The sequence below is a fragment of the Equus asinus genome, chromosome 9, assembly GCF_041296235.1.
Source record: "Equus asinus isolate D_3611 breed Donkey chromosome 9, EquAss-T2T_v2, whole genome shotgun sequence".
Lineage (NCBI taxonomy): Eukaryota > Metazoa > Chordata > Mammalia > Perissodactyla > Equidae > Equus > Equus asinus.
In genome coordinates this window covers 74199904-74344082 of record NC_091798.1, presented here as the reverse complement: position 1 = coordinate 74344082, position 144179 = coordinate 74199904, and the positions used below count along the sequence as shown (strand labels likewise).

Below are 144179 nucleotides of genomic sequence, written 5' to 3'. Positions count from 1 at the left end.
ATTTATAGCCCTCTCTCCACATGGGTTCCATGACATTTCACTCCTTTGATTTTCCTGCTACTTCTGTGCCCAAACCTTTCCTTTTCCTTAGGAGAATTGTCCTTAAGAGATTTCTACTTTGCTTCCAGAATGATGTTTTCAAAACAGAAATCAGATCGTATTGAACACATCAGACTGCTACCCATCTGCCCCACCCCCAAACACGTACATGTAATCAATATCCCCTTTGCTCTAAGAAAATCATACAACTTGTTAATGTAAACCCTGATGTCTGGCCTCTCTTTGCTTTCCAGTCTCATCTCTGCTTCATTCTCTGTGCCAACCACTGCAGTCTTTTTTTACAGGTCCTCATCCTCACCATGCTCCTTCCTGCTGTGGGGCTCTGGTGCATGCTTTCTTCTCGCCTGATGCAACTTTTCCTTCTACTTTTTATCCTTCAGCTCTTCAGTTATACGTCGCTTTCTCAGGGAAGTCTTCCCTGGCCTTCCTGGCTATGAAAAGTATCCCTTTCCTAAATTACTTCATGGCTCTTTTCCCCTTCATGGCACTTATCATAGTTACAATATTACATTTGTCTTGGGATTCATTCAGTAATGTCTTCCCCATAAAATTGCAGGCTGTATTAGGGCAATTCCTTGCCTAGTATTGCTCAACATTGTATGCCCAGTAACTAGCATGAAGGCTGGCATATGGCTGACAATCAGTGCATCTATGTTGAAGGAATTAATGAATTTAAACAGATGAACATGGTATCACATGAATAAAATGGTAATAAACACATAGAGTGCACAGAGAAATACTTGGCAGGACCAAATCTGGATGTCTCTGTTCAAGACCCAGTTGCATATTGCAGGATCCTGGGGTCTCAGCAGGAAACCTGTTGCACTCTCCAATTGGATAACTAGACAGTTTACTTACTTACATACGTTTGGGCAGGGTTTAAAGAAACCAACAAGGGATTTTCATGATGGCCATGAGGCCTGAAGGAGAGGGGATGGAGTGATTACCGGATCCGAGTGAAGCTAGCTGCGTGGAGAGGGCTATTTGACATAAGCTGTGGTGTGCAGTAGAGGAACTCACTCAGCAGAGGGCAAACATGCAGGGAGGAGCCTGAAGGAAGGAATACCCTGTGTTTGCTCTATGTATTCACTTCCTATTTTTGCTGTAACAAATCTCCACAAACTCGGTGGCTTACAACAACACAAATTTATTATCTTACAGACTTATAGGTCTGAAGTCCTACATGGGTCTCACAGGGCTAAAATCAAGGTGTTAGCAGAGCTGTGTACCTTCTGGAGACTCCAGGGGTTAATCTATTTCGTTGCCTTTCCCAGTTTCTAGAGAAAACCCGTATTCTTTGACTTATGACCCTTTCCTCTATATTCAAAGCCAGATCGAGTAGCATCTTCAAATTTCTCTCTGACTCTCAGACTTCTGCTTCTGTCCTCACATTGCCTTCTCAATCTCTCTCAATCTGTCTGTATTGCTCTCTTGCTTGCTCTTACAAAGAACCTTGTGAATACATTGGGCCCACTGGGATAATCCAGAATAATCTCTCTATCTCAAAAATCCTCAACTTAATCGCATTTGGACATTCTCCTTTTTTATATAAAGTAACGTATTCACAGGTTCTGGAGATTAGGATGTGAATATGTTTGAAGTGCATTATTCAGACTGTCACATTCTCTTTATTCTCTGTTCTCCTGCCAGTGCCTCCCATTGGCCCAACCCAGCTGGAAGCCAGAGGGTAAATGAACCCATTGATACAGTCTGTATGATTAGCTTCCCAGGGTACATTGCTTGGTGGATTTGGAAGGACAAATGGAATATATGTAGAGAAGCCCATACGTAGGAATTAACATTATTACTCAGTTGTCTTTGGTTCTACCCTACCCATCTTATGACCTGAGTAGGTTCTTAAGTCATAAGTTTGATTTTTTTATTAATATGTGCTACACCTCCACTATATATTTTTTAAAATTTAAATGACAATGAACATAAAGTAATTATATAGAATGTCAATATTTGATTTATATTTATTTGAGTTTTATTCCTCTCAAATAAAAATTTCCTAGATCCAGAAAAACAGGCAAAAGTCAGCTCATTACAGTTTTCTCTGACTTCAAATGCTTTAAAATACACAATCACTTAGACAGTTTGAATAAAATTTGGTAATATATTTGATAGAGATCTTGTCTCTCTCATCTAAGATAATTGTAATTATGTCATTGGATTCTAGAGAATTATTTTAAATTTATATAAATATGTTCATGTTTATGTGGGAAATTCTTAGACTGGATGCAGATTAATGTTTTCATATATTTAAGGCATATAAATCCAAGAAATATATAAAAATCATAATTTGAAACTAGAGGGAAGAACATTTTAAGGGGATAGTTCAGAAAAGAATACAAGAGAATGGAAAGATTTTCTTGAATTGAGATTGAAAAGTAAAAGACTTGTCTTGAGACTAAAGCAATGATTAATCAAACAGCCAAAGTGATACTTGTAAACAATTATGTATTGCCCAGAAGAGTGTTGGATAATTCAACTTCCTTTTGCAATCTGGCTTCTCTGTTATGAAGGACTCTTGGTTTACATGGTAATAGCTGTTATCTTATGAATTGTGGCTCAAGCTCCTGAGGATGTTTGTGAAATGTGTTATTGTGGTTATGAATCATCCTAGTTACTGCCAATATCTCTTCATTTTCAGGAGTTAGAGGAAAATAATTCAGTTAAGCCAACCTAATTGATGTAGCACATTGGTGAGGATTTATCATTATGGACAACTGCTCTTGAATATTGTCTTTCTCTGGTCCCGCTCCCGTTTGGGGGGAATATTTTCCTAGTACACGAAGGTCTTTCATGCAAATTACTTCTTCTCTTAGAAGCTAACAGACACTGACCATAGGTACTGAAACATTTAAACATATCTGATTCTATAAGCAGGCTTGCTGGTATAATCAGGAACAAATTTCCTCTATCAACATTTCCATAAGTCATGCTATACCCAACTCATAATAAACTATACCTAGGAATCACTAAGATATACTTTGCTTCCAGAGGTCTAGTCTTTTAATTCTTCTTTCTTACTCTCATCTTTCTTCTGATGTGTAGATGCTTGGTAGGTATCACTTAAAGCTTTCTTTCAGACTTAGCGTTTGGCAAAACTATTTACCTCTCACACAAGAAAAATGCAGTGTTCTTTTTTTCTATATCTTTCTCTAAATATTTTTGAAATTTTATACTGTTTATCTCATTCTATTTCTGAGTGATAAGGAACAAACAACGTAATTATTACTTATCTATTAATTGAAAGCTTCTATATATAAATCCATATATTCATGATGGACAAATGCATCTGGTATTATTTCACACTGAAAAATTATCCAAGATTATTATAACCAATCCTAGATGAAGGCAGAAATAATTTATTTTTCTCCATTTTCATCTGTTCATTCCATAAACCTTATTACACAGGTCCTATGTGCTTGCCCTGTAATATGATGTTCCTTCTTTTGAGGGAAGGATATGGTTAATACATATTTTTGTTTCTGAAGGTGCCCATATTACAATTTACATGTACATATTATGTAATGTTTTCTTTTTACCCTTAAAGCTGGGGTTAGGTCTCAGTGAATTTAGTAATTAGTGGTACTGTACAAGTAAGGAACTAAGCTATCTGGTACAGAGAAGATGGTACTTTTTTACCTCAAAAGAGATCAGTAGAGATAATTTATAATTCAGTTGATAGTTTCAGTGACAGAGAAAACCATAGGGTATATAAGGGAGGAGATATGAAGAGGAGTCAGGAAAAAGAGAGGTCAATGAAGAGAACTTCCGCTAGGATGTACCATTTGCCCTGCATTTTCAAGGATAATTAAGGCCAAGTGGGAAGAGGAAATAGGGATAAACTTGAGAGGGTAACCCATAGGTTAGCATGGGTGACATGCAGGATTTGAGGAGAAAGGGAGGCTAGCTCCCAAGGAGACCAAGGACCACTTCAGGGCAGGTCTTGTATGTTAAGCCAAATAGCCTTGTTTAAACCTCTGGGAAGACGTGTGACTGGTGACAAGGTATTTATCCCTCTGTGCTGCAATGTCCTTATATAAAGAATGTGGAGAACAATACTGGCTACCTCAAAGGGTACTTGTGAGAATAGAATGATTTTATACATATCTCTCATAAAACAGTGCCAGGCATAGTAGGTACTGGATAGGTATTGAAGAATTTAAAGCAGGAAAATGGTACCATATATAAAATCTCATCCAGTGTGCATGTCTTTCTTTACGATATGTTTGGTATTTCCTTCCTCACTATGGAATTTTCCTGGTTTTCTTAGACTAATAGGGTAAACTAAGTGAAGAATTACTTAATTGCCAGGAAATTCATGAAAAATGGTTTAATTGAAATTAAATTTTAAGACCACTTAATTAATATCATTTAACCTTTTCCTTCCAAGGATAATTTATCTTGTTTTCTGCAGTGTATAGTTGGACAGCTACCATAAACATGGCTTGATCAGCTCAATATTGTACAGAAATTTAACAGAAACCAGAGGCTCTCTGGCAGTATGTTTCCTGAAGAGACCAGTTCATGCCAAGTTTCTGTGGCAAAGGTCAGTGCTTAGTAGATACTGTGGTACACTTAATAAGCCTATGAAATTAAACCACAACTTGGAATCACAGTCCTATTTTTCACACGTGTTCTCTTGCACATAGATTTAGGTGCATAAGCAAATTTCCTAACATTTCTACTTCTTTTCTGTCAAACGTATGTAATATAAAAAATGAATGTTTTTTAGTTATTTCCACCAATGACACCCTTGTTTCTTTTATTTATAGACTTTTTCAAGGTAAAATGAGGTCAGTAATTGCAAAGAAATCGCTTTATTGAATAACAGAGCACAACTGTTAGTACTTTTCACAACTATGTGGAAATAAAGGCAGCCCTGCTTAAGGCATTGCAAAGTCTTCCCTTCCCTTCCCTTCTCTCCTCTTCCTCCTCTGTCTCTATATGTGAAATCATCCCTGTAGACAGAACTCTGGTATTTACGCCATTAAGATGCTGGATGTTTTCCAAATCATTTTCCATCCAAAATTATAGATGAGCGATTGAAAAACAATAAAATGTATCAATAGGTAAAGCATTTCACTTAAATAAGAAATATTTGGAACTTTCTATAGCATGTTTACTCATAAGTTGGGTGGTATGTATTCAGATGAATTGATGTTTATGTATATATGCTAATTTGTCCAATAGATGACTTTTCTGATTATAAAGATGCACTTTCCCACTCCATTTGATTGCTTTTTAGACTTAAGTGAAAAAAAGAAAGAGGACTCTCTGTCCATAGCTTTGGAATTTGAATCAAGGTCGTAGAGAATGTGGCTAGTGCAGTGTAATTGCTAGAGATACTCTGCTGATTTCAGATATGAATCTATTGATTGAATAGATTGCATTTGAATGGCATCTGCATGAAATCTGATTATAGCTTTGAATAAAGAAGGGAGACAATCCAGTCCAATTGTAGTTTTAATAATGTTCTTATGCCATAGAACTGAAAAGAACTGGGAGATCATCCAGCCCCACCCCCATAAGGACAGGTGAGGACACCAAGAACCAGGAAGGTGAGGTTGATCGCCTTGTTCCTGGAGTGCCGGGCCCCTAACTCAAATGGAAGCTGGTCTTTCTTCATTTTTTTCTTATCATCTTTACTTTCAACTTTAAAAATATTTATGAAGTAATACACGCATTTCCATAAAGACAATGGGTTATTTCTTTCTCACTCTGCCTGTTCCAATAGCCCGTCATGAGGTACTTTTCCAACTTTTAGGGAGGAAGCGACAAAATTCAAGCACCTTCCAGCTGCTCAGCTAATCATCCTCCCATCTCCTCATGTCATGTCCATCATTCTATAAGACACACTTAGAGAACGCTTCTCATTTGACAGGACTTGAAACTAGACTAATAATGTTGGGTACTGCCCTGGTTTTTTACTTAGAATAATTTCTTCTTTTCCATTTTTCTAGTTAGCTCCCTCTTATAGTCAAAGAAATAAAAACATATATTGTTGCTTTTCCAACATCAAGAACATACACTAACTAACCAATGTAATACTGAGAACCAGAAAAAATATTAACTATTCTGGAACTGGAGGATGGAACTTGATTTAAGAGGGCAATTTTTATGCCATGGGAATAGGAAGAGAAATAAAATGTTGAAAATAAAATATGTACGCATAATCTAACATGCTGAATGTCTATAGACCCATACTGATCTATTTCATATGCATAAAATAAAACTGGTATTATTGATTGTGAGACTAAATCTTGAAATTTTGCGTGCATAAGAATTTAGTTATCATGAAGTGCTCAACTTATTAAATCAAAATTTTACATAATATAAATGAATACAGTTAATGTGGTCTCCTGAATTCTGGTTTGTATTGACATTTCTGCAATATCCAGAAGAAGGAGAGAGAAAGGAGACAAAGAAGAAGAAACCAAGTTTGGTGAGTCTATCATTTATCTAATTCCAACCTTAAAATGTGTATCTGAGAACACGAACAGTAAGAGAGGAGCTGAGGCACAGAGGCTCAGAACAGGCTGGCCTTGGAGAAAACCATGAGCTCTTTGGTGGGTAGCATGCACCATGATGTGTGAAGAACAGCCATGAGAGTGAAGATTAGAGAATACATCCAGGACCCTACTGTAGAAGGCCTTGTAAGCCACGTTAAAGAACCTAGATATTTTTTCTCCGTGATATTCATCCCCACGTTTTTATGTTTATTTTCCACTTTATAGGAGTATATCTTCAAATATAATTTTTTTCAAATGATATGTGAGAAGCAAACTTTCTGAAGAAAGTTTTCATTTCTTCCCTTAATTATTTCCATTTTCTCTGGGAGACAGCATTTTATTTTGTTCATACTAGGCTTTCTCTTTTCTAATGCTGGTTTGCATCAATGTCTGGTAGTCATTGGTTGTTTGTTCCTATTTATATATGAAGAATTAAATAGATTGATAGGCATCCTCTGCTGTTATTGGCTTTTCGTCTGACAGCTCTATGTTAGCAGAGTATATTGACTGCGAGGTTCCAGGTAGGATCCTGTCTCCTCTTAGTATCCAAAGCCACAACAGTGTCTTTTATCCCATGTTCTTTTGTAGTGTGACCCTTTCGGACTGGGTTAGTCTGGGTCCACTAAGAAGTAGATACCAAGATGGAGTTGGAAGTATAAGAGATTAACCAGGAGAAAACTTCTACAAGGAGGGCAGAGGAGAGAGGAGAGGAAGATGCAGTGAGTGTTCTGAGCGTGAAGCAGGCCTGACCTCTATGAAGGAGAAAGGGAAAGAAAGAACATCAAGTAGGTCCTAGAAAGGTTGTGCCAGGTTCTTGAGGGGCTTTCAGGCTAAGGTAGGCTGTCAGAAGATTTCCACACCTTGTAGGATGGGCCTGCCTTGGTGTCCCTGCCTCTTTGTCATTGGCTGGGAGCACCCACAGGAAGTGTGGCCTTTGCATATATATAGTGGTGGATTCAGATTAAAACAGCTGAGGATCTCAATCAATGGCTCTCCTCGTAGCAGAAGATCCAAGTGTTGCATTTTCATGGTTGCTACACATGCTCCATCCAATATAGAACTTATTTCCCTTCTACAGCAATCTGTGCTGGGCCTATGAGCCATTTGGGCCAGTAGAATGTAATAGAAGTGACTGTGTGTAACTTCTGGAACTGAGCCTTAGGGCTGCAATGTCTTCTTCACTGCTTGTAATGCTCTCTTTCAGAAATGAGATGCCACATAAGAAGTCTGAACACTCTGAGATAACCACGAAGAAGCCTACTTTAGTATAAAGAAAGAAAGCCCCCCCCCCACACACACACAGTGACACAGCGGTGCCACACATGTGAACAAAGCCTTTTTTCATTTTCTTGTCCAAGCCAGATACCAGCGAATGCAGCTGAGAGACTGACCCCAGACAACACTGCATGGAGTAGAAGCACTTCTTGGCCAAGTCCTGCTCAAAATCCTGATCCAAAGAATCAAAAACAATGGTTGTGGTTTCAAACCACTAAATTTGGGGCACATTTGTTACTGTATGGGTGGGCCTGCCTTAGCATCCGTGCCACAGTCAGTCATCAGCTATGAGCAGCCTGCAGGAGGCACAGCCTTTGCACAAATATCATGGTAGATTCAGAGTGAAGCAGCTGTGGATGTCAGCATCAAACACAGGAAATCAACTGAAACAGAAGTTGGTGTCTTGTGCACTAACAAAAACTTTAAATATGTGTTATTGGCTTAGGTACCAAATACAGGTGAAGGCCTCCAAGAAGGAGAGGAGCCTGTTGTGGAGAATAGAAAGGCGGTGAGGAAATTGTAATTGGAGGCTGGAGAAAATCCAGCCTTTTTTATTTGTTGTTAGAATGTTTCACAACGCTGTACCTATGGTGTCCTGGAAGACAGGAATATACTTAACTAACTTGTGGATCTGGCTAAGGGAGTTTCCAGGCAGAACATTGAAAATGTTAACTGACCTTTTTAAAGTAAGGTAAGAGAAATCAAAAAAAGTAGCTGTTACATTTTAAGCAGAATTTAGAAGAACTATTTCTAACCTAGGACTTACCAGGTCTCTTATCCCCAGCTTCTCGAGCTGGCACCAACTCCCTAAAGTAGAAAATGGACCCAGAACCAAGATCAAATCTAAGTGCTGCCTATAAAATGTGGCCTCCTGGTCAATATTAAGTCAAGGGTCTTCCTGGAAGACCCTTTGGTTAAAGTCTCAGAACATTTGAAATGGTAGTGCTTTGACCTCTCAGCTTGATAAAAAAGCAGGAATCTTAAGTGATTTGTCCCATGGCATCCTGATTCACAACCCAAAGTAGAGGAGAGCATGTCTTGAAGATATTTGTGGATGTGGATTTTGTCTAATGGAGTGCGTTATAATTTGATATATAGGGAAGACATATTTCTTTTATAGCAAATGTACCAGTTTGGACTGAAAGGGGCAAGAGAGTTCAAAATGAAAAGAGACCTCTGGGCCCACAAACTTCTACAGGCAGGAAGCAAACAGAGAAAACTACTCAACTGCAGAAATAGGCAATATCTTATGGAATAAAGCAGAGGGCAGAACAAAGCTCCAAGGAGAACCACTCCCTGGGAGCAGAGATAGATTATAATCATTGTGCATTCTTTGTCCCCAGAGCAGTGGGAGTAGGTGACATATGATCAGTGGATTTCAAAATTGCTATGGATGAGTGACTTCTGTGTGCCTCTTGTTTTCCCTCCTCTTGAATGAGAGGGCCTATTGCAGTTATTCTCCCTGTTTCCCCAGAATGTGGGGTGTTGTGGGGGAAGACACCTTTTCTTTTTTCATTCATATATCTCATATATTTCATTCATATATATTTTTTATTCACATATCAAATATGAATGAATTCATATTTCATTCATATTTCATTCATATATCATTCTCAATCTCTGAAGCTAACATGCTGCACACTAAGAAATTCACCAGAAAAAACTTATTCTTGACTGGACTTGATTTAGATAAATCCTGACCTTCAAGTCTGGTCCCAATGTTATAACAAAGGAAAATTCTGGGGAGAAAGGCAAGTGTATTTTTGATGAGGGAAGGAATTTTTGTGGACAGAGAGAAGAAGGTGTGTTTCCAAAATTGGTTACAAAAATGCTTCTCATCCCGAAAGCTAGTTTGCAATGTGACTTTTCCTTGACCTCATTAATTATGGAGTCTGTTTCTTCTTTGCTGGAATCTTGGCTGTTTTGACTAACAGAATATAGCAGAAGTGACTTTATGAAACTTCCTAGTAGGCCTTGAAAGGTCTGCAGATTCTCTCTTCACCACATGTAAGCCAGTGGCTCTGAAAGAAGACCCACTGTCCTGAGACCACAGTGCTGTGAGGAAGCCAAAGCTAGCCATGAGGAGAGAGAGCAGCCACATGGAGGAACCCTGAGACACCGGCCATGTGAATGAACCTTCTAGCCCACCCAAGTCACCAGCTAACTGCCGCCGACTGAATGGCCCTTGTACAGCAGAAGAACTTCACTGCACCAAATCCTGACCCATCTATTCATGAGTAGATAAAATGGTTCTTGTTTAAAACCACTTTTGGAGAAGTTAGTTATGTAGAAATAGGTAACTGAAATAGGTCCAACTCTCCAGTCTTAGAACTCTCCAGCTTCCCCTGGATCAGTTGCTTAGTTTCCTTAGTATGTCCCTGGCTACAGGCCTGGGGCAAACATAGCCACTGCACTTATTGGGGATACTGATTTGCGTTGCCTATGCAATTGCAATTTTTGATAAATCATCTCAGTTTGTGCTTCTCCTCCTGTTCTAACTTGTTATATTTATCAATTCCAGGACATTTCTTCATGAAAAACAAAAAACAGAACAAAATACAACATGAAACAAAACCTTCTTCTTTTGCTGCATTTTTCTCCTATGGGTACTTTTCCTTCAATCTTCCTGAAATGTGTCTTAATCTTAGTTCAATATTTTCCCTCCTTCCATTCCCAGAGATTTAATGAATTTGTTTTTAATTTAATAAATTTACAATCATTCAATATTTTGGTGGGAGGTGGGAGGAGTAAACTTTAGGATCTAATCTATATTCTGGAACAAGAAGTCCATTCATCCACATTGTAATCAATGTTTATTCATTCATTTCCTTATTACCTCAACAAAAGGAGTTTCTTCCACAAAGCCTCATGGCAGGTCTGAAGCATATTCTCTAGGAGCTTACGATACAAGGAAGAAGACAAGCTTGTACACGGGTAACTCTAAAGCAAGTCAAGGTGCAAGGAGGGCTGGAAGGGAGTTGTACGCAATGTGGAGTTTGGTCACAGAAAATGTCACTCTTAAATCTGATGTGGGAGTGTGGAGACGACTTCACAGAGAGGGGAGCATGTGAGCAGCTGGCATATAGCACTCAGCACAGTGTGCTCAAGTAGGCGTATGAAATATATTTGTTAACCAAAATGTTTAATGAAGAGTCTTGAGTCTTGTATGAGTACGCCTTCAACGGGCAGACAAGATGAGATGGATTTTTATACCTAGGGAAAAAGCAGAAGTAATAGTTTTAAAGAGCCAACAGTGACAGCAGGAAATCTCCTAGCATGTCTAGAATGCTGGATTTGTGAAATGATGAATTGACCCATTTGGCTCTAAAAGTACATAGCAATGGATGGTAAAATATATATAATTTATAAGGATACATATATAAAAATTTTTCTTTTTAGTTGATACTTGGAAGATGAGGAACATTCTTTTTTTCTGTTTGGCACCTTTTTTCCCTCTTCTCCCCAAAGCCCCTCAGTGCATAGTTGTATATTCTAGTTGTAGGTCCTTCTGGTTGTGCCATGTGGGATGCCGCCTCAGCATGGCTTGGTGAGTGGTGCCATGTCCGTGCCCAGGATCCGAACTGGGCAAACCCTGTGCTGCCAAAGTGGAGCACACAAACTTAACCACTCGGCCACGGGGCTGGCCCAGAGGAACATTCTTAAATACAGTAGTTATAAAATATGAGAAGAAAATAATGATGGGATTATATTGACTCGGCAATTGTTATGATGTAAAAAATGAAGAAAAGGGGAAAATCAAAGAGAATTTCCAGATTTTTTAGCTTGGGGATTGATATTTAGCTATTTTAGCAAGGAAAGCAGGTGGAAACAAACTGTTAAGTATTACAGAAAATCTGAATCAGAGCTTTCCAGCTGAAGCTGTTTATATATATTGTAGTTCACTTGGAAATTGTGGCAAGGCATCTTTGTATGGGTCAGAAACTCCTCTCCTCCACAGCTGTGATAACATGGCTTAGATTGTGAACTGACTACCACTTAGTCTGATTCGTTAAACAATATTCTAAAAATAGACACTGAAGAAGTAACATGAAATCTTAGCAAATGGCTATTAGTGGAGATCTAAAAACCCATTATCTGGTAACTTACTCATATATTTTTTTTTTCTGATAAATATAGATTATTCAGACCATAGGTAGCTCTTAGTTGCATTTAAAGGAATTCTCTGAAAGAAATCATTTCTAGTGAAAATGCAAGGAAATTCTTTTAGCCTTAATCCCAAGAAAATAAGAAAAAAATGGTTGTGATATTCAAATTAAAACTAATTTATTAAATTTTGTGGACAATTTTGAAAGATGTATATCACACATGTACCTGAATTATCTGCAAAGGAATCCCACTGGATTACTAATAATTCTCATCTGTCTAGTGTTTCTCGATCTTTATGCCACGTATTATTTCATTGCTCAAAACCTTCCTGAATTGCTAACATTCTCCCACCTTTCTCACTCCAGGCTTCTCATCTGTAGGTCTTCCTCCCTTTAGTATGTAGGTTTCACCTGTTGTCTACTTATAAAAACCTCCTTTTGACAAGAGAGAGAAATCTTCTTCAATGTTTTGAATGAGTAAGAGATAAATGGATCTCTGGTTGTCCTGAGCCTTGAAATTCTAGATAAAAATCAACTCTTTCTGAACTGCAAAATAATCTTTCATTTCTCTCCTCTTCTTGTCACTCTGCCTTCCAATGAAACTAAGTTACTTTAAGATGTCAATGGCTGATATTTCTCCCTGGAGGGTGTTTGCATTTTAAAAGCTTTTTGGACAAATATCTGAAATGTTGAAATAAGAGTTTTTGGAAGATCTTGTAGCATAAAATTTAGGAAGTATGGAAGAGACGAGAAATTGTCAACTTGAAATTTCATGAAGTGAGGCGGCTCGGGAAAGGAATTTCATAAATGGGGAACAAGTTTAGGGAAAAAGTGTCTTCCCAGGATTTGGAAATCACATCATACAGGGAACTATCTACTTTTCCAATTTGTAAAGGCACCATTTGGCCAGCTTGCCACATTTCCTTGTATTTGTGTTATCTCAGCCAAGACCATCTGAAATTTAACTTTGAAACATAAACTGGTGAAGTTATGGAGAATTATGAAGTTATGGAATTATCAAGAATAATTAAACAGGGAAAATGCCTTTACTGAGAATCAGTGAGAGTATCAGCACTTCTCTCTTCTTGTGAATGCTGTGCTACTGGAGTATGGAGGCAGTTGATAGTGTAACATGGGAATGGGAGCATACTATTAGATGTGGGCATAAGAAAAATAAATGCACCATACAGATTTGAAATATTGACTTACAGTGAGGGAAATAAAACAGCAAGTGGCAATGTTTTATCATTGTACTATTAAAACAAATCTCCCAAATGTCCAACACAAACAATTCTAATATTAAGAAATCTCATTAGCAATTTATCATGAGAGTCTATAGACACAAATGAGATTAGAAATAATATTTCTGGAAAGTACTTTAGCTCTGTATCTGCATGGACATAGAAGCCTTGATCAAATTAACATGACCTATTGTAATTAAAACCCAGCCAAGATAGGGCACTAAAGACAATTTATGGGATTGGACTTCTGTAAGAGCGGCGTAACCTGATGAATCATTTCCCCAGTCTTTGCTGCAGTACCAGGGCTCCCATTATTATTCTAGTGATAAAAGCACCTAATGAAACAGTTCCAGGGAGGAAGCATGTTTATCAAACTTTACTAATTATATTATCCTTTGACCATCTGATAGCCCTACTGATGAGACCCTAAGAGACTGTCTACCATCAAAGGAAGGCTCCAATTCATCTCGACTTAAAAGGAGTAATTTTTCTCCTCTAAAAAAGTGGGCAGTGAGAAGATTATTCTTTTCTTTCAATCCAGGAGAAACTTTAACTTGAAACTATAAAATAATAAAAAACTGTCTTTACCACTTCTTCCCTAATTTATGCCCCTTTGGCCACACTCCACGGGTTGGGAATAGTCTTAATTTCAGAGTAAAGTAAAAGCTACATGTCTGGATTTATTTTTAACTATTCAACTTGGTGAATATATATATTCAAAATATAATTCAAATATAATATGCTATTTCAATAAGCCTTGCAAAAATTTATACCCACTGTTTTCTGCTTCTCCTCTCCTTGATTTTATTTGTAGATTCAGGGAAAAGCAAATGGAACTGAAAATAGGACTTTTAAAAATATATTTTTAAAGTCAGGCTTATTTATGTGTAATTTACATATGGTAAAATTCACCTTTTTTAGGTGTGCGGTTCTATGAGTTTTAACAGACATACAGAGCTGTGTAGCCACCACCACAATCAAGCTATAGAATACCAAAATGGGGTATTCACTTCAAAAAACTCTTAGGGAAGTGGTGAGTTGAGGAATGATTAAAGTGGCAAAATAGAGTAAGTCAATTAGAGTGAGCGAGGCCATGAGAAAATAAGGCTGAGAGCACAGAGGGAGGACAAAAGAGATGGTTAAGAGAGAAAAGGAAAAGAAAGGGGAAGACAGGGTCAATAAAGGAGATGGGCTGCAAGAATGCATGTGAATGATGTGGGTTGGAGATTTGGACCCTGTGTGGAACATACATATGTGGTTTCCCTATTACCTCTCTTGTTTTTTCCAATTTTCTCTGTTTATCTTTCCTCTTAACGAGTCCTAATGGTAGGAGACTGCTTTAAGCTACCAATGCTTTATGTTGATTGTTTAATCCAATTAATATATGGAGCAGTAATTTTCAAACTTTAGTATGATTCAAAATTATCTGTGGAGCATGTAAAAATATATATGAGTAGATCCAACTCCTCAAGATCATGATTCAATATTTCTTATGTGGGACCTCTTTTGAAAAGTTGAAGGAACACTGCAGTTAGATGTTGGAAAGCAAGGGAAGATATTTTAGTATTAAGAGTACTTAAAGACACAACATATGCCATGAAGTGATTACACAGTGAGACTTGTTCCTGCTAAGATGCTAAGATGTACACGGACACAGAGAAGACCCCTCCAGCCTGGATGTTACTCGTTGCCCCACATGGAGGAGGATAAGTGGGGGAAGTGCCTGCAGAATTGGGAAAGCTGCCAATTCATTATTGGAGGCTTCACTCTTTAAATATACCTCCATATACAGAAAAGGACTGGTAGTCATTTATATTCAGAAGGAAATTCGTTCATTCTAGTTTATTAAATCTCTTATTAGCATTTTCTAGCTATTTAATTTTAACTAAAAAAGCTAAAAGATATTTAAACTTTTATTAAAGCCGGGACTACAAAACAGCAGCTTGCCAAATGATTGTGTTTATTTAGTAAACGTTTTTACAAATAAATTGAATTAGGTGCCCACATTTACGAATGAAGATTTCGACAAAAAATACATAAATTTCCTCCTTGGTAATATACCTGTAATGTAGGGGTCTGGCCCTGTGGCCGAGTGGTTAAGTTCGCGCTCTCCGCTGCAGGCGGCCCAGTGTTTCGTTGGTTCGAATCCTGGGCGCGGACATGGCACTGCTCGTCAAGCCATGCTGAGGCAGCGCCCCACACGCCTCAACTAGAAGGACCCACAGCGAAGAATATACAACTATGTACCAGGGGGCTTTGGGGAGAAAAAAGGAAAAAAATAAAATCTTTAAAAAAAAAAAGAAAAAAGCTTATATATATATGTATATATAAAATACCTGTAATGTAAAATATTTCAGGGTAAGTAGTAGGATGCTACACATTTGCATGTTAGTTTAATTTTAATTGTAGGCATGACCAGCCAAAGCTATTAATTCACAGGAAGGGTGATGCACCTGAGACAGTTGTTTTAAGCCTCTCTTTTGCTTTCTTTCAAAAACGGATTTTTATTGGTGAAACTTTGGTGTTTTTACTTAGCTCAAATGAATGTCAGAATTGGATTTGAGTAGTGAAACTGAAGTTATTCAGCAGGATATGTGCATTGGCTGCTCGTCTGTGTTTTTAAATCCTCCACAGATGATTATGAATCCTACCTGAGCCTGTGTCCTGCATCCCCATGGGGGTGGTCTCCAGTCTGTCCTGGGTATGGCTGTTGGTTTAGGAGCTGTTAGGGTTGCATCATGCCAACAAGAGGGCACAGAACACTACCTCAGGAATCCTGCAGTTTCTGCTTAGAGTAAACCTTTCACAGGCTGTGACCAGAGTACCTGAAGGCCAGGGTGAGGCTGCTATAAAGAACATGTCGTATTAACTTTTTTTCTTGCTTGCAAATTAGTATTTGTCTAAAAAAAAGTCAATATGTGGCAGATTTTGGTCTGAAAGCTGCTTTCCTTACAACCTGGTGGTGAGTTTGTGGGTGAGCTAAATTTCATCACTCTAGACTTCTTGGCAGCCACTGATGTCGGAAAAAAACCTAAAAGTTGTGCGTGTCCAAACTGGATTAGGTCTGTTTTCAACACTCCTCTTGAAAAATAAGAAAAATAAGAAGATTTGGCAACACTGATCCCCCCATTATTTGGAAGGAAACAATCAGAAGGATCCGGGAAGCAGCTGCATTCTTTATTGGGACATGTAATCTCTGATTCCCACACTAAACACCACTTGCTCTTGCCTTAATCCCAGCCTGTTGCTTTTATTTACATTTCCTGCCTGGCCCCATGGGCATTAGGATCTATGAGCCCTGAACTGAAGAAATTTCAGATCCTGTTAAACAGGTGTGGGAGCAGCTTTAGGCTACGGCCACTTCCCTTGGTGTTCAAAATCATGTGAATGAATAACTCTAAAGATAAACTTACGTTTATTCTTTTTGGTTCTTAGAGGGAATCAGTTAGATAGGCATTCAGGACCACTGAACTGTACACACTGTCTTCCTTTCTCTTAATCTTTCCCATCCTCTAATATCACAAAGCTGAGGATCCAGAGGTCTTGCCCTCTCTCCTCCCATAGTGCTAGTGCTAGGAATGGAAGCCATTCTTAGCCCAGTGACCCATGGCTTTCAGCAGGCTGGCAACTAGGGCACCAGAGCTCAGAATGAGTAGATGCTTCCAAACCCCTCGAATGAGTGTATGGGGGAGGGTGCATCACACCCACAGCTGGTGAGAAATAAGGTCACAAGTCTGTGACCTAGTGTGTGTATATGAATTTATGATGAATTTGAAAGATTATGCAAACACATGGGGATGGGTTCAGGGAAAATTGGAAGTTTAAATATTGAATAATTAAAATGGGAAGAGAAAACGAGGCATTACTTTACCACACAAAGTAACTGTTCATCTCTGCCTTTTGAGTAAACTGCCTCCTACATATTCTTCAATTCCTTTGGGAGTGTGATCATGTATGCCATTAAATATAAGCATAAATATAATTGTTATATTGTTGATTTAAACAGAAATATCTCCCTTTATCGTCATTCTCAACATTTGTTGTTTGTTTCATATAGTCATGTACAAGCTTTCATGAGCAATTATTTACTTAAAAAATATATAAGATCCATGCCAGTAAGGATTTGGTTTGGTTGGCTTGTAGTATCCTCAGTGCCTCGACTAGTTCTTGGCACATAATATGATGCATTCATTTTTTTGAATGAATGAATGACTGTGTATCTGTTTGTGCGAGAGTGTGTGTGTGGGGTGGGGGTGTGTATGTGTGCCAAAGAGAAGCAAGTGTCTGAGCATTAGGGTAGAGAAATATAATTATGTCTTGCTGCATTATTAGGTAAAATTATAGAATAAAAAGTATTCCAGTTCCTATGTATACATTTCTTTATATAAAGATTCCAACTGTTTAATATTTGTACAATGATAATATTAAATATAAAATGTGTACTCTTTTATTTGCAAATATAAGTTTTAGGTCATGACATAAAAGTACCAAATGCTCACAGAGAGTGCTTCCTGCTCAGGCTCTGCTTGGTGGTGAACAGGTGTTCTGAGTCAGATCTCGGAAAGTAAGGCTCTTCTTCCCTTCCCCAAACAAAGCAGAACAATCAGTGGTCTATTCTTGAAATCATTTTCATCTTTTCATCGGGGGGAGGGGTTGATATGAGATGGTAATTATTTAGTGAGTGCTTGAGCTCTTTCAGTGAAAGATGTTAATAGGTACAAAATGCCGTCATTATCTAGTGCTTGTGAAAATGTGTTGTACTGAATTCAAACCCTCCTCATTTGATTGACATGTATGTCAGAAATCTAGCCCTGAGGAGTCCAAAATTATAATTTTTGGTATTCTTCATATTGATCATTCACATGTTGAGACCTGGAAATATTGGGAGGAAAGAATATAATGTTGATTTTAAGCACCCTGCCACTGTGCTGGTAGCTAAGGGTGTGGAGAAGTGTAAAACAGGGAGAGATAAGAGAAGGGAAAAATCCAGAAGATGAGATTTAAGGGCCCTAAAAGTAGAAAGGAGCAATTTTCTCTTTGTTTTCCTTTCTTCTGCCACCTACACTTCTGTATTCATGTAACAGTGCCCCTGTTCCATCTCTGCCCTGGCTCGGGGTTGGGGGTGCTGGGGGGGGAACTGGTTTACTCTGCCCCTCTAGGGCATGGGGAGGCTCCTCTCCCACAGCCCTGCTGCTCTCCTCAGTGCCTAGGGCCCCGCCCCCCATTTAAGAGGATTATGAGTGTCCTGGGCCATTGAAAAGGCAAATGGTCCCGAATAGTTCAAGGGAAGCTGAAAAACGTCTCAGGGGATCTACGGGAGGCTCTGATCACAAACTGGGAGGTCCTTACCATGCAGCACCCATACACAAGCCAGCATGGCTCTTTGCTCCTAGCAATAGAAAATGCACACTCAGAGGCACCCACCGCTGTGGGTGCTGCTTCAGCTTTCCTGAGACTCAGCAAAGACAACCAATGGTGCAGGACTGGGTGGAGGCGGGGCACTCTCTCCTGTCTGTGTGGTCCTTCCAGTTAGCTTATTTTTTATTCTTAGCAACCTCCGTTATTTATTGCCTCCCCTATTTTCCCCCCTTACCTCTAATCTGTGAAATATTATCTTTTCTAGGAAGTAGATATCCCGGGCTTCTTCTGTTTTTCCAACCTATGTTTATGGCATGAACCTTATGCCCTGAGATTTTGAGGCCTCGGGGTTTTGAAACTCACAGAGCCCAGTCTTGATGGTGATGTTCAGGGTCAGCATGAGTTCAGTGCTGTATGCATCGGGGTGTAGTGATCACTGTGGACTTACCGAAAGATTCTGCGTACTTGATTTTGAAAAATGTAGTGCTTGATAAAAGGTCATTTATTGTCAATAAATTAATATTTAATTACGATAATTATCATTGAAATCTAATTAAGAATTCAGCTTATTACAAGCAACATAAAATATAATAATTACTATACAAGTAATTTTGAAATAATGTTTGCACTTCAAATTATGCTTATTTACTTGGACAACAATCATATATCAACTTTAGGTTTGTTATTACTCTTATGAAAATCATTATTATTTCTTCCTAATACTAAATATTGTCATATGTATAAAAAAAGGAAAGGTATCTCTATAGAAAGGAACTACAAAACTATTCAATAAATACAAAAACCAAACATGTCTTTGAATTGAAGGAGTTAGTAGATAACAGAGACTAGCAGATGAATGGAGAGAAGGGAAGGAAAACAGAGAAATGGGTGGGTAGAAAAGCATGTAAAAAGCCAGAGATCAGGTGATTTCAAGATAAGTTAGAGATAGTAGAGATAGAGAAACATGGAGGGGAGCAGACGGAAGATAATGGATGATCCTCTGAGACACACAAAGAGTGGGTTTAACTCGGTGCTTGATGCATATTGGAAACTCAGCGCATGTTTATTAAATGAGAGAATGAAAGAAATACAGAGAAAAATAACTACATGAAATAAAAGGATGTACACTGTGACCTTCATATTACATCTGAAGACTTAAATCCTGCTGTGATTTTGCAAATACTGTTTAGGCAGAAATGAGTTTCTGTGTTTGAAATACAGTCTGGTTCCTATAAAAGAAAAGGCTGCGCTTGTTTAACCATCATCAAGTTATGACAATCTCTGCTGTTGGAAGGAGAAAAACTTGAGTAATTTAAAACAGAAGATAATTTAAAACCTTTTTAAAAGTACATCATAAGCAGTGTCTATAGTTATACATACATAAATTATCGTGTCAATGGATTTTTCTCTGTTAATCATGATTTCCATAAGAAAATATTAAAATTACTGTTGTTTTTCTCTGGGACATAAAGTTATTGGGTAAAGGCATTTTAGAAAACTAAAAAGTCAGCCTTGTCCCAAAAATTATCATAAAAGTAAATGTCCAAACATTGAGAAATGGTTATGTAAATAATGTTACATCAACTTAATTGAATTTTAAAGGATATATAATCAATTATAAACATTCTTACAAAGAATAATGTTACAACTATGTATAAGAATAAATGCAAATACATAGGGGTTGGGAGAAAAATTAGAGAAAATTAAAATAATTTATTAAAATGGTAAGATTTGAGTTTTCCTGTTTTTATTTCTGACTGACATATTTGTTCCATAAAAAAATGAAGAGTCATCAAAGACCACTAACAAAAATTATTTTCTGTGCATGAATTTCCCAAAGTTGACATTTACTATATGTTCCTTTGGAAAATTCTGAAGTGAAATTATTACATGAAATTAAATCTTCCAGCTATGGAACTCACAGTTTTTCATTAGATGAATAAATAACTGTCCTTTTGTTTAGTGCTGGTGAGATCTAGCACTTACCTGTAAATGCACTTTCCAGGGTCTGTTTTCTCTAGTGATTTTGTGATGGAGACACAAGGTCAAGTATTTTCAAAACTTATTCTTCCTTTGGTCATATTTTGGTTGTTTAAGGTCATCACTCAGCTGGTGGAGATGGATGATAGGTTCTTCAGAGGTGAAAAGGAAAATTAGTTTAAGACATTTCATCAATATTCCTTATGCAAATTATAAAGCTGGGTAATTTTCACTTCAATTATTGGTAACTAGTTAATCTAACCTTTGGCATCAGTTAAGGGCAGTGAGCCAGAGGCATTTGTTGAAAAAAATCAATGTTAGTTTTCTTTTTTCCCTGAAATATGATCCAACAAATTAATGCTTCCAATTATCCAGTTACAGAATTCTCATTACTTGGACATAAAACAAAACATCTCTAGCCCATCAGCAAAAAGCTTATATTGTGATAGTGATATTAACAGATAGAATTGATACTTTTGGTCCTAACGGAACTTAGCAAGTACATTTAAAAATCATTAACTTTTCCAAAATTATTTTTGCCTTGAGCAACTGTCATTAACTCCATCACCATCTATCAGTGCCACCACCCCTCCTTGGTTCTCTGTATCCTGTAATGGTTCTTGAGATCTGTGGATCACTAGATTCAATGAGGACTGGACAGCATCAAACAGAATCCCAAGATGAAGGAGAAGCAGAGAAGGTGCTCTTGATTTTATCCTGTTTTAATTTTATTTGTCTCAATGATTAAGTTTAATTACATTTGAAATGTGTATTTAGAGTTTTAAGAATAAAGATATCTGATCTTAAATGTTAAACAAGTTAAGGTGAGCTTGCTGAAAATGGGAAGTGGTAGAAGACCTGAAAAACTAAGAGGATGATGAAAGTTACCAGAAATTGGGATAGGGCACCATTATTAAAAAACAAAGGTGTTCAATAAGTTTTTTGATGTCTTGGACATAAGAAGCATGATGCAAATATTACTTGGATCTATGTAAGTAGTATCCATCTCTGAATACTCAATTTAATTCTGCTGATTATCAGTCTAGTCTACTTTGTAGAATGAGGAGCTAAGCTACTGTTCAGTGTGATGGCCACCTTGGGTGTCACATGAATAAATATGGGTGTAATAATGGGGAGGAAGATAAGACAGGTCATATTAAGTTCCTGAGGAATGTTGGTAATTCTACTGTAATGAACATACATTAGATACTGGGCTTTAGCTCTAGAACTAAAACTAAAAAATATCGTGAATGTTTGTAGAATTATCTTAGAGTTCATACTCAAGCTCTCTATATCTGATATGTAATTATTTGACTATGGACACCAGGTCCTCAGACTTTAGTTATTGGTCAGCAATTATTCTTTATTACATTCTGTTTTATCCCCATGTGTTTTTATAGTTAGTGACCATCTTCAACAAAAATGAATAATTTTTCTATTTTCGTACTTTCAGGAGATTATTTTTAAAGATCTGCAAGAGTTATTTTTAACTATACAGGATTTAAAATTTTACGTATCTCTTTTCTCTTCCTCCTTTAATTACTCAGATTTCTTTTTTTTTAGTTGCCTGTATTCTACTTGGCTAAAGAGATGTAAAAGGAGGAGGATGAGGGACTTTACTTGGGAGATGACACCTCATTGAAATATAAACAGAAGTAGGGACTTGGTGATATTTAATCTGGCAGATGTGAAACAAAAGATGATTTCTTTTTTTGGAAAGTACAGTCTGAACTACAATTGCGAGTCAGTTATTTAACGAGTTAGCCAGAAGTTTTCTGTGATCTTGTTTCAGAAATGCATGAAGTATTTACATTTTTATGTAAATTAGTAAAGTCTTTAAAATACATCTACTCTTTGAATGTTCTCTCTGAAAACTTAATGTTATGAGGTGCATTCATTAAAGTTTATCTTTTGGCCTTGGAAAATAATGCGCATTTTATAAGAGATACTGATATCTCATATATATTATATATAAACACATATTTAATAGCTATATTTATATATATATATATAAAAACATGCTGGTCGACCTTTTTAGAACTTTGTCATAGTACACAGGCATGGTTTGCAGCACTTAGCTACAGAGATTAAAAATATCTATGCTTAAACTAAAGCCCTAGAAATCTTATTTAACGGCTCTGGACTGGGGCCCAGAAATGTCTACAGTCACGCATTACTTAAAGACGGGGATATGTTCTGAGAAATGTGTCATTATGTGATTTCATCGTTGTGCGAACATCATAGAGTGTACTTACATGAGCCTGGATAGTATATCCTACTACACACCTAGGCTGTATGCTATCAATCTTATGGGACCACTGTCATATATGCAGTCTATCATTGACCAAAATGACATTATGTGTCACATGACTGTATTTTTAAGAAGCTTTATGAGTAACTACACAGATGGATTTAAGGAATACTGATGTGCATAATGTCAATAGTTGAAACGTTTCAGGATCATTTGGTTATTGCTTTGTTCTATTTATTAAGTAAACCATTGTATGCTTGTATAGGTTTATATAACAATATATATATGTGTGTGTGTATAGCTTTATATAACATTGTATACACACACACACACACACACACACCCCACTTAAAGTTATATAATACTCTATTGACTTTAAGTGTATATATCTCACCTATTGTTTTCTGAGCACAATGGGAGGTAATTATAATTGTGGCTCAGAGGACCATCGTTTGTTTCCTCTGGCTGCTGCAACAAATTACTATGTGCTTGGTGGCTAAAACAACAGAAACTGATTCTCTCACATTTTCGGGGGCCAGAAGTGGGAAATCACGGCAAGACCAGGCTCCCTCTGAAATCTATGGCAGGGAATCCTTCTTTGCTCCTACCAGCTTCTGGTAGCTCCTGGCATTCCTTGGCTTGAGGCTGTATAACTCCAATCTCTGCTTTCATCTTGACATGAGCTCCTCCTCTGTGTGTCTCAGTGCTTCAAATCCCCCTCGCCTTTCTCTTATAAGGAGGACACTAGTCATTGGAGTTAGGGTCCACCATGATTTTATTTTGAGATCCTTATCTTAATTATATCTGCAAAAACCCTACTTCCAAACAGGGTCACATTTACAGGTGCCAGGATTAGGATTTGGGCCTATCTTTTGGGAGGGACACAATTCAACACACCGTAACTTTGTATTGCGTATGGTTATTTTCATTCTAAGCCAACTCTCATCGATCATTTGAGCTACCTATGGCTTTTTCAGTTATTAAACAATAATAGTGATCCATTCCTTTAAAAAGTATCTGACTTACAAATCAGTTATTCATATTTCAACCAGTTCCTACCAAATAACCTGAAGTGGTAACAGCATGTTTTTATACGCGCTTCTGCACAGGACTATGAAGAACGTGGCATATGAAATTTGTTGGAAATGGGCAGCATGTATTTGCAGGATACTGGTACCTGGAAATCATGGATTTCCTCTTGCTGCTAAGCTATCACATGATCTTTTTCACAACTGTAGAAAATTGGAAAAACCAGACATTTATGAAAGAAGTAAACAATGGTCTTGTAAGAAACTCATTTGTGAAGTTATTTTACAAACTGTTAGTAGAGAGGCCTGTCGTTTCCTCTTTGCTTATACCACTCATTTTAGAAATGATATCATGTCCTAGATGTAGATAATTGCATCAGGGGAGAATAATTGAGAATTGCTGCTTCAATAAGATTGTGCCTCCAAAAAATTTGAAAGTAACCTTCAGGTACAAATCAGAAAGATCATGGTGAGGTCCGGCCAGATTCGATGACCTGGCAACACAAAACCACTCAAAAAGTTCACTGATGGGAAGCAAAACAGGAGCACTCTGCTGAGGAACCTGGATTCACAAAGTGCAGGAAACCCCCAAACACAAACCTGTGCGCATGAGCAGGCATGACATTCCACGTGCCGTGAGGGTAGCTGCCTGACAGCGCTTCAGTTCCTGTGAGGTTTACGTGGCCCCCTACAGCAGGGCCCTCTGGGATTTCTCTAGATCCTTACCCCAAATCTGGCTTGAATTGGCTTCTGTTCAGCAACTAAGCTATTCCCAAGATCAAGTTTAAAACCCAAAGTGCAAACCCCTGGGGCTGGCCCCGTGGCTGAGTGGTTAAAAGTTCGTGCGCTCTGCTTCGGCAGCCCAGGGTTACACCAGTTCAGATCCTGGGCGCGGACATGGCACCACTCATTAGGCCATGTTGAGGCGGCATCCCACATGCCACAACTAGAAGGACCCACAACTAAAATATACAACTATGTACTTGGGGGATTTGGGGAGAAAAAGCAGGAAAAAAAAAAGAAGATTGGTAACAGTTGTTAGCTCAGGTGCCAATCTTTAAAAAAAAAAAAGTGCAAACCCCTAGAAGTTCAAAATAGCTGAAAATAAATTCACTTAAAATTGGAAAAAAAATATTGTATAAATAAAAATGGGTTTAATACCTTGACATGACAGTGGTTACTTGAAGTCAATGGTGAATATTACTACCACTAGTTAAGTCCTGCTTGTCTGTATTTAGAGAGACAAGTCTTATACAAAGCATACAATTCAAAGCAAATGGATGCTCACGTTTAGTATGAAGTGTTTGAAAATGGCTTGCCCACCAGGAATCGGAACACTTCCTCAGCACACGTGTACACTATAGAGTTGCTGTTCAAAACATTTTTCACAAATAGAAAAAATGCAAATTTATATTCCATCTATGTCACATAATCACATCTCCTCCCTTTTATAATAATAGTAATAGTGATATATGAAAAACGTAGTAGTATCATGTATTATTGAGAGCTTACTAAGTGCCAGGTCCTGAAAATGCACTATGTTATTCATACTCAAAAGAATTCTCTGATAAGGTATTACTAGTGTCCACATTTGCCAGAGGAAGAAACTGAGATGAGGAGATTTAAAACACTAACCCAAGGGTGCAAAGCTAAAACATGATAGAGCTGGGGTATTGACCCAGGACTGTGTGATTGCAAATCCCATACCGTACTGCCTCACCAGTATCACTGAGCCTGCATAACAATTCACATTAACATCGTACTATGATTTTGTTGAAATTACATTCAGGAATAAAAATGAAGAAAGCATTCAACTAACATCAGAAGACAAATATTCAGAGTAAATCTAGAAAACATTGAGCTGGAAGAGATTTTAGAACATATCAGCTCCCACTGCTTTCCTCTTTTACGACTAATCAGATGAATGGATGGTATGAATTAAGCTAACTTTTTTTTTCTTGGTAAGGAAGATTAGCCCTGAGCTAACATCTGCCACCAATCCTCTTATTTTTGCTGAGGAAGATTGGTGCTGAGCTAACATCTGTACCCACCTTCCTTTATTTTATATGTGGGACGCCTGCCGCAGCATGGCTTGATAAGTGGTGCTTAGGTCCACACCAGGGATCCGACCCTGGAAACGCTCAGCTGCCAAAGTGGAGGGTATGAACTTAACCATTATGCCACCAGCCTGGCCCCTTAAGCTAACATTTTAGTTTTTAATAGCAATGTATAGCGTTTCTTTAGAAATGAAATAGTCACCATTAGTTTAAATTAGATGCTATCATATAGACCGGAAGCTTCTTTAATAAAGATGTGGGAACTGCTAGAAGGGAAGAGAAGCAGAGCTCAGTGAGTTCTTGTCCCAAATTGACCATATATGACCTTGAGCATACCTAATAACCTCTGTGGGTCTCAGTTCTTTGAGTGCAAAACAAGATAATTAATTTTACTAACCTTGCCTAGGTTTTGTGAAGATTAATGAGTTAATCATGTCCAGAACACATTCTGTAATTCTTTAATGACAAGTACATGAAAAATGTTCAGTACAATATTGAGACTAAGAAAGAAGGCTGTATTTATCATCTGCACTATCTAATGGGCTGCCATAGGGGTTAGGATTAAGTTCTTTCCTTTTTAATATTACTGATGGGAGTAAACTCCTCATAATGACAAGAGCCTGCAGAATGTTTGTGAGATGGCTGGAAGGGAATATGCCGCTCAAAGTAATGACCACCGCTACAGTCAAAGTGCCCAGGTTCTAATCCTGGCTCTGCCACTAAACTACAACCTAACCAGGCAATTCCCTCTCCCTTTCTGGGTCTTGGGTTCTATAGTCATAACGTGAGAACAATAACATCTACCTCAGGTGGCGTTTACACCAACTTCTTTATCACGCGTTCATTATCTACCACGTAATCAGATGCGGTTTTAGGCGCAAGGGACACAGAAAGGAAAAAATCCTCGCCTTCAAACAGCTTGCATCTAAAAGAAAGATAGACAACAACTAAAGGGAAAATAAACAAATATTATGTTTCAAAAATAACAAAGACTACAAAGGCAATAAAACAAGGTAAGGGGATGGGAGAATGAAGTGGGATAGGAAGGGTAATTTGCGTATGGTCAGGGTGGCCTGAATGATGCAAAGAAATGGGCCACATGAGGACCTGTGGCTGGGATGTTCTAGAGAGAGGGAGCAACAAGGGAAAGGCTCTGAGCAAGCAGGAGCTTGGCCTGTTTGTGGAAGAGCAAGAAAGCTTTAGTATGATTGGAGCAGAGTATGTGAGAGGGAGATTGTGGGGGATGAGGAGAGATTGGCAGCTATGACCCATGTTATATAGGGCCTTCTGCACTTGGTAAAGAGTTTTGTTTTATTCTAAGCGTTGTGAGACTCAACTGGAAGGTTTTAGCAAAGGAAGAAGTTTTATAAAGATTTCTCTGGCTATGGGGTTGAGCATAGATACGGGAGAACAAAAATGGAAACAGGGAAACTACTGTCATGATCCAGACGAGATGTGATGGTGAATTGGATTGCGAGAGCAGTTAGGGAGGTAAGGGGTAGCTGTAACACTTGGGGTGTATGTGAAGTTTGAGTAGATAGTTCGTTCTGATGGATTACCAAGAGGGTGAGAGAAAAAGAGGAATCAAAGATGGCGCATGGGTTTTTGTCCTGAGCTTGGGAGGTAATGATAGCTTAAAATAAATACATGCTAAAGTTTGCCAATATAATGAAAAATGGGAAGCCAGCCAAATCCTCAATAAAAATCAAGCAAGGAAAAAGAAGACCCATGTTGGTAAAATGCAAATATTGGGGTACTTTGGATAATACAAAGCAATTTTGAATTCTTCCAAACACACATACACCACGGCTAGCAATCACTTGTGAGAATGGATTCAGAAATGAAGATGCTAATTATGTAACACGGAAAACACTCCCGCCTTATAAAACTTTCTCACAATTTGTATCTTGAATTGTTAAAGTTGAAACTTCAAAACAAATAAAAGAACGTATTAGAACGTATCAGAGATAAATTGAATAAAAAAGAAAACAACTCTCAATGTGATATTCTAGTTTACAAAATATGGTTTGTTCTGTTTCTGGTGGATTCCATATAGACGTCTGCTAACCAGAAGAATACATTGTTATCTGTCATTTTGAGGTCTAGTCCAAAGGGCAATAGGTGATAGTTTATATAGCAGGAAAACAAAAGGCAACAAATGAACAATAGAGTTTGATCTGATCACAGCTGTATGAAAGAATTAGTATAGTTAGCAAACATGTATCTACAATGTAATTGGAAAACAAATTCCCACACTAAAAAAAGAAGAGAGAGCTAGAGAGAGGAAGGGAGAGAGAAATAAATTAAGACCAAAAAAAAAAAAAAGACAAAGGAAACACTGCGGCTGGCTTTGGTTTATAAACAACAACAAAAAAAGATGTTTAATAGATGTGAATGTTTGTCTCTCTCTTCACTTAAACACGTCTGAAATATGCCTCTCTGCTGTTGGGAGAACATGGAATTAGGGAAGATATAGCTCAGCTGGAAAATGTTTAAGCAAAACCAAAAATGGTGCACAAAGTGAAAAGGGGAAATAGTCACTGAAAAATCTGTTTCTGACTGAAAAATTTCCCAAATTTTGTACAGGTGAACCAGAACTCTGAATCCCATAGTTGCATACATTCCAGGACAACTGGAACAACGTGTAAATTAGACATAGAGGAATAGAGTAGGTGATAAATAGCAATCCTACAAAACATGTAAGCAGACGGAACAGGTGACAGAGACCGCTACAGAGTGGGAATAAATTTGCTTACAGTATGATGATCCAAGAGTCTTTCCTCAATGCAGTCAGTGTATTTTCCTTCACAAATGATTTACTAGTCTCTCAGAATTGATATTCCACTATGGACAAAGAGATATACAGATGGTTTACATCTTTCATGGAAATAATAGCCCTCTACGAGTTGTCAACGGGAACAATATTTGCAAATGATAATACAAATTAAATGTAAGCTGCTGAAAGCCATTATTCATTTTTCCTGAAAATTTAGAACTAAAAGTTTATAAAATGTAATTTTATGACAGAAAAATCAGAGTTCTCCATATTAAAAATTAACTTCTGAGGTTACATGGTGGATAATGATCATAATTTTGGGCTCCCAGCTTGGTTTTTTATTTCTTTTTTAAAATATAGAATTAGTGAACATTCTGGAGTGGGTGGCATGAGAGTGATACTTCGAATTATAAAATATATATATATAGATAAATTAACTAGATATACACTACTGGTAATATTGCTATTTATTTTTATTAAATAGTTTTTCACAGACTGTTTCTAAGAGGCAAGATACCTGTTTCATTTTTTTGTTTCAGTTAAGGACCCATATTCTATACTCAGAGTCCATTCTACCAATGTAAGTGATTCTGATAGATGGAAATGGAAGTTTAGTATATGCAAAAGATATAAAAATGGTTTTATTCTATCTGCTGTACATACATTTTAATCTTGATTTAACCAAGGGCATATTTCTGATTCTATTGAGGACATTTTATATCAATCAAAAAATATGAGCAAGTATAAAATTTAGTATATTCTGTTGGTGGTCCTGCTTCAGCCTAATCTGGGGGCTCGTGTCCATTTAAATAAATAACGTATATGAACAGTGTGGGAGAGGCCTACAAGGAGGATGTTTTCTGAATATATTGTTTGAAGCAAATAAAAGGTGGGGGTAAGGGACAGACCGGAAGTGGAAGGAAGACCATGTAGTCCCAACTTTGACTCAGGAACTTTTTCTGACTGTGCCAGAGAGAGAGGAATTTTCTCCATTTCTCTAAAAGGTAGCATGGCTCTGTTCAGTGGGGGCTGGAGGGAATGTAGCACAGTCTTGGCACTCTAACCCTGATGCTTTTGCACTGGGTAAACATGGGGAAAGTATGGCCTGAGAAGGGTAGTGCTTTTCTAGAATCTATGCTAATTGGTTAGACTGTGCCATGGTATAAGAGAAGATGGACCCTGTCCAGAAAGCAGTAGCAGCAGCGGGATAGAATACCAGCCAGGCATTAATATCATATAAAGTAGTTATTTGGCATCTACCACATGCCAGACAGTAAACTAGGGACAGGAGATAAAGTACTGAATATGACATATCAAATTTCTGCTCTCAAGAAGTCTTTTACTCCAGAAAAGAAGGGGAGAAGGAATAATCATGAATAAATGTGTGCATATAATATACATATTAGTGTGATAGAGTATAGCACGTTCTGTGAGAAAAAAGGGGCAAATACTCTAGTTTAGGAGGTCAAGGATGGATTGTTGAAGTTCTATTATCAGACGGCTAGAGGTGAGTAGGATTTTGCCTGGAAAAGGGGTAGTATTCCAGATAGAAAGAACATTTTATACAAAAAATTACTGGTAAAAGGGAGTATGGAGAGTTTAAGAAATTAAACGTTTGCCTAGAAAGCTATAGTGTAATGTGTTGCTGGTGGTGGAGAACAGAGAAGTGGTACATGAAGTTGTACAATCATAATAGATTGTCCTTATCCAAAGAAGAATTAGAAGCCATTGAATGGTTTTATTGCAGAGGATGATTTGGTTAGATTTGTATTTTACCGAGACAACTCTGAATGGAGTCTTGAGAATGTTTTGGGAAGAGGTTGGGGGCAAGAAACCAGGAGGCAGGCTACTTTAACAAAAGCACAGAAGCAAATGATGATAATGAAAACTCACATCACAGGAAGAGTCTCATTGAGACTGGACAACACAGCACCAGCCTTAAGATGCTAGGAGCCACTGCTGCCACCATCAGTGCTAGAATCAATTCCAAACCATCTCCTGCTTCTTTGGGCCACTCACTTCAGATTCCAAGACCATTGGTTTCTGCCCATTTCTAAGGCACGTTTCTTCTTCTTTGCTATCGACAATGCTATTGGGGATAGTAATGAAGAGAGATGAATGGATTTGAGATAAAGCAAGTAGAATGAATAGGATTTGGTGATTGGATGGTAGGGATGAAGAAGAGAAAGAATTGAAGGAAAAGACAGGTTTGGCATGTAAAACTTCAAGATTTTGGAACATGTCAGTGTGCTAGGTATATTGATTAAGGAAATATGTGTTTGGTTTAGGGCTTTATAGTTGAACTTCAACATTTTTATTTACCCACCATCTGAATACCAATTAGAAGAAAACCTTAAGATGGAAAGGAAATAGGGGAGCAAATATTTTTTTGTCTAAGCTGCTTGTCATCTAGATCCTAGGTGTATGAGCTGAACTTAGTCAACTGGATGCTGTCACCCAAACCGCTGAATCTGGATTTCAAGATTATTTGACAGTGTCAAATCCTGGAAGAAATAAGACACATAAGAATTGAAACATGGCCCTTGCTCAACCTCCATACATTCTGAGCTGTGTAATTCTTTGTTTTGAGAGTTGTTGCCCTGTGCATTGTAGGATGTTTAGCAGCATCGTTGGCCTCTACCCACTAGATGCCAGTAGCATCCCTCAGTCATAAGAACTAAAATGTCCTTAGATGTTGCCAATGTCCCATGGGGGTGGTCTAATCATCCCTGGGTATTTGTGAGCTTGGCAAGAGAAGTTCTAGTGGAGTGATTGAGGTGGAAGCTGGACAGCAGGGAACTGAGGAGGGAGGCAGAGGAGAGGGCAGCCACTGTTTTGCTAAAAAGTGGATCTGAGCTATACAATGGTGGCTGGAAGGGAGAAACATGAGCTTGCTTAAATGCTAATGAGAAGAAGCCAATAGAGGAGGAAAAGGCAGGAGAGAGGGTAATTGATATATCAAGGTCCCTGAAAAGATGGGAGATGTCACACACTCATAAATGTTACCCAACTCAGGTCTAAGAGCTGGTGCTGGCTCAACTGTTTTTCACTGATCTGTGATACAGAAGCTGAGGATAAACCTTTAGAAACTTTATGGTAATTTGACAGAGTCATTTTATATTTGTTGAACCTAATAAAAATTTTGGCTTGCCCTTTATACCTATGTTTTATTTTATTTTTCTAGTTATTCATTTTTTTGTTGAATATTTCTAAAAAATATAGGCCCATGATGGATTGGCAATAAGAAAAATCTAATTCTTTAAAGATAATTTGAGAAACACTTCTGTAGAGCACAGGCAGAGCGATTAGACAAATACTTCATTCTAAATCAAGAGGAGGAAAGAATAGGACAAGAAAAAGAAAGTATTATTGACTTCTGTTTTCTCTGCCAAGGAGGCCAAATGTCATCTGCGGAAAGTGAGGTGGGAGGTGACTGAGTCAATGGTCTTGGGGAGTGGAGTCTGGAAAAAACGCTATGCGGTACAGGAGAGTGCCCTGACCAGAGGGACATGGAAAACATGCCTGGCCACTGAGGGCTCTCTGGAGTTCAGATCTATGCATTTACAATGCTGCCAATTAGGATGCCCAGGAAGATTCCGAGAAATGGTTAGGAGAGATGCTGTAGGGGGTAATGCCATGTGTGAGCAAGTGCAGGATAATATACCAATAAAATTGGTTAATAGATGTTAATGTAACGTTGGTTCATAAGTGGCTGGTAAGGAAGGAGAACAAATTTTTAAAATTATTTTAGCATGCTTATTTTAATATATTACATACCAGGATCAGTGGTAGGTATTTGAATGTTTTATTTTATCAAACCTTGCATAGTAGGCATTTTATACAAATTTATAATGTAAAAAGCAAGGTTCGAGAGATTAAGCATCCTTGTAGTCATGTGGTAAACTAGAAGTAAAACTAGGACCAAATTCAAAATTTCTGATTCCCTACCTTGGGCTCATTTTTAACTGTATAAAACACATTAAAAATACAAAATTTCCATATGCTGTGACAAAATAAAGGCACAAGCTCTTTTCAATGAGAGAGAGATTCTTGGATGTCCGTGAGCTTTCTCAAAATTATTTTTTCAGATTGCTCATTTTGCTTAATATTTCAAATACAAAAGACACCTGGGAACAGCTCTATGGTGTTGACGTTCACTGTCTTGTAAGAATGCCGCTGTGCGATAGAGTCAGCCTCCATTCTTCCGGCGTGCAGTCAGGAGCGTATAATAATGATAATAACACCTTCCATTTGTATACTGCTTCACGGTTTCCCAAGCACTTTCACGTGCATTATCTTATATGAACCTCATCACAGTCCAGTGAATATATTTCTGATGCTTTGTTTTATTCATGACTGTCGTATTGATATTAGTCAGACACATTTCCCTTATTCAGCTGGTGCGTTAGCTATGAAAAGCTTTAATCAGACCAACAGAAAGATACAAAGCAAAGGGAAGTTAAAGTGTTATTTGTAATTCTGAATTGCTTGATTCCCTTCTTTTACGTGTTTAAACCATCAAAAGTGTGCATATTGCCTGTTTAGGAATTAGCATTATTTAAATACATATTTTTCATATCTAGCCAGAGCTCCCCAGATCATTGTAGTGTAGTGACTGAATGAATATTTAAAAACGGAAAGCCATTTTCAAAGCATGATATTTACATTTGGAACACATTATTTTAGGAAGATACGGAAAAATTTAAGAAAAATATATTTTGGGCTTTTGTTACTTATTATATAGGAAACCCATAGTTATCCAAAACTTTTAAAGAATATGGTATTACTATTAATTAAAAGATTGCTCTTTGGGGCCAGCCCGGTGGCGCGGTGGTTAAGTTCACACGTTCAGCTTCGGCGGCCCGGGGTTCGCTGGTTCGGATCCCGGGTGCGGACATAGCACCGCTTGGCAAGCCATGCTGTGGTAGGCGTCCCACATAGAAACTAGAGGAAGATGGGCAGGGATGTTAGCTCAGGGCCAGCCTTCCTCAGCAAAAAGAGGAGGATTGGTGGCAGATATTAGCTCAGGGCTAATCTTCCTCAAAAAAAAAAAAAAAAAGATTGCTCTGCAAGATTAGCCACAGTATGCCAAGATCTTTCATTTGCATGAAAAAGAAATACAATAATACATTATAACTCTAAAGTTATTGTAAGTATAACTTATTCTTTCTTTAAAATTCAGAAAAAACTATGATATCTTGAACAACAATGAAACAGCAATTTAGAGTAAACATGGCTGAATTTTCAGGCTGTTTAAACATTCATTTTTACATAGTGATTAGCTTTTCATTTTTCTCCCCTTTTTTGGTGCAGGTCCATACTAACAGTAAATAGAAAAATTCGGGATTTATTTATTTGTTTTTGTCTCGTATTTCAGGGTAAAACGTGTTTGAGCACAGTGGGCTTAAAAACAATCTCAGTGTTCTCTTTATTTGTTACAGGATGGTCTCATAGTCTGCATGAAATTTGCAATGTGAAAAAATGGCCAGTCAATGGAATGAGATGTTGATTTCTCATCAAAATATCTCTTTCAAATTTGTGACCCTGAATATTGTTGAATGCACTCTTAAGCTACAGTAGGAAGTTATTATCCTCCCTGTAGAATAGTATTAATGAACACTATTTGAAAGAAAGAATTACCTACCCATTCTAAATTAAGTAATCTTTAATTATTAAATTATTTATATTTCTATCAAAGTCTTATTTCCAGAATATTGTATCACAACATTAACCTTAGTGAACTGGAGACAGGTCACAAAAATATTAAACAGAATTCAATACCCTTGGGAAATGATTGTTATTTAAAATAACATTACGTTTCATTGGGTTAACAGGTAGAATATATACATCATTTTGCAATTTTGAATTTATCACCAGTGTGGAAAGAGTTAGCTATATTTTAGTCATTAGTAAAACTGAAAAGCTTTTGATACCCTCTTTAAATCCTGCTAATTGGTCTGAACTGTACTAAAAGATATTTTAATTGAAAACTGTAGCTATGCAGTTTAATATCTGACCCTCAAAATTTGATAGAATAGTGATCATAGGTGTCATAAGGCATGAATAATGCCCCTAATGTAAATAACCAAATAACAAATTATGTCATAAATTGTCTCATACACTCTAAATTAGTTCTTTCTATACAGATTTATATTTATCATAGAAAAATGGTAATACATTTGGATAGAATCTCATATTTGATTTCAGTTGTACTCAACGTTTGTACCAAGATTATCTTTCTGCATACATTTAAATTCATATAAATTAATAGGAATTTTAAAGAGTCTGTGAAAAGAGATGACTATGGAAACATATAATCACCCTAAATTTTTATCTTTCCATTGAAAATAAATCTCTCTTGAATTCATTTAGAATTTTTAAACAACTTATCCTCTATCTGACAAAATGGACCAAATGTAGTATCTACAAATAGACACTGGCGTGTGCACGTCAACTGTATAAAGAGTGGTAAGGTGGAGTCTGTGAAAGACAAAACATGTTTAAGATGATAAGATAAAACTATTATTGCTTTGTGGATAATGTGTATAAAATATAGCACTGTGAATATTTAGAAAGTATACAGAAGAGAAAAATTGGCTACCGCCCTGTGCTCTTATTCTTTTAATTTATTTAAACTTTTTTTTTATAAAGGAATAGTCCTAAACATTTTCTTTTTAAATTATGAGTCCTCCTCTAAGCATCTGGTTAATGTCAAAATTTAAACAATGCAATGATTATTTTGGGGGCAAAATTGATTCCATTGCTGCTTGTTACTTATTGCTGTCGCTGTAAAAGAGCAGATGTTTGACTAGTCTATGAATTATTTCTAGTTTTCATTAGGTCTTTATCTGTAGTTTGTCAGTGTGGTTCTACAGATAGAGCCAACCATCTGTTCTTTGGACTTGCGTTTCATGTGACTTACAGGAGTGTATTAATTTTATTGGGTCAGTCATTAATACAATCAGAAGTTTGTTTTCCCTGGGTGTGTTCCAAACCAGACTTCATCAATAAAAAAAAATCCAGACTTTTCCTAAATAATCTTTCTACTTTTTAATATAATTTCTCCTATTTAGCCGACAGATTTTGAAAAAGCATATTACAGAACCGATTTGGTTTCTAGACGTTAAAATTCATTTTCCTCAGGGCTTCCATGAGCAATACTCAGAAATATCCATAGTTAGTATTTTTAAGAACCTGCTTTTTCTGGGAAAAGGAGTAATTATAATTTTCTATCTTCGTTATCACTTTCATATCCATTTCTAAAATGACACCTTGTGAGACCTTATGGAATACTACAGATTTCTGAAGGGACAAATTAAAGGTATGAGTTGTGATGTTTATCATAAAGGCAGTTCTCTCAAGATCTTAGTTCTACAACCCAGCAAATGAGGCATCCCTGAAAACAGCATCGGCCCCCTCAGTAACTGGGCTGTTGCCCAAAACTAGGTAAAATGAATCCCATCTCTCAGAAATTCACTTCCAACACTGTTTGAGAGAATACTCTTAGGTCAGTGCTTTTTCTTGTGTAGCCCGAATATCTCAGTGTTCTCCAGCTTTCTGAGATCACTCTTCACTTTAGTGTTCTAAGGCAATGCCTTGAATCCCTGGCCACATACTCTGGGAAGTCTCATCTAAATTTTGGTGAGTTTCCAGGGGGCTCATCTCATCCTGATCTGTCTGGTCTGAACTGCTTCCTACCTGTTATTCTCTCTGCCCCTTAAGATGATTGTTCTGAGTATTTCTTCAAACAAAGCAACCTGAAAACTTTTCGGAGTACTTCATTTCTCCCAAATTTTGCCAACACAAAGCCATTTTTAATGGACTTCTACTGAGGTTGGTTTGGGAATAACAAAAGGGAATAAGCAACAACATAAAATGGAATATTAAGCATCATTGCCGTAAAATGCCACCAGGCATTCCTGGCTGTGGGAAATTTCTGCTCTGAGGCCCTAACGCTTAACTTCCATTTTCTTGAGCTTCTTTATACCTTTCTCTCCAGAAATCTCTCCTCCAAGTTCTTGAATCCCATTTCTTTCTCATGCAGAGTTGTCTACTCCACCTCACACATAAGCTCAGGACCTGTTTTTACATTGTCCAAAATTGATGAAGGTTCTCTGCTGAACAAATGACTATTTATTTTGGGTCCTCACCCTTCAGCATCAATAAAGAAATAGCAGAAGCTTTGATATTCATTTCTTTCATTTTATCAAATTCTTAAGCCATGATCCCTCATTCTAATCTGTAAATAATAAGGATTTCTTTTCCCTCCATCCAGAGCACATCCTTGGGGTTTTACTATATAATACATTCTTAGGGTTGCACAGGTTTTAGCATCAGGCAGATAGGCTGTGTAGCTTCCAGAAAGGTATTTAACTTCTCTGAGCTTCTGTTTCCTTTTCAGCAAAACAAGCAAAGACTATCACTTTCAAGATTGTTGAGAAACTGAAAATACTGACTGTAATGTAAAAACTCAACAATATGACCTTTCTCTCCCCTTACTTTTCAGTGCAGGTATCATTTTACTAATTAGAAATACTTTTTTTCTTCCTAGACATTATGTTCCTAATTTTCCAAATGCACAGGGTGTCCTTGATCGCAGGACAGCAAATTACTGAGCCAGCCCAATCCATAGCCTAAGTCACCTGTGTGAGCTTTAGTTCTTGCTTCCTTGATTACTTGGAGTCAGTTTGTGGTCTTTGCACGAAAAAACTCACTCCAACTCTGAGATTTTAAATTTTTCTGAAAAAATGAGACCTTTTAAATTTCTTCTTTCTACAAATAACCTCCATTTCCTTCCTCTTTCTCCTACCTCTCTTTATTGCAATTGAATTCCTATTTATATCTCTTTGGCTTGGTGATTTTTAATTACTGTCAGATGTAAACTCTGGATTAATTAATCCCACCAGATGGCCCCTTAAGATTCATGAGTATTATATTTAAAGCATTAGCCCTGCTCATAAGACGATCCTGGTAATAATATTTAGTGCTCCATCCCTGGTGCAGGGTCTCAGTTGCCCCCAATTTTAAGCCTGATTCAGGTCTAAGGATTGAATGGCTGATAATTATTTCCATTTGCCTCTGAGCAAGACCTGGTTAGCCCACTTTGTCTTACTTTACACTCACATGTTACAGTTTTGCCAATAATTCTACACTAATTGATCTCAATTTCCCATATTTTAAAATTAGGTGTAATTTAAGGGCTCATATAGACTTATTTTTAAAAATAGAAGCATATGATTAATATATCCTAGAAAGTTTCCTTGGATTATTATTTTATCCAGTGCTTGGGTAAGCATAACCAGTTTTTAAGAGGTAACCATTAAAACTTAGTCACAAATCCAGACGTTTCTGAGTAACTTGGAAATTATGGGGCAAATGGGCAGCTGCATCTGGGGCCTTCCCAAAGTGGAGAGCTGCCCTCTGGGTGCAGAAGCATTGACCTATCTCTGTGCTATTTCTTCACCAGGATGAAGATATTAAGACTCCAGTGATGCAAATCATGAGAGCCAGTTGTGCATATTGCTTCCCAACTCTGAGTTCGGTGATGTCACATTCTTAGCTAGAAAGTGGCCACAGTGGTGGCTTGAAATTGGCAAAAGCTATAGATCAGAATTTGTTTTTAATACCCCAGGTAGCCAGTTGTTTATCATTTATCAGAATACCACTGACCCTGAGAGATAGGCATGTGACATTTCTAAGATTCGTTCCTTAGGAGTACTTCTTCTCTTTTTTTAGGTTGTGTCTGCAATAGCTTTTCTGGTCCTTGCTGATGCTGAGTGAGCAACTCCAGAGAGATATTTTGATGAGAAATTCTCTGACTTTTCTGATCCACACACAGCATTCTCAGAGAGGTGGTAAACCAAATAGCACGCCTCTGTATATCTTAAAATTCCTTTATTAAAATCCTCATGATTATAATTTGGTTAGAAGGAAGTTATGACATACACATGATAGATAAAATTAGTAAAGGTTGGTGAAATGTGTTGACATTAGCACAGATCAGAGAGAGGAAAAGCTCTATGTAAAAGTTTCTTCATTTTCCTTGCTTTGACTCTTTGCTAGCAGTGAGAAAAATCTATATGATTCTCTGCGAGTGTGAACTTGATTCCCAGCAGCGCTTGAGCTCCTGTCTCTGGCTTCCAAATCGTAGCAAGAGTTCACAGTGCTGAACCTACTAGCAGTGAGAATGGCTAACTTATCAAGGTTCATAATGAATTGTGCTTGACTAAACCCATCAGAGACGTGTGGACAACACAGACATACTGACAACTTGGAGCCTTTCAAATGAAAATTCCTGAAATATTTGCCCTACATCTTTTTAGATGAAGAAAGAGTGCAGAGAAAGAACCACCGAGGACAATTCCAACTTTCATGATCCACACGTTAAAACCAAAGTCCTACTTTTTACCAGTTTAATGTTAGGTGGAAAGCCAGTTAGTGACTGTTTTTACCTGGGTGTGCTCCAAGGAGCCTCACACTCTTGGCTCAATGCATTTTAGCAGAGTAATCCTTCCCATCTGCTCAAGACAATCTTGTTTTCTTTTTTTTTTTTGAGGAAGATTAGCCCTGAGCTAACATCTGCCGCCAATCCTCCTCTTTTTGCTGAGGAAGGCTGGCCCTGAGCTAACATTCATGCCCATCTTCCTCTACTTTATATGTGGGATGCCTACCACAGCATGGCTTGCCAAGTGGTGCCACGTCTGAACCCGGGATCCAAACCCGTGAACCCCGGGCCGCCAAAGCGCAAAGTGTGCACTTAACTGCTATGCACTTAACCTGGCTGGCCCCAACAATCTTCCTAAAACGAATTATAATCCCACTTCGCCATCACCCTTTCAGAGATATTTTATCATTCTCTATAAAAGTAACAGGTTGTGGAATGAGATTTTCTAGATTTTCATCTCAGCTCCATTATTTGCTAGCCTGATGATTTGGAAAATTATCTAGACTTTATGGTACCTCAGTATTCCTTTGCACAAAGTGGGGATCATCAAAACTTACAACATAGGCTTTTGGCAGATCTAACTATATGGTTATTAAATGATGTGCCTTGCATATGGTAGGCACATAATTCAAAATATAATAGCTACAGATTGATGTCTGTGTCAACTGCGCAGCTGATCTGTTTCATCTGGTGCTGATTGTCACTATGTTCTGGTGCCTCAGCTCTGTCTTCACACTGCTCCAAAGCCTTTGTGGTATCTCTAGGGAAACCAAACTATGCATATGCCAAAATAATTTTCCTGAAAAAAATCATTGTTTTCTATCACTTCTCTTCTCAGTGGTTTCCTATTCACTCAGGAATAGTTTTCAAGAATCTTTAATATTCCCAGGCAATCTCATTCCTTGTGAATCTTCCGTTCTAGCCAGACTTGTCTACTCACTGTCTTTGTAACTTTTCTCGTGACCTTGATCACTCACTATGGCTCCCTCCTAGCCATTTATCTAATCCTCACTATCCCTAAAAGTGTAACCCAAGTCTTATTGCCCTAAGACTTGTTCTTGAAGATAATTTTTGTTTACTTATTTATTTTGCTGCAAGGCTGATAAACCTCTGTCTGCATTGACTATTTAGCACCTGCCATTAATTTTCTTGTCTTACTACGATCTTCTGTGAATTACTTTTCCATTAGATTGTACATTCTTTGATGGGAAGATCTTATTTTTATTTTTGAGCTCTCTCATTACTTAGTGCAATGTCCTGTACATATCTTTTTGGTTATCAGAAATGGTACATAATGTAAAACACAGACCTGTTTATTTTTCACCCAACATTTTATCATGAAATTCCTGAACATATAGAAAAGTTTAAAGGTTTATGCAGTGAACACCTATGTATCCACCACTCAGATTCTACAATTGTTGGACATACTTATTTTCTATAACAGTGAAATAGACTTTTTCTCCAAGCTTCAGAATATATGAAATAAATGTGTCTAATTTATTACTATAAATCTCACTTCCTATGGTAATTTCATTGCCTAAATTTGTGGGTGTACAAGCTATCTATTGTTTTTAAGCACAGACAAATTGAAATTTTTATTTCTACAGCAAGGTGTTTATAAATGAAATATTGCCTTCTTTGGAAGTTTATATAATGTTTTAAAACTTTTTTAAAGTGATTATGATGTCCTATTGTGAAGAACTATTTTTGTCCCATCGAAATTATGAATAATCCTAGTAGAGTTGATGAGTGCAAACTTTAAATTATTAATCCATATACTAAGACTTGTAAGAGTAAATGTTTGTTATCCTTGAAGTTTTTTCAAATTTGGGAACAGATTAATCTAAAGTAAATATTGTACCTAAGGACTGCTATTCTTAGAGATTCTAACAGAGAATTGCCTTGATCAACTTAAGAATGAAGATTGATCAAGAGGTTTAAGCTCCAGAATACTGTTTTACCTATTTATCTTTATAAAATTTCAGTGTTACTCAGAGTTTGTTTTACGTTTATCTCATGTATAATCAGATTGTAATCTCCTTGAGGACAGATAATCTGTCTCATTCACAACCATTAGTACATTTCATAGTACCTAGCTGTAACTAAAAACACAGCTGATGAGTGAATACTGGGAAAAAATAGAGCACACTAGCCTCGAATTTGCCCTTATTTTAATGAAACAAACATTTATTGAATCTTCAGTTTGCAGAGTACTAGGGTCATTGAAATAGGGCATAGGTGTGCAATACACATGAGAAAATAGTCTTTTTCTTTCTTCTTGCAATAAATTGTACTGTCTTTTTTGAAGAACAGCTTTCAACTGTCTATGCCTCTAGGAAAGAGAACTTTCTACTTATATATATTTTTCAATAGCAGTCTAAAGACAAACAAGTAAATTTAAGTCTATTTTGTAACATTTTCCTAAAAAACAGTGGACTTTTAGAGGCTGTATTTATTTCCTAGATATCCATGGGAAATTGGTGCTTGCAAATATTGTTAAAACTCCCTAATAAAAACTGAGGGAAATAAGATGGGATATTCAAAGCAAGTATATTTAGGCCTTTTTGCTAAGGTAAGGAACTTCTACTGTTATTTCCGGAAGGGAGGGGAAAAATTATCACTAAAATAAATTCAGTTATAAACATTTAATTTCTGAGTAGTTTTCATTTTATTTTGTATGTATACAGGTGAGGTGCATGAGTGAATATCATTAGAGTAATTGTCAAATGCGTTACACACACTCACTTAAACGCTTACTTTCCTCCTACTAGTACTTGAAGAATGTAAAATACTTTGTTCACATATTCTTATCCTCTTCTGAGAACTGATGAGGAGGGAAGCAGGAGACTCCTTTCAAGGCTTTGTTTCCTGAAATGCTTTCTCTTATTTTCATGCAGTCCTCCACCAATTTCCCTATTAGGTCAAGTTCTCCTCTTCATACGAACAACAGTCTCTAGAATCTACCTTTAAAGAGTCGGTGTTGTTGAGCTTTTGTAGATGAGCCGTGAAGTTCTGTTCTCTCCTGTGTCTGTCAAGAGCAATTTGTTCTAGAAGACATGTTAAGATATTAACAAATATTAGTTTATCTATATCGGAGGTAAAGTAAAATGTAACTTTAGTCCTATATCAATCATAAAATTGGGGTTGACTTCATTTTCTAACTGATAATAACACTGTGTGACTAGAGGTGTTCTATCATTTCTGTGCTTCCCAGAAACCAATACACAGAACAAAATATTCTTAAGAGGATCTCGTTTTTCAGATATGACAGATTAATCATTGGGACTGGACTTGGTACCAATGAAATTATAAATGTGACCAATGTATATACACATATGAAAGTAATGATACAACTAAATATAAATTAATTATTTTATTAATTAATGTAACTAAATATAAATAAATATTAAGAGAACTCAATATTAATGTAAGAGAAAAAATTGTCTGAAAATTGAGCATCAGTTCATATACATATTAATTTTAAGAGGTTTCCCCGGATGCCACAACAAGTATTAAGAAATATAAAATACAACTTATAAATTTTAGTGACATTTAAGAAATTCACATATAAAAACATTAATCATATTTAATTCAGAATAATGTTTTAATAATAATGTTTTTCACCTTCTTTGAATTTGGAATTAAGATTTGTTAAAATTTTATCTCTGAATGGTATTGATATTTTGTCTTCCTGTTGACTAGAAGTTTTCTTTATTAAGGGAGAGATATTGAAAATTCTCCCAATTTCATTGCAACTGTGCTTAACAAAAAATAAATTTCTATTCGTTTGCCATTCAATGTTCTGTTTTACGTGAGTAAAAGTGGGGATCTAAATTAAGTAACTTTGCGTGTTTTGTGAGTAAACTTTGTGAGTGGGAAAGGCTGGAGCCCCTCTTCATAGGTGTAAACCATAGACTTCTATATGTGAGTTCAGCTGGAGACTGCCAGTGTTTTTTAAAGCTAAACTTTAAACAAGCTTTTTCTGAAATAACTAGACTAAAAGGTTTAAGGCTCAATAAAATGCTGTATGTATAAAATGTATATCTATCTATATGTTTCAGTATATAGGTATATATTTGCACACATTCAAGGCATCCATCATGTTTAAGGTTATACTCTCCTATAAGTAATATATTGATGCTTTGAATTGGGGAATGTGATGAAACACCTCCTGATAGTCAATACTTTTTAGCAACATCAGAGAAAATCAAAACTTGTAGAAAATTTCCAGAAATATTAAGGAACTTTAGGTTTCTTTATTTTTATCTCAATATTTTTATATTTGTTAATAGCACAACTATTTTTTTAACTAAAGGATCCATATTTATTTTCAGTGGGCATTTAAAAATAATACAATAATCAATTTGTGTTGTTTGCATTTTTAAAAAGTTGTTTGTATGATTTCATAACTTTTAAAATTCATTGCTTTATGAGTATATCTTTGAGACCATTTTGTGGCATTCACTTTTAAGTCCTTCTCATCGTCTCAGAGTAGGCATTGACAAAAAGGAAAATTTATTTTAAAATAAATCAAATGATTCATTAGAAATAGTTTCCATCTTTTTCTTCTTCAGAAAGAACACAAGACTCATGTAGAATTTACCTTTGTAAAATTTATACAGGTAAATTCTACTCAAGTTCAACAAGCCAACAATAACTTAGGACAAACACAAGTTAGACCTGCACTTTCTAATATGAACACACGTGGCTCTTGAGCTCTTGAAATGTGGCTAATCCGAGTAGAGATGTGTGGAAAGCACAAGATAAACACAGGATTTCAAACCTTAATCTGAAAATAAGAATCTGCAATATCTTATTAATAATTTTTATGTCAATTACGTGTTGAATGGTAATCTTTTGAATATGTTGGATTAAATATTTTTATTCTTAAAATTAATTTGACCTGTTTATAAACACATGTACCAGAAAATTTAAAATTATATATATGTCTTGCATTATATTTCCACTGGACAATGCTAAGTCAGTCCATCACCTACTGGTGTTTACACGTATTTTACTCACTGGTGTATCTGTGAGTTGTCATTATTCACTGACCAATGAACTTTCAAAGACTGTTTCACTTTCATATTGACTGTGAGGGGAAGTCCAGGTGATGAATTATTCATTTGTAGCACTGATGAAGCATTCAGTGGATCTCAAGAGGAGAGTTGAGCCAAGCGCAGCTTTAGGTAGACAGGCATCTGACATCTGTTTCAATCTAAGCATATATCACTGTATTCTTCCTGTCACTCAGCTGTGTACTTACTCAGAAAGAGTTAGCAGTTGCTTTCCCAGGTTCATAGGAAGAGTGACATTGACTACATTATGCTAAAATTTTCATCATTTTTATTGTAACTCATTTTTTCCAGATTTATTGAGATATAATTGATATATAATATCGTGTAAGTTTAAGGTGAATGATATGATGACTTGATATATATATTGTATATATTGTGAGATGATTACCACAATAAGATTAGTTAACAAATCCATCACCTCACATAGTTACAATTTCTTTTGTGTATGGTGAGAACTTTTAAGATCTACTCAGCAACTTTCAAATATACAGTACAGTATTGGTAATTATGGTCACCATGCTGTACATCACATCCCCAGAACTTATTCATCTTATAACAGGAATCCGTACCCTTTGACCACCTTCGCTCATTCCTTCCACCCCAGCAATTACCAATCTACTCTTTGTTTCTCTGAATTTGGTTTTTAAGATTCCACATATAAGTGAGATCATATGGTAATTGTTTTTCTCTGTCTGACTTATTTCCATAGCATAATGCTGTCAAGGTCCATTCATGTTGTCACAAATGGCAGGATTTCCTTACTTTTTATGGGTGGATAATACTCTATTATATATTATATGTATATATATATGTATATGTATATATGACATTTTCTTTATTCATTCCTCCATTGATGAACACTTAGATTGTGTCCACGTCTTGGCTATTGTAAGTAATGCTGCAGTGAACATGGGGGTGCAGATATCTCTTGAAGATAGCGATTTCATTTCCTTTGGATATACACCTAGAAGTGGAATTGCAGGATCATACAGTAGTTCTATTTTTAATTTTTTGAGGAACCTCTGTACTGTTTTCCATCGTGGCTGCACCAGTTTACATTCCCAAGAATAATGAGCAAATGTTCCCTCTCCTCCACACCCTCACTAACACTTGCTATCTCTTGTCTTTTAATAATAGTCATTCTAACAGGTGTGAGATATTATCTCGTAGTGGTTTTGATTTGCATTTCCCTGATTATTAGTGATGTTGAGCACTTTTTCATATATCTGTTGGCCATTTGACTATGTTCTTTGGAAAAATGTCTATTTAGTTCCTTTGCCCGTTATTTTATACAACTCACAAAAATTAACTCGAAATTAATTAAAGGCTTAAACGTAAGACCTGAAATCATAAAACTCTCAGAAGAAAAGAGAGAGAAAAAGATCCTTGACACTGATCTTGGCAACATATAGCCAAGATATATTTTTAGATATGATATCAAAAGCACAAGCAACAAAAGCAAAAATAAACAAGTGGGAATATATCAAGCTAAAGAACTTCTGCACACCAAAAGAAATGATCAACAAAATGAAAAGGCAACCTACGGAACAGGAGAAAATATTTACAATATCTGATAAGGGATTAATGTTCAAAATATATAAGGAACTCATACAACTCAATAGCAAAAAAACAAATAATCAGATTTAGATTCATTTTTGACACAATATTCTCAGTTTCAATGCATTTTTATTTGTAATAATTATACTTTTGATGCTGTTATCCTTCCTGCCAATGTAATACCCTGCCCAAGGGAACTAAAATATTTTCTACCCAAGGAAAAAGAAATCAAGTGGCAACTGAGACTGACATTTGTAGAAATGAACCTGACAACAAAATCATGGGTAATTATCCAGACCGGTTTGGCAGGGAAAAATTATTAAAATGCTAACAAGATTAACAATAGATGTATAGAAAGTTTGGATGCTCTCTGTTAGCCACAGCTACCGATGTGCTTTGGCTGAACTGTCAGGATTAATTCATTTGTCTATTAAATGCTTCATCAGGATGCTGGGAAGATGAATTAAAAAATTGATGCAAGGTATGCCATTAACGCAAGTATTCTGAGATTACAGTTTCTTTAACTCAATATTTATTTACTTAAAGTAATCTCAAAGCAAAATAAGAACTCAACTCAAAGAAATATCAACCAGGATGTCTTTTCATACAAACTAAGCAACTATTAGTGTTACCTTCTTTATCATTTTTTAAGCAATCCGTGTAAGAGCTATATATTTTTAATTGCATGAAAGGTAAAATAGTCATTCAGAATTTACTTCATTATTTTGACAAACAGACTTTTATTAAGACCCACCTATATTTGCCAGTCACTAAGCTGGGCTCTGTGGGAAATACAAAAAATAGTTCTTGATGTTGCATACCTGATACTCTAGCTGTGAGTTTCCTTCCATATCAGTGAGAATGGCTCTGTCTGGATCTAGATAATAGATGAAATCTTAATTATATAAATGTATAGCCATCCCTCATTTATGACATAAAGAGTAGAGGTAACTTGGAAAACTGAAATCCACAGAGTATCCTCAGACTCTGAACCATTCACATTCTGTTTTAAACTTTTCCCCGTCTTTTTATTTTCTTAAAGATCTCTTTTAAAATTAGTAAAGATGAGTTGATTCACATTTTACTTCATTAAACTGTGGAAGTGTGCAATAAGTCATATTTATCATTTTGTCCCTGGCACCCAGCAGAAATCCTAGTGCATTATGTACCTCATCAGTAGAAGCTGGCTTTGATCGCAGTAAGCAAGGGTTTGGGTGGGATGAGGAAGCTGAAAAAAGAAATCATCATGTACAGGTTGGCTTGTCAGTATTGATGCTTTATGGTTCTGCTGTGTTGGCGAAGAAAAAACATTTATTGTTCTATTTTTTGTTTGTTTCTTTAAGACTCTTATAAGAGCTTCATTTAGGTATATATATAGGGTAGATATCTTTAGGATATAAAAGGGATATGGAGGGGCCACCCCGTGGCTGAGTGGTTAAGTTCGCATGCTCTGCTGTGGTGGCCCAGGGTTTCAGCGGTTGGGATCCTGGGCGGGGACATGGCACCGCTCATCAGGCCACATTGAGGCGGCATCCCACATGCCACAACTAGGAGGACCTGCAACTAAGATATACAACTATGTACCGGGGGGATTTAGGGAGATCAAGCAGAAAAAAAAAGGGATATGGAAAAGCTACTATGTATAGGATATATATAGGATATATGGAAAAGCTATTACCTTATTTTTTCTGAATAAGTCTGTTATTAAACAGACTGAGTTATGCAAGCCAATATCATCTCTTACCCCTACACAACCTTTCCAAGTTGTACTGAAATTTGCCCTGAGAATAAACTAATAGCATAACGTCTTTTATTCGACCTCATCAAATATACCTCATTTCTTTTTCAGGTTCTTCCTTTCTCTTTATTCCTTTCTCTCCATACCAACTGACTTGCATGTACCCTCTTTCCCTCTTTCTGGGCCTTTGCAGCCATTGTTTCTTGGCTAACTCCTACTCATCTTTTGTCCAGATTTGTAATCACTTTACTTGAAAAACCTTCCCTGATAATTTGATCTTCAATAGGTCCCCATGTGATGTGCTCCTATTGCATCCCTTACTTACCCTTACCATAGCTCCTACCATATTGTCCATTTCCTTTGTTACCCACAATAGTACTTTCTTTTTGATGGTAAGGACTACGTCTTACATTGTATACTCAGTTGTCAAATAGGACTATTCCAATTCAGCACTAGTTGAGAAATAAGTGAATGACACACACAGAGAAAAAACCCCAAAACAACATTTTAATAGGGGAAGAGAGATTAAGCCAAAATTATTAAAATGCCTTTGAACACTGCAGAAAGTGATCAGATTATTGACAATTTCTCCTTTTATTCCACAGGTCTCTAGAGTAGCATCATTTTCTATTTCTTGGCAACAATTCCCGTGTGTTAATTTATTTGGATCCTAAACATAATTTTTTGTTACATAAAGTCACTTTGAGTTGTAGACCTTTCACTTGTTTATGGAAGTACTGTATTTTTTTTTCTCTGTGGAAAAGAATAATTTTCTGAGCTACAAAAAAGAGTATTATATTCCATGGAGCATTAGGTTCATCACTCTAGTTTTAAAAAATTTCACTCATGGTTATAGCACCAGATGTTAAAATTGCTTTATTGTTTAACCATCTGAAACAAAAGCAGATTTTGTTGATCTCAGTTTTTTGGAGCTTTGTCTCTTTGAGAAAAAAAATCTACTTTATATCATAAGTCATATTCACAAATAAATCCATGGAATAATTTAACACTGAGCTATAGTTACATATGTTCTCAAACTTTTGAAAATCTAAAATGATATAAATGAATGATTATATATTTATCTGTGTATAAAATATTTATGTTATTACTTTTATGTGTTTCAGGTAGCTGGGATAGTGTAAATCTGAAGTGATGCAATATGGTAAAGACCCAGTCCTTTAGAGAAATCTACCAAAGGGATCTGCCTACCATAGCCACCATTGGAAGGCTGATACTGTTCAGGGGGCCTGCATCCTCAATTAAGTTCACAAGCTAATGATGCCGGATCCAGATTCTCATCTATACTGGATTGAATAGTGTCCTCCCAAAATTCATGTTCACTTGCAACCTCAGAAGTTGACCTTATTTAGAAATAGAGTCTTTGCAGATATAATCAAGTTAAGGTGAGGTCATACTGGATTATCGTGGGCCCTAATCCAATGATTGATGTCCTTATAAGAAGAGGGAAATTTGAACACAGAATTGCACAGACAGACAGGGAAGAAAGACAAGTGAAGATGGAGGCAGAGTTCGAAGGGATACAGCTACAAGCCAGGGAACACCAGACTGAAGGGCAGAAACTAGGAAAGAAGCAAGAGAGGATCCTCCCCTACAGAGAGAGCATGATCCTGCTAACATCTTGATTTCATACTTGTAGCAGATAGAATTGTGAGAGTATAAATTTCTGTTATTTTAAGCCAGCTGGGTTTTTTTAAAGCCACCTTGTTTTATTACAGCAGCCCTAGGAAACTGATACACCATCCTAGAACAATAGATGAAAAAGCAGAACAACTGCCTTGCGCTGGTGCCTCAGGCAACCAGCAGACAGGATGAAGTGGAGCTAAATCAGGGCTTCCTGAGGATGATGCCCTAGAATTTCACTGAGAAAGATGAAGGGAGAGTTGCTTGAGGTCTGTGGCAGGCGAAATTAATTTAAGAAAAAGTAATTTCTGGTACTACGTGTAGTAATCAGTTTCTTATCTCCAAACATGGAGAGTAAGAAAGAGGAGAAGGTGGAATTTGGGGGCAGGGATAAACAACAGGGATTGTGACTGGTTTTAAGTTGTATGGAAGATGTTATTAGGGCTGTACCTGTTAGAGACTCAAAGAGATCCTTACGAGAGAGTAGCACCCATTCTTCAGTATTTATTCCAAATAAGGTTTGAATAAGAAATTGGGATCAGGATTTAGAGTATTTAAAGTCAGATGAGTGCAATTTAGAATCAGTGGGTTGTAATGTCACTTTTATGTTTGTGAGGTTTTGATTTCTCTGTGCTTCCTATTCAATTGTTTTTCAAAAAACATTTCAACATTGACTCAGACAAACTGGGAGAACTTGTTTTACTCATCTTGGAAACAAATCTCTAGCTTCCATTTTACCCAGAGTCCAGGTTAGAGAGTAAAGGTGGCTCTTTCAATTCAAGACACTGAAAGGGCAGCAGAGTTGCCGTAGAGACCAAAGGGGTACAAGAGCGTCAGACTTGATGTGAGTTTGAGTGTTAATCAATTTAGTTCTGAGATTTCCCCTCACACTTCCAAATAGCCCGTTAGCAAATGCCCTTGATAGCCAGTGATTTCCCCTGACTGCTTGATAGCAAAAGAATAAGAAGTACACCTGATGTTGGCAAGAGTCTCATTGCCCTCTGCTGTAGTCCAAGCGAGGACGTAAGAGATGCCAGCATAAGCATTCACTGTGACATATTTTATCTGCCGCATGCTGACAGCTCACTCTGATTATAATCATTAGAGTCTGCCATTTTTCTGTCTGGCTATAAAATGTCCTGATTATGTTAACCTTGACTGAATATCCCTTAATCTCATTTAAATCCTAACAAGCATTTGAAGAAACTTCTTCCAACATGGACTTCCTCGGAAGTCTTCCATTGAAGACGGACTTAGATTTCCAATGGAAAAATGTGTGGCTGCCTTAACAACCCATTGTCAGTGCCAAGACACACCCAGAAACAAAGAGTCCTAAAAATGACCTTTATATTTCTTCCCCTCTTGTTTGTTATCTCTTTAATCAATGAGACTTTTAATCATCTAGTCTTCTGGAGAAAGTAAAGTCTATTTAGCTCCAATATTTAATAAATTGAGCCATAGAGCCATAGATGGAGGAAATACAACCTTTAAAGAAGAAAATATTAGGCTTATGAATATCCTGATGAAAAATTGGCCCTTGCTGGGACATGTCTAATGTTACATAAAGAACTATATTGGATTTGGACTGATTTTATGTAAAACTAGCTATACTTAGCCATAAAATCAATAGCTATTAGAGTTGCCAGAGATTCTAACAACCGTGTAATCTAATCTCATTTATAGCTAAGGAAACTCAAATTGAGAGAAGTTAAGGGACAGATAGATTTAACTATTCCCTACTTTGCAGACATAAATGTTCCCTCAATACGCTTCTTTTTTTTGAGGAAGATCAACCCTGAGCTAACTACGGCCAATCCTCCTCTTTTTGCTGAGGAAGACTGGCCCTGAGCTAACATCATGCCCATCTTCCTCTACTTTATATGTGGGATGCCTACCACAGCATGGCTTGTCAAGCGGTGCCATGTCCAAACCAGCGATCCCTGGGCTGCTGAAGTGGAAGGTGTGAACTTAACCGCTGTGCCACCAGGCTGGCCCCTTGATAGACTTCTAATGTGGTACTTCATTGAACTCATTATTTATATGTCAGCCTTCCTGCTGAACTATAATCTCTGGAAAGCCAGGACCACATCTAGAGTCTTAAAAGTTTGGATAGTGCCTTTCTACTACTTGTGTCTTGGGAATGCCAAGTAAGTATTCTTAAGTTGTGAGTATGTTGTTCTTAATATACTATTATCTTCTAATGCTATTTAGAAAAGAACTTCTAGGAAAAATCAGTGATGAGTTCTCAGATGACACAAGTTTCTTTGAGAAAAATAAGGCTACCCAGTGATAAAAAAAAGAAAGATGTGTTCTGTACTGTATAAGAAGGAGCTATTGGTGTAGGGATTGGGCCAAAGAACCCCAAAAAGGTATGTTTAAATATCTGTTTTTATTATTTTTAAGTTTTATGGCATTATTTAAATGTTGATATCCAAGTGTTCTATATTGATGACCTAGTTTAATAACGCAAAATGTATTTTGTCAAATATTGATTTATTTTCTGAAATTTAAGTCTCCAGAGATGAATTAATATTGTGTGAGAGCAGCCAGGTCCAAATCCAAATTTTCTTGAGTCGATGCTGGTATTTTATATCTCTCTATCTTCTTCTTCCTAGTTCTTTTCTGTTTGATACTTATATGGGGAACTTCTCATTGTTGTAATTTGACCAGGTGATGCTTTTCTGCCTATTCCTTTTGACTGTTCCAATTTTCTCTTATAGCCCAAAGACTCAGTGCCACATCTTAGATATGTGAGTGGAGCAACTTGGAGAGTTAGTGACGCTCAGGAAATACGAAATAGTAATGCATTTGGTTTTTTCTTTCCACAGATCTCAAAACATATTGTAAAGATTCTGCTTAATTCTTTCTAACTCTTAATGTCGTGAAAACAAGTCCTAAAATATTGTCTAAAAGTCCTCTGTTTTTAATCTTCCTTGAAACAAGTGTTTGATGACCTCAGGTGCAGTCTAGCCTCCTCTGTGGCTCTGTCCAAATTTACTGAAGAAGTCTTGTAGGCCTGGAGGCAGAGGCTGGCTTAGACTTCCTTATGTAGTCAGGCTGGTTCCTGCCTAGATTCTTTCATGAAAAATGTGGACTTGTGTTCCCAAAAATTCAAGAAGGAAAGAATTAACGGCAGGCTTTGATTTACTCAGCATTCATAGTGTGAGAGTACCTTCTGTTGGAATCACATACATCTGTTTTCCAAACTGCCCACTGGATCTTAAAAGAACTGAAAGGACTGCCTCAAAGCATTACGTAAAATGATGAAGTGGAAGAGACGCAACATAAGACTGAGAGACAGCTAATCCTAGTGTGCGTCCTGGCCAAACCACTGATAGCGTTGCAGGATTAACTTTCTGGGGCTCAGTTTCTTCCTTCTGAAACTGATAGTCCTTGAACAGGTGATCTTCAAGTTATCTTCCATATTTAACTTCTATAATTAATGATACATTAAAATAGCTTATACATGCTGATCTATAGAGATGGGAGTAGGTGAAGTTCCAAAGAGAGTGGTCAAGATAATACCTAGCTTCATAAACCAGGAGAAGGCTTCCACTCCTAAAGGTTCAATCATAAAAAGATTAAGAGAGTGATCTTTAATACAACGACCTGGCCTCCTGCTATCAGTCTGAAATTTTGTACGCTTTGCCAAATTTCTTCTCTGAAGCAAAAGATAATAATTCAAAATATTGATTTCAAGACAATTCATTCATTTTATTTTTATGAGAATAAACACATTCTGATGGACAAGTTTCTTTTTTTGGCTTGGAAAGCAGGAATTAATCTCTATTTAAAGAATATCTATGTGGATATGGTATTTTCAGTTGAGGGACTTTATTTAATGAAGGTTCTAGTGTCTGTGCTTCAAACAGGATGCAACAAATGCAGATTTTTGGATGTGTTTATTAGCATTCTTTAACTTCATTCCTATAAAAACTACAAATTTTTTGAGAAAACAGTCAATAAAGGAAGAGCAGGCAGGGCATGGATGACTTCTTCTCTGTCCAACACTTCCCACCTCGCATAATCCTTTGCTTCAGCTTTAATGAACCCCCAAACTGAGACAATTACAGTAGTCACCCCTTATCTGTGGTTTCCCCTCTGTGGTTCCAGTAGCTGTGTTCAACCCTGGTCTGAAAATATTAAATGGGTGAGAGAGACCACATTCACGTTATTACAGTATATTGTTATAAATATTCTATTTTATTATTAGTTATTGTTGTTAATCTCTTACTGTGCCTAATGTAGAAATTAAACTTTATCATATGTATGTACGTATAAGAAAAAACATAGTAGGTATAAGTGTTGGGTACTATCCGCCATTTCAGGCATCCACTGGGGGTCTTGGAACTATCCCCCATTGATAAGGGAAGACTATTCTACCACTGAAAATGCCATGCCCCTCATCCTTGATACTCATCATACCTACAAATTCTTTACATTCCCCATCCCAGCTTTCCTTTTGTCAGAGTATGGCGAGTCTAATGTCAACATCAGTGCAAGTCTTATGTCAATTGCTTTCAAGAAGGAAAAAATAATTCTCTTTTCATGTTGTGACATGCATGATAAAGCTTGGGTATGAATGGCAAACTCATTGACAGCTGTTACACTGGGCTATAGTTTCTGGATTTCTCTTCACGTTTGCAGAGAGTATATATCTTTTCTTTCCCATCCAAACTTCAGCCAGCAATTTTTGGGATAGGTCTTTTTAAAATAGTCAGCCCTGGTGGTCTAGTGGCTCAGGTTCAGTGCTCCCACCGCCACGAGCCTGTCTGTCAGTTGTCATTCTGAGGTGGCTGCATGTTGCTGTGATGCTGGCCAGCAGGGTCACCCATGGTGGACAGATTTCAGCAGAGCTTCCAAACTAAGACAAACTAGGAAGAAGGACTTGGCTACCCACTTCCAAAAAAAACCTGGCCTTGAAAATCCTATGAATAGCAGCAGAGCATTTTCTGATACAGCGCAGGAAGGTGAGAGCGCGGCAGAAAAAGAGGGGCGGGGCTCTGCTCTGCTGTACACAGCTGGAATAGACTCCAGGGCACTAGCAACAACATATTGTTCGCTTTTAATCCTAGATAGTTTTACTCTGTTTCTTGAATATAGAGGAGATACAATTTTTCTAGATTCCTCTAATTGTATCATTTGAAGAATATGAATTAAATACCTACTATGTTTAATAATTTGAGTAAGATTTGAGACAATATCAGTACATTTAAAGGGAAAAATTTTTGAAATTTTTGGAGTACAGACTTTCGTTTGGGCTAGTTGTTGTTTTGCCCCAACATAGTGTTTCGTTTAATTCTCTTAAAAAACCTATGAGAAAGATTTATATCCTTACAATATCTTTTGAGATCCTTGGAAAGAAAATACCAAATGCATTACTGTTTCTTATTTCCTGAATGTCACTAACTCTTTTTATACATGAAGCTGAGAAACTAAGAGGGGTTAAGTAACCTGCTTATGGCATTTCACATTCTGATGAATAATGCTAAGTTGTTCTGCACATATGTGGTACCAATTTCATCCCCTAAAGTGAACAGCAATAGTTAATTTTCTACAGTGCTCTGTGCTAAGCACTTCCTGTTTACAATATTTAACATGTATACTCATTTGGTCCTCATATTGACCCTATGAGTTAGATACTGTATCTCTACCTCCATTTTATAGATATGAAACTAAGGCACGATAGAGTGGCTCTATCACTTAGCCAAGGTTATCTGGCTAATAAATGATAGAGCCAGAGTTTGAACCCAGGCAGTCCAGCTCCAGGGTCTGTGTTCTTAACCACCCTAACATATTGCCGAATGGTTCAGGAAAGAGTAAACATTATCAACTTTGAAATTTTGACTAATATGATAAGTGAAAACAATAGGTCATTTTTAAATAAGTGAAATTAAGCGTATTTTCATATTTTATCACATCTATTTCTTTTCTTGTAAACTACTTTTTCATATCTTTGCATGGTTTTATATTGGGTTACTCAAGTTTCTTAGCAATTTTTAGAAACACTTGATTTAAAAAAAATGAACAGTACTACTTTGTCATGTGTGTGGCAATAAAATTTCCAGAGAGAAGTTTTGTATCATTATACATTTAAATTTGCTAATTTTTGGCTTCCAGATTTTATGTTCTTCTTGAACATTTTATTTTATTTTAAATTCTTCCTGTTTTAAGAATTGTGAGAATTGGGAGGAGGGAGAAACAATTTCTGGCTTTCATAATTAAAAAGAAAGGTTGCATTTGAGACAGTCCTTGAATGTTGATAAGTTTTTTTCTTTTTGGAGGAAGATTAGTCCTGAGCTAACATCCACCTCCAATCCTCCTCTTTTTGCTAAGGAAGATTGGCCCTGAGCTAACATCTGTGCCCATCTTCCTCTATTTTATATGTGGGATGCCTGCCACAGCATGGCTTGATAAGCTGTGCTAGGATCACGCCCAGGATCTGAACCCGGGGCTGTGGAGGTAGAGTGTGTGAGCTTAACCATTATACCAGGTGGCCACCCTTGAAAAGATTTTTATTGACTGAGAATAGCTGAGAAGAGGAAGACAAGTAGGCGAGAAAGGCTATATGTGGGTGAAGCAATGGCAGCGCTATCTGCCTCAGGCTAGTTGTCTGGGCAAATAGGAAGAAACTGATCCCTGATGGAATAAGCGCAGCTACTCTCTGCATGCAGCATCAGTGGACGTATATCCCTGGTGGCCTGCTATTGCCCACTTTTCTTGGTCTCATTTGTCTAGAAAAATAGCAGCCCAGAAACTGGGAAAGGTACAGTAATACTATGTAATACAGTAATACTATGCAGGAATTAGTCCATGAAGGCTAAGAAAATCACAATGTCCCTTGTTTGTGACCTGGAAGACATCTAAGTCTGTGCATGAAAAGCGTGCAGTTTTTACCTACGTTAACTTTGCCCTAAACAAATGTCAAAGAACAGAGGACATCGTTCAACATAAAATTAAAATTCTCCCATAAATATGGCAAGGGCCTGATAAAGTGGATTTCCCATAGCGTCTGTGTGGATGAAGAGGTAACATCATTTGGAATATTTTCCTACTCTGATGTTTGTTGATTTTAATATCCATGACTGGTTTCCAGCAAGCTGCCTTCTATCTAATGTCTAAAAAAAATTAATAAAAGATTAGGAGACCATTATTTGTTTGATCAATTTGTGTGAGCCCAGCTGTTAGAACATTGGGTATGAATTTAGATAAGAGAAAAACAATTGGCCTCATCTGTCTAGGCCCTTCTATTGTGTTGTTTTACCAATTATGGTTTATGGGACAAATCAGATGGAGAAAATGCTTGGCGCTAATAAAGCAGCTATCAAAAGGAAAATGAGCATAGTTAAATTCTTGGTTTTCTAGCCTTTACTTGAAGATTCTCTGTCTTGTTTCCTCTGTTTTTTTTTCTTTCTCTGTCTCTTGATAGTCTTAATTTCCCTTCCTCTCTTCCAGTTATATAAAATATCAATCAAAATTATTTTTTTCCTAAGAAATGTAGGCAATAGCTAATTTTTATTAGAATTGTACTTTTCCCATTTTAAACTTTCTCTGAGAACTGACCCAGGTTTGAATTAGTCCTAAATTTTACTAACAATTCTTCATACAAAACATTCATATAAAACTCTCTAATAGAAAAAACAGCATCAGATGAAAGTCCAAACACATTACCTCACTAAAGAGAGATACAAAAGGTAGTGTTCCATCTGTAAAAGAAATGTATTTAATTGGCAAAAGGCAGATGTGCTTAAATCCAGGCCGCTCTCCAGCCCCGTTCAAACTGAATAGCCTGACTGAGGTGTGGGCTCAGGCCCTGGGGAGCTCCTACTCTGAGAGCAGAGCCAGTTACAAATGTGTTTTCAGTCAAATATAATTACCGAAGAACACAAACATAATGTTTGCCATCCAAGACCTTTGCAACATGAAACCTCAGATTAGCTTGCACTGACGGCCTTTTGAGTGAAGATCAGTCTGAAAGGATTTTGCAGGAAAGATGGTGTGGCTAACCAGAGAGAGAATCTGACTCCGGATCTAGCTGGCGGCCTCTCTTATTCATGAGTACCAGCCACAGCTTTTACATGTTTGCTTCATCAACGTGACAGAGGTGAGCCGAGATAAAGAGGAGGGTATTATCTCTATCTTTACTGTTATATTAGCGTTATGTTTAATATTTTGGGACAGAGGATTAGGTTCATTTTCCAAGGAGGGATTTATACAATAATGAACTTAATCTGTGTTTAATAAGGTTTTTGTTCTTTTGTGTTCACTGTAATGTGGAAGTAATTTCAGTCTGTCCGCACAGAGGTCCCCACTGGCTCACATCACAGTAAGGTACATATCGGCAGAGCTCCAGCCAGCATCACACACTGAAACACATCATCTACTGCACGTGGCTGACTGCCTCTGCAGATTGGGCTTACGCTGAGAAAGCATTTCTTCTCCATTCAATAATACCTGATACAACTGGGTTTTATTGTGTTAATATCTTACTAATCTCCATAAAATCAAACTCTTTCCAGAAATACTCTGTGGTTTGTACCCTACCTCAGAACACTTGCATAGTATGCACAGACTCAATTTCCATATTATTAGGACAATCAATATGCTTGCCTTTGAAATGTGTGCACATGTGTGTGTGTATATATACACATACGTAGCAATAAGGTACCGTGGTACAAGGGTGAATAACATGGTAGATCATACTGTTGAATTTGTTGGACTTTTTAAATATGGAAATTGCTGAAAGATTATCATTAATTGTTTAGGAATTTTATTGAAAATGGTTTTTGTAGGGTAAGTGCACTGCTCTGGGTATCAGGAGATCTGAGATCTTGGTCCTATGATAAATATTGGTCCTATGACATTGGGTAAGTCATTTAAACTCTATGAACCCTCATTTCTACTGTGTAAAATAGGAAAGCTGAACCAGCCAGCTAAACTCTAAGCCGTGCCCCAGGGCCAAGGGCCTGTGGTCATGACCAAAGGGATCCATTAACGAACTTCCCGTACAGAGGTTCCCAACTTGATGGAAGAAGTTCCTTTTCGAGGAACACCACACTACTGACAGTTATATTTAACACTGCAAGATGCAAGAGTGAAACTGAACGAAATAAAAATTCACGCTTTTTGGAGTTCATAAGTGTCAACATTTATTAGACTTAAAAAAGGCTTTCTTCTCTCTGACCCAAAGCTATTTATATCCTTTTGGATAAATGACATAAAACCCATGTCCCTAAATACATCTCCATAAAGTCTCAGTAGTTTAAGACTGCTTCAATTACCTATTTCTGTATAACAGATTATCCCAAAATTTGGCACCTTAAAATAATAATAATTTTATTCTTCTCACAAGTGTTAGTGTCAAAAACGTGAAAGTGGCTCATCTCTGCCTCAGGGTGGCAGGGGTCTCCCTTGGGATAGCTCAAACAGCTGTGTGCTGGCTGGGATTGCTTGCTTGAGACCATGTTGTGTGACTTTAGTTCTTGCAGTTGGCTAAGGTCTCTTGCTCCCTTGGCTTTAGATGATGGCTGTACTTGTTGGAAGAGCCAGGAAGTCTTCTCTCCCATGTCTGGTGACTCAGCGCTTCTTCACGTGGCCATTCTCTCACTCTGTGTAGCTAGGGCGGGCTTCTCACAGCATGGCAGCCTCAGCCTAGTTGGATTTCTTACATGGTGACTCCCTTCCAAAAAGGAGGAAGCAGAAGCCACCAGTCCTGCTAAAGATCAAACTGGAACCGGCATAAGATTATGGCCATCATATTCTATTGGCACAGACAAATTCAGTATGTAGGGAAACAGTCTCCACTTCTGGATGGTAGAATTTGCAGCCATCTTTAATCTGCCACAGGAATCACTCCTGATTTGGTTATTTCTCTAGAGACAGAAGATTTGTTTGTATTTTGTTACCTATGTGGATATCTGCTCCTTTCTAGTTATTGGCAAGTTTAAATTGCAAGATTTTTTTCCCAAGGGATATGAAACCAGAATCAGGGTATAACTAATACTCAGAAGGCCAACCACATGCCTTGCTTGCAAAATTGCCTTCAACAGCTCGATATAGGCACTAGAATGTAAAGTGCTTTCTGCATTGGAAACTAGCACTTTGACCCTTAAACTGAGACCATCTCTTCTGAAAAACTATAGAGCCTCACTGTTGATGGATAAAGAATTAATCTTATAAACTCAGTGCATCTGTTTGCTAGGGAGGGTGTAAAAAGGTACTACAAACTAGGTGGCTTAAACAAAAACTTATTTTCTCACAGTTCTGGAGGCTAAAAGTCCCAGATCAAGGTGCGGGCGGGATTGGTTTCTTCCGAGGACTGTGAAAAAAGAATCTATTCCAGGCCTCTCTCTTTGGCTGGTAGATGGTTGTCTTCTTTCTGTATCATCATATCATCTTCCCTCTGTACGTGTCTGTGTCAAAATTTCGTCTTCTTATAAGGATACCAGTAAAATTGGGTAGGGTTTACCCTAATGACCTCATTTTAACTTGATTATCTTTCTAAAGACCTTATCTCTAAATACAGTCACATTCCGAGATACTGAGGGTTAGGATTTCAACATACAGATTTTGAGGAGGACAGAATTCAACCCACGATACCAAGATACACGGCACTCTCTTTCTCTTCCAGGCCTGCATGCCTGTGCCCAGCACTTCATCTTCAAACCAGCTATATTAGAAAAGAGAGAGACTGAGAAAGAGAGAGACTGAGAGAGAGAGAGAATTTAGATTTTATGCCCTAGAAACAGGCCTCACAAAACTGAAGCAAATCTTAACCAATCACCCTACCAAAACCTTTTGTTTATAAAGCATTGTTATTTCTTACGAAAGTCAAAAGGAAATTCCATTTTGCTTCTTTTCAGTCGACTCTGCCTGCTAATTAAAATCAATCTGACACGTTGTGCTGTCTTTTCTACCTGAGCCACTTACGGTGTACTGCCAGGCTTGGTTTATTTGATTTTCTGGGTTTATTTGCCAGTGAATCATTTGTTTTCATATTACAAAGTGGCTCAGCCGTGCTTCACTGCACACTGAAAGCACTGCCTGACCAGCGACTGTCCAGCACTCACCAAGCTGTGCGTGTGTAGGCTGGCAAAGGATGCTCGTGGCGCAGAGAGCTAACTTATGTGCAGCCAGATTGCCTTACTCATCTCACCGTCAGGTCTTCTCATAGGTCCTGACATGAGGAAAAATCAGAATGATATAGAGAATTAAAGGATAATGGAACTGGAATGATGTTGAGCACTTAGTTAGGGACTTTTGGCAGGACATAATCAAACACATTTGGGTTGAATGTTGTGATTAGGAGAATATTAGAATATTTGGAAGAGAAAGATGCTATAGTGATGCTTCAGCTAGCAAAATCTGTTGTCGTAGACAATGTAAAACAAACAAACTAGGCAAAGTTTTGTAAAATAACTTTCCCAAGGTTTGTCAGTTTCTTCCTGTGACAGTATGCTTCCAATTTCCTGAAAACATCTATAGCATGATTTACTTATTTAGAACAAAAAATTTTTATTAATTATTTTGCTAATATCTTTTGAGTCCTCTATTCCAGGATCTATCAATAGCTGAATTCAGTAGAAACCAAATGAATATGCGTTTAACAGATCCTATGTGAGATGCTGCATTTACTTCAATGAAGCTATTGCTCTAATTTTAGTGAGGCATCCACTGAAAAATTATTTTATGGGGGCTGGCCCCGGGGCCGAGTGATTAAGTTCACTCGCTCCAGTTCGATGGCCCAGGATTTCGCCGGTTCGGATCCTGGGCGTGGACATGGCATCGCTCGTCAGGCCACACTGAAGCGGTGTCCCACATGCCACAACTAAAAGGACCCACAGCTAAAAATACACAACTATGTACTGGGGAAATTTGGGGAGGAAAAAGGCAGAAAATAAAAAGAAGATTGGCAACATTTGTTAGCTCAGGTGGCAATCTTTTAAAAAAAAAGTTTTTTTTATGGGGCTGGCCTGGTGGCATAGCAGTTAAGTTGTCATGCTCTGATTTAGCGGCCTGGGGTTCGCGAGTTCAGATTCCCAGGGCGGAATAAGTACTGGACGTAAGTACCGCTTATCAAGCCATGCTGTTGCAGGCATCCCACGTATAAAGTAGAGGAAGATGGGCACGGATGTGAGCTCAGGACTAATCTTCCTCAAAAAAACATTTTTTTTTCTTTGATGAGAATGAATTTTACTATTTTCATTCATATTTAAGCCGTCTATGACAAACAATACATAGCTGCTAAATAGATGCTGAGATGAGAGGTCGAGTGTGACGCTAATTGGTTAAAGTGATGTCTGAGCACATGACTCATAATCTCAGATTTGTAGCACTGCCCTAAAATTGGCCATAAGGCTAAGGTGTTTGAACACGGCTCTAGGGTAGTTTTCTGAATGGAATTACTTTCCAATCCAAGAAATTGTTTCCAATCAATATAACTTTAGAATACACAAACTCTAAGTATAAGGTAAGTACAGGAGGATTAAAACATAAAAGTTATTCCAGGGACCTGCTCCGTGGCTGAGTGGTTAGGTTCGGGACTCCCCTTTGGCGACCCGGGGTTTCACCAGTTCAAGTCCTGGGCGTGAACATGGTACCACTCATTAGGCCATGCTGGGGCGGTATCCCACATGCCACAACTAGAAGGACTCACAACTAAAAATACACAACTATGTACCGGGGGGCTTTGGGAAGAAAAAGGAAAAATAACATCTTAAAAAAAAAAAGTTATTTCAAAATTTGCTTTTATTATCTACTAAACAGCATGACTGATAAGCCTAAGAGTTAAAGATCCAGTGAGAAATAAAGATATTTTGACAACCAGGTTTTCAATAGAAGGAGATTAAGAATTGAGAACTTCCTATCAGAGTGGGCTGGGTTTACAAACCTTGTAAATCATTTCAGAGCAGACTAGGCACAGATTGACACCCTGAAAACCTTGCAGGATTAATCTTTCATGACAATATTTGAAGACTGCCATCACTGTCATTCCTTTAGCAAATAGTCACTGAGCTGTGACAAGCACAGGGCTTGGGGCTGTGAATAATGCAGTGCTGTATAGGGTAGACTCTGACATGAAGAAGTCCACGGTTTGTGTCACTTATTCGACAAGCTTTATTGAGCACTACTTATACAGTAGGCACTGTGCTAAGTATGCCCTGGGGATTAAATAGAAGATTATGATACAGTCTTGTCCTGAAGGGTTTGCCTAACTGCTTCACCAACCAATTTCTGGGAATTCTTGAACTAGGTTTGTATTTACCCAAAGAAGACACTAGCTAATCAAATAGAAATTTTCTGCAATATTATGTCTCAGCCCCTAGGTGAGCCATGTCTTCTTTCCCACTTCCTTCTATATTCTTAACTTATGACTTTGCCCAGTTTTTGTAACTGGTATTCCTTCTGCATCCTGTATTTTGGAATCTCTGCTCATGTAATGGTGTTTCCTACACTCTGCTGAACTTTTGAAATCATTCTTCTCTATTTTGACCACGGTTTTCTCTGCTATCTTCTGTACCTGGTTCTCAACCTCAGCTTACTTTGACCCCTCATCTATATATCTTAGAACTGCTGTCTGCTGCCTAAAAATGTCCTTTTCCAGAAAGACTAGTTGTAGTATTCCACTTTGTTGCTGTACTAGCATGAGAAATAGTCATTGATCTACTTGAGAACTGACTAAAATCCCTATTGAACATAATTTTGAATTCTGATGCATTAAAAAAAGCTATTGTTTTTAGCATATTAAAGGAAGAGAAACTTGCATATGAAAACAGAAATTTATCTAATTAATTCTATTAATAACTTTTCCTTGGTTATTTGAAAAATAAGCAGAAGGAGGTTGCCAAAAGAGGCTTTGCTTTGCCATTATTGAATTCAAAGGTACCAGAAAATACAATTGGACATTAGAGCACTTTTTTGTGTGTCTTTTCAAATTTCCCACCATATCTCAGGTTGTTGTTTGTTAGTCACTGGAATGCTTCTGCATTCCCAGATATCCTGTAAATTTTTCCAAACACATGAGTTTGACTTGCATTTTGATGCCAATTTCTCTAGCTTGGGTATTATTGAGTATACGTTTTTTCACATCAACTTTGTCTTAACTTGTTACAGCAACAAAAAGCATTTTACTTATTCCAGTTGTATTTAGAGTGGCTTCCTGCAATCAAATTAAATCTCCATTTTGCAAATTTATGAAAAAAGTCTTTAAAAGACTTGATAGGAAGATCTGATAACAATGTCAGACTTACATGGCGGATTTCTAAAGTGCTGTGCTCTTCTCTACTTATAGCAAGAGTTTAAAAATCAAAATTGAGCTAACTGTTACAGTTGTGTTTCTGATTGCCCTAAAGGGCCTGGTTGAGAGATTTTAAGAAAATTTTGTAGAGATATCTTTTCTACTTGGACGCTCATAGAGCCCAGGCTTTTCAGATTTTGTTTTTATAAGATCTATATTTTCTACAAAATATCTTTTCTTAGATTTTAACAAAATTAATTTTAAACAAGATTAATAAAACTAGTTGAAAAAGGAGACACAATCAGCTAAGAAATGATTTCTTTGGCCTGTGTGATATTGCATTGTTAGTTTAAATGCTTTTCTACCATGCACTCCTTCTCTCTACCCTTTCTGCTGCCAAAATTTGACTGTTTTAAACTGAGTTGACTATTCATTTTTTTAAAATCTACAGATATCTGAAATTTTAATTCAGAGTTAGTGACAGTAGAGAAAGGACTGGTTGCTCATTCATTTAAAAATGAGTTTACCATACTTATACTTCCAGGGCATGATCTGGCCCTCCGGATTGCTTTGATTTTTACACTGAAGAGTTTGTCAAAAGCAATCTCTGGGTTCCTAGAGCCATGTCTTCATGGACAAACATAATTCTACAAAAGTATGAGCAAATCATTCAACCTTGACAGATTTTGTTTATGTTCTGTTAACATATGAACCAGGGTTTTACTTGTTCAGGAAATTATTTCGTTTCTGAAAAGTTGCAGTATACTTTCGTTATGCCTTTAGGGATTCAATTAATTCAATGATGTTTGAAAATACTAGTGAGTATTAGTAATGGGCTATACACTTTTGCAGTGAGCTTCCATACGTCATAATTTCCCTGCAGCCCATATGCCAAAGAACCCAAAGCTGTTAAGGTCTGTGCTGTCTGCTTGAAATGGGATTGTAAAGAGGAAGTGGGCACTGAGTCTACTATGCCGGACGTTGTTTTAGGCACTATTGATACGATAACAAACAAAATATAAAAATCTGTGTGTTCTAATGGGGGAAGAGAGAAAAAAATCACTGGAAAGTTAGATAGATAGGTAGGTAGAATATACGACATGTTAGTGATAAGAGCTAACAATACAAATAAAGTGAGTGAGGGTGATAAGGAGTATGAAGGTGACATCAAAATTTTATATAGAGTGAAGAAGAAAGGCTGTACTGAAAAGCAACATTTAATTAGAGTGAAAGGGCATGAGGGAACAAGCTGAAAAGAATATTCCTGGCATAGAAAAGAGGAAATTCAAAGACTTTGGGGCAAGAGTGGATGTGTTATATATAAAGAACAGCTAAGATGTCAATGCAATGAATTTGTTGATCTCAGAGATGTCAACTCCCTATTTGGAAAGTTAATTACAAGAAAATATCACTAAAACTTTGAAGTATAAGAAAAAAATGCTTTAGTGACAACTCAGGGCTATTCATGCCAACTACTTACCTCTTCCATCAATTTCATGTGTGAAACTACTTTTCTAAAGTCTGAGAAGCTTTGTATATGAGTACATATGTGTAAGCTATTTGGAAAGAGTTTTCTTATAACAGGTAGGATTCTAGAGGAGAACTGAAAGTCAAGACAGTTGAAATGGATTTTACATTAAATATAGACCTGAGAATTTATCAATCAGAAGATGATAAAGAAAAACTCAGAAGTAAATTATAACACACTTTCACTGTTATTAATCTGCTTTGTGTAGGTCAGTGATATTTTAAACATTTGACTATGTAATATTTTCCCTAGGCTATTGCCCATTTTGTTTAATATCATGATCTTCTATAAAAAAGGGCTGAGGAGTTTTGTATATATATATAAGATATATAATAATTATGATAATGGCTATTATTTTTGAGTGCCAGGCACTATTCTATATATTTTATGCTTGCTAGATCATTTATTCCTCATAATATCCCCATAAGTTACTTGTTATTGTTGTCCTCATTTTATAGAAAAAACTGAGGCCCAGAGAGGTTATATATTTTGGCCAATATTATCTACTTTATAAATGGCCAAGGTTTGGTTCCAGAAAGTCTAAATAAGGGCCCAATGAGGTAATCAGGATGCATCTCTAACTACACCTAAAAAAAGTGGAGTTCTGTTATCGGAACCAAAATTAGGAAGGGAATGGGACAAGAGCACAGACACCTAGAAAATACACATAATCTGACCCAATCATGTAGAGTAATTGGGTTCTTAGGGATAGGTAGAAGATTCGGCTCTAGATCCTATAGACTCTAGAGACTGGAAAAGATGATTCCTAGAACCAAGAATTACTAAAGGTGATATATAGTAACTGATGAGCCAATTATAACACTTCAGAGGCTGATAAACCTATAAACATGTTCTATGTTTTTAAAGTTTTATAATTTATTATTAATTGTGCATAGTATGCTATTTGACAACAACATTTTTATTGTCAAGCGACATTGAAAAAATGAGCTTTTAAATTTTGCTTTTCATAGTGTTCCCAGAGTAAATCTTCTTTTATTTTCTTCTGTTTAAGCTAGCAGAAAACAATTGATTTACTGAAAAAAAGTTATGATACTATCATTTACTAGAACATACTGAAACAAAAAACATTTTTGGGCTTTTAGAACACGTTGGAAATTCACAAAATTATTATTTATGGCCTTTGTTTACAAACAAATTTTCCTCTTGCTGCCTGAATGTATTTTTTTTTCTTTTGTTTTTATTTGCTACCTCATTCCAAATTTATTTTCTGGAAGCAATAATATGTTATTTTATTTTTCATCAGAAAAGAAAAATGTATGCCTACTTTAGAAAAGGTTATGAATTGTATAAGAATTGATCCATATGGAACAGTCCCCTTCTACTGGGTGATGACTGCATGCTCAAAGGACAATTGTGAATTTTTAAAAATTGGATATTAGTTTTGAATTGAAAGAAGAACGCAATTATGCAGAGTAATTTTCTCAAAACAGAATTGATAATGCGTGGTGTACAGGTGCAAAGGAGCCTCCCGGGCCCTGGGTGTATTATTTAAATCTTTAATCAGCTGTCCCAGACTTGGTTAGGGCCTGCTATGCACCAGGGTCTGTTGTGCTTGCAGGGCCTCCTTCTGCATTAACACACCAATGAGACAGTCGCTTCAGATTCATCCAAGGTGAATGAGAAATTCTAACCCTCCTGACACTTAGGTAATTTAGTGTTTGAAGAAAGATGATTACTTTGCATTGTGTTGGGAGGAGCTCATTGATTGTTCACTGCCAGTTTCTTATATGCCAAGTTTATTTTTCATATTAATGCTCTTTTCAAGAGTAATTCCAAGGATATTTTTATAGTAAATTAGTAGAAAACCAAGAAAACCTCCCATGCCTGCCAGTCAACCAGCCATCTGAATTGCTGCAAAAGCGAGGGGCTTGATGTAAATTAAAACCAGACAGGGTTTTGTGGAGGAAGGGCCAAGTCATTTGAATAGCAGAGATGAGCAACTCTGCTTATGGGAAAACTGTTTGTTGCAAGTTCTTCTTTAAAATAATTTAATTTTAAAGTAAGAATTGGGAACATATATTTCCGCCTTTGACCTGCCTAGCTATACTTCTTTTCTATGTTTGGTGTTAGTCCATGGAGAGATTAAAATTTAATAATTAAGCCTCATCATCTATTTCTAGCTTTTTAACTACAGCTAGTAATATTATGTTGTTATTTCTATGAGGCAGAGAAAATATTGTTGCTCAAAACAAAAGATGTCATTTAATTATTTGACTCTTCACATTTTTCTTTTCTTTCTTACTTTTGCCAGCAGCTATATGGGACATATTTTATCATTTTTGTTCTGATCGCACAGAACATTTTTGTTACAAACTGGTAGTTTTACTCAGTATTATTGGAGGAAGGCTTACAGAGTCATCTGCACATTTTATCCTTTTCATTAAAGTAGGTGCACCTTGGAGCTTATTTTATTAAATATTTAGAAGATGTATGATACTTGCTTTGTAATAAATGAAACACAATTATAAAATTCTATTGTGTCATAGCAGAATTTGAAAAAAAATTTTAAATGATAGGCTATCTTTTTCCTTCATATTTACTTCACCAAGAGTGTAAATTCCATATTTATGACTCAAGGCTTGCTTGATTTGCTATGACATTCATTGCTCAGGTCTACTTATTTTCATTTAAATACTGAAGATAGAGTTAGGTAAACAACTTTGGTATCAAACAAAATAAACAGATGAATGTTTCTGGTTGTGATTTGACTTTAACAAATATAAAGTCTTGGAATTTGACGTTATCAAATTTATTATATTGTTGCTCAGTATTTGTATGGCAAATAGTCATCAGGCTGTTTTTGAAGAAAGAACACTATTTACAAAAATAACGTGAAATTACGTTTGAGAACTGAGTTCAAATCAAAATCATAATTATTATTATAGAAGGTAATTAGTAAAACTATGTTTTTCCCTTTGAACTTTGGAGGCCATCTCTACAAAACTTCTGTAACAGAATTATTTCATTATTTCATTCAGGGGAAAAAGAAAATCAGGCATTCTCAGCTTACTGAGGGCCAAAAAATTTGGTTATGGCCATGGAGTTAGTGTTAACAAATACGGTTCACTGTTGCCGTGTCATTTCTAGCCATCATCTGCTACCATCTCCTCTTCTTTCTGTTCTGCAATCATCTCCTCCTTTCTTCAGTGCCTGTGGAGACTTTACATATGCTACTCATTTGGTTTCAGATACCTTTCCTCACTTCTCTTTCGCAATGAAAATCTTTTTTTTTTTTTGTGACCTTCTTTAAGCTCTCTTAATGCTTAGTAGATTCCTATAAATATTTCATAGCATTTATCAGGCAGTATTGAAATTGTATTCCCTCTCTTCTCTTTCATTCTTTCCCCATCTTGTTCCTCTTCATTTATGAACCATCCAGCAGAGTGTCAGATAGCTAATAAAGTCTCAGTAAATGCTAATACAACTAAAATAAAAATGACTAGTCTCTTTAATAACTAATAATAAATAAATCAATGTACTTAACCATACAACTTCTGAATTCTGAAGCTCCTTTAAAGTCTCCTGCTCCTATAGAGTCTTGTTCTGATGATTACTTATATATAACATGCAAATAATGACTTTGATCAAATGTAAAATTATTTGAATTTACATAAAAACTCCAGATCAAATCAAGAAAATGGCTCTGCATATGATCTGAGGTTTTCTATTTTGTTTTAGCATGGAAAGCTATATGGACACACAGGAAAGCTACAAGCTAAACAGGCTTCAAGTGCCTTAAATAGGTCCATGGCTAGTATATTGGGTTAAATAACATCCCCCCAAATCTCACATCCACCTAGAAGCAGTAAATGTGACATTATTTAGAAAGAGGGTCTTGACATATATAATCAAGTTAAGATGAAGTCATACTAGATTTGGGTGGGCCTTAAGTTCCCCGTGACTGATGTCCTCCTAAGAAGAGGGAAATTTGGACACAGGGACACAGACACACAGGGGAGAAAGCCATATGAAGATGGAGGTAGAGATTAGAGTGATGCATCTACAAGCCAAGTGATGGTAAGGATTGCTAGCAACGGCTGGAAGCTAGAAGAGGCAAGGAGACGTTCTCCCCTAGAGCTTTTGGAGGGACTTGGCCATGCCGACATTTTGATTTCAGACTTCTAGCATCCAGGACTGTGAGAAAATAAGCTTCTGTTGTCTTAAGCGACCTAGTTTGCAGTACTTTGTTACGACAGCCCTAGGAAACTAATACAAATAGCCTGCACTTACTGATAAGGAAATGTTTTAGGTACACTTGATTAATACTTATTAAGTTTACATGATAGACATAAGGTGACAGACATTAGGAATATATTCTTGAAGAGTTTCAAAACGTGTGGGAAAGATGGACATATCAAGAGAAATGTCAATGTCACATGTGGCATGCACTATTGGTTACCCATCTGTCAGACTTTACTTTTCCTTTCTGCCTTTGAATATGGTTGGATGAGCATATGAGGTTTGGAGGTATATCAGTCATTGTAAGAGTAAGAGAATTGCAGAAAAACTGACCCATACACCGGATGTTACTAAGCCACAAATAAAATCTGAAACATCTTCCTCACAATCATCTTATTATGGCAATAGTGAACACTACTGAATGAACCATATTTAGTTGGATTCTTTCATAATTGCAGGTCAAATATTCTAATGAATACATTGAAATATGTTCAAGGTTTTTGGAAGCATAAAAAAAGGAGCTCTTGTCCTAAACTGGAGAATCAGGCAAGGTTTCAGTAAGAATGGAAAGATGAGTAGAGGTTACCTGGATCAAGAAATGTGAGAATATCTTCCTAGGAAAAAATAATAGATGGTAAAGGCAGAAATCTGTAAAAGAGCATGGTGGCCAGCTAGTAAGTATTTTGACATTACTATAATATACAACACAGAAGTAGGTTGGGTTAGGGAGGTTCAGGTCATGAAAACTGTTGTATGCCCTAATAAGGTCATTGAACTTTATTCTATAAGCAATGGGAACCTACTGGAATGTTTTAAGCAGAGTGTTTTGAACTTAATTAAGTTATAGTTAGATACTTCTGTTTATATTGTACACTTTAAATTTATATTATGAGACTAGAATCTCAGTAACAGTCTCTCTGATTAGTTTAGGCAAGAGATGATGAGGACATAAATCATAAGTGCTAATAGGAATATTAAGGAAGGAATACTTTCAAGAAAAAGTTGGGAGGTAAAATTGTAAGTACATGATTTATTGGATGTGGAGATCAGGCAAATAAAGACTTAGGATGATTCTCAGCCTTCTGGCTTGAGGAAAGGGTAGATAGAGAATACAGGAGAAAGAACTAGTTGTTATTTTAGGAGGTGACAATTTAATTTCCAAGTAACTAATACCTAAACTTTTGTTTTAATAATTTTCTAATGGAAAGTTAAATAGAACACATGTTCCTACTACAGCATATACAGAATATAACTCAAATTTTCTTGATGACTCACAGTAATACAGTAATAATTGTGAATATCAATTATTTTTGGGGGCTGTAAAGTATTTGTGCACTAAGGGACTTGAATTGACATAATACTTTTCTATAACAGATGGTTATGGAATTCTATGATATTATTTAAATTTTTCTATATAATTTTCATGATTACTCTTTATCCTTCATTATTTTGAGTCTATGGGTTATGACTTCATTCATTTCTTCATTAATATATGCAATACACAGCATGTCAGACATTGTTCCAGACATGGAGGGTTCGATGCTGAGCAAGATAGACACAGTCACTCTCCTTAGTGGCCTTATATTGCAGTGAGGAAGGACAGACAATGAACAAACAGAGACATAAATATCAAGAGAATTCTAAATAGTCATAAGTGCTTTGAAGGAAATGAAATAGAAATGGCAAGGAGTTGAGCCAATAGACAGTAAGATAGTGAGGGAAATCAACTTTCAAGAGGATCTTTTAAGTGAAGCTTGCTAGTTGACAAGGTGCTAGCCTCTGAGACATGAGCCAGAAGCCAGAAGCCAATCAGAGGAAAGATGGAGGGGAGAAAGTAAGTTTTCTGAGTTTGAAGGACTCAGAGATTGTTGAAGTTGAGTGATGAACAGGTTTGGAATAGTAAGAGTTGAGGGTAGAGAGTTGGATATGGCACACATCATGTAGACCTTCCAGACTGTCATAAGGAGACGAATATTACTCCAATTGCAATTAGAAAGCCTTCAAGTATCTTAAGCATGAGAATGACAACAATCACTTTTATACTTTAAGAAGACAATTCAGACTGCCCCGTGGAGGATCGAATGTATGGGGGGAAAAAATGGAAAGAAGGAGACAAGTTAGGAAGGCATTGCTTTAGTCCTGGCAGAAATGTAACAATGGGAAGGAAAAGAAGTGAATGAATTAAGTCTACGTTTTCAAAGCAAAACTGACAGAACCTATTGTCGATAGCATATTTTTCCCATTTCAATTTTGCTACTACTTCTCTGTGAATTATTACATCCAGATTATCAGGTAGTTAGGATTATCTAAAATGGATGTTGGATGATAGTTTGAAGGGTTTCTTATAAGCAGAGTTGGAACTTCAGTGTATTATCTTTCCTTTACAGTCCTTTTTGAGTCCTCAGAAGGTGGTTGGAGAGAATCTTGTATAAAAATATGATATTGGTGTATTATAGAGCAATTTCAAGGTTTTTACTGTGTGAACATAAACATTATTTTGAAAAAGCTTGCTTGAGATCCTCAGAACACGAGGGCAAAGCAGTAAATGTTTACCAAGGAATTATGTCTCCTGGCAGATAGACCAAAATCTGGAACCTTTCGGATATTCTCATTTTCACTGACAGTATACTCTCTGACCTTGCTCAATACACTTAATGGCACTGTGTTACAGTTTCTCAGTCTTTTAATGGTAATGATGATCTTTTCCATCTTTGAGATATATTTATAAAGTACATGGAACTTGCCAACAGGAAATCACTATATACAGGACAGTTTATTATTAGTTTTTTGGCCAGTTCAGATCCCAAAGGAACTGAAGTCATTGCCATTTGAAGGTTGTCCAGTTCATTTTTTTGACAGATGACTGACCCAATACAACAGTGACACACAGTCCCTGAACAATTACACTCAAACACTGCCTTGGCTATCATAGAAGAAAAATACAATTGTTGAATCAGTGTGGCTATAAAAATGACCTGGCTTTCTTCTCTAAGCAGTTGGGAACTGTGAGAACATGCTGGGATTCAAGGATTGAAGAGATAGCACTGTTCTTTTAAATATTGTCTCAATTTTGAGGTGAGAGAATTGAAGACTGCTTGGGTTTTTTTCTTAAGTAAGTATTCATCAAAAATATTTTTATTTAAATTCAAAATTTCCTGTGTAACTCATGATAATAAAGTCAAAATCTGATGACTGTGACGAGAAATACTAAGTGTTTATAGTAGCACGAGTTTGTGAAGATTATTAACGTTTAGTGAAATGAAGTAAGCTACGTAGAGAAAGTGACATTTCAAAAGGGGAAGAAGGCTTTTCTCATGAGAAAATAAGGTGAGTCAACACATTCAAATGGAAATACAGTGGTTATATTTGAGGAAATTTGGGTACTTTGATTTCACCGGAGCACACAGGGGGCAAAAAACCCCCACAAAAAACAGATAAATAAGAAAAAGAAACAGAGTAGCCATATTGGAAATACCTTTAACGACATTCTCAGAATTGGAACTTTGTATCATAGATGGGGAGACAACAATTGGAATAATCTGATCTTTGCTTAATTATAAAAAAGTCTTTTCAATGGTGTCTGCATAGAGACACCAGTACCTAATACTCCCCCACCACAAATGAGCCATGAGAAGTAGACAAAAAATAGGATCAATTTAAAGAGCTAGAAAAAATTCATGCTATTTTTTATTAAGATACAATTCACATGCCATAAAATTTACTTTTTTACAGCATAGAGTTTAGTGGTGTTGGCTGTTCACAAAGTGTACAGCCATCACTGCTACCTAAGTTTAGACAAGTTTCATCACCCCCAAAAGATACCCCACACCCAATGACAGTCACTCCCCCTCCCCCCATCCCAAAGTACCACTAATACATAATATCACTATTTAATTAGTGGTAGAAACTACTAATCTGTTTTCTGTCTCTATGGATTTGCTATTGTGGACATTTCATGTGCTTGAAATCATCAAATTTGTGCCCCACCTCCACTGTGACTAGTTTCTTTCACTTAGCGTAATGTTTACAGTTTCATCCATCTTGTAGCATGTGACAGTCCATCATTCTATTTTATTGGCAAATAATATCCCACTGTATGAGTCCACTACATTTGGTTTATCCATTCATCGGTTGATAGGCATTTGGATTGTTTCACTTTTTGGTTTTTATAAATAATGGTGCTATGAATAGCCATGTATAAGTTTTTGTGGAGGCATACGTTTTCAATTGTCTTTAGTATATACCTCAGAGTGAAATTACAGGGTAATAGGATAACTCTATTTTTAGCATTTTGAGGAACTGCCAAACTGCTTCCCAAAGTGGCTGCACTATTTGACAATTCCACCAGGGATGTATAAGGGTTTCAATTTCTCCACATCCTCTCTAACACTTGTTATTGTCTCCATTCGATCATTTGATTTTAGTCATTACAGTGAGTGTGAAGTCATATCTCACTGGGTTTTGATTTGCATTTCCTTAATGACTAATTATATTGGTTGAACATCTCTTCATGTGTTTGCTAGTCATCTGTATATCTTCTTTGGAGAAATGTCTATTCAAATCCTTCTCCCATTTTTAAATTGGATTATTTGTCTTTTCATCATTGAGTTGTAAGAATTCTTTATATATTCTGATAAGTCTCTTATCAAATGTCTCAGATATTTGATATCTGATGAAAATATATGATCTATTTCCTCCTCCTCTGTGGGTTTTTTTTCTCGATGGTTTCTTCTGGAGCACAATTTTTAAAATTTTGATCAAGTTCAATTTGTGTATTTTTTTTCTTTTGGTGATGATGCTTTCAGTGTCATATCCAAAAATCCACTGCCAAATCTCAAGTCATGAAGATTTATTCCTCTCAACAACCAAAAAACCAAGAATCCAATTAAAAAATGGGCAAAGGATCTGAACAGAGATTTCTCCAAAGAAGATTTATGGATGGCTAACAGGCATATGAAAAGATGCTCAACATCATTAGCTATGAAGGAAATGCAAATCAAAACTACAATGAGGTATCACCTCACTCCAGTCAGAACGAACAAGTCAGAATTAACAAGACAGGAAACAACAAATGTTGGAGAGGGTGTGGAGAGAAGGCAACCCTTGTTCACTGCTGGTGGAAATGCAAACTGGTGCAGCCACTATGGAAAGCAGTATGGGGTTTCCTCAGAAAATTAAGAATAGATCTACCATATGATCCAGCTAACCCGCTGCTGGGTATTTATCCAAAGAACTTGAAAATGCAAAGGCATAAAGATACTTGCACCCCTATGTTCATTGCAGCATTATACGCAACAGCCAAGACTTGGAAGCAACCTAGATGCCCATCAAGGGATGAATAGATAAAGAAGATGTGGTATGTATACATGATGGAATACTACTCAGCCATAAGAAATGGTGAAATCCGGCCATTTGTGACAACATGGATGGAACTTGAGGGTATTATGCTGAGTGAAATAAGTCAGAGGGAGAAAGTCGAATACCATATGATCTCACTCATAAGTAGAAGATAAAAACAATGACAAACAAACACACAGCATTGGAGACTGGATTGGTGGTTACCATAGGGGAAGGGGGGAGGGCAAAAGGGGTGATTAGGCTCATATGTGAAGGGATGGACTATAATTAGTTTTTGGGTGGTGAACATGATGTGATCTACACAGAATTTGAAATATATTATGATGTACATCCAAAAATAAATAAATAATGTGAAAAAAAGAATAACAAAAAGATTTTTTCCTATGTTTTCTTATAAGGATTTTATATTTTTAGCTCCTGTATGTATGTCTTTGATCCATTTTGAATTAGTTTTTTATTCATGATATGAGACAGTGGCCCAAGTTAATTCTTTTGCGTGTGAATATCCAATTATTCCAGCACCATGTGTTTAAAGACTACTCTTTTTCCAATGAATCATCTTGGTACCTTGTCAAAATTTAAATGATCATAAATGTAAGAATATACTTTTGGACTGTCAATTCTATCCCATTGATCTATATGTCTGTCTTTGTGCCAGTACCACAACGTCTTGATCACAATAGTTTTTAAATAAATTTTGAAATCAGAAAGCATAAGTCCTCTTGCTTTGTTCTTCTCTTTGAACATTGTTCTAACTCTTCTGGGTCCGTTGTAATTCCATATGAATTTTAGGATCAGCTTGCAAGTTTCTGCAAAAAAGCCACCTGGGATTTTGAAAAGGATCGTATTTAATTGATAGATCAATTTGATGAGTATTCCCATCTTAAAATTAACTATTCCAATCTATGAACATGATATGTCTTTCTATTTATTTGGATCTTCTTTATTTTCTTTCAACAATGTTTCATAGTTTTCAGTGTACAAGTCTCGTGGTTCTTTTGTCAAATCTATTCCTGGGTATTTTATTTTGTCTGATGTGACTGTAAATTGATTTGTTTCCTTAATTTCATTTTGGAAGTTCTTTAACTAGTTTATAGAAATACAATTGCTTTTGTATGTTAATCTTGTGTCCTACATTCTTGATGAACTCATTTATTAGTTAACAGATTTTCTACTGTGGATTCCTTAGGATTTTCTACATGCAAGATCCTGTCATCTGAAAAGAGAGAGTTTTACTTCTTCCATTCAATTGGATGGCTTTCATTTCTTTTCCTTGTGTAATTGCCCTGTCTATAACCTTCAGTGATGTTGACTAGAAGTGGTAAGAGCAGACATCATGTTCCTAATCTTAGGGGTAAAGCTTTCAGTCTTTCACCATTAATTATAAGGATAATTATGAGTTTTTTGTGGATGCCCTTTATCAGGTTGAGAAAGTTTAATTTTATTCCTAGTTTATTCCTCTCCATGGGTAAAATAATTTAAAATAAACTTTCAGTTTAAACAAACATAATCACTTAACATGTAAAATGTAAGTTTCACTTTGAAATATAATTTTCAAATAGTTAATTCTTCATAAAGATTTAAATTACTCTAAGCATTTGTTATTCAGAAAATCATTAATGAAAAATGAAACCTAATGCTGCTAGTTTTTAAAAAGCCACTCTTTTGGATCTTGAGAAGATGAGCTTACAATGAAACGTTGTCCTGCCACTCTTTCTGGGCACACTTAGCCGCTCAGCATTCACCCAGAAAGAAATACATTCTTTTTATTTTATTTTATTGTGAGAAGACACCTTGGCAAATAGTGACCTTTAATCACAATTCACGTTCAAAATTTTCTCAGTGCACTGAAGAGTTCCGTGTCTCCTTTTTCTTTTCTTTAATTTGTAGCTTTTAGTCTTATTTGAATAATCTGAAAGTCAAGAGAGGCAGGATGTGTGTTTGGGTATTTTCCTAGTTCATACTGAGCCAGCATTGTAATATAGTCCTTGGAAACATGATTATTTTAAAAGAAATGGATTGGAGTTCCCCTTCCCCCTTTCTGCCCACTATAGGCAACCGTTAATGGATCCCTCCCCACAAGATACTGCTATTGGTGGAGAAGTAGGAAAATTTCTTATATTTGTTGCTTATAACATTGTTGCTTATAACATTTTGCTAGTAGATTTATAATTCATGAGAAGTCAATACTTTGTCGCAGTCCTTTGTAGTACTTATTTGTATTTCCCTATCCTAATTTGTAGTCCATGTTCATACATGTCCTAATTATTCTATTCTGCAGTGAGTGATTTTAATTAGCTTTTACCACCTACTTACCGGAAAGGAATAATAAGATGATTAACGAGAACGTGTATAAAACATTTTGAATGCAGAAAGGAGCAGTATTTAAAACTGAAAATAATGAAGCATTATAAAGAGCATTCTTATTTCTATGTCTATAGAAATACATGTTTTGATATAATAATGCATGAATCCACACCTTCAAGATGCTGTATTTTAAAGACATGTCCTGCATATGAGTGGAAAATCTATTATTCTTGTATTAATTTATTTTGAAATAAAATTTTATTTTTGTAATAAAATAGTTACATTTATAAAAGAAACATTATAATAAGGAAAAATTAAAAGTGAAAATACAATCCCCTATATTCATCTTTCCTCAAAGTGATGATTGTTAATCAATCAGTAAATGTCTTCTGGTTGATTTATCAGTCTATAAATCATATAGGCACATAGTAGTCTGTCATAATAATTGTTAAATAAATGAATAACAATATACGTATAATTTTATTTTTACTATATAGTGTTATTTTATTGTACGCATTTTTCTACCTCTTTTTTTAAAAATGCTGTATCAAAACTTTTGCAGTTTCCAGAATTCTAGAACCCCATTATTTTGTGGCTAAATAGTGTTTTATAGCTAACATATTCAATTTCCTATTGTTAAGTATTTACATAGATTGACTTTTTTTGTTATATTTACAATCCATGGTGAGTATCCTGGCAATTAAGTCCATTGTATAACTTTAGGAAAAATTCTCAGGATCAAAACTACCAGGTGTTCAAGTTGTGAGAAAATGCGTGTTTTAAGGAATTAATGCATACTGGCAAAATACCTTTCAGAAAGATGATACCAACTTACACAGAGAAAACATATCTGACATTTCGTTATTTCTTTTTATTTGAATTAAATCCTGAATTAAGTAATAATACTTTTTTTCAGTCTATTTTATCTTTCTTTACATGTTTTGCTTGTTTAAGTTTGAGGCTCAATACCAATAACTTAAAAAATGAATAATTTAAATTATTTTTCCTAAAGTTGGGGGAAAAACAGAAAATCATTTATTAAATAAAGTAGGTTTTTACTTGAAACACTTTTTTATAGGAAAAACATTTTATTTTATTTTATTATCAATATTTTTTTCCTGATATTCTTTGCCTTGTAATTGATGATGGGGTGTTACTCTTACTCTTTTCAAATGTGTTTATTTTTAGGCTTTATAATATTTTAGTTCATACATTGAACACATTATTCATGATTTCTTAGATATGGATACTCCAGCAATAGTTTATCTAAAAGGTATGTGAATTACAGAATTGTGTAAGAGCAACAAATTTCTTTGCAAAATAGTAATCTTCCAGAACATAGTACAAACTCCTAAAAACATTGGCATACACCATGTGGTATTTCTAAAGTATCATACATAAAATGATATAATTCTTGGTGCTCAGATATTTTGAATGAATGTGCAATTCATCTGATCAAACATTGTGCATTTTTCCAAATGGATTTAATAAACTAAAAGTACCCTCAAAACTTAAACTCATTGCATAAAATGAGATATTTTACACAAAAGAATAAGATGTACATAATTTCGTTGTAATGCACAATCCTCTAAATTGAAAATATTAATCTTTAGGGAAATATCATTATGCTGTCTTAATTTTCTTAATTTGTACAGATCTACAAACCAGAGTTTAGGAATGACTGACTACAATCTCCTTTTGAGAAGCTTGAATTAGAAGGTTAGAAAAGAGAAGTTGTTTCTTGGGGGAGTGGAAATAGTCTTGATTAACTAAATGAAATAAAGTCAATTCCATTAATGAGCCTTTCGAGAAAGTAAGTCTGGATTACTTCAAATCAGACACACTGGGACGTATGCCTAGGTTGCACATAGGCTCCATGAATGTCAACTTATCTCTCCATAGGTAACTCATGTCATCAGTTTGAAGAACTATTCCTTTTGCATTATATCCTGTCCCAAAACCCACTTCTCCTGGCTTGAGTGACCATAGAAACACATAAAGTATGGAGAGGCTTTTGACCCCAGTGTCTTGTATATTAAGCACTAGGTTAATTGAATAGAAGTGTGTAATACAAAGTTGGATGTGTGGAAACTGCAACTTTCTGGGCCCATAAAATCCCTATCTTTGGATTGGTTTCAGCTCCCCAACAATGTTGTGAAGAACTTGGTACCTTGGTTTATCTTCTTCACTGGTGTCTGATATAGAACTCTTGCCCACTTGGTTCAGAGAAGCTTCCAGAGCTATAGAACTATTGTTGGAAACAGGCTCATCCATTTGTTGTTGTTGTTGTTATGCCATGGAGTGAATTCCTACTCCTTAGCAACCTGTGTATGGCAGAGCTAAATCCTGCCTGGTCTTTTTGCTCCATCCTGTTATCTTCTGGTGCTGTATCAGACAATACTGTGGTTGCTATTCATAGGGTGTTTATGGTCAATTTTTTTGTAAAAGGGTGGCAGGGTCCTTCTTCTTAGTCTGTCTTAGTCTAGAAGCTCCACTGAAAGCTGTCCACCATGGGTGATCCTGCTCGTATGTGAAATACAGTGGCATAGCTTTCAGCATCATAGAAACACACGGCCACCACAACATGACAACCGACAGATGGGTGGTGTGGTTTAACAGAGAAACGAACCCAGGTGGCGACAGTGAGAGCATTGAATCGTAACCACTAGACCACCAGGACCATCTATAGTCTGGGTTAATTGAAATTTACCACTCACAGTCATTGACAATGAAAGGAGAGAATTTAAAAGATAAATTTTGAGGATATATTCGTTATTTACCCTCTTTTTCCCCTTCACACAGTGGCTGTTATGTATCTCTAGGATATTCTCATTAAAAATGCATTTTTATTGGTATATATGTACTATAAAGTGCACAAATAAGAAGATAAAAGAAGAATTTTTATGACCCATTCTAGTCATTATCACCAAAAATATAACCAATGTTTTTACTTCTATCATCAGATAGTAGTTTTGTCTATTTATATAAGTGGAATCATACAATAATGTTACCTATTGTGTCTGGCTTATTTCACTCAACATTATTTCTGTGACGTTCATCCATGTTGTATATGACATTAGTTTGATATTTTTTCATCACTCTGTAGCATTGCATTGTATAAATATACCGTGATTTATGTATTTTCTCTAGTTTTGATTGACCTTTGGATTGTTTACAGTTTGGTACTATTATTAATAATGTGACTATGAACATTTTGTACATTTCTGTTGGTGCATATGTTTGTGCATCTTTATTTGATTTAGTATTTCCTATTACAGAAATTGCTACTTCATTGCTTATGTCTATGTTTAGATATATTATATGTTGCCAAATAATTTTCCAAAGCAGTTTTCTATTTTATACTCCCAGAGAATTCCAGTCACTTAATGTTCTTGTCAACATTTGTTTCTGGCAGTTTTTAAGATTTTAGTTTTAAATCCATCTTAGTGAATGTGTATAGATCGGTTAAGAGTTTAACTTTCTGTGTGTACTTGGGCACATATTTAGCAACTCTGAGCTTCTATCAATTGACCTCAAAGTTCAACCATTTCAAAGTATGTTCTTGAACATTCATATTTACAATGTATTTGATAATTTTAAGAGATTTTGTGTGCATTAGAACTTACTTATTTTAAGTGACTTTGAAGTGACTACAGCATAACACTCCCCTTAGTTTGGCATTTAGGAATCTCTGCAATCTGATCACATCATTTTTTCCTGTGTTATGCAACCCAAGGTGTCTCAACAGCTTGTGTTTCTAAAATAAGGTAATGCTGACAGAGCTAAAGTTTATCAGGCAAAATATTCCTCCCTACACCTACCAAAAATAAGGCCTTAGCCTCCTTCTGAGACTCCCTTCCCCATCTAGAAAACCTCGAAGTTGGCCAATGATATCACGTATGGCAGAGGGCAGTGACTAAGCCTGAGTTTGTACAGCTATATTTGAGTGGGTCTATTCAGAGCTACTGAAATCGCTGCTTCCCTCACTTACTTGCTGTATGACTTATGCATACATATTCTTAAAATGTTTCTCCTGTAGGGTTGTTGTTATAATTAAATAATATAATATAGGCAACACCAACTTCTGTTTTTGATGTGTAATAAGCATACAATACTTATCAGTTACGTCTTCCTATACTTCAAAGTTAAGTTCAATCCACTTATTTCCCATTCCTTTTTTTGTGCACTTTACATTTTCTTAAAATTATCTTTATTTATTTCTTTGATAAAGTTCCTCCTTCAGATTTATTTTGTGTATTTTTACTATCGATCAGATTTTTAATTTCCAAGAACACTTTTCATTCCTTGCATGCTGCTTTTCATAGCATTATAGTATCCTCTTCTTGTTTTATAGATGCAGAATTATAATAGCTGCCCTGAGGCTATTAGTTACAGATTTTTTTAGTAAAAAATCTCTATGATCTTTGTACTGTATATTTCCGCACAGCTTTGTTTCCGTTTGTGTGCTTTGCTTTTGTTGTTGTTCTGTTTCCACTGAGAGGCCTTCTTCAAATGCCTAGTGTCCATGAGCTATCCATTCGTATTCAAGAAAGAGAAACAGGAAAGCAGATGGGGTAGCCTGTGCCCGTGGACAGGGCTTCGTGATGGTTGGGTTTCACTGCAGACTCCTTTCACTAGGAGATTCCTTAAAACTTTATTATTTCCTCCAGACTGGTCAGTTTTCACAGAAAGTCACTCCCAGTTTCCTATCCTGGAGATATAACCTTGGCTGCCAGCTTTCTTAGAGAAGAGAGAGAAGTGAGTCAGGAAAATACACAAATTTTCTTTTTTGTTGAGATAAACTTTATATTTAAGAAAATGCACAGACTTTACATGTATAGTCCAATAAGTTTTGTAAAAAGGAGACATTTATGTAATCACTACCTCAAATACAAAATGTATCCATAGCCCTGGCAAGTTCCCCCTTGCTCGTTGTTCATCAGTCACCTCTTCACAAAGGGAGCCACCATGCTGATTTCTGTCGACTCCCCCGGACGCTGTAAGCTTAGCTTTCTTTGTTCTTCAGTTCACCAAGTCACTTGCCACTTGTCCCTCTGCTTTCTAGGTTTCAAAGCTCTGTTGCTATCACATCTTACGCTGTTCTCTTTTCTTTGTTAATCTGTCTCTTTAAGTAATCATTTTCTGAGATTTTAAAAGGGAGCAGAAGTAACTACGTGGTTAATCTCACATTTTGAATGTACTTTTCAAGGTAATGCCATAATTTTTCTGATTATTATATTGTTTAAATTCTTGAGCCATTAATCTCATAGTTAATTATAAGAATGCATTGAATCTCTTACTGCTGTAATATTGCCATAATTCTTCTGAGTAACTGGATGGATATTTTGGGCTTTTTTATAGGTCTTACTTTTACAACTCTAATCCTTTTGCGTCAGCCAAAAATAATTTGCCTTGACATTGTTCTGTCCCTACAATCTTTTTTTCACAATGTTAAGTATCTCTTTCGCAGATTATTTTACTTCCATAATTATTCATTTTTGATAATGCTCATCCATATAAAGAGTTATTTATTGATATAAATACAAAAACCCTTTGCACATAGCCGTTGGCTGACCTTGAATATACTACTGTAAGATAAAGTGGATTGTGACACATCAACACATTTATTTTCCTAGATATGACCACTTTTTCTCAATCCTCATAAAGCAAACTGGTAAAGATGTTGATAGTTTTATAGCCACGCACAAATATATCACCAAAACAACTTGATTATAATTTCCTTTATAGTGAGAACTCTGTGATTCATCTATCACTTTATATCTATAGGTATTTTCTATAAATGCTTAAGTTATTATGCCTTTGGATTCAATTTTCACAACAAATACGGTCTTGCTTTATAAATGAGCAAACTGTGGCTTATAGAGATTAAATTGCTTCAAGATAATGTAGTTATTTACGGGCAATCAAGATGGTATCCAGGTCCCTTAAGGTTGATCCAGGGATTTTTTTAATTTCCAGTTTTACTACATTGGCTCCCTACATGGGCAGAGACCAGAATTAGTAGAAAAAAGATGACTAGTCATCTGGCAGAACACTGGCAATATTCCCTGAGCACATCACAGGAGGCCTTACATTTTTATAGGTTCTTATGTCTCTCAGTGACTCTGAGATTGAAGTCCAAAATATAACACAGTGGAGCTTCTAATTATAGGAGGATATTGTAGTTTTGTCATAATTAAGAAGCATAATTTACTGCAACTGCCTAGGTGGTAGAGGTTTCCTGACTCAAGAGCAAGGCCCTGAGGTTCACAGGCCTTAGCCTTTATTGCTCGTTAATTACACAGTCCCTGTCCTCTTCCCCCTTCTGATTAACATACCCAGTGAAACGTGGTGCATTGAATCAGGCATTTCAAAGGTATGGACTATCTTAATGAAGCGTAAGAAAATCTTGGAGGGACAAATTTCCAGAGATCAATCATATACTTAGTAGTAGTCACAGGCAACGTAAGGGCATGTGGAGGGGAGCCTCAGAGAAACTGAACAAGACAAATCACTTCCCAGAGATTGGTCCTGTAAGGGACTTTTGTGGCCCTGGATTCACTTGTTCAGAATCAGTTAGTGAGGAATATGAGAGCAGCCAGTCTGGTACTGCTGCCAATGCCTGACACCAATAAATTAAAAGTTGACTATTATTAAGACTATTAACCCTCTGAAGCTCAGCTTCATTTGAACTCTGCATTCTTGCTATTTGAAACTTTCTGTGTCTCCATCCCCAAAGCCTTATTCTAGCTAATAACAACTTGCTCCCACAGACTCTAAGTGGAGTGGAGTATACTCGGCCCGCCATTAGGCTGGTTAACAGAAGCCCTGGGGATCTCTCCCAATGTCAGAAACTCAGCTTCCACTAGAGATTTTGTCTTTGAATGTTTTCTGTCCAATATCCTTGCTTAACTCGATGAAATAATGCTACATAACAAAATGCTACATAACAAAAAGCTGACTTTACAATGCTATTGAATAAGAGTCTAAGAAACGCAAATCTTGCCAGCTCATTACGCAAGACAATTGAGGGAAAAAATAGATATACAGGGGACAATAGCTTGGTCTCAAACTTTAATGTAGAACCTGGTGAAAGAGGCCTAATTTCAGGTAGAAAATCTTTTACTTTTCTAGAAGCATCCAGAAACCTTAAGACAAATGCAACCAAATGGCTTATTCTGTCTTATTCATTGTGGAAAGCTCACAGGTAAGCTTTAGATCTTATCACATCACCCAAAAAGAAAAACAGGAGCAAGAGGGAGCTTGTTCAAATACCTAGGTCAGGACTAGTCTAGGCTTCTCACTCCAGACTTGTCAAGGATGGAAAACAGTTCCCAAGAAAAGCAATTCCATGCCCATTATACCTAGTTGCACAGTAATAAGTATTCAGTGAGGGGGAAAATGTTTGAAGGTTAGAGAGTCTGAGTCTTGAAAGACGAAGAGAAATAACCAAGTTTGACAGGCCCCAGACCATTTGATTTCACCACCACCCTAGGAAAAGAAAATCTCCAGTGTAGAAGGGGTCCCTGAGAGAGGGCAGGGCCTCAAGCAACCGAGAGTGGTCCCTCCATTGTTTCAGCTCTCCAGGATGACAGAAGGAAAAGTATCTTAACAGGAAAATAACTGCTCCATTGGAGGCACTGATGCTTTACCTTTGCAGAAGAACAGTGAAAATCTTTACCCACTAGGAAGTGGTCCATAAAAGGTCCCAAAATAAAGACTGAACCATAGCAAGGCTTCACTAACTTGGGAATGGAACCTGGGGACAGGAAACAGAGCTTTTTTAAACTAATATTATAGTGATTTCTTGTCTGTTTGGCTGTCTTTACTCCTATCACTATCACAGGGTTAGGTTTTTTTCTTTTTTTTCCTTCTGGGGACGATACCCACACCCAGTCTTAGACGGATACTGCTTTCTAGCATTTCACATGAATTCAGTTTCTAGTCATCAATTCAACTTCTTCTTTTTGCTTTTTCACAATTCCCTTCACACCCCTTTGGTGATGTGATGTTCATACAATTATCACATTTACAATTTATGGTCATTTTCTTTAGTGCAGGCACAGACAGCATGGTTGTGCTTAATCATGTCTAAATTTGGTAAAAAGATCCCCCACCCAAGGATGGATGTACAACCACATACAGAATATGCTGATTGAATAGTTTAGTGATGACCCATTGCCTGGAGACGGAAAAGCAGCATTCCTGGGTAGCTTAGCAATGTCTAATTACCTTCTCCCGATACCAACTGAAATTATCATTACAGTGTAAAACATAGTCATATCAGAGTTAATAAGTAGGGACCAGTGCTAAAATGATAATCCCTAGCATTATTAAGGGATGGAGAAAGTGGCAGTTGAATTCGCTTAATTTGTTATGGTTTTCTGGAATGCAAAATGTTTTACATTTTGATTTGGTCATTATACTGCCAGGGGTTTATTTCTGACACAGAATTAGACAAAGGCACAAAGGTATATGTAAGAGAATATTTTACAATATTGGTTAAATATCCATCAATAGAAAAGTATTTAAATAAATAAAGCCATGCAATGAAATACTATAAGGCTATTATAAAGATGATAGAGAACTAAATTCTCAGGATCATGACATGTACTTGATGAATAAATCATGCTACTTTATGGAACATAGAGTACTATCTATATGTAGATTTGTGTGTGTGTTTGCATATATTAATATATTTGCAAAAAGAGATATCTGGAAGGATTATACTCAATATATTATGAGAAATTAATTCTTATTGGTCAAATTTAGGTTGATACTGCACTTTTCTTTATACTCTAGTCATTATTGATTTTTAAAAATGAAATAGCATATATATAACTCACATAAATATCAAATGTAAAGTGATGTTTATTTTTCACATGGGTTGTTTCAGTCACACTGGTGGTATTCAAAGACACTATCTTGCCATTTAATATAGTTTCTTTCAGTAGATTTCTTGCACAATCCAGGAATAAAGCTTAAAACCGAAAGTCATTTAGGAGTGATGAAACCTGAAGGAACTAAAGAAAATGTATTTCCATATTTAGTCATTTTATATCTTGTTATTGAGTTACTAATATAGAGTTATTGAGTTGTTTATGTACACTTGTTTACAATTTTAATTATAGCACTTTGTAGGAAGAGTCCAGGCTAAAACTATATTTCTCAAGGCAGGAAGGTGGAAAATCGTCACACCTAACTTTACCCTGTGGCCTGATCATTAAACTAGATTTTCTTTGGCTTTATTGAACACAGAAAGTAATTTACTTAACTGACACTCTTCCAGTTGGAAGCTAATTGATACCACTCTTCGGTCCAGTGCAATGAAGCAAGACAACAAACGGTTCCAGGCCAGCCAAGAATTGGTAAATGAAAAAGAAAGATCTTTGGAGAGTCTTATATAAATCCTTATAATACAATTTGGAACTGGCACCATTTTAAATTATAAAAAGAATAAATCCTGACTAAACCCAAACAAGATTATTTAAAGCAAATTACCCTGGAGACCCAATGACAATGAACCCAAAGAATTTGGATTCTTTTTCTACTGCAGGTGCACATGAAGATACGTAGCTGTATCTTATTTTGGCTTTTGGATCTGTCATAATGAGCTGAAACAGTAGTAAAATGGGCCTCTAGGATCCAAAACTACAACAGGCACACCCACCTGTGAATCAAAAAGTCCAAGTCAGAGATAGCTGTATCCTTGGTTTCCTCACAGTTCTGTAGAGAACTTCTGAATCACTTAACTCTATGACGTGTTGAATCCTCTCTGAGTGATGCTCATTGAGCTAATATAATGAAAATTTTAAAGCTGCCTATAGCTCAACAACAAAATCATGCCACTATGACTTAGTTGTTTCTTTCTAGACTTGTTTTCTCACATAGTTTTGTTTTATTTTACTTTTAGAGTAACCTTTAATACTCATTGAGATTTTCAATAAGGTGATGCACTGTGCCCCAGGAAAAGTGTTTTTCAGGAGAATGTCTTATTCCCAATAGGATTTCTTGCACTGGGAGGAAATACAAGTTGTAATGAAAGTCAGCATTTGACAAATATTTATCAAATTCCTGCTCTATGCCAGGCTCTCTGCCAGGCCCTGAGGAGACACTAGAGAACACAACAGACATGGTACCTGCTCTGATGGCACTTTTATCCAGATGAAATGTATTTGCTGTTAGGCATTAACAGGACACTATTTTGAAGAAAGCACATTTCAAGGTGGACTGACAGGATATCTTTCTCCACCACTTACTAATGAGGGCACGTGGGAACTTGGCTGTACTTAGCTTCACTTTCCTCATCTATGAAGTGTGAGTAATGGTAGTTCTTGCCTCAAAAGATCATTCAGGGAATGAAATGAACTAATAACTATGAAGTGCTTAGAACAGTCCAGGCACATGCTAAAAATTCAATGAATGTGAGCTTATTTCCTTTTATTGAAATTTCATTTGCATTATTTAGGAAATCAGGAATGGTTTGCAAAAATTTCTCCTCAAGATTCTGGGAATAGAGGTAGAGGTGGTTCTTGCTGGATGTCACGCCAGGCAGTTCTCTAGTCCTCTATACAACAAAGCCCTGAATCTGTAACACTCAATTCTGATTCGTCGCTTATTCAGCTGTTACACTTTCTTTAAGTAATTATTTTAAAGAATTATTTTCTGAGCTTTTGACTTATTCAGCCGTTTCCTTCTGTTGCCTTTACATATAGAAAACAATTGTACTGACTATAAAATTCTTGGGTGTGACTTTGCAGCAGATGCTGTTGGTGGCCGCGCCAATCCCTTCAGCACTTAGATTTCAGGGCACATCAACTAGGCTTCCAGCTGCCAGCATTTGCATCTCTTTGCGTGAAGTCCCTTCTTTGGCTGACAGAACTCACCCTGCTCACTATGTCTGTGGATGCCGTAAGTGGGAAGTGAAATTAACGCTGCCCAGAAGCTGCCCTCCACCAATGAGTGATAGAAGTTGGTGGATAAATACCTTGGCTCCCATTCTCCTTGGATAGGATGACTGTGAAGCACATGTTTTACAGGATTTCTCAGAGTTCCCTGGGAGGAATAGGTTCCAATCACCCATGGAGGAAACTTTCTTGATAATGCACCCAACCTCTTTCCTGTCTCACTCCCTCATTCTCCTATTAGTATTTCTTGGGATCATCTCCAAATAACTCGCACTCAAATCTTTTTCTGAGTTGCTGTGTAGAAGAATTCAATCTAAGATCATCCTTTTACTCTGAAAACTTTGTAAACCTTACTCCGTTTTCTTGTGGAATCTAGAGTTGCAGAGAATCCTGAGAAAAACTTGACTATTATTTCATTGCTAATTTTCTGTTTTTTCTTTACCTTTATAATTCCAAAAGTTGTCAGGATGCGTATAAATATGGATCTTTTCCCCTTTATATTGTCTGAAACTTTGCGAACCATTTTAATCTGCATATTCAGATGTCTAAGTATCAGTAAGAGTTTTCTTCTATTAATTTTTTTAGTTATTTCTCTTCCAGTTGTTCTGGTCTCATTTTCAGAAACATTATAATTTTGCACAAATGATCTATCCTGTATTTCTGTTATTCTCTAATTATTTCTAAAGTTCAAGAACTTGCTTATCTTTCATGTAATTGATTCAATTTCTTAGTGTCAGTTTTGTTGTTTTCACAACTTCCAAAGCAGAATTTTGCTTTCAGTTTCCCTGCAGCTTTTTCTGGTATCACTCTTTGTATCACAAAGAAAGTCTTTTATTTTTACCTGCTCGTTAGGCATATCTGATCCTGTTACATAGAGATCATGACATTTAGCATCTTATTAAGGTGAAAAGTTATCTTCTCAAAGCTTTGTAGATCTTCTCAGGGTTCTGTTGGAAACTGTAGTAATAAAGTTGGTCTGTTGTAATATTTTCCAGTATCTCATATAGTATTTCTTTGAAAATACAGGAGAACTCTATCCTGAGTATACAGCTTGCCACATGCTGGTTTGTGAATTGCCATTTTCTCTCTTTTTCTCCCTTAATGCTGGTGAAATCCCCCCTCAGTTCTACAGTTGAAGAGCCCCCAAACAGGCACAGCTTTTAGTTTCATTTCTAGAGGCTGGCTTTTATCTCCCATGGCTTACTGGCCTGAGATGAACGCTTAACAGGACACCATCATTTGGATTTCTGATATTCAGAATGTATGGAATACATCAACATAATTCTCCTATGTATGCATACTTGTATATGTATGTATTTCCTGTCTTATTCGAAAAATGATTCATCAAAACCCAATCCCAGTTTTGCACTCTAGCAGGTCTCTCTCTGTGTTCAGTCTTGTGTATAGTACTTTAATTTGGCGTCACACATTTCAGTATAAAATGTACCTCTTCAGGCATCCTTCTTTCTAGGTAGTTTTTCTTTCTTTTTTTTGAAATGTCCGAATCAGTGTAGGTACAGGTGAACATATGGCCTCCTTGACATATCCAAAGGCAGCCACACAGTAGAAGGATTTCTGCTCAGTTTTCTGATTTCTTAATCAGGGGTCAGACAAATGTGCATACTAACTGCTCTCTACTGGCACAATAAAATGGTGAGTGGCCAATTACCATTTTTACTTCAGTTGTATCACCTTTTATGAGAGAAATTATATGTACATTTTGAAATAGTGATTGTGTTATTATGATATGATGCTTCCTTTTGTCTTCTTCCATGTCTTTATAGTATTTTAATTAGTAGAAATTGCATAATACTGCATTAGAGGATGCCAACCACTTTAAACTAGAAGTTGGAAACTTCAGCTATTTTTTAATTTTTTATTTTATTGAGGTCATATTGGTTTATAACACTATGTAAATTTCAGGTGTACATCATTATATTTCAGCTTCTGTATAGACTGCATTGTGGTCATTACCAAAAGTCTAGTTTCCATCTGTCACCATTCATATGTGCCCCTTTACTCCTTTCGCCCTCCCCTGCTTCCTGCTGGTAACCACCAATCTGTTCTCTATATCTACGTATATTTTTGTTTATTTTCCACATGGGAATAAATTCATATGGTCATTGTCTTTCTCCACCTGACTTATTTCGCTTACCTTAATACCTTCAAGGTCCATCCGTGTGTGCCAAATGGCACAATTTCATTATTTTAATGACTGAAGAGTATTCAATTGTATATATATACCACATCTTCTTTATTCATACATCTGTTGGTGGGCACTTAGGTTGCTTCCAAGTCTTGGCTATTGTGAATATTGTTGCAAAGAACATAGGGATGTATATATGTTTTTCTACTGGTGTCTTCATGTTCTTTGGATAAATAGCCAGAAGTGGAATAGCTGGATCACATGGTATTTCTATTGTTAATTTTTTGGGAAATCTCCATGCTGTTTTCCATAGTAGCTGCACCAGCTTTCATTCTCACCTTCAGTGTATGAGGGTTCCCTTTTCTCTACATCCTCTCCAATACTTATTTCTCATCTTTTTAGTTATAGCTATTCTAGGGAAAACATATGTAAGAATACTGATGGCTTGGAATCAGAAAGAGATGATCAAATCCTGACTCAAACACTTCACATCTCGGTGAACATGAGCAAGTTCAACTTCCTGAACCTCAGTTTCCTCATGGCAGATGAGAATAATGATATTTACCATGCAAAGCTGTTGAGAGGGTTAGATGAGACAGTGTCTTGTAAGGTGCTTAGCACAGTGTCTAACACAAAAGACCTCCGGAAGCATGGCTGCCATTCAGCCCTGAATCTGTCTGTGAATGAGATGAATTCTTCTGGAAGGCATCAGGATACCTCAAATTTAATCTATTTCAAATCAAATTTATTATCAATTCCCCCCATGCAACCTATTTCTCCTCCAGAGTTTCCTTCTATGTGCATATTAGATAAAAAACCAAGAAACCAGTGAAGTGATCTGTCACATCTTGTCTATACGCTCCCATCAGTGTTACATCAAACTACACAGGGATATCAAATGTCATTCAAATTGTATGATCTCTCTGAAGCTTCATTTTCCTACCTTCAAAAAAAAGACAAGTCCAGGTGATTTTTGAGGTTCTTCTTACCTTAAAAATGTCTGAGGTTTTAAATAAAAATGAGGTGCTCTTAAAGATTATTGCTTGCAGTTTCTGTGGGGGAAGGTGAAGGAAGGGGAATCAATCCAGCAGGTCAGTTACACCCTTAGAAATATCCTAGATAATCATTTTGATTCTCTGGCATTTTATTTTTACTGGATCATTTATTTGATACTGGATCACATGCTGCTTTTTATTGTTAAGATTTTCATATGTGAAAACCTCTTGTTCCTAATTAGATGGTAAGACCCATGACCTGTAAGACCCTGACTTACATTTCTTCATTTTTGCCAGCACAGTCGTATGACCATAGGAAGCTCTCAGTAAATAGTTGTAGAATTAATGAAGAACTAAATATGTAGAATTAACAGTCCCTGCAGACAGGGATGTGTCTTAAATTATTTTATTGTACCAATCTTTTTGTAGACATATGTTTTTGTTTATCCCAGTAAAATACCTGAGAACAGAAATTGCTAGATCATTAAATTGGTTCATAATGAGTAATTGGGAAAAGTTTTTTTCAAAGTGGTTGCACTTCCACCAAAAGTATATGAGAGTTCCAACTGGTCCATATCCTCATCAACATTTGATGTTGTCAGTATTTTAATTTTAAGGCACTCTAGCATGTGGCTGGTGGTCCCTCATTGTCATCTGTTTAAGTCTTTTGCCTAATTTTATTGAATTGTTTCTTTTTATTACTGAATTGTGAGAATTCTTTATATATTCTAGGTATAGATCCTTTGTGAGATATATTTATTAATACTTTCTCCCAATCTGAAGCTTGCTTATTAATTTTTTCAGTGATGTCTTTCGATAAGTAGAAAAGTTTTAAATTTAAAAATTTTTTTCTTTTATGATTCTTGCTTTTCGTGTCCTAAGATATCTTGGTTTACCCAAGGTAGAGAACATTTTCATCTGGAAGCTTTATAGATTTAGCTTTTATGCTTAAGTCTATGATCCAATGCAAATCACTAAATTTTCACATTTGGTGTGAGGCACAGGTTAAGGATCATTTTTTTTCCCTATATGGATATCCCATTGTTCCCACAGCAATTATTCAAAAGACATTCCTTTCACCACTGAATTGCTTTAGTGACTTTAATGAAAATTAATTAGTTATATAAGTATGGGTTAATGCCTTCAAGCATTTTCTTCCTTGATTGTTTTAGTGTGAAGAATATTGGTTGCTAAGTTAAATGCACAACACAGAAGGACAATTTATATATTAAATTTTAAAGTTATCATTTGTGAACTAAATATACTCTCTTAATAAAAAATGTTTACATTTAAAGCCTTCTTATATTGACATGTGGCCACATGAGAAATAATATGTTGGGCAAATACAGTGTAAAGAATTGGGGGAGATACGAACAAGCCGTAAGATGCCATGGTCAAAGCAGTTAGGGAGATCAAGAGACAGAGAGGGGAAAGGGAATATAGACCAGCTACATAATACAGAAGACCATGGATGGTAATTTAAATTTTTGGTAGAGAAAAATAAATCTTCATTTCTTTGAAATATACCCATTTCCAGAGATTTTGTTTTTTTTATGTTGTAGTATTTAAATTGAACCTGGTTTTTCAGAGTGACAAAAAAACACAAAATGCTAGTTGTGGGACCACCCCGTGGCTGAGTGGTTAAGTTTGTGTACTCTGCTTTGATGGTCCAGGGTTTCGTGTGTTCGGATCCTGCGTGCAGACATGGCACCGCTCATCAGGCCATGCTGAGGTGGCATCCCACATAGCACAACCAGAGGCACTCACAACTAGAATCTACAACTATGTGCTGGGGGGAGCTTTGGGGAGAAGAATTAAAAAAAAAAAAAGATTGGCAACAGTTAGCTTAGGTGCCAATCTTTAAAAAACAAAATGCTAGTTGTGACAAAACATCATGTAAGCTGCAATTTACTGTCCCATTTTTCCAGTTGGTTGTTTCAGCCACCAAAACTACAGACATTTTCCCCCAAGCAAGAGTAGATGGAAATCACTTTTTTACCTTCAAGGCATTTTTCCATTTATCTGGACACTTAGTCTTTTATTTGAAAGAAAACTACCTACTGGGTTGGATTTTATGGGAAATTGAAGGCTGCAGTGGTTTTGATAGGAGTCTATTATAATAATTCACGGTGGGATACCGATTAGTCAGATCTATAAATGACACACTCTCTTCTTGCCTGGGGATTTCTTGTCCCACCTGCTGCACATACTCCAAGCTTCTCCTAACAGTATGGATTGCTGACAAGCAGGCATGTGGTGCTGTCAGTCAGTTGGTCACTTTCCACCTATTTCATCCACACACTCTCTACATACGCACTAAATTAATGGCAAATTGATTATAAGAAAGTGCCTAAATGAAGCATATATTCTCTTGATCTTTGGGGGGAAAAATTGCCTCCTTGATAAATATCGATTGTTGGCAGATTGGGTTCTTACGGAGGAGGAGAAGTCAGACATCTCCGGGCTGCTTATTAAGTTAGACCCTCATGTTTCTCTCCGTGCCAATTATTTTTTATATTTCCTTAATTTTCTGTCAGGAACAGCACTTTTATTAGGAAATAAAATCCTTAACATGGCATGCATGAGTATCCCTACTGAACTTGCCTTTTTGAGGCAATAGTACGAAATAGACTACAAATTAGCCATAGAAGAAGAACGTAAACACATGCCAGAGAGACTTTATCTGCCAGAGGAATTTAATTTCCTTATTTTGTCATTGTTAAGTATGTCATCTCAGGAATGACTTCTTTTTCTCCCAGAGAGATGCTTGATTGCCCTAATCTTGACTGTTTTTTGTACATGTAGTTGTATGAGTTCAATGCTTCATATGTAGTAGCACGTACTGTGAAGTAGCAGAAATATTTTTAAGACTGAGTTTCATTTTAGAACAAATAAAAATGAAATAGTGAAGTCCGGTTTTTTTCCTACAGGATAAAATTCAGTACAGTTGGGTACTTTATGACGTTAATTTTTCACCTCATCTCAGGAGAAGAAACTGACTTTATGATCTATAAAATACAAAACACAAACCTGAAAAGATGTTTGTTTTTTTATAGCCACATTATTAACTGATGTATGTGATTGTTTTATTAAAGGATTTTTGTGATTTATTTATACAATGCTGTTTTGTAAATGGACTGCAGGGAGAGGTAAGAATTCTTGGCTCTGAAAACTGCTAGAGCTGTGGGGAATTATTAAAGTTATGAGCTAGATAAGAGGAACATTTTCTCTTTTCTAACCATAGCCATAGGTCTCTTCATTTAGAATAAACTTTTTTTAAATTCTAAAACCAACACCTGTGTATCAAATGAGGCGGAATGGTGATCTGTGCGTGGCCTTCCACCACGACTTAATGAGGACTTTACTTATTACTGGCATTTGGGATCCCCTGCCCTAATTCTTACCCTCTTTCAGCTTAAAGCAAAGGGGAGACACGCGTGGAATCACCTTCCTCCCCTTTCTTCCTTACTTCTGCCACTTTCTGCGAGATATTGGATTTTGTGGTAATTCTGTGACACTGAAAACTGTAGCAAACTCTTATGATCCACCCAACAATCTGAAGAGAAGTATTTTTTTTTTTATGGAGTTGACCTTGTTGTCTCTCTCATGTAATTCGAATCATTCTTTCCTTCGTCAGTGAAGTATTGAAAAAGTATCTAATAAGCTAATATTGTGTGTCCGCTACTCAAATTGATGCAAAAAATAGAAAAATGTTATTTAGTAGTTTTGAGAATTTCTTTAGAATGACCCTACAGTGTAAAGGACTGACGCTCTGGTTGTTTGCATTTGTTTTTCAGGAACATAAAAGCAGTAGTACAGGCAGGATTGGGAACCAGGCAGCTTGATTTCTAGTTTATAGCTCTGTGTGCGTGCTGTTCACGATGGCCTGGGAATGAGGTGACGTCATTTGTTTTGGAGACAGGAAATATATTCAACAAATGGATATTACAATATGTAGTTTACTGTCAGAAAGAATGGAATAAACTTTGAAAATATAAACAGCCCCTTCCAGCATTTTATAAATGTTGCCAGTTGTCAGTCTCATCTTGAACATCCGGGTTAGACAAACTGGTTTCTTTAGTGCCAGACTTTGCAAATTCCAGCACCGATCTATATTCTCACCCGCAATATAAGAGAGTTCTACTTGCTCCACATTCAGATCAATACTTAGTATTGTTTTTCTATTAAAAAAAATGTAATCGTTCTAATGAGTGTGTGTTATCTCATTAAGGTTTTAATTTGTATTTCCCTGATAACTAATTATTTTTAGTATCTTTTCATGTACTTATTTGTCATTCACTTAGGTTCTTCTGTGAAGTGTGTGTTCAAATATTTTGGTGTTTTTTATTAATATTGAATTGCTCTTTGTATATTCTAAATTCAAGTTCTTTGTCAGACATATATATTCTATCAATCTGTGGCTTAGTTTTTCACTTGTTTAACAGTGTCTTTACAAGAATAGAAGTTATTATTTTTTACTAAATTTAACATTCATATGTGGTTCCTATTTTTTATATGTTCTGTATAAGAACTATATGCCTTCACCAAGGTCACAAAGATTTTCTCTTGTTTATTTCTAGAAGTTTTATGGTATTAGCTTTTATATTTAATCAATAGTCCATTTCAAGTTAATTTTTGCACATGCTATAAGGTAAAGGGTTCATGCTCATTTTGTTTTTCCTTTATGAATGTTCAATTATTATAACATCATTTACTGTAAAAACTAAACGATCAATATTGAAATACCTTGGCGCTTTTATTGCAATTCAATTCGCCATGGCAGTCTGACCATACTGCTAGACTGTCTGTTTTGTTCTACATATGTATGCCTATCAGTACACCGATATCGCATGACCTTATTATGGTTATTTTCTAATATCTTGAAATCAGGTAGGATAAATCTTCCAACTTTGTTTTTCAAAATTGTTTTGGCTATTTTAGGTCTGTTGCTTTTCCACATAAACTTTGGAATCAGCTTGTCGATTTCTACAAAAAGCTTTCTGGGTTTTTATTTTCATTACTTGGAATCTATAGATGGATTTGTGGAAAACTGGTGGCTTTACGATTGAGTCTCTAGATTCATGGACATGGTACATCTTTTTATTATTTAGGTCTTTAATTGCTTTCATTAGTAATTTGTAGTTTTTAGTGTATAGATTTTAAACATATTTTATTAAATCCCTCCTTATTTCATGTTTTGGGTTTCTTTAATAAATGATATTTAATATTTACATTTCATAGTTTTAATGCAAGTAAATAGAAATATACATGATATTGACGTTGAATCCTATGAACTTACTAAACACAGCTATTTGTTCTACTAGCTTTTCTTCTTCTCTATAATTGTTAGGAATTTCTACATATATAATCATATCGTCTGAAAATAAAAATTATTTTCCTTTAAATATGTGTGATTATTTTTTTCTCTTTCTAGCCTTATTGCACTATCTAAGATCTCTTATAAAATGTTGAATCTAAGAAGTGAAAGTGGACGTCCTTGTCTTCTTCTAATCTTAGGGAGAAGGAATTCAGTATTTACGAGTAGATATTACGTTATCTGTAGATTCTTCGTAGATGCCCTTTATCAACTTAAGGATATCTAGTCTACTGGTATAGTACTACCCAGTCCAAATCTAGATCAACATGTTTATTTCTATTGTACAGTATTGAATTTTAGTGAGCACCGTCTTTAATGGCACTTATTTTGTGGGTCACAGGACAGTCTCAATAAACATTGTTCTCCCTATCCAATAAAACTACTATGTTATATTTTTTAACATTTTTTTGCAATTATTACTTTTAAATGTTTCTTCCTCATTCTACACATATATGGGGGCTTTCCCTTTGCATTCTCTTGTATATCCTTACCTTCCCCTGCCCTGCTGTTTTTCTTTTTTTTGCTAAATTCCATCTTTCAAGGTTGACATAGTTAACAAAAGAGGTCACAAACTTATCTGATGTATTTTTTTCTATGAAAATTTAACTCTTTATTGATGTGAGGGTATAAGGTCTTTTAAACTTAAATGCTGTTGTAAAGTAAAATTATCAATACTCTTAATATTTACAAAATTAATAGCAAGCCAGTAACTTTTCACTAGCTGTCTTCAAATTCAGATAGAATCCTTTAATTCATTTTTGTTGACCAATTATTATTCCAAATATTATAAAGCCTAGTCCACTAGCTGACTACAGTTGCATGCCAAAGTACTTTGACTTGAATGTTTAAGTCCCTTCTGGCACTTTTTTCCTGTGTTCTACACTCGCTGTGTCATTTACAGTAGAGCATCCTTATGACAGGACTCCGATTTCACCAATCAGTGAGCCTCTTTTTCTTTTTTAAAACAGCATTACTAATTTCAGGAAGCCTTTAAAACTGCCTTTATTCATATAAATTCTATCATTTTCTTTTCTTCTTAACCTAATCAGATAAAGAAACAAGAAAGAAAAATGTTAATCTTGTCCACTTCCTCAGTCTGCTTAAAAGATTACTTCTCTCTCTACTCGACAATGATTTATTTTAAAAAATGAAACAAAACTATTAACTTAGCTATCAAATTAGTAAATACATTCCATAGAAGCAAAAATAATTTATGTATATAACTTCATTTCCCAGGAGTAAATCAACATTGAGTAATTTAGCTACAATATTTTGAAGTTTTACCTCTTAGTCCCAACATTCATCACTTTGTATGGTATCTTAAATATGTTTTGGGACAAATAAATTTATATATGAAAGAGTTTTCAGGTGCCAAATCTTCCCACACCTTTTATTATTTAATTACCTAAGAAACGGCTGTTTATTTCAATCCATGGGAGGTAGTATAGTCCGAAGCAGGTAGGCTCTAAGCCTCTAGACTGCTCAGGTTCAAATCTCTACTTCTTCACAAATTAACAATGTGTTCTTGGACTGCTTATTTAATTCTTTTATGTATAAAATTGGATAACAATATTATCGAAGTCATAATGTAGTTCTTAAGATCAAATGAGATATTTTTTGTAAAGTGAATATCCCGGTGCCTAGAACAAAGAACACAGTAATTTCTACTTTAAACTCATACATCATATACAAACAAAGGACAGATAAACATGAAACTAATTAGACCAACACAAAAGTACCTCTTTAAACACTTTATTGCCTGTCCTTACAAATTTTCTACAGACAAATGTAGATTGACAGAAACTGTCATGTGATACATCTTTTTGTATTACAATGTATTATGAGCAATTTACCATGTAAACAAACATTATTTTTAGTGATTGTGCATTCTAAGTATTTCTTTGAGTCTATTTTGGAACATCGAATTTATTTCAATTTAAAATTAAAACACTTCTAAATATAACATAACTTTAAAAACGATTTATAATGATAAACATCATATCACCCACCTGTGGATATTAGATGAATATATACTTTAAAACAATTAATGAGGGGCTGGCCCCGTGGCCGAGTGGTTGGGTTCGCGCTCTCCGCTGCAGGCGGCCCAGTGTTTCGTTAGTTCGAATCCTGGGCGCGGACATGGCACTGCTCATCAGACTACGCTGAGGCAGCGTCCCACATGCCACAACTAGAAGAACCCACAACGAAGAATACACAACTATGTACTGGGGGGCTTTGGGGAGAAAAAGGAAAAAATAAAATTTAAAAAAAAAAAAAACAAAAACAATTAATGAGCTTATAGAGAAACAGAACAAGCCCTGGTTTTTCTTATTTATATTACTCACTAAAAGGATCTTTGTTATGTTTTCGGGGTTTCCCATTACAAACCTGAGCTGAACGTTGATGAGAGCAGTCAATTCTTGATCCAGTCTAGGACCTGATATTTGAGTAATTACATCAAAGAGATGCATCAGCAATACTAAATAACCCTGATTATACTGAATGGGAGATGAATGATTAAAAGCCTGCATGAGGCATTAATTTACTACCTAATTGTCACATAATACCAATTGACTATTCTATTTTTACTCCCCTTTGGGTAAAGTTTTTTAGGATGGAATAAAAATTGCACTGGAATAGTTGGCAAAGATCATAGATAGAAGCACTATAATTCATCAAGGGACCTGGTTGGACAGCCTTGTCAAAGTAGGTTAGGAAATTTCTCATGACTGTAGCCAGTGTTGCAACATTTTAAAAGATAGCAATCCATTATCACTTCTCTCATGCCACCTGAAAAAGAAATCATCCTACAGAATCTGATTTCCTCCTGGGGTGACATGACGCTGCTCAGAAGGCAACGAAATATCCTCTTTCTACAATATCAACTATCAAATGACAAACTGTAAACCTGAGTCATGTTGTTTTGTTCCTCAAGTCTGTTGTGTATTACTAAGGAAATAGAAAACTTACATGACTTTGATTCTCCTATATTTGGATTTAGTTTTGCTTTGATTATGTCAGCAGTAAAATCAGCTGCAATTATATTATAAAAGCTATAGCATGTCCTACAGACGCCATTAAAAGGAATGTGTGATATATATAACTATATATATAGTTTTTACATGTATAGTTTTATAGATATATATAGGATGGGTACAGCACTTGTCTTATGGCATGCCTAAAGCCAATGAAATTCAGCCAATTGAAAGCTAAGATAGCTATGGGGAAGACTCTTTTATAACAGAAAATTGATAAGTTTCAATTTGATAATAGCTACAATTTCTTCAAGTCAGCAAGAATCTTATATTTTGTTGTGATAAAACCACTCTAAGGACTAAACTGAAAATAGAATTTGTTTTTCTGGTGTAGAAATCTAGTCAAGGATGACTGGATTTCTTGTAGCTCTTATAGAACTAGACTCTTAAAAGTGAGCTCATATGATAACACTCAATTCCAAAATTAGACTTCTCTTTTCCAGAATAAAGTGTCATAAATAACCTTTATTAAAAACATCAGAATATTTCCTGGTTATCAAATTAATTTGGTGATTATGGCAAAGAAATCACTGCTTATTGATTATCCACAAGCAACCCCATATTTCCCACATCCTTGGAGTTGGGCAGGGCCTTGGAACTAATTCTGGCCAATGGGTTGTGAGTGGAAATAACAAATCTCACTTCCAGGATGAAGCAATTAAAAGCCAGTGTACAACTCCCTAATTTCTCTTTTTCTTTGCCATCGAAACCACTGTGGCCATGGAGAAGCTACAAGATACTGGAGTTTCTGACAACTTGTGTCACTGAGTAGTTGTGTAGAATAGGGATTCCCTCAGCAATTCACATTGGATATGTCCTGTGAGCCCGAAAGAAGAAACCATTTGTCACAATAAGCCACTGAGATTCCAGGATTGTTCTGTTATTGCAGCGTGATCTAAACTAACAAAATTAATTCAGTGAATTAAACCAAAGAAAATATGACACACGGATCAATTTTTCCTAATAGTAAACATAGTTAAAAATGAGGAAAAAAAAACCACAAGAATATCTTAATTATTAGCAAAATGTGAACTCTAGGGGCCGACCCTGTGGCTGAGTGGTTAAGTTCACGCGCTCCACTTTGGCGGCCCAGGGTTTCTCTGGTTTGGATCCTTGGTGTGGATATCGCACCGGTCATCAGGCCATGGTGAGGCGGCGTCCCACACAGCACAACCAGAAGGACATACAACTAGAATATACAGCTATGTACTTGGGGGACTTGGCGAGCGTAGGGGGGCAGGAAAGCAGGGGAAAAAAACATTGGCAACAGTTGTTAGCTCAGGTGCCAATCTTTAAAAAAAAATATATGAACTCTATTGAAGAAAATGTGAATTGGCATTCTACTTCCAAGAACTGAGCTGATGCCACTTTTAGAGCCTCACCTGCGAGTTAATGTTTCCCCATCTGAGGGCCTTTGCTGTCCTCAGAGCGAGGGATTCAGGCAGCGTGGGGAAGAGCAGAGTACTTGTGAATTCAGGACAAATGTTCTCAAATTTAACTCCGTCTGATTCCTCTTCTGGTCTTTTTCACTCTGTTTCTCAAGTGGGTTGTATTAGTGCTTGTACATTGTTGGGATTGCTCAAATAACATTTTAGTTAAGACCTCTCACTACTCCCAAGGGGGAAAAAAAGCCTAAAAATGCACAGTGTGTATGTAAGGAACTATGTTCTTCACTGGTTATCCATGCAGCACCGACTTGTAGACTTAGCCACATATGGAACACTAGAATGTGAGGGCATATGGCAAATGTTCAGGAAATTAAGGCTTGACACTTACTGGTTGCTCGTATTTGCTTTTGGGAAAATTGAGCTTATCCAACTCTAATGCAATATGTCTTGTTTACCTTCAAATTTAATATTCAAATTGTACTCACAATAGCATCTGACCCAATTCATATTTATAAAATATGCTTTTCTGGTCTTAGATCTCTTGATGTGAAAACAAGCATTCCTCATATTAACAATAACTTTCCTGGGAACTTCAGAAGTAATTGCCTACTTATTTGTAAATACAGTGACTAGTTTTTGCCAAGTGCTGTACAAGAGGTTACACTTACCACATTTCTCCTGCCCCACCTCCACATCTTTGTTTCCTCTTTCCCAGAAAAAATCACCATAACAATGATGACTTTCTGGTAAAATAGGGGTTTGAATAATAATTTTCCATTCCTCTAGTTTACATGATAAACCCAGGTCTCTTTTTACATCTCTAGCAGGAACTTAATTCAAACATCCTGTGAATTCATTAGCATTGTTTGCACTGCAATATCCATCTCATTCTTTGGGTTTCCTACTGCCTTTAAATTCTCTTTTTCTTTTATCTCTTTTGGATTTTAAGAAATTGTAATGAAATTAACAATAATCCTCCACTTTTTCCTTCTTATTTTATTGGATCTCTCTACTGTTATACAGTTAAAAGAAAAATAAAAAAATTTATAAAGTCCTAATAATTTTTGAGATATAAGGATAATTTATGGTAAACTGAAGTCACACCCCCACACCACACCATGTCTCTGGACCACATTATCAGGGTTCACATCCCTGCTGTGTCTTTACAAGCTGAATGGCACTGGATGGGTAATATCACTTTCCTGAGAATTGACTTCCTTAGATCTTGCTAAGGATTATCAGGTAGTGGTGAACTCAAGCATTGCTACTGCTGCTGTTGATATGGGAGACCCTCTACCTTCACCCCTCGGCTCTATCCCCACCCAGACCCTTCCCCCTAATCCCAGACCAGGGACAGGGAGGCTTGAGAATGTTCTGGTAGACTTTGACTCATTCTGTATGGTGTGGCTTTGGGCAACTGAATCTTATTCAAAGGAATTTACCCACAGCTCTTCACCCATATGGACCTATTAGCTAAGGAAGATGAGCCAAGCTTCTAGTTGTTCGCATTCCGGTAAGCAGCCGCACAGTGAGGAACGGGGAAGGCTGCAGTACAGATGAGCTCCCTATTTAGAAATCGTGGAGGATTGCCAACTATTTTGACTTCTCGGTTCTTACAGCTATGTAATTTGAAACGGAATCTCCCTTTCTCACTTTGTTTCCTCTCTCTCTTTTCGTCTCTCTCTCTGTCTCTAGCTTTTTAAATTTCTCCAGAGTAGATCTGAATCTGTTTCTAAAAAATAGGGGCAGTAAGAAAAGGCTCAAAGAAAGTACTCTAATAAATAAAGAATTTGGATCTGGCAGAAGCCCTGGAGTGTTCAGGGAATTAGATGTTTTTATTTGAAAATATTGGTGATACTCTCATTCTGTGCCTCTCATATGTGTCTTAGCGTTCAGTGCGCACTGAAGTTTGAATTAGGCAATAGAGTATAAAAAGAGCAGCTGGTCCGAACAGTATTAATATTTGGAATTACAGAGATGAGTACTTCTTGGACTGTGGTTTCTATGCCTGAACAGCAATGTAAGGTAGTGGAATGCAAATGATTCTGTCCTGAAAAAAAAACTTTTACATTTTACTGAAAAGGAAGAATAGTATATACTGCAGGAACACTGATTCTTTACGGGCATGTTTTCAGCTGCTATTCTATCAGGGCATAAAAAGTCCAGGAATTGGAGAGACTTTTTCTTGGCATTTCTTCAATCCTGAACAGAATCACGATGAGAAATCCTTCATAATATTCTCACATGTACACAGTAGATTCCTTTGCTGTCATCCACTCACGATGTTAATAACCATCTCATTTTGGAATCTCGGTTTGATTCTTTGATACTAGAAATCTGTTTTTCCCTTGTCCACTGAAACAGCTGAAAGCATGTTCCCAAAATAAGTGAAATTGTATATAGCACATCACGATTTATGTAAAAAACATGTATAAGGCTCATTTACAAATTTAAATAACCTTGAAAATTAGCTGATTAACTTCAGAAGTTGTGACTCACTCAAGAACACACAGGTGATAAATGGGCACCCAAGGTCTGGAACCAGCTTCTCTGATTCAAAATGGCATATCCTCTTCACTGGGTGATGTGGAGCATAAACCACAGCTGATATAGTAATGCATGCCTTCAGTGACACACACCTTTCTTAGACAGATTTTGTCTGGACTAACTATTTGTATTAGTGAATTTTTCAGGCCTGGTCTTTAACCCTTGTTGGATCAGTTGTCTGTCTTGCACATAGATAATTGCTTACCACTTATTTTCTTGGCTTTTTGTTACAGAATCTAAGCTATTCCTGTCTCAAGGGGTTCTCTGTAAGCCTTTGCTAGACTGCAAACTTCAGTTGGTAAGATCAGAATTAACAAAAAAATTCATTTTAGTCCATAATCCTAACAATGACCATTTTCCTCCTATTTTTAAATATTTTGTCATAAAATATTTCAGATATGCAAAAAGTACAGAGAATACTATAATGAATATTATAATGAACGCACCAACCACCCAGATTTTTAAAACATAGCGTTTGGCTCTACTTCTTTTAAACACAGTTTTAAGAATGAAACATGTCAGCCATTTACGTACTTCATTGTAATCCTTTCCTATCCCTCCATACATGCAGGTAGCCAAGCCTTGGAAGTTGGCATGTATATATAACAAGCCTTGGTTTTATACAAATTTGTATGTGTATATCTACAAATGAAAGATAATTTCAGGGGCTGGCCCCGTGGCCGAGTGGTTAAGTGCGCGCGCTCCACTGCAGGCGGCCCGGTGTTTCGTTGGTTCGAATCCTGGGCACGGACATGGCACTGCTCCTCAAACCACGCTGAGGCAGCGTCCCACATACCACAACTAGAAGGACCCACAACGAAGAATATACAACTACGTACCGGGAGGCTTTGGGGAGAAAAAGGAAAAAAATAAAATCTTTAAAAAAAAAAAGATAATTTCATGTACTTACCATCTTAGACAAATGATATTTTACTACATGTACTGTTTTCTCTTTTTTCACAATACCTTTATTGACATAATTCACATACCATAAAATTCACCTTTTTAAAGTATACAATTAGGTGATTTTTAGTATACCCATAGAGTTTTGCAACCATCATAACTATCTAATTTTAGAACATTTTCATCACCCCAAAAAGATATCTCATTTTAATTAGCAATCACTCTCTGTTCCTCTCTTCTCCCAGGCCCTCGATACCACTAATTCACTTTTTTCTGTCTAATGATCTGCCTATTCTGGGCATTTCATAAAATGAAATCATGCAATACTTTTCTGGCTTATTTCACTTTGCATAATTTTCTTAAAGTTTGACCAAGTTGTAGAACCATCAGTATTATATTCCTTTTTGTTGCTGAATAATATTCCATTGTTTAGCTATCGGACATTTTATTCATCCATTTATCAGTTGATGGACATTTGCATTGTTTCCACTTGTAGCAATTATGAATAATGCTTCTGTGAACATCCCTGTGAAAGTTTTTGTGTGAAGGTGTTTTCAGTTCTCTTGGGTGTGCACCTAGGACAGAATTACAGGGCTATAGAGCAACTATGGGTAGCATTTTGAAGAACTGCCAAACTGTTGTCCCAAGTGGTAAACCATTTTACTCTCCCAACAGCAATGTATAAATGTTACAGTTTCCCCACATCTTCACCAACACTTATTATTGTCTGTATTTTTTATTTTAATTTTAGCTATCTCAGAGGGTGTAGAGTGGTATCTCTTTCTAGTTTTGATTTGCATTTCCCTAATGACAGATGATTTGAACATCTTTTCACGTGCTTATTGGTCACTTGCATATCTTCTTTGGAGAAATGTCTACGAAAATCCTTTGCCCATTTGTAAATTCAGATGTTTGTCTTTATGTGCTGAGTTTGTAAAAGTTCTTTATATTCTGGTTACAAGACCCTTTTTAGATATATGATTTGCAAATATTTTCTCCTCTTCCATTGGTTGTCTTTCTTTCTTGATGGTATTCTTTGAGGAATAAAATTTTTACTTTTTGTTTTGTTGAGGAAGATTAGCCCTGAGCTAACATCTGCTGCCAATCCTCCTCTTTTTCCTGAGGAAGACTGGCCCTTAGCTAACATCTGTGCCCATCTTCCTCTACTTTATATGTGGGATGCCTGCCACAGCATGGCTTGCCAAGCAGTGTCATGTCCGCACCTGGGATCCGAACCCATGAACCCTGGGCTGCTGAAGGCAAATGTGCAAACTTAACTGCTGCACCATGGAGCTGGCTCCCTAAAATTTTTACTTTTGATGAAGTCCTACTTATTAATTTTCTTTTGTCACTTGTGCTTTTGGTGCCATATATAAGAATTGCCTATGCAAGTTCATGAAAGTTACTCCTACATTTTCTCCTAAAGTTTTATACTTTTAGCTCTTAAATTTAGGCTTCATTTTGAGTTAATTTTTGTATATGGTGTGTGGTATAGGTCTGTCTTCATTCTTTTGCCTGTGGCTGTCCAATTGTCCCAGCACCATTTTTTGAAAAGACTATTCTTTCTTCATTGAATTCTTTTGGCTGTTCTTTCCTCACTGAATTGTTTTACCATTCTTGTTAAAAAATCAGTTGATCATAAATGTAAGGGTTTATTTTTCGACTTGTAATTCTATTCATTGAGCTATACGTCTATCTTTATGCTGGTACCACATTGTTTCATTACCGTAGTTTTGCATTAATTTTTGAAGTCAGGAAGTGTGTTTACTCACACTTTTTTCTTCTTTTTAAAGATTCTTTTGGCTATTCTGGATCCCCTGATGTTCCATATGAATTTTAGGACTAGCTTTCCAATTTCTGTAAAAAGTCAAGTTGGGATTTTGATTGGAATTGTGTTGAGTCTGTATTTTGAAACCTTACATAATTTCTTTTTTGGTTAATAGTTTACTGTGTGTGTGTGTGTGTGTGTGCAGTCATCTTTTAAAAATGCATGACTGTGGGAATTGTAAATTTCTTCTAACATTGGCTTATTGATAGCATCATCAATTTTAAGTTTACATGGCCTGTGGTGTTCATAGTTTAACCTTCATGACAAAAGTCTTTGCTATAGGAAATATTGGTTTCATAAAAACTTAGAAGCTGTCTATAGTAGCATTTTAGTCAAAACCAAAATAATCCGTTCCTGATTTACCAACAGGGGATCATTCAATCAATATTCTCTTATATTCCATTGTTTGTAGATTTAGCAGTAACTTTTTAAATGCCACGAATCAGATATTATGCCAAATGTGTTGTATATACTATAGCAATTAATCTTTATAACAAGCTGAGTTCAGTATTTTCTCCACATTTTATAAAGACTATGAAGGTGAAATGTACATATCAAGTATACAAAATTACACAACTAGGGAGTGATAGAGCCAAGGTTCAAATTTGAGTCTAACTACAACTATTTTGCTGTTAATATTTAGAAAGATCTTTCTTATGTGAACCGAAATTTATCTCTATGAATTTTCCATCTATTGGTCTTAATTCTGCATCCTCAAGAATCACAGAATAAGTTTACTCCCTCTCCCTCTGTGGGGCTATCTAACTGTATCCCATTTTCCCTATAGACTAATTATCAAGAATCTCTAGACCTTTCACAATGTTGGACATGATACAGTATACATTTTCATTTATCAGTGTTCTTAAAAGAGAGTGCTCCCTAAAATAAAGTAAGGTACAGTGGACCCAAACATGCTAATCTAGATGTGCACTGGTTGTTAGTATACTGATAGATGAGATATATTCAGATAAACTAGATAAAACGGAATATGTACAGAGGTAAGTCCAGCTCTTTTAGATACTATTGGCATTGATTCTGTAGAGAAAATGGAAAACATAATAATGTCTTTACTTGGAAATTATGTATTAAAATTTAATAGACCCCTTTTCAAAGAGGAATTGATGAATACTTTATTTAGAAGTTTATTACTCTTTATTACATACCATAAATTTGTCTTGCTATAACAAATGATGTATCTATAATCCACTTATTAAGCTAATATATAAAAAGTTACTAATACTTAGGAAAGCAGATAAGACAAACTTAAAAACTGGACCTTAATATTTAAAATCATCTGCAAAACAACTACTTTTGGACATATTGATAATCTGAGCTATAATTAATTCAGTGATAAGTAGCAAGAAAAAGAGAAAATGATTATAACCAGCCACACTGCCCTTCGTACCTCAAAAGAAATTTTCTTTTTGAAGCAGTCATTGGACTATTCACTTTGAGCGGATTCATCCAAACATACTCCCTTACTAAATGAAATTCAGGGCCTTAGAACTTTTCATCTGAAATATTATTTTAGCTACTCTTTTACTTTATAATTTTAATTTGTCTGCTCCATATATTCTTTCTGATTTTTCTTCCCTAAAACACACATTTCTGCCTGTTCTAAAGCGGAGCACCAGCTTTTTCCGTCCATACTCAAAATCATTTATGCACAGATGGTGGATGGGTGTTACCTCATGTACTCAGAATGATCTGATGCTACAGGCTGCCTGGATCCCTGTGTTAGACAGATTCCAAGACTAAACTCTGAAGCACAGGGAAAGAGTTCTGGGTTCATATCTCTATTTCTCATAGGTGGGGCAGGGGACAATGGCGGCAAACCTGTGAGATGTTTATCATTCCTATTCTAATGGCCCATGGAGTTTTAAGAGTAGAAACAAATCACTTCAAATATAACTACAAAATGTGATCTAAACTTAGTTTTTCAAATTTATTTGATATGCTCATCTCTCATAATCCATGCTTCAGTCAAACAGAAATAAATAGGAAAATGAACAAACTATCTAACCTCAGGTCCTATCTGTCCCATGTAGATCACATTCCTTAAACTGCCTCTCAGCCCTATCAGGGCTTTCTTTGCTCTGCCATAGGTTGTTTCCCTTTCTTGCTTTTAAGCTTGGCTGTGTGTTTTTAAACATCTAACCAACCTTTCCACATGTTGGGAGTGTGTGTGGATGTGTGTGCATGAATGCGAAGCTTAAGGTCTGCATCTGGTTTGTCCACCATTGTGATTAAAAGTCACTGTGATTTCAGAAAATATTTTTTAAAACTATACTTTGCTTGGGTGCTTTAAAATTCTCTCTTGCTTTATTATATAGGTAGGTGCTTTTAGGTGTAGCCTCTAATTTATCCTTCTTGAATAGACTTCTTGAGGTCAAAGGCTTTCCCTAACCCATAATTGTACACTGTATAGTACTAAGTGCTTTACACATAATAATAAGCAGTTATTTAATTTTATTTCTCTGGGCATTTATAATATAATCTATGGTGGTCTGGTATTTAACGTACTTTATCAGAAGGAATTAAAAAGAAAGTTAAAGAAAACACTAATTGTTTTTATAGAAATTACTCTCAGGCAATTTTAAAATTGCAATAGGAAACCATCAGTGCAGAAAACACACTATCTGCTGAATTAATCAACCCATCTCAGTTTTAAAATCTTCAGCTTATTTAGAAATTCTCCTTTTCCTAAAACTTGAACAGCTTGGTACCAGTTTTATCCTTTGAAGCCACATGATATATAGCTTATGACTTGCCTAAATAAGACATCTGAAGACAGCCAGCCTGATGTCTCTTCCTTTCATTGCTCTCTTCTTTCCAGCGTAAATCATAATGACAACTGCTTTCTCTTCATAGTTCCAATTTTTGATACTTCTCCCCTTTTTTCTTGATTCCAAATAATAATCATAATCATGATCAAAATAAAAATAATAATAATAAGTGATTCTGCTATCGTTTGTATCTCAGCATTGTATCACATGAACATAGTCTTGCAACTTCAGGAAATAGCCTGAGAAAAATTAGTTGATTCTGAATGTCCTGATCCATCTTGGACTGCATCTTTCTCTCGGTTGTTTTCATTTCACTCTTTTTCATCTGAAATTTATTTTTAACAGAAATGACAGCAGAAACATATGACCTGAGGAATTCTGTTCTCTTTTTGTCACACATCAACATTTTATAATTGATCCAAGCAGTGGGCCTATCCTAGCCTCTTTGATTTTATTTGAGGGTGGCTATAGTTTAAAATCATAACCAATAAACAAACAAACTCTTGGCCAAATAAAACCCTAAGACAAACAAAACAGCACCACTAACACCTCCAAGACATTTTTTTTTTTTTTTAAAGATTTTATTTTTTCCTTTTTCTCCCCAAAGCCCCCCGGTACATAGTTGTATATTCTTCGTTGTGGGTCCTTCTAGTTGTGGCATGTGGGACGCTGCCTCAGCGTGGTTTGATGAGCAGTGCCATGTCCGTGCCCAGGATTTGAACCAACGAAACACTGGGCCGCCTGCAGCGGAGTGCGCGAACTTAACCACTCGGCCACAGGGCCAGCCCCTCCTCCAAGACATTTTATGGTGTGTTTTGTTTTTATTTTATGACCATGAACCAACTCTGAATTCTAAGAAGCCCCTTTATAGCTCCCTGAGACCTTCATATTGCTTCTTCCTCATGAGATGAGGAAAGTAAGGAGTGGTTCCTTCACTCTATAAAGTCACAGGTCTCCTAACTGGTAGAGGTGGATGGCGTTCTTTAAGCTCAAATCTAGTGCTATGTCTTCCATAACATTTTTCTTGGTGTCAATCCAAACTATGGTGCCTAAAAATTCAGCATTTGATTCCTTAGGAGCTCACTTTGGGAGTAATAATTGCGAGTTACACAAGAAGTATACTTCTAATGATAAATTTCAACTATTATGAATCACTACTTAATTTAACCTATTTGTTTGCCATTCTGACTCATTTGTCCTCACACTTGAAGAAGTGAAGCAGGACCAATAGAACGCATGCTTTAGCCTGGTACGGTTTCTTTAGGCTACTTGGAAATGATCAGAACTGTAAATTGCTCTGCTCCTGACTTTAATCCCCTGTCAGAGAATCTTGTCTGTAATATTTCCTGCTAATCTCTTTCTTTGCACAAGCAAGAGCTGCTTTCTTTCCATTTGGCTTTTAAATATGCCAAAGTTCATTTAATTTATTTTCCTGCACTATTCAGCTTGGGTTTCCTACATCTTTTCTGTGACAAACAAGAACATTAAAAAAATAAAGAAATAGAAAAGTCAAGTGTCTTATCTTTCTTCATATGTTATTTTTTGTTGTTGTTTTCTACTATGAAAGCACTACTTTGGCAATTATATGTCTATTACATTCCAATAGATTTTCCCATCAATAAATTTTCCAGATGAGATGAGTGTTTTTATAGTTTAGCCCTTTTCAAGAGTTCCCTGCTTCTTAAAAGGTGAATGCCTTTTCTCTGTCTTCATATTTCAAAACACTTAAATGGTAAAAAGTATTATTGATTATGGTATTTAAATCTAATAATTATTTTTATGTATTATATTGTTTTATATTCCATTATTACTATTTTCTGCACTCTAAAGACAAAATACAGAGAAATTTATTCCCATGGGAAACATTGAGTTATGCATCTTTAGGCAGATTGCATAAACTCTGGGCTTCATTGGCTTCATTTATATATTAAGTCAACAGTGATTTGTTGAACCCGTTTCTCACACACATTAGAGAGTGGGAACCTGAAAGTGACAATCACGTCACTCCAAGGTTCTTACGTTCTAGTGAGAGACGGGGTGAGGAAGGTATGAGGGCAGGTGGTTAAAACATCTCACACCTCTCATGAGAAGAGAACATTTGGGCTGAGTTTTAACGATGAGTAAGAATTAGCCAAGTGAAAATGACATGCAGGCGGGGTAGACAGAGGCAGTGCAGACAGAGCAGATAGATTAGCCAAAGCCATGAGTGGAAGGAAGAGCCACACACCTAGGGAAATACAAGCAGTGAAGAATTACAAGTTCAAAAGTGTAAGGCAGGGGATGGAGGGAGAGGAGATTAAAGTGTGATAGAAGGCAGTAAAACAATACAGAATGTGTACACCACGTTAGGTAGTTTGAAATTCATTTGGTAGGTGATAGGGGAACTGTTGAAATGTTTTAAACAGGGAAATCATGGGGTTATATTTGTGTTTACAATAGGTTATTCTATAAGTGATATGGTGAATGGATTTGAGAAGTCTAAAAATTACATTGATGAGATAGTCCCAGTTTCAAATATATCCCATTGTCCCTATGAATCCATTTGTGTTCATCAGAAAACATGACCTATTTCTTTTGGTTTAGTAAATGTGGACAGGATATTACACTGAAAAATGGGGACAGTAAAATTTGCATGGCTGGACTGAAGGAAAGGGATTGTATCTTATCATCTTGGAAGTTCAAATACCTACAGTACGAACTTAGTGGAGAGTCAGCATCTCTCATATTTTGAACAAATGAATACATTTTTTGAGTACGTATGACATGTTAGATATTGTGTTAAGTCCTTTCATCCAGGTACCGATTTAATTCATACAATAATCCAATATGAAGATGTGGTATAATTACAGATTGCTGTAAGGTGAAAGTGCTTACTACATGCTATATGTACTATAATATCCTATTTTAGTCTCACAGCAGCCTTGTTAAGAAGTTGTGTTATTACTATTGTACAGATTGTAAAACCGTGGTTCAGAGAGCTTTATGGAAGCTTGTATAACTAGTTAGTGATGGGAATTAAATTAAATCCAGGTCTCTGTGCCTTCAAAGCTCACTGTATTGGTATAGAATAGGTCCAGAGAATACTGTGTTGTACCGTCCTTCTGGAGGAAACTGAGAATTAGAGTGTTAATAATTTAACCACGGATTCATAGCAGGTGACACAGCCAGTCCAACCCAGATTCTTTGATTTTAGGTGCGGTGTTCTTTCCATTGCACCAGAGCTGTCTTCCTACTGTATCCATGGAGTTGCACTCCGAAAGCCAAAGCTCTTCATGAACATCTTCAGACTTTGGGGCTCTGACTGCCTTCTGGATTGCCAAACAGAGCTTAAGCCTGAACCTCTCCAACCCCCACATCCCCTCCATCATGATCAAAAAGCAGTCTTCTGATTTCTAGGTTAGGTCTCAAAATACCTTAATTGTATTTTCTTGACACCATTTTTTAATTGGTAGTGTAATTTGATTTAACAGACCACACAATTAACCAGAATGCACCACCCCAATTATTTACTAGATATTTATCTTAAATCACAAAGATTTTATTTAAAAAATAATATTTTAGATCCCTAATTTCAATTTTATTTTCTACAAGGTATCTAGAATTTGTTAAATTTAGGGGAAAGATTTAAGCTACAATATACATTGCCCAATTAATTTTTTCAGTATGTCAACCCTACAGATATTAAAAAGTAGAATAATAGCCATCCCCATTCAATGAGGGAAAATGAAATACAAATATCTTTATTGATTCATTCATTCTACATAAAAATCATCTAAGTGTCTGATCTTCATCAAATCAGTTCCTCTGGAATTATACTCTTCATGGCATAGTACCAAAGGTACTATCTTATTTCTTATTTTCCTTAGCTTCTCTGAGACATTGTCACCGTTGAGTATCTGTGTCACACCCTTATTCCACAGGGGCCCTTCTCTTGCTTCAGAGATTCCATACTCTCATATACTCCTTCTTTCTCTACAGCCATTCTCTGCTTATTTTTTTAATTGATGTATTTAATTTTATCTTATTTACATGGTCAACCAATCCTATATATACTCCAAGAACGAGGATGCGATTATGAACTAATCTGTGTAAAGAGGTACATTTTATGAGCTATTAAAATAATGTATTACATTCTTGAAAATCTATTGATCCAAGTTTACCTGGAGATTCCCACTTGCTGAAACTAATGCATTCGGTGTTGAGAACAAATTGTTTGTTGCTCAGCTTTGAGTATCAAATCAAACTTACTGCATATATGGTGGGAAGGCCAAGTTTTCTTGAGAGATAAAAAATTTCTAAGTCCTAAAATTCATAGGCACTTCCAACCTCCAACATGAGAACAAAATACTCTAGACAGTATTTTCCAGGTGGCCCCATTCTCCCTAAACAGGGGTCCAGAATAAGACATATGAGGTAGAGTTGCCCTAGTTAATCTTCAGACCTATAGCCAGAAGCTGAGGCACCCAGTGGCCCCACAGAAAGGTGAGTTAATGCTTTATGCCAGTAAGTTTATGAGTGGTTTGTTAAGTAGCGTTTTTGTAGCAATAGCTGGCTAATACAGAAATTGAAGCTTGAAGTCTGAATGTAGGGATTTATTGTAAGACATCATAGATTGGGCATTAGTTGAAGTCACAAAAGCTTTTGGCTGAACAGCAAAAAGTAGTAAAATTTTGAGCAACAGGCAGAAAATGGAGATGTTGTGAGGAAGGTAACTGGGCTTGAGATGTGCTCTGCATGCATTAAATTATTTAATCCTCACACCAATGGAAGAGAGGCCCTTTCAGTCCGCCATAAGGTATAAAAAGGTGAACTCATGGAAGATTTCTCCAACTGTACTTGGAAAAATCTGTACTGTACTAAATCCTTGACAGGATTCTGGACATGTCTTCTCAATGACTGTCCTAGCTGAGGCCATGAAGCAATTAGGAAAAACTAAGAACAGTACTAACAAAAGCACCGTTACCCTTCTGCCCATACGTTTATGTGACATGCAGGCAGGGAAGAGAAGGAACGTGGCTGTAGGTGAGCTTCAGCTCAGCCCAGGCTTCCAGATCTGAAGAGCCAATGCGGCAGCTTCTCGCCCACCAGAAAATGAGGGAGTTCACCTCATAGGTCAAATGATTTAAAGTACTATGTTTTTGGTTCATTATAATTAGGATAAAAATTGTACATGGATTACTAAGAAAATGTATAAAATTGTATTGGAAATTAGTGCTTGCTATGTAACAGTCATTTTTCAAACCTTTCCCTCTCCTGTTCTCGTAATTAAAAAAGCAAAATAAAAACAGAACCAAAAACAAACACTATGTTCTTGTCCAACCTCTTGAAATTGACACTAAAAATGCTCCTTATAAGTCTAAATTGGTGGAAAGGATTCAATCTCCAATGCATTATGCATACTAACTTTTAAAAATCAAACCATCGCTTTTTTCATTTTTTATTTTAATGAGGAGAAAACAGAATTAGTTTTTTTAAGAACCAGATTTTTCAACTTCCCACCTTTTTTCCTCTTTAAATTATTTTTTTTCTTTTTTCTTCTCCCCAAAGTCTGCCAGTACATAGTTGTATATTCTAGTTGTAGGTCCTTCTAGTTGCGGCATGCGGGATGCCACTTCGGCACGGCCTGATGAGCAATGCCATACTCTCGCCCAGGATCCGAACCGGCGAAACCCTGGGCCGACCGAGCAGAGTGCGCAACTTAACCACTGGGCCATGGGCTGGCTCCGCCTCTTTAAATTTTATGTATTTATTTATTGTTTGTTTTGTTTACTACACTTCACTTGGTTCAAAATCAAAATAATATAATAAGGCAAGCATTAAGAAGTCTTGTTACTACACTTGTTCCCTAGGTAAACACTTCTATTAATTTCTTGGTATAATTTCAGTGTTTTTTAAGCATATACAAGCAGACATAAATATATGTTCTTCTGCCCTCATTTGTTCTTTCATAAATGTAGTGATTTTTTTTAACAATAGTTTTAGTTTTCTATTGTTGTTGTAACAAATTACCATCAATTTAGTGGTGTAAAAAACATAAACTTACTACCTTGCAGTTCTGGAGGTCAGAAGTCTAAAATCAGCTTTTCAGATCTAAAATCAAGGTGTTTGCAGGACTGATTCTTTCTGGGTGCTCCCAGGAAGAATGCGTTTCTTCCCTCATCCAGCTTCTAGAGGCTGCTTTGACATTCCTTGGTGCACAGCCAAACCACTCTAGTATCCATGTTGCCTTCTTCTCTTCTGTCATCAAATTTCCCTTTGGTTCCCTCTCATAATGATCCTTGAGATTGCATCTAGGGCCTACCGGAAAATCCAGGATCATCTCCCCATGTCCAGATCCTTAATTTAATCACATTTGCAAATTCTCTCCTGCCATATAAGGTAGCACGCACAGGTTCTGAGGATTAGCATGTGGATATTTGGTAAGAGTGCATTAGTTAGGTTGACACAGCAATATTTCCTGGAAATCACTCTTCTCAATCATTAGAAAGTCAACTTGCTCACTTTTTTTTGTAGCTGCATGGTATACCCAGGTATAACTCTACCATGGTTTATAACTAATTGCCCACTGATGGACGTTTTTTGCTTTTGCAGACAATGCTGCAATTAATGACTTTATGAGTACAACATTTTGGACCTGCACATATCTATATTATATTATATGTAATATATTTAAATATAAATATGTATAATAAATAAAGATATATAAACATAATATAAAATATTAATTTTAATACTTGAACATTATAAGGAACATTTTATAAAAATACACATACTAATGTGTTGGATTGACTTTTATAATTAGCTCATGTTTCTGAGGATAAGCTGTGTTACTAGAATGAGATAGTATTCAGCATCAATTCTATTCATTTTTCTTTTTTATAGATGTAAGCTCTGAGAAACCTTGTTCACACAAATAGATAGGTGAGAATTAAAGGATTTACAGCACTATCTTTGAAGTCTTTAAAGTCCTTGTTAATCATATACTTAAAACCACAGCGTGATCTATCATCAAAAACGATTCTATAACTTGTCAGACGACAACTCAATTATGTGCTCCTTTAACTTATGTTGGATACAAATAGTTGGAAACCACTGAACCATAAAATATTCATTATTTGTCATCCATTCATCAGAGTCATTCACCTTTTCAAAATCAAAAGCAACATTTTGAAAAGCATTGCTATATTTTGCTCTTCTGGAGTTTTTGCCTCCTAGAATGATGGAAGATGGTAAAATCTGGAAGATAAGAAATAAGATCTGAGTTGGAAAGGAAAAATTATGAAAGGAAGTTAGGAAAGGGAGCAAAACTTGACTACGTGTTGCTTCTTGGGCATATCAATTGTGGTTACGTGTACACACAAGGGTTGAAGATCTGCAAATGGACTCCTTTAAAATATTCCTTTTTGCATACTCCTTGTGAATTCTTCATGTACCCTCATGGTATAAGTATTTCACTGAATATTGAAGACTAGAGCTGTTCGCTACTTCAGAATGTATTCTCCAACACTGAAGGCTATGCTTTTATTCTCTTCTTAACGGCCTACATAAATTTTAGAAGTGTTGCTTTAGAGCAAAAGGTCTCTAAAATAATTCCTCTTCAAAAGCAAAGATGGTCTTTTTTACTGATTAAAATTATTAAGAATAGCTCCTGGTGCTTGCCAAATATATGCAGATGATAAATGCTCATGAAATGATTAAAAGAAAGTTAGGAAGAGTACGCAAACACAATTCATAAATACTTAGTTCCAGTTTGGTTAGCTTGCTGTTCACCTGCCAGCTCCTTCTAAGGGAGTCAGTGTCTTGGCCCTAATAGGAAGGATCTACCTGGTTCAGCTGCCTTCACATAACTGTAGCAGGGCAGTAAGTGAGAAATTTCCCAATGTTTTGGCTGTGTGGCTGGGGTTTGACCTGTGTGGGTGTTAAGTGCCCACACATTCTACAGAGGTGCTAGACCGTCTACGTAGAACTTGTTGGAAACCGGCCCAAATTGGTTCTGCAACACTTAACCCATCATCACCTTCAGCCTATATATAAGAGGAGGCTAGTAAATTAATGAGTGAGGACTGATGAATGAGGATTTCCTGGAGAAAAATTTGGGAGTGCTATGCTTTTCCTCTCCCATTTCCTGGGGGGAGGATGTGCTTCTTTTCAACTTAAGCCACCTGAATAGAACTTCAAGGAAGCATCCAAAGAACTCAGAGGTGTAGAAACTCATGCCTGACTCTCACTGGACAAGAAATAGTTAAAGACTGGCTAGTATTAGCTGGGAGTCAGAACAAAGAGAGAGGGCTCCACAGAGGATGGCTCTTATTTCCAGTATTTGGTGGGAAAGGATATGAGTTTTCCCTTAGATTAAGAGGATGTGGACTTATGTAGCCAAGCTTAAGCCAGGATGACATGACCCCAAGAGCAACAGGCTGTGTGGGACGTTAGCAAGAAGAGACCAGCTGAAGAGAAACTTAAGAGGTGGTATAGCACCCAGGTGAAGAGTATGACAGTGGGAGATACCAGGAGAACTCTCTGATATTTAGGCATTTGTCATCAAGAGGACTATAATTTTCAGATTGAAATAGCATTGGTCAATTCAGGTCCTTTGTCCATTTTTTAAATCAAATTATTTGCTTTTTTCCTATTGAGATGTAAGAGTTCCTGACATAGTTTTCCAAAGAAGATATCCAAATGGCCAACAAGTACATGAAAAGATGTTCAACATCACCAATCATCAGGGGAATGCAAATCAAAACCACAATGAGATATTACCTCATACATGTTGGGATGGCTAATATGAAAAAGACAAGTGATAATGTTGGTGAGGATGTGGAAAAAAGAGAACTCTTGTATAGTATATAATTTACATTAGCACAGCAATTATGAAGGTTCCTCAAAAAAATTAAAAGTAGAACTACCATAAGATACAGCAATCCCATTCCTGGATATACATCCGAAGGAAATGAAATCAGTATCTTGAAGGGATATATGACTCCAGGCTCATTACAGCATTATTCACAATAGGCAAGACATGGGAACAACCTAAGCGTCCATCAGTGAATAAACAGATAAAGAAAATGTGATACACACACACACACAGAGGAATATTTTCAGCCATAAAAAGCAAGGAAATCTTGCCATTTGCAACAGCATGGATGAACCTAGAAGGCATTATGCTGAATGAAATAAGCCAGACACGGAAAGACAAATACCATGTGGTATACTTACATATGGAGTTGAACTTGTAAAAACAGAGTAGTGACCAGGGCCTGCTGCTAATGTGTCCCACCACTGCTATATACTCTTAATAAGAGCCAATATATAAAAATATAAAATAGACTTGCCTCATGAGAAGAACAAATTAGATGAGTACCTTCTTTTAGTAAAGTCTTCTCAAGTATCTGTGTAGAAAGGTTCTTTTTCTCCTTGATATCATAGTTTTATTTTGTTTGTTTTCTTCAGGTTTTAAAGGAACAATAGGATAAACCAGCTGATTTTCAGGGATATTTTCAGCTTCAGATTTCTGTGATAAAAATGAGAAGACAGAAGTGGATGACCTACCACGAGATGCTGCTGAGGTAGGAGACCCTGAATAGGAAGAAAATGAAGAGAGCAGTTTAGATGGGGGAGGTGATGAACATGCATGAGATGACAGTCACTTCTCAGCTGTCTCTGTGATCAATGCAGATATAACTAGATGGTCCAGGTATTCATTCCAGTTGATAACGGATGGGCTTTGCAAACATTTCCTAATAACATGACAGTGGTATCTATTGCTAAAGCATGGATATTATGAGGAATCTAAAGAGAGACATTGGCCAGGTATGTTGATCAGAAGCCAAATACAGATTCTACTTAGCAACCTCGCTACACTTCACTTCCTTCGGAATAAAATCTTTTTTCAGGTTAATAATTTAATAATTGTACTTATTTTGTGCTAGGCAGTCTATTAAGAGTTTTTATATGCATTATTTCATTGCATATTCACCACAGGCCTAAAGAGACAAGCATTATTTCCATTTTTTAGATGAGTCTTAGGTAAAATAACTTGAACAAACAGAAAGTTGCAGAACTAAAAATCAAACTCAGATGCCAGACCCCAAAACGCATGTTCTTAGCCTTCATACTAGATGACCTTGTCTCTTGGGGTTAAGTGCATGGGGCATTAATATCTCTCTAGAATCTATACTCCATTCTACTATCATAGTCCTAATTTAATTTACTTCTTAACTACATCATCTTTGAAACATATCAGAAGCAAATGGTAAAGAAGTCTTCTTGTTTTTTTCTAGGTTTGTCTTTGCTTTATTGAAGTGTAGCCCATTCTCTAGGTTACCTAGTCTTAAAATCCAAGTGGCTAAGTTAATTCAAGTAACTAATGTATCAATTGAGAAATAAATTATTATAAAATTGGTTGCTTAGCATGACAAGACTCCTTACAAAAGTAGAGGCATTCATATATCTACCTGTTATTCATCCCTTAGCATTTTCTAGAGAATAAAGTAGCTGAAACATACAAAATAGGAGATAAAATAAATTGAAATTGAAAAGAATAACAAGTGCTTCTGAATTTCCAATGTCAATTTATTATAGACTTTTTAAATTAAAAAAATCCTTAAAATATTGCTGTTTTTAGGGGTTACACATAATTGTGCATAACTTGCGTATCTTAAAAAATGATAAATTGGACATGATGAAAACAATTATTAAAGAATATAGACATTGCAACAGTAAGAAATGACTGGGAATCACATAAAACCTGATATTTTGTATTTTCAAATAATACTGATCTTTAGAGCTAACGACTACATAAAAAGAAATTAAGGAATGCCCTTTCTGAAACCAATTTCATAATCTTTAAGTGCCAGAGGTATCTATCCAATTAAGACCTGGAGGTGTGAAATGGTCAATGGAGAGAAGGCGAACAGTGCTTACCATGAAGCTAATGACTCATTAGATTGTTCAAACTTCACTCACTCGTTGTGGGGTCTTCCAAATTCAAACCATGGTAGTATACATCCTTCATATTTGAAATGTAAAGCCAAGCATAGATTTTAAAAGTGGTGCTATTGACGTTATTTTTCTCCTATTTCAACTTTCTTTTTGAAATTATGTTGTTACAAACTTGCATTTCAACTTCCATGTTTTCAAATTTCCATTGTTACAACATCTCCAAATCATCTAGTCTCAACTAAGAAATCTATGAAAAACTAAGAAGCCTCTAAAAGGTTCACGTGAACATAAACAGGAAAAAAATTTATCTGTCTCACTCTTCTTTTATTCTCTAATCCCTTCCTTAGAAATATATTGGAAAGAAAATTATGCCTGTGGTGTAACGTTTATCCCTAGGTTTCATTTCTCTTGCTTATATATAAATAATGTGATTAAGATATACAGAAGCCTGACTTTTAATCTGTAGCCCTGATTTCCCTCAGTTGAGGTTTCTCCTTAGTATCGGTGTACTGGTGTGATGGAACTCAGTCTTGTATTTTGGAGCCAGATACTCTTCCAAGTGTTTCCACATGTAAAACTCCCCATCTAAACACCAACCACTGGTCTCTAGCAGCTTAGAATTCAACCGATGTCCAAAAGGTTAACGTTACCAATGCAAACAACCAAGTGAGTATCAAACTAGGGGGTAAGGCAGGGAGCTATTAGGACTAGGATTTCTGAGGTCGTTTTGCTACATGCAGCAGGAAAATCTGAGTTGAAAAAAGGTAATTAGTATAGTGTATTCTGCAGCTGGCATGAAAAGTGTTTGCCAAAAGTAAAGTACTCTTCATTCAATAATGCTGTCATAAGAGTCTATTTGTATGAGTGTTTATTTAAGGTTTGATATACTTTCAATAAAAATTAAAACAATATTTATCATCATAAAACGTGGGTCAAATTCATATTATTTCATTTAATATGTCTTGATATGTTTAAGATACTTCATTTCAAGCATTTAATACCCATTAATCACCAATTTGAATGTTATAAGTGTATGTATGTGCCTAAGTGTATATCACATACAAATATGATTAATCATGTATGTGTGTGTGAACATATGCATGTATAAAAGATTTTTATCAGCTGTTCCTAGCCTCATACCATAGGGAACAATCTGTACTGTCACAGAAATCGGACTTTAAGTAAGAATCTCTCAAACTAGGTCTTATCACTTATTGCTTCCATTTCTCCAGATGCTTTGCAGCTTCCCGAATGGATTGAAGGATTAAAGAAGAAAATCTTCATCAGAAATAAAGACATGGCACTGTTTATACAGTCAGCTATGGTTCCAACATGGTATGAATCAAATTTTTCCAAATGATTTGAATTATTATTATAATATTTTGATGGGGGTTGTTTGTGGAGGAGGAGGGTAATGTTTCATATCCTCCCTTAGGGGACATCAATATAATAATCCTGTAGTAAGTTTAGATGAATCAGGAAAGATAAGTATTTCTCTTCATGATATCTTAGGTCAGAAGAAATAAAAATATAATTAATTAAATACATAATCAAACATCTATTAGCAAATTAAATAACTACCTTTGCATCCTATATTTCATTCCAACAGCTTTATAATATGTATCTTGTATGATGGGAACATTCCATTAATGAGGCATGTATCTAGTTATTGGCTAGTCATTACAAATATTTTTTTTTGACACGGACAATCCTTCTTTCTTTTTGACTTCCTTCCTCCTATCACTCCCTGTCATTTTCTTTCCCTCTTCTTCTCCTTGCTCCTTTCTTCCTGTTTAAATGAATAGCCCTCATAAATTTTTGTGTATGTGTTTGTTTATAACCCCCTCTTTTGTATGCATTCTTGGATTTTCCAAGGAATATACATTTGCTTCATATGTGAAGAAGTGTGTGTGTGTGTGTGTGTGTGTGTATATGTACATAACATATATATTACAACAAATATTCAATTATATTTAAAATTGAATATATATCCAATATATAAAATATTGAAAAATCAACATATATGTGAATGTTTTGTAATTTTTTTAATATTTTGTAATTTGTGCATCCTGGAAGGCATATTTCAAACTGCAGATTGTTAAAGTTATAGTTTATGAAACTGTTATCACTGATAACATCTGGATAATGCTTGGCAACATAAAAAGTCTGAGCACATATATCAATCAGTTAAGGCTATTTTCTCATTCCAGGGGTCGTAATGGAACTCCACGTGGAAATGAGTCTGCATAAGGAAAGATTATTGTTCAAATTTGAAAGGGGACAACAGAAGGCAAGTGAAGTATGCAGGAGTTTCATGGGACATGAGATGAAGAACAGCTAACAAAATTATGCCTGCTGACTCTGCATGAAAGAAGGGTCGGGGTAGCTGAATGTTAAATTACCAAAGGGAATGTTTCAAAGAAAATCACATATTTAAATGGAATCTTCCCTTCTTATAATTTCGACCTAGAAGCTTGTGCTTTAAACTCAGAACTGATGACTTTACTTGTGAAAGTCAATTTTCGGACAGGACAAGACAGCTATCTGGGTCTCTGAGCTTGAATTAAGTGTCTTCTGGGGAATAATTTAAGGAAGAGTTTGAGAAAATGAAGAGATAAGAGTCTAATCTTCTCCTATCTACCAGCTTCATCATCAACTAGCTGCGTTTCTATCCCATGTCAGACTGGTCTTTAGAATAAGGCTGCAAGTCTCCTTTCCCAGTGAGTGCAGAATCTCACAAGCTCTTGAGAATTGTGCTGTTAGAGGGGCTACTCCCAGAGTGATTTTCAAAGGTCTCTGAAATGACATCTCCATTCTGTCGCTTCTCTCTGAGCTAAAAAGAACCACAATATCCATTTCCACCCCCCCACCCTCCGACACACATTGTCTTTACATCCAAAATAGATATCAGTAGTCAAATAGTATAATAGCTTCTCCAAAACAAGTGAGCCAGTCACCTTCACATTGACTAGTGAATTACAACCTTTTTTTTTTGTACCACCAAAAATCTCTTTTACTATTCACTCCCCACTCCATGAACTTTGAAATTTGACAAACAAAGTCTATACAGAGAATTTACTCACAATAAGTAACAGTTCAATTCTCATTATTTTTTTCTCCTAGATAAGAGTCAATTGGAGATTCTGGTAATCCTAAATAGATTCAAGGACAAAGAAACCCAAGGGATGGTATAGCACCTTAGTGAAGAGGAGGAAAGCTGGAGACTGGTTTTCTATCCTGGCTCTGCAACTTACTAGACATGTGACCATGGACAGTTTATTTAACCTTTTTATGCCTCTATTCCTCATATGTGATAATTGGAAAATAATTTTATCCACATAATGTCACTGTGAGGATTAAATGTATTCATATATATAAAGCACTTAGAATGGTTCCTGCCTGGCACATGGTATCACTATAGAAGTGCTTGGTGCTCTTGATATTTTAATTAGCCTAAGAAGACTTACAACAAGTAAATGTATGACTCCCATAAAGTTATATTTCCCATAACCATTAGATCTTTGATTTCCTGGTCTAAGATGTTTTGGATTAGAAGTCACTATAGTAGCGTGTACACCCCTGGAAAGGAAGTGCTTTAATTACATTCATTTTCATATCCCTGTTCCATGTAACACAGGTTTTTGTACATAGACATGCAATAAATCTGTTGATGTGTTTATATTTTCTTGATATTTTTGAGGAAATATTATTGTCGACGAAAATAATCCATATCCAATCTATAAATGAAAATTTGGGTGAGTTTATTCTGAGCTTAAATCTGAGGATTATAACCCGGGAGAGTCTTTCCACAAAGGAACAGAGCACTCCAAAGAAGTGGGGGTATAAGGGTGGTTATATACCCTCTAAGAGGATGTTTCACATAGGATTGAAATGTCCCTCCCACAATAGTCGCGAGACTGCTCTGTCGGCACAGCGACTGATGGAAATAGCAGGTAGGTCTTCTGTCTCTGTGAACACAGCAGGGTGGCAGTCTGTTGTCCCCAGCTGGGTGGTCACAGGTGAGCTGGGAGGTGAGTGCAGCAATCAGTTCCTAGCCTAAAGAAAAATGCTAATGTCTGGGGGAAGTTGCATCTTTATCTCAAGGGCCTTTGTTCTGGCCAAAGGAAATGTCTAAGCAGATATGCAATGCGTGCTCAATAGCCAGTCAGGCCCTTTTGGAGGAAAAAAAAAAGAAGTCAGGCCGAATTAGGTTTATACCAAATGGCTTCCTCATATACTCCAATATATCCTATTGCTTGCCATTTTTATTTGTCATTATGTACATGCATTCATTCTAAAAGGTTCATGATGAAATTTGGTTAGGAAGTTTTATAATATAGACTGTTTCAGTTACTTATTTAACTTTTATCATTTGAGCTGGCCACATTGTAGCAATTTGCATCATTTACAGTTAACACTGGTTACCAAATTTCTGAATAGTGACAACAGGAAGAATTACCCCAAACCAGAACTTGAGCAAAGCATTTCCTTATTTAAAAAATAGAGAAATAGTTAAGAATAGAAATTGGGAAAAATTTTAGAGAGGATAAAGGGAACAGAATAAGCTAAGCTTAAACTGTGAGGATACTTAATTAGCTTTTCATCCTTGATTTATGTTGCATATTTGTAAAGCCCTCTGTAAACACTAAGTGTAACATAAATGAAAGATATCTTTACTTTTATTATTTTACTAGTAATATGTCCACTATCACTATCCCCAATCATCGTTACATCTGTAGAAAAGGAATCACTGAGACCGATTTCCAGATTTTAGCTGCATTGGCCAAATGTTTTCTTTCCCAAGGCTGAGAATAACCGCTCTATGAAGCAGGGATCTAATAGTATTCAGTGCGCTGAGCCTATTCTTGGTCAAAAGCAAGCATTCAGGGCTGTGACAAAGGTTGGCAAAGACCAATCAGCTGGAATGGATAGCATTGTGTGCAGTTGGATCATGGCGTGATATCTAAGGACACATCAACCAGAACTGATTATGTTAAAACAGAATTCTCTGAGAGCCTTTGAGTCAGCACTTCCTAAAGATATACAGCTCAGAATGTGCCTGTGTAATGACTCTAAATCTTCTTTTGAATGCTGAAGGGTGGCTTTGAAATGTTCAGTGGCTTGGTTAGACTCTGTGTTTTGAACATATGGGTGTCTCCATCTCTTTTGTCATATCCGGACATATTTCTTCTTAACAGTGTATTTTTAATAGCACATTTCTTTTGAGATGCTCCAACAACTTTGTTAACAGTCTGTGATCTGCTGTCACAAAACCACTGATGAATTGCATAAGGTCAGTTAAGTTCATGTTAAACACAGGGAAGTAAAATAGTTAAGGAATATGAAGGTGGGGTTGGGGGAAGGGACTCAGTAATGTAGTAGAAGAATTCTTATCTAACTTGGATCTTCTCTTTATCCTGTGTAATAATTACATACTCTCTATGTTCAACATGTTTAATTGTGCATACACAAATCTCATGACATGTTGTCTAGTTACATCACTTTCTCATTAAGCCAAAGCATTTCTCCACTTCAATCTTTTTTGAGTGTAAGACAATAAAACTCCAGCAAAATCTTCCATTCAAGAAAATATCCTTAATGGATTTTATAAAATTAAAAAATGCCCAGGGCTTTTTGAAATAAGGCATACTTATCATATCATAAAGAGAAGTTTTGTTTTACCACTCTTTTCTTATGTCAGCACACATTAAAATCTACTTAAAGAATGTGCTTAATTTCCAGTGGAACTGTGTTTGAGTATCATGATTGCAAGTGGGAAATGAACAGTATTTTAAATAATTAGTTTTTATTTTGTGTATACAACAAATTGGTAATTACTATGTAATTGTATACTTTAAATGTAAAAGCATTCCTCAACTAGTGTATTGAAAATGGGTCATTCTCAAGAATATCTGGTAAGTGAGTGACAAAGATGAGTCTTGCCAGCAAGACATTTCTAAATGGGAATTTAATTTTCTATGAAAGAAAGTACTTGTATCTCAGACCCAACAGACCAATTGAGAGGACCTCTCTTATGGAGAAGCAAAAGAGGAACTCAAGATGATCTAAGTCAACTTTTTAAAATTTTTAATGACTAATTGCATATTTCCCAAATTTATGAAATTATGATATCATATACTGGTTTATCTGATCATCCACTCAGATAAAAACTATAATTGGGGTTTATTCTATAATAGTTAAAAAGCACTTCATGTGGTAATAAAAAATACATTTTATTCTGTTGAAAGCTAGAAGTGAAATCCTTTGATTTGATTACATTTAATATTTTTGGAAGATTTTTAAAATATCTATTTTCTCTCTTTTGAAGATGTAAAATTACTAATTTGCCCATTAAAATAGTGCCTAATGCTCTGATTAAGCAATCAGTGCATCTTACCAAGAGGAGAATTGTTCTGGGTGACTGTTCCCCAGTTTTCTCTCTTACAAATGTCAAAAGCTATGTTGCCCTTACCCAATTTCAGACATGTTTGTTTGGTCCAGAGAGATTTTCAGTTTTAGCTGTTATCCCTAGACCAGTGTTTCTCAAATTTTAATGTGCAAATGAATTACCTAGGACTCTAGTAAAATGTAGACCGACTCAGAACATCCAAAATGGAGCCCAAGATTGTACATTTCTGACCAGCTCCCAGGTAATGCTGATGTTTCTGGTCCATATACTACACTTGGAGTAACAAAGTCCCAGGAGATTTCTTCTCTAAGGTTGAAATGCCATCGGTACTATTTTATAGTTATCTCCAACTTAGATTGTTCCCTAGTACTGCTTCCATAAGTCAGCTTATCTAAAATAAAGATGATTTAAACCTTCTAAGCACTCTTCCAGAATAATGTACATCAACTAGGCTGCCTGTGGCTATGTTTCACCATCTGATAGTGAGAGAAACTCATTGCTAAAGATGAAGATTGGGCAGTATCAACTGAAGACCATAAGTCCTTTAGAAATAATTGTGGTATTAGCAAAATAGAAATAATGTGTGCAAGCACCATAGAAATATAGACTAAAATGTCCTATTTATTTTTAAAGAAATACTTAGTCCCCAAATACGTGGATTATAAACAACACATCTCTAAATATTACATGGGCCCCAAAAGAAATCTCAAGAGGAATTAAAAAATATTTTAAGCTAAATGAAAATGAAAATATCAAATTTTGTGAGATGCCACAAAAACAGTGATTCTCAGGAAATTTATACCATTGAATGTATATATTAGAAAAGAAGAAAGATCTAAAATCAATAGCCTACGATCCTACTTTTCAGGAAACTAGAAAAAGAAGAGTGAATTAAATTCAAAATAAGCAGAAGAAAAGAATAAGAATTAGAGCAGGAATCAGTAAAATTGAAAACAGGAAATCAATAGAAAAATCAATGAAAACAAAAGCACATTCTTTGAAAAGACGAAAAACATCAATAGGCCTCTAACCAAGCTAACTAAGAAAAAAAGCACGAGGACACACATTTTTAATACCAGAAATGAGAGGACACCAGTGCATATTCTATGGACATTAGAAGGAAAATAAATGAATACTGTGAGCAACTCTATGCCCACAAATTTCATAACCTAGATGAGTTCCTGTAAAATACAAGAAGAAATGGACAATCTGAATAGGCCAATATCTATTAAAGAAATTGAATCAATTATAAATAACCTTCCAAAACAGAAAGCACCAGCTGCAGATGGGCTCACTGGTGAATTCTACCAAACATTTAAGGAAGAAATTATGCTAAATCTCTACAATCTCTTTCAGAAGACAGAGGCAGAAGGAGCACTTCCTAACTCATTCTATGATGCTAGCATTACTCTGATATTGAAACCAAGCAAAGATATTACAAGAAAAGAAAGCTATAGATCAATATCTATAATGAACATAGATGCAAAACTCCCCAACAAAATATTATCAAATAAAATCTAATAATGTACAGGAAGAATTATGCACAAAAACTAAGTGGAATTTATCCCAAGTATACAAGGCTAGTTCAATATCCAAAAATCAATTAATGTAATCTATCACATCAATAGGCTAAAAAAGAAAAAATCACCTGATTATATCAATAGATGCAGAAAAAAACTTGACAAAACACTTCACCAACTCACTGGGGAAAAACTACAGTAAACTAGGAATAGAGGAGAACTTCCTCAACTTGATAAAGAAATATCTACAAAAAACCTACAGCTAACTTCATACTTAATTGTGAGAAACATGAAGCTTTCTCAATAAGATCACAACTCCTTTTCAACATTATACTGCAAGTTCCAGTTAATGCAATAAGTCAAGAAAAGGAAGTAAAAGGCATTCAGATTGGGAAGGAAGAAATAAAACTGCCTTGTTCACAGATGACATGATCACCTATGCAGAAAATCAAAGAGAATCAACAAAAAAAATGGAACTAATATGTGATTATAGCTATGCTGCAGGATACAAGGTTGACGTACAAAAGTCAATTGTTTTCCTATATACAAGCAATAAACAAACAGAATTTGAAATTTTAAACCCAATGCCACTTACACTAGGACTCCAAAAATGAAATATTTAGGTACATATCTAACAAAATATGTACTAGCTCTCTATGAGGAAAATTATAAAAACCTGATGAAAGATGTCAAAGAAGAACCAAATAAATAGATATCCCATGTTCATGGATATGAAGACTCAATATTGTCAGGATATCAATTCTTCTTGATTTGATCTATAGATTCAATGCAATTCCATTCAAAATACCAGCAGGTTATTTGATGGAAAAACTGATTCTAAAGTTTATGTGGAGAGGCAAAAGACCCAGAATAGCCAACTCAATATTGAAGGAGGACAAAGTCTGAAGACTGACACTATCCAATGACAGGACTTACTGAAAGCTACAGTAGTTAAGACTGTGTCGTACTGGTAAAAGAATAGAAAAATACATCAATGGAATAGAAAAGAGAATCCAGAGGTAGGCCTACATAAATATAGTCAATTTATCTTTGGCTGAGAAGCAAAGGGAATACAATGGAGCAAAGATATACTTTTCAACAAATGGTTCTGGAACAATTGGACAGCCACAAGCAAATAGATTAATCAAGACACACAGATCCTATATCCTTCACCAAAATTAACTCAAAATGGATCATAGACCTAAACATAAAACACAAAACTATAAAACTCCTAGAAGATAGCATAGGAGAAACCCTAGATGACCTTGGGTATGGTGACGACTTTTTAGACACAACACCAAAGACACGATCCATGAAAGAAATAATTGATAAGCTGGACTTCATTAAAATTAAAAACTTTGTGGCTGGCCCGGTGGCGCAGCGGTTAACTTCACATGTTTTGCTTCTTGGTGGCCCCGGGTTCGCCGGTTCGGATCCCACGTGTAGACATGGCACTGCTTGGCAAAAGCTATGTTGTGGTAGGTGTCACACATATAAAGTAGAGGAAGATGGGCATGGATGTTAGCTCAGGGCCAGTCTTCCTCAGCAAAAAGAGAGGAGGATTGGCAGTAGTTAGCTCAGGGCTAATCTTCCTAAAAAAAAAAAATTAAAAACTTCTGGTCTATAAAAGACAAATCAAGAGAATGAGAAGGAAAGCCACAGGCTGGGTGAAAATATTTGCAAAAGACATGTCTGATAAAGGACTATTATCCAAAATATAAAAAGAACTCTTAAAACTCAACAATAGGAAAACAAACTGCCCAATTAAAAAATGGGTCAAAGACCTTAAAAGACACCTCACCAAAGAAGATACACAAATGGCAACTAAGCATCTGAAAAGATGCTCCACATCATATGTCTTCAGGGAAATGCAAAATAAAACAACTGTAAGATACATCTACGCACCTGCTAAATGGCTGTAATCTGGACACTGACAACACCAAATGCTGATGAGAAGGTGGCACAGCAGGAACTCTCATACATTGCTGGTGGGAATGCAAAATAGCACAGACACTTTGGTAGATAGTTTACAGGTTTCTTCAAAACTAAACATACTCTTACCATACAATAGCTCTCCTTGGTATTTACCCAAATTGTTGAAAACTGATGTCTACTCAAAAACTTGAATATGGATGTTTATATTAGCTTATTTCAACTGCCAAATTGAATTAAAGCTTTATTTAATTGCCAAAACCTGGAAGCAACCGAGATGTCCCTTAGTATGTGAATGGATAAATAAACCATGGTTCATCCAGACAATAAATATTATTTAGCACTGAAAAGAAATGAGCTACCAAGGCATGAAAATACATGAAGGAAACTCAAATGCATATTACTAAACCAAAAAAGCCAATCCGAAAAGGCTACGTACTGTATGATTCCAACTACATGACTTTCTAGAAAAGGCAAAACTATGGAGACAATAAGAAGATCAGTGATTGCCAGGTATTGCAGGGGTGGGGTGGAGGAATGAATACGCAAAGCACAGAGGATTTTTAGGGCAGTGAAAATACTATGTATGATATCATAACAGAGGGTACATGTCATACATTTTTACAAATTCAGAATATATAACACAAAAAGTGAACCATAACGTAAACCATAACTTCAGATGGTTACAATGTGTCAATGTAGGTTCATCAGTTGTAACCAATGTACCACTCTGGTGGAAGATGTTGATAATGCGGGAAGTCATTCACCGGTGGTGGCAGGAGGTATATGGGAAATCTCTGTACCTGTCTCTCAATTTTGCTGTGAACCTCAAACTTCTCTCCTAAAAAAGTAGTCTTAATTAAAAAAATACTTAGCCGATCACGGAAAATTTTATAATGGGATTTGAGACATTTTTACTTATCTTTGATGTTTTCTGTGGAGAATTATCTCCCACTTCCATAAAGGGTACCAACAATTTTCCTAATTTCCCAGGTTTGCAACGAACAAAGCCATTTATATTTCCACGTCTTATCTGCCAGATTATCATACTGACCCAAGTCATTACCATCTGACACCTGAACCACCACCAGAGCCCGTAACTGGTCTCCTGCATCGGGTCTACTTTGCTTCTTATTTCACTTGCACACTGCTTTTCCCTTTATCTTCTTATTCTGCTTGCTTTCATCATTTCTCTCTTCAGCCAAACATTTCTAATGATCTTCTAGATAAAATCGAAAATCCTCCATTTGTCTTTCAGAAACCTCTACAACTTGATCCTAAAATAGTTTCTCAGATGTATCTTCCTCTTCTTTTCTATATGGACCTTGCTTTCTAGCTTCTGCTTCTGCTCACACATCTTCTGTGGTAGGAGGAATAATGCCCCCGGCTCCTTCCTCCACACACACCTCACCCGCCAAGATGTCCATATCCTAATTCCTGGAAACTGTTGATATGTTAGGTTATATGGCAAAGGGGAATCAAGGTTATGGATGAAATTAAGGTTGCTAATCAGCTGACTTTAAGGGGAGATTATTCTGCATTTTCCAAGCAGGCCCAATGTAATCACAAGGATCCTTAGAAATGGATGAGGGAGGCAGAAGAGAGACAGAGAGATGGCAGTATGAGGTGGACTTAGCCTTATGTTCTTAGCTTTGAAGATGGAGGAAGTGGCCATGAGTCAAGAAAAGCAAGTGGCCTCTAGAAGTGGGAAAATTCTCACTTTGGAGCCTCCAGAAAGGAATTTAGCCTTGCTGACACTTTAACGTTAGTACAATGAGACTTATTTTGGACTTCTGTCTTCCAGAATTCTAAGATAATAAATTTGTGTTGTTTTAAGCTGCTAGGTTTGTCGTAATTTGTTACAGTAGCAATAGAAAAATAATGCATCTTCTATTGAATTCACCCTGTTAATTACACAAAGCACATTCCACCTTCAGTTATTTAATACTTGTATGTTCTTGTCTCTTTAGTTATACAATAAATTAGTGAGAGCAGGGAACTAATACACTATATCACTTAAGAGTGTGCTTATATACACTGTATAGCCTTGGATATGGCAGCTCCTTTGTTGTCTTTAGTGATAATTTGACTAAGTTGGGCAATTTTTTTAATACTTCTGGTAAATATCCACGAGAGAGAAAAGATATGGTGACAGTTCCACTATCAATTTGCATGATCAAGGAAATTTGCCACCTTAATTGGTTAATATGAACAGCATCTCTGAGGAGCTACACATCAATTTACTAAATTAGGAAACCAAGCCCCAGTGAGGCAAATGGATTTGCGTGATATGAAGTAGTTATACAGAGGAAGAATTCAAATTTATAGGTATTATGTTTGTGTGATTCCAAGTTCTGAACTATCTTGCTTTCCAAAATACTTGCTTACAATAAGATTAAATGGGCCACTCAGTACTGGATCAAGCTACATGGATTTAAATCACATGTGAGTTCCTAAGATTCTTAACAGAGACTTAGAAAGTTGTAGTATATCGCATTCAGTGATGCTGCATAGAGAATATCTAGAGTATGGGAACCTCTAAATCAATATCCCAGGGAGAAAAAAGAAGAAAGGTAAATGAGAGGGGGAAAAGACCCTGTTTACCTTATTTAGAATTAAAAGCTATCTTGCTTGCAAATTACAATGACCAGTAGGCACATATAAATGCTAAAATTAGATTTTTTCAGTTGAACTTGAAATTATTTCTTTATTTAAAATAAAATTATGCTCTTTTGATAACATAATTAATTCAGTCATACTTATTGATAGCAGGCACATGTATACTTCCCAAAATCTCAATATTTCAATCTAATTCATCTCTGTTTTATGAAGGCAATTATAGGTGTAACACTTACAAGGTGCAAGAGATTAATTGGTGCTTCTAGAATCTTCTGGTAAGACATTACAAACATTCGTGCCCAGACTCCACTGTTACAGCAGAATCTCCAGAAGTACAGCTGTGCTTGAGTAATCCTGCATAATCCCCAGTTGGTTCTAATGTGCAGACAGTTTCACGAACCCCTGGGATAGGAGATAGAAGATATATTCCTTTTACACAGTTAATCTTCGTCCTCTCCCTCAGGTAGAGGACAAAAAAAATAAATAAAAGAGTTCAGGAGTTGCTGAAATTGAAAGATAAACATTTTTCTGTGGAGCTGCAAAAATAAAAGGTGATACGGTACACAATTGCTGTTTGCTGCATGCTTAAAGAGACTAGTTTGGGTATCTAGGAAAAAAAATATGATATTTTGGTGGGGTCCAATGTGAAATATCAATCATTACAGAACACAATATATTTTTAATTTTAATTCTGTTCTATAATACTGAAGAAATATTGGCCTTCATTATGTACCTGAAACAATTATTTTTAGAGGTTATCTAGTTGTATTCTTTCTCTGTAGTCTTGGTTTTGGCATCTCTGGTGAACTCTGGAATCAACAATTCTCTATGCAAAGACTAAGACTAGGCACAAAAACTATAATCATGTACTTCATAGATTAAAACCCTTTTATTTAGAAGAAAATCTTTGTGAAATGTCTATACTGGATATTACATTTTTCTTTCTACTTTAAAACAAATATGCTTGTTAGAAATAGGAGAATGGTAAATATATTGGTAGGATTTTTTAATAAAGAACTTGTAGCACATTAACTAATTTTATCTTTCTAGTCTCATTTTTAACATTTAAATTTACTTAAGATGAATCCAAATAGGACAGCATTAAGTATAGTTAAGTGATGGCCAATCAGTACTATAAATCTGTAGTTGAAAATGAAAGAGTTTGAAAATTATCCCAGGTTTTAACTATTCCAAAAGCTTTGGTATTGAATAAAGAAGATAGTCCAGAAGCTACTCAACATCAAAGGATCAAAAGGAATGGATGTAACTCTCAGAGTGAATTGTAAGCAACAGCCAAAGACTGACCACTAAAGCCAAGGGCAATCAGAAACAAGTGAGAGGATTAGAGAATCAAGGAGTGCTCCATAGATTCTGAATACAGATGTCACCTGGGCATTGAGAATACTGTGTGTAGATTACAAACTGCGCTACAGAGAAAAAGGAATTGAAAAATTAGTTTTTAAAAGTAGATCAGCTCTTTCCACCAAGATATGGTAGTCCCATTCTTCCCAAATACTCTTACGACTATGAATCCCTTGACATAACACAACAAACATGGCAAGACACTGAAAAGAGGAAAGCCTAGGAGCCTTGGGACTTGTGGAATGACAAGGGGATGCATTCTCTGAGTTTCCTTATTGCCTCCCACCTATCTGGAACAGGGCATTGCAGAAGCCCACAACCTGAAACTGCCAATAGGCACAGACAGAAAAAATTCAAAGAAAAGCCTGTCCTTAGCCAAAGGACAAGGAAAAGAATAGCCTAACAACAGAAAACCTTTTTGCATCACCTGCCCTACTCCAGTTAAATGCAAACATTAAAATGTATACACACACACATGCACAGACACCATGCCCCCCCCACCAAGGTTTCAGTGGGGGAGAGTACAGAGTCAATCCACTCCTCCTCTATCACATGGAAGCAGGTGGTTTTCCTCTAATCCCCCAGCTGATTAGAGGACATAGCTGGGAGCCAGCCTTCCATTCCCCACCTGGTAGGAGTAGGCAGTGCTCCAATTCCCCATCAGAGTAGTTTCAGTGAGATCCAACAGCATTCTGATCCTCCACAACCACCGGCAGCAGTGAGACTTAGTGACGGGGTGAGAGGTGAGGCTACTCACCAGTAGGCTTCACACATCGCCCCTCCATGGCACAAGGGGGCCCAGCGGGGAGCTGAGGCTCCACCAGCTCTGACATCGCTGAGAATGAACAAGGTGGTGCAAGTCAGGGTTAGTGTTCCAGGGGGGCCCATCCCATTGTGTGACCTCCTACATCAACCTGGAAGTAATAAAACTAACAAAGTGGTCCTAAGCAGAGCTCTTGGGCACCCCTACTCTTTTTCTGCTCTGGTGTCAGCAGGGCCCAGAGGGGAGCTGAGCCTCCACCCCTTTTCACCATCAATCAGGCAGAATGAGGTGGTATGAGGAAGGTGGTGGACACTCTGCCCCTCTCCCCTGGTCCTCTAATCCCCTAATCTTCCTCTGGTTTCGGACAGGCAAGCGGGAGCTAAGCATCCACCAAAAACCAGCAATAATAAAGCAGTGTGTCAGGCCTCCATATCCCGCTCCCTGGTGTCCACGGGGCCCTGCAGGGAGCTGATCTTCTGCCTCCTCTTAGAGATTCTGTGAGTCAATACCCCACTTTGCCTGTCAGCAGGGGTAAAGGGGAAGCTGAACTTCTACTCTATCTGCTACAAAGAGGCAATGTCAGTCAGTGCCCCAGTTTGCCAGGGTAATGGTAGTAGTGCCCAGTGTGAAGCTAAACACACACACACACACACACACCTACCTAGCCCTCATACTACACCTCAACAGGGGGACTGAATGCTAACTAAAAAAAGATTAAATGGGATACAAAGTCTCATAACATATATCCAAAATGTTCAAAATACAGTAAAAAGAAAACCATTTATCCCTCCAACCTCTGGCAACCACTGATCTTTTTATTGTCTCCATAGTTTTGCCTTTTCCAGAATGTCATATAGGTGGAATCATACAGTGTGTAGCCTTTTCAGATTGGCTTCTTTCACTTGGTATTATGCATTTAAATTTCTTCATGTCTTTTTGTGGCTTGATAGCTCATTTCTTTTTAGCGCTGAATAATATTCCATTATCTGGATGTACCACAGCTTAATTTTTCATTCCTCTACCGAATGATATCATGACAGTTTCTGAGTTTTGGCAATTATGAATAAAGCCTCAATAATCATCCATGTACAGGTATTTTATGGGTACAAGTTTTCAATTCATGTGGGTAAATACCAAGGACTGTGATTGCTGGATTGTTAAGAGTATGTTTACTTGTGTAAGAAATTGTTAAACTATTCCAAAGCGGCTGGACCATTTTGCATTCACACCAGCAATGCATGAGAGTTTTTACTGCACTAAATACTGAGTAGAAAAAGGCAATCCCATGATTTCATTTATATCATATTTTTTAAATGACAAATTATAGAAAATGAGAACATTTCATTGGAGATTCCTGGAGATTAATCATTGCCATGGGTCAGGAATGGGGTGGAGGTGTGTTGTAGGAAGGAGGTGGATGTGTCTATAAGCGGGCAACGTGAAGGATCCTTGTGGCGGCGGTGTTCTGTATCTTGAGTCTGTTCTTGTTAACACACTAGTTGTTGTATTGTACTGTAGTTTTGAAAGATGTTGCCTTTGGGAGAAACTGGGTAAAGAGTATGTGAGATTTCTCTACATTATGTTTTACAATTGCGTGTGAATCCACAATTATCTCAAAATAAAAGCTTAATTTAAAAAATTGATTAGCTGCCCCTCTCTCAGAAAGATAACAGATAAAGTCAGCCTTTTGGCATAAATTCTTTAATTTCCATGAAGAAACTTGCATTTACCTAAAATTTAAAACTAAACTAAAAAGCTTATTAGTTTGCAAAGCAGTTTCACAAAGTTACCTCATTTAATTCTGCCAACAGCACCATTAGTTTTCATCTCCATTTAATAGATGACAAAATTGAGAAAGAGAATGTGTGACTTGCCCAAGGTCACCTAGCTGGTAAGTAACAGAGTAAGGAATCAGTCTCTCCTGTGCACATACCTACCGCTTCTCTCACAAATGCACTCCCTTGGGCTTTCTTCCTCTGTTCAGATATCTAATTCCTATTCCAAGAATTGGCTTCTGTGTTTAGATTTATTGTTCATAGATTTTTGCCCTTTCTATGTGGCCAGCTGCTGCTTCTTATATATATTGTTAGTGCCTACATTTACCACCTGGGACTTCTCAGCTTCAGCCCTCCATTGGTTCTTCCCTGGGCCCATCCGCCTCCCTAGTTCCCCAGTGGGCCTGAGTCTCAGCCCCGAGTCATTGTCAGGACTAACACTGTTTGTCCACAGAAGGCTTCTCCTGCTTCAACAAATCTCCCTCACCCACACCTGGCTCATATCTTCTTTCCCATCAAGCTGTGATGAAAATAAAGCACACATTTCTCCAAATGCATTATTTGCTTCAGTGTGTGGGATATAAAAAGTGAGTGGCCCAAGGTATAAAAGTGATCCTAAGCAGTAGCAATTCAGCATCTGCAGTCATACCCACACATGGAACTTGAATTTCCATTTGGTGTGCCAGGCTTCTGAGGAATGTTGAAAGTGTTTAAACATTTGTGAATAACAGAAAGAAGAAATGTAACAGGTCCAAAGAGAGAGCTCCTTTACCCGTATTTTAAAACTCTTATATTCGATGTTATAAATAATATATTTAGTATTCTTCTGGGGCCAGCCCTGTGGTCAGTGGTTAAAGTTCTGGGGGCTCTGCTTAGGCAGCCCGGGTTTCATGGGTTTGGATCCCGGTTGCAGACCTACTCTGCTTATCAGCCATGCTGTGGAGACATCCCACATACAAAGTAGAGGAAGACTGGCACAGATGTTAGCTCAGGGCTAATCTTCCTCAAGCAAAAAAAAAAAAAAAAAAAAAAGAGGATTGGCAATGGATGTTAGCTCAGAGCAAATCTTCTTCACACACACACACACAAAATATGTAGATATATATGTAGTATTCTTCAGAGACTTCCAAATCCTAAAAAGCATACCTTTTAGATTAGATGACATTTGAATAAGTTACAATCTTTCTTTAATATATATTACCTATATATGTATGTTTATGTAATCAATATTATATAATCAATAAGTGACATTAATGAATCAAGAAATGGTTAATCTGTCATTTCTTAACCACAAAATATTTGTACAGGGTCATGCATGGAAGTTTAGGTAATACTTTTCTTTGTATTGACGCCAAGTTCAAAATCAAAATAAACACAATCACTTCCATGTTTCTACTTCATTAGCTTACTAATTTATACAAATTCCACTTGTGCTCATGTATTCCGGCACTCATACTAGTGGACATGGAATCTTCTTGAGTTTAAAACAAAAAAGGTTTTTCTGATTTTCCTGTATCCAGTACAAGCTACAAACTATAGAAACATCTTTATTTTTTTTTAAAGATTGGCAGCTGAGCTAACAATAGTTGCCAATCTTCTTTTTTCCCCCTTCTTCTACCCAAAGCTCCCCCAGTACATAGTTGTATATTCTACTTGTAAGGTCCTTCTGGTTGTGCTATGTGGGATGCTGCCTCAGCATGGCCTGATGAGCAGTGCCATGTCTGTGCCCAGAATCCGAACTGGCGAAATCCTGTGCCGCCAAAGCAGAGCACGTGAACTTAGCCACTCGGCCACAGGGCCAGCCCCTATAGAAACGTCTTAATGAAGACAAAGGATTGGAACTAGGTGAAAGAATGTGCAAAATCATGTCTTATCAGCATGTCTTGCCATTTTTGTTGCTAATATTACTTTAGAGCATATCGTCTCATAATTAAATGCACACCTTGTCCTCTCATCCGCTTGCCTCTTCTCTCTTCTTGCCCCTCTCTCTACCATCTCACCTCCCCATTGTCTCACCTCTGTATTTCCTTCCCTACTCTCTCCTTCCTTTCTCTCTCTCCTTCCCTACTTGTCCTTATCTCTGCCCTAATTCTGTACTTTCTCTCCCCTCCCCTTCTTACCCATCCCTACTCCTCTTCTCCTCATCACTTCTCCCACATTCACCACCTCCCATTCCATCTTTACCCTTTCCCTCCATCTCCTTTCTCCATCCCCAAAAGTGTGACTTTCAACCTGTTTCTTCTTTATAAACATATTTTTATCTAATGAGTCAATATCCTCAGCTTGCCTAGAGGGACATCTAGTCCTAATCACCTCTAATGTAGGGAGAGAACCAGGATGATCCCACCCACAGAAGATGAGCAATTCTTCAGTCACTAAAATGGAGATTGAAATTAGAGCTCTTTGTGACAGCTAAGCATTCACGGAAACTTCACATTTTCTATGTGAGTGCCAGTAATTTATCATTTTGGAAATGTGTGTTCTTGTTCTGCTTTGAGTTTTAAATTCTAACTATCGTAATAATAATAACAACAACGATTCTTTGTAATAGCATTGCCATGAGCTATATTGCTTGTTGTTTTTACTGGTTAGGTCCCAACTAGTATTTTTCTTCTTACTAGTTAAGAATTTATTAAACGGGATACAGTCTTCCTTGGCAAGATAATGTCCTCTTTCCCCAGTTAAAAAAATATTGTGGTTTTTTCCCACTTGCTTAACAAATTTTTGGTGGGAAGTTTACAAATGTGAGACTAGCCGTTTTATGAAATGTACTGAAGGTATAGCTATGTTGTTAGCACTGCCTCACAGCAAGTGAGAAAATATAAGTTAAAAATGAAGTCCAACTACCATACCTAAAAATGCCCCTCTTCTTTTATTCCAAACAAATGTTCTAGTATTACACAAAACAAAAATACACGTTCAGTAGGGGATGACTGAATATAATTTTCTGCCTAAGAGAAAGAAGAAAGAAGTGAAAAGTAAAAAGCTTCAACTGTAGTGTATTTAAGAGAACGATATGATTTTTCCTTTTGAAGAATATTCAAAATATAGGTATTCAGGATATAGGTAAATATAGGTAGATTTTTATTCAGAATATTCAGAATATAGGTAAAGCCACATTGTGTGACTTTAATAAAGTACATTTATAGACATATCAGAAAACTTGGTGTAGAGAATAGATAGTCTTGTAAAAAAACCTCCACGAAGAAGAGACTATGCTAAGTGAAGAAAAAATAATTGATACAAGGGAGAACTTTACAGATGCATGAAATAAATAGCTTACTCCTTTACTGAATTCCAAACAACCACGTGCTGGGTCAAGTCTTGGCCAGTTTGAAGTAGCGGTGTCATTTGCCTACACATCATTTTACTGACTTTTACTGGAGCAGCTTTCTGAATTTTTTTGTTGTCATTATTGTTATTTTTCTGCATCGATGGTCTCCTTTGGGCTATCAGAGGTGGTTTTAGAAATGCAACTCACCAACCTAACCGGGAAGCTTAAATTTAAAGGGTAATTATTACCATTTTATTATGTTTAATTACTGGGGCCCTCTCAGTTGCAAAGGAAGAAGAAATGGTCCCTCATACTTTTTTCCCATTAATATACAAATTACAAGTACATAGTGTTCTTTTAAATTGCCAGAAGGTCCTACACGACTTTCAGCATAATTTTTACCTACTACAGTGCTTCAAATGTCTTTACATATGACATTATTTTCTTATATCAGTGATTTCCAACCTTGGCTTAAGATTGGAATCATCTTGAGAACTTTGAAGTGAATCCACCTACTTGGGCATCCCTCTCAGAGATTATGATGTTACCAGTTTTCTGATTGCCTTGGGCATTGAAATTTTTTTAAAGCTCCCTTGGTGTTATTTGAAACTGTGTTTTAGAACCATTGCTGTATATGAACTTCGGAGCCAAAGAAAATGCAGTTCAGGACTACACATTTTTGTTACACAGTTACCACTGTTTTGCATGTCTATAGTTTACATTAGAGTTCACTTTTTGTGGTGTACATTCTATAGGCTTTGAAAAATCTGTAATGGCATGTATCCACCATGACAGTGTCATACAGAATAGTCACACTGCCCTAAAAAGTCCCCTGTGCTAAGCTCCCTCCCTAGAGCACTCCTTTTTTTAAAAAAAAAAAAAATCCCCATCCCCACTGCCATTTTCCAAAAAGATATCCTAATCCCAGAACAAAGACAAACCACTAAACCAAATATTTTCTGTAGGGAGGGTTGGTAGGAAATGGAGAGGGTGAGGAGAGCGTGTTTTCATTAGGGAACTAGTTCCTATCTTGGTCGTCAAAGTCAGAAAGATGGGATATGTTATACACATAAATAGGATATGTTTTTGTGTGGACACAAACACTCATTATTGCATACAAAGAAGAGAGAATTGTGTTCACACCAGTGTGGAGGAGGAAAAAATAATTTTCCCTTTACCCTTCTAGGTTCTTGGCTGAGAGGTCCCTGTAGTAAAAAGACAGATTAACAGAAGAAAAACAAACAGAAGTTTAATAACAGGTGTAGGGGTGGGAAAATTTTCCTTTTTTCCCTACCAGGTTCTTTGGCTGGTCTAATAACTAAATTGATATAAAGACAGATTACCAGGAGAAAAACAAATTTAATTTCATACATATGGGAGCCCCGTAAAAATATGAAGACTTGAAAGGCAGCCAGGTAATTGAGGCTTATATAACATCCTGAGCTAAGGAAAGGGGCGGGGTCTGGGGATACGAAGGCAAAGAATACCATTCACAGGAAAGGAGAGGAGAAGTTTGGAAAACAAAGGTTGTCTTGTAATACAGATAAGCTTCTTAGGTAAAAAGATATCTCTGGTAATAGCTCTCTTCCTGGTCCAGGCCCTCTTTCCAATGTAAATTCAGGCAGTAAAGAGTTTTCCTGAATCTGTTGGGTTTTGAATTGCCTTTAACTCAAAGTAATCCTTTGCAAAAGAGATACATTTTTGGAGTGGCAAATTCTGCTCCCCTTCACATGGATACTTCTTGTGTACATGGGAGACACCAGGGAAACTGAGTAACTCCCCCAAATGGCTCAAGCTATGGCCTTAAATAACATCTCAAGCTAAAGGCAAAAGATGTTGGGGGTTGGGGAGCCAATTATAGGAGATTTTCAGGCAAAGCACAGTAAAAGAGGGTATGGTTGTTAAGCAGATTTAAGTCCACGCCTTCTCCATTGATAAGAGTGTCTAGAGATTTAGCCATCCTTCTCTTCCCGGTATGAGGAGGGAGACACTCTTACAAATGATTTTCCTCTTAAACATCTCTTACAAAAGCATGACTTCTACTAGGTTTTCAGAGCTTTTCCTGTGTCTGCTGTTTCTTAAGAATAATCAGCCTAAAATAATTGTAAAGCCAAAGAAGCGTATTTTGGGATGACAAATTTTGCTCCTCTTCACCAGCAATGGCCAAAAAGAATCATAATAAAATAATAGTTTTTACATCATAAAGATTCCATATGCTATTATTATGGCACAACATTGGGTTCTCATGCCCAATGTGCACAAATAAGCCATTTATTATGGCATCAGCCTTTGGGAAAAGAGATCAGCTTTATTCTGCAAGATCAATCTGTCAGGAGACAGGGGCCATGTGCCCTCAGATCTGTCTCCTCGATTCAAGATTTGGGGCAAAATTTAAGAGGTTAAGGAGGACAGGCTGGCATGCAGAAGTGCTGGCAGGCCAGGTTTTGATTGGTGGGCTTCAAGCATTTATGGTAAGTTTCTGAACATTTATGACAGGGTTCTAGACATTTATGACGAGGTTCTAAACTTTTATGATAAGTTGGAGAAGGAATTTTAACACTAGGTCTTCCTTAATAAGGGACCCTTCGCTTCTGGTAAGAGTCTGACTTTTAAGTTCCGGTCATGTCCTGGTCCTTTGGTTCCATAGAGAGAAGAATCTTTGGTTTCATCGTCATTTCAGGTCAAGATTTCTTCTGCACATGCTCTGGTTATGTGACTTTGCAAATTTTCTGAAAGGCGGTTCTTAATCACTTTGTTGATAAGAGATGGGATCGGTTGAACTGGTCCTGGAGGGCCTGAGGTTATACTATCCTCCAGAGTGTCTGGCTGCCACAGGTGCTCAATAAATGTTTGTTGAATGAATAAATTTATTTGCAGGACCCAAGATAACTTACTTTAACTTCACTATGAAACTGCATTTAAAACATGTTTTATAGTCAGAAACAAAATTGATTATTCAAAAAGGAAATAATTCAATAGCATTATTTTCATAAATGAACACAGTTTTTTAATCTCTCACAAAAAAACCTGTCTCCATTCTTTATAGTCACACACATATTCATTCATACACATGCACACACATACACATCTGTATATATGTGCTTTTTTGGCTTTGCCTTTTCTTCTTAACTTCAATGGATTTACCAAATCATCAGAAACTCTGTTTTGCGTTATCGTTTATAATTGTTCATTCAGTCCTATAGAAAGAGGTCAACTGATCAAGGCCAAATTTATTTTGTTTTGTTTTTAGTTTCATTTTTCAATAGTTTTGTGCACATTGCTGATGAAGTTTGGTAAATCAAATTCCAATTTAAGAAAACACAGTTGTTGCGTGAACGCTTTGGCATAAAGTTGCTCCTTTGCATGCCAAATATCTAGCATGTATTTTTATCTTACCATTTTATCACAATAGCAGTATCATAATTCTGGTAATAAGCTGAAAATGTTGGGTACACACTAAGCTCTCTTCAGAGAAAAACTATTTTTCAAAAAGGAAGCAATTGTTTAATTGTGAAGAGATAAGCCTTTCCCAAATTCGCTGAAAAGTATAAGAACAAAGTATCTGTCCATAAATTATGAAACATTCTTTCATAAAAACATATTACATTTTTGTATATATTTACAAAATAAAAAGATAAATGAAGCTTATGTAATCTAAAAGAAGAAGATACTTTATATAGTGCTGTATAGATTGAGGTTTAAAAATGTTTAACAATGATAAGGCTACTTATAACATCTATATTTTTTCAGACATTCTTATTTAAGGTAGGAATTGCAACTTCTTTTCTTCTTTTTGTTACAGTAACTTATTTTAATTGGAGTTTTACTTTGCAAACTAAAAGTAGCCCAGAGATGGGAAAAATTCAGAAATTAATCTGTTTTATTTGTGCTTTTGTCAATAGTAAAACCAGAAGCTTCATTTTTTCCAATAGTGGTTAATAAGTCAATTTTCCCCACTTTCATTTTATTTCTTGGGTTTATAGGTGCAAGAAAGGTTGTTTTCACCATGGAGAATTATCTACGGCGATTCCAAAGAGAAATGTTACGGCGATTCCAAAGAGAAATGTTGGATTGGCAGCTGTCTAGGGAAAATGTGTTTTTCTGATATTTTTTTCTCCACATATCTCTGTATGCTATCGTTTCGCAAACTTCTCATGTGTGAATTAAAATGAGCTGAACATAAGAAACTGAGCTGACAAGAAAGCTCATTTCATTTCATTTATTGTATTTTTTGAAAAGCCTTCAGGAAGAGAGGAGATTGGATAGCGAAAGGGATTAGATGAGTAATCTTTTAAATCTGAGATTTGTACCTCTAGTTCAGCTCACTGAGATGGTAAAATTTAAAAAAAAACCTTTTTGCTCCTAATAGAATTACTGGATTAAGTTTGAAAACAAGGTGCCAAAACAACTCCTTCCTGGAGCTCCTTATGGGGCGGATGACGATTGCTGTTTTCAGAACCACTGCCTTTGCCCCTTTCCTACCCTAACGCAGAAAGCGTTCCCTGTTACGCCCCCATAGGCTATCCCGTGAAATCTCTCCCTGCGGTTTGAAATCCCTCATCCTCCAAAATACAGCCAACTACTTCACTTATTTTTTCATTTAACAAAACACCTATTCAGGTCTTCAACAATCTGGCCAAGTCCTGATTTCTGTTTCCACCTCCCTCCTCATCTTACTCAATTTTGCTGACCTCATCTGGATATACGTTCCATAACTCCCAGTTTCACAAAGGACGTGGTTGAATATTTGCGTTGTGCAAAATGTGGGTGTTTTATATTCCATTATGAGCTCCTTGAGGGCAGGTATTGTACTGCAGTCATCTTTGTATCACTTGTACTTAGGAAAATTTCAATAATGGAGCAAATGCTCAATAAACATTTGTAGAAAGAAAGTAGGGATAAATTAATGGTCTATAAGCAGTAACTTGGAAA

The 144179-nt window shown here is 36.4% G+C and overlaps 1 long non-coding RNA gene across 1 annotated transcript; it reads left to right on the top strand.

Moving 5' to 3' along the window:
* The first annotated feature begins 57007 nt into the window (after positions 1–57007).
* On the top strand, positions 57008–123277 carry LOC123289948 (uncharacterized). Its single transcript, XR_006534225.2, has 4 exons — positions 57008–57215; positions 118103–118218; positions 120826–120928; positions 121804–123277. It is a non-coding gene; the product is annotated as an uncharacterized lncRNA (long non-coding RNA).
* The last annotated feature ends 20902 nt before the right edge of the window (positions 123278–144179 follow it).